This window comes from Nelumbo nucifera, chromosome 8 (assembly GCF_055504915.1).
Source record: "Nelumbo nucifera cultivar China Antique chromosome 8, China Antique-T2T, whole genome shotgun sequence".
NCBI classification, from domain to species: Eukaryota; Viridiplantae; Streptophyta; class Magnoliopsida; order Proteales; family Nelumbonaceae; genus Nelumbo; species Nelumbo nucifera.
In genome coordinates, this window is record NC_142656.1 from 34,577,316 (window position 1) to 34,721,494 (window position 144,179).

Genomic DNA, 144,179 nt, shown 5'->3' on the forward strand with positions numbered 1-144,179 from the left:
ACTAGAGTTTGTCATGTTTAGAGTAGCTGAAATGGTTAGATTGTTAGATCCATTTTTAACACCAACATCTCATTTGGTGATGATCTGAAATCTCCAAACTATAATACTTTTATGTGGATTGTTTATTGTATATTTGTTAGTAAAACTAATTTTAAGTCTTATTATTTGACTAAAAATTTAACAAGTTCAACAACTAAATCATCCTTTAGTTACTTCTAGTCAAGATAGATATGGGAATTTAATCCTAATCTGAAAAAGATAAATCAACTAATAAGATTAGAATTTTAAATTTAATTAAGATTCTGGGTAATATCAAGTTCATAGCTTATCCTGTCACAAGCCCGAATCTCGAAATTTCTCCTCAATTGCTCTTATCATACTAGTGAGATGTTCCCTTTTTAGGAACAACTGAATCTTACCCATTACCTGCAAATCTGCAATCAATAAGAAATCTGACCGATCCAAATACATGGATTTTCAAGAGTACGATTTGAATTCAAATTTGAATATCTTATCATATATATATATATATCTGATTCAATTAGAATTGTAATAAAAAAGTTTTATGATATAATAATATACAATGCATAATAATATAATATTTCTGATTGGGTTGGGTTGTGACTGATCAAACCAAAGCATATATACATCCGAATTTAATCCATTAACTTCAGATCAATTTTTCCAATCCCATTTATTAAGATGAAGGGAGGTATCCAAATCTAGCTCTTATCAGATGGAATTCGGATTCAAAACAGATCTAATCCGACTTTTTTGCAACACCTACCCAAAAAGCACACATTAAATTAGCCTGACCCATAAATTGAAATCTCTTTATCACACATCCACCCACCAAACACATTAATCTTCCTCTGGAGTCTACAGAAGAGGGCAGAGGGGTTTGGCCAATTACACCCTCAAAACTCAAATGAGAAAACATCAAAAAAAAAAAAAAAAACCCAAATATGTAAAAAAGAAGCTGCCAAGCTCAAGCATAAATAATCTGAGCGCTTAAGGGCACAAAGTCATGGAACGCCTTTGGAGCCCTCACCTCATCCCACTCCACCCAAACCCTCTCCCCCTCTTCCAACACCCTACCCACAGCCACATCCAACCCACACGACACCACATATATCCTTCCGTCCGCACCACTCACCGCAAAAGGTCTCTGCATCGCTTCACACGGAAACCTCCCTCCCTCAACAAACCTCCACGTGTCACTATCTGGGACGTACATCTTCACCCTACAGTTACCATGCTCCGATATCACAAATAGCCTATCTCCCAGTACCACACTCACACCCGTCCATCCTTCCCTCATTCCCACCGTCATTTCTTCCCACGTGTCCTTCTCAGCGTCGTAGACCCCACCTCTCGGCGAGAAGCTGAACGGCCAGGTCCACCCTTCCGTCACGTACATGCTGTTCCCAACCACGGCCGCGTCGTACCTCGCCAACCCCGCGCGCATTTTAGCCACCGGCGCCCATGTGTCCTTCTCCGGATCGTAGCATTCGACCGTCGAGATCGCGTCCTCCAAGCCCACCCCACCGACTGCCAGGATCTTCCCGCCGATACTCCCGGCGGCGAAGAACGACCGTGGCGTCAGCATCGGCGATGCTAACGACCACCGGTTCGTCGACGGCCTGTAGGTCATGAGCGTTTGCAGCGATGTCTCCGTGTCGGAGCGCATCCCGCCGAGCACGTAAAGTGCACCCTGCCGTGACAGCGACGCGCAGGCGAAGCCAGGAGGGCACACAGGTTTGACGCAGGGCATGGGAGGTAAGACGAACCAACGACCCGATCGTGGGTCCAGGGCCTGCCACTGAATCTTGCCCGTCGGTTTGTGAAAGGCGAAGACGAATATGTAAGGCAAAGAGAGCGAGAGGGTTTTCTTGGAAAGCAGAAAGTTGGGGTTCGTGATGGCTCTGTTCCAAGACGAAGACACAGAACGAACCAGCGTCTGATAAGGGTAGGGGAGATGTAAAAGACAGTGCTCGGCGATCTCGTTCGGTAACCCAGGAATCAATGGCTCTGAGTTCTCCTTATTCTCTTCCAAATTCTCAACCGTTGCAGTCGTTGATGCTTCCAAAATCGCCATTTTCAAGCCCTTCTCTGCAAATCCAAAATTCCAGCGAATGAGAAGCGAGAAGTGGAAAGTATGAACAGAGTAAGAGACTAAGAAGTATAAAAAACAGTGGACTTACAGAGCTTGCTTGATTGTTCAATAGCTTGATGGATTGATTTTGCGGGATTTTTTTTCCTTTTTTTAATTTTTAATTTCGGATCGGATTGAAAGGTGTAAGGTGGGGTTTTGTCTTTAAAGGGTTTCTAGAACCAGATAATAAGGCAACGAAAGCCGCAAATGAGAAGCTGACGAAACGAGTTCCGCCATATCCGAAGAACAGAGACGCACTCGATTAAAGAAATGCTAAATAAACGGAATCAGGTGGGGGGTGACGTGAGCGAAACCGAGGACCAGTAAGAGCCTCCTCGAACGAAATGGACAGATCTGAGCTCCTTACGATTGCCGCGATCGTCACAGCAACGAACAAGTCGCCATAAAAATACGGAAAACAGAAAACTTAGAAGATGCTTTAATGGCTTCTTGCGTGGCTCCTTTTTCTGGCTTTATCTTAGGTTGGAAGGCTTCGCCATTAAAGTACCGAAGTGGGCAATGGCGAATAGGAAGCGAAGGACGGGTCATGTTAAAGACGTCAGATCGGTTCCTGTGCGTCTCACTTAAAGCCGTACATATAGAATATCTCCGTACTTGTAATTATTATTGATGAGGGAGATGTTCTTAATGCACGGCTGCAACGTGCTGTGAGTTGGTGTGAAGCATCAGAGTCGGTTCAGTAAAATACTGTAAAATCGAAGCAGAAGATAAAGCAAAATGATGCTATCAGTGTTGCTGGGGAAGTGGGGAGTGGGGGACCTCCATTCAAGTTCATGAACATTCTGTGGGGCCCTGCCATCAATCTCAAGGGCTTGATCCTATCCGTCCAATCCACATCCGAAACAACTACAGATGCCGCGGTTTTACTGTCTGTGGACTGAGACATCTCAAGGCCGTCGGATTGTAACTTGACTTACTGTGGGTCCCTGTTTGTTCGACTTACGAGAGAACTAACAGAACTAAAATCTACGCAGTTCTATGACTAGTTGGAACTTGGAAGATAATCTACTACCTACGGAAAAGAGATGGGATCTCTTTATCAAGCAGAAGTCACGTAGTCTCTGACAACACGGCTTTTAACGGTATATAATGAACTAACGGGATTCGTACATCATACATGTTTTATCAAGTAATAAAAATATATAATTGTTTTATATTTTATTTAATTTAATTTAATTTAATTTAATTGATTTTCTATTATTGATATTATTTTTGTTTTTTATTATTTTGATTGTTTTTTTAAGTTAGGTCAGTTTTAACATGATTATTTGTAAATCAACTAAAATTGAACTGATTCGTTATAAATTTATATTAATATTTTATATTTTAAATTTAATTTTTTTAATATATGAAAGTGAGAAAATTTCTATGTTTGTTAGTCTAAAATATCTTTATATTATAAATTAAAATTTTTTAATTAATTTTTAATAATATCATTGTAATTTAATTTTTAAGTTTAAATCTTTTTGATGGTGCGCAATCCGGTCACTCCTATTTGGCATTCGCGTGATTCCCGAGAGGTACCTGAGATGAGGAAGAAGAAGAAGAATCCCCAGGGGGTTCGCCCGGCGGAAACACTTCGACGATTAAGTCAGTATTCTGAGCAAGAAGCAAAGAGAAGATAAAAACAAAGAGTGAGGTAGCGCAAGAGATTTCAAGATACCCCTGTTCTCTAACAATAGGCTCCGTATAACAGAATTCCGTTGCACTGGGCCTACTGGCCTCTGATAGGGCAAGTACAACCGCCACTGTCAGCCTGCCACAACTGTTACCGGCAGGGCTGAGGCGGCACGCGCGGGGTTGTTACTGTTGGGTCCATGCCTGTCAGATGTACGATACCCTCTAAAGGTGACAGGCACGACCCTCTCTAGCAAGGGACATAGCGGCTGTCCCAGATTTGTCGGGTACGGTGGTTGGGCAGGAGATCTTCCTGCGGTACGCTGTACTACCCCTTCGCGGGTTACCTTGTGTCGGGCTATCCCTTGAGTGACGAGCTGCCTGTAGCAAGTTATGCTGAGCTGGCTGACCCGAGGTGTCTATACCTCAGGGTGTCCAGAGATGGATCGGTGCGTTCCTGTCTAGGAGTGGCCCGAGGTCCATTAGGAGGAGCTCGGGCATCAAGAAAGGTCAGGGTACCCCGAACTCGGGGCACCCCGAGGTGCCTTAACCCCAGGGAGGAGGTGCAGGTAAGGCAGCTCCCGGTGAGTAATTTATCCACCCAGTTGCTGAGTTGAACTCGATGGGATCTTCCCTCCAAGTTGTGGTTGCATCTGTTGCGCTGTCACGCTGAGTCACTGTTTGAGCAAGGTCACACCCACGTGTACCCATGCTGCGAGGTCGGGCCAAATCACCCTCCATCACTTTTGAACAAACAAATCAAATTGATACAACCCGAGTTGTCGGGTTTTCACTAATCCTTGAACAGGTCAATTTGGTAAAATCAACCAAATTCGAGGGGTAAACTCCCAACTTGACTAGGTCAATTTGGTTAGCAAAACAAATTAATAGTTTAATCTCTAATAAATAACAATAGTTTAATCTCTAATAATATTGAAAATTTATAGCAAAAATACAAAATCATTGAAAATAAATTTATAATAAGAATTATAATAGATATCTAATAAAAATACAATAATTACAAAAATACAGTAAATACTAAATATATATTAAATTAGTCAATAAATAGTGTAATCTCAAATAATAGCTTAATCTCTAATAAATATTAATCTATAAATTACAAAAAATATATAACTACTAAAAATATTTATAACAAAAACTACAACAAATATGATAAATTAAATTTCAAAATTTAAATATTAGTTGTTTAATCTCCAATAATTCTTGACAATTTTCTGTTAAATAACAAAACAAAAAATAGATTTATAAATAGTTATTGTAAACATTTTTTATCAAAAATACAATAAATAATTATTTTAGTATATATAAATATATAATGAATATACACTACTATTGTAAAATTATTACTAATATGTATTAATTTTTTAAAGTTATTTTCTATATTTATTAATTGATATAAGTGAAATTAGTTATTTATAATATTATTTAGTTATTTAAATAATAATATTATTTAATTTTTTAAAATAATAATTATTTATTGAACTTTATAATCCATAAAATTATAATTAGTACTATTATTACATAATTTGTTATTAATGTTGTAAAATATTAGATTACTTAATATTAATATTATGAGATCTATTATAATTATTTTCTACTTTTAAGAAAATTCTTAAATTTATTACATACTTTTGTTATTTTTTAACTATTTAAAATTTAGTCATGTTAAATATTTTATTATTTAAACATTTAAATAATATTTAAAATTTTCATTATTTGAATTTTATTTATTTTAATATTATTATGTAATATTAAATATCTTTATATAATTATTTAGTTATTTTTAATGTTTTGTTATTTCAGATATTTAGTTATTGAAAATAATGTTTTATTTTTTAATTTTTAATTTTTATTATTTGAATAACATTTGCGTTAAATAATTCATAAAATTATAATTTATATTGTTACTACATAATTTCATGATGAATTTTGTATATAATGTTGTTATAATATTTAAATCTGTTATAATTAATCTTTGTTTTTTGAATAAATAATTTAAATTTAGTATATAATGTTGTTATAATATTTAAATAATTCTGAATTTTTTTAATTGAAACTTTCTTTATATAGATATAAACAAAAAGTGGGAGAGAGGATAAATTGGAATTAGAGATAGTTTAGGAGAGAATACTAAATTAGAGATAATTTAAGAGATAAATAGGAGTTGGAGATAATTTAGGAGATAAATAGGAATTAGAGTCAATTTATGAGAAAGTGGGGGAAAGTGGTGCCACTTGGCTAAACATTAGAAAAACAAATCCCTCTATTTTTATGGTTGTTAGAAATAGTTAAGCCTTTGTGATTTCGTTATTGGCTTAATGGGTAATTATGTGGAATTAAAAAAATAAAAAATAAAAAAAAACAGGAAATTAGGAGAGAGGTTTGGAACAAGGAGAGGCATGGTGACATCAACTATAATAAGTTTTTATTATAGTTTTTATTTTCCAACTTCTCAAAACGTCTAAAACTAACCATGTCAATAAGTTTTTATTTTCCAAAACTCATCTTCCGTTAGTGCATCGTTAATGTTTCTTAATAGAAGTGTCCACGTCAGCATAAATAACATTGTTTATGACTAAATCACCCTTGAATGGCGAGTTAGAGGAAAAGAGTCTTTTTTCATTTTTTTAATTTTCTTTTTTTACATTATAGTGTTTTGTTATAATTTCTAATGTTTTTTATAATTTTTGTTTTTTTTTTACATTTTTCTATTTTCTACAATCTATAAAATTTCTTGTATTTTTTGTTATTTAATTTATTTGCAATTTTTGTTTTTTCAATAATTTTTGGTGTTTTTTCTACATTTTTATTTTCTGATTTTGTTTTTCAATTTCTATAGTTTCTATAATTTGAAAATATATTTTTATTTTGTGTGCAATTTCTATAATTTTTTTTATAATTTTTGCAATTTTTGTGTTTTTATGTATTTTGTATTTGAAAATATTTTTTGAACTTTTTCCTTTTTTCCTATCTAAATATTAAAATATATGTATATATTTTATATTTTTCTATGAAGGTTAAAATGGTAATATATTAATAGCCATTAGTCTCTTTAACGTCAAGTTAGTGACATGGTGAGTTTCAGACATTTTGAAAAGTTGTGATGAGTTTAAGAGAAAAGCTGAAAACTCATGGTGAGTTTTTGACAATTTCCCTATATATATATATATATATATATATATATATATATATATATATATACACACACACACAGACACTAGTAGGGACCCGTGCGATGTACGAGAAAATCTAAAAGATTTAACAATTTTATTTATTATTAATTAATATTAAATTAATAGCCTCGATTTGACAAGAACGCCCATATTTAAGAGCCCCATGGTTTAAGGAGAAAAGGTATCTTGCATCTTGTATCTTGATTTAATCTCGAACTTTCATTGATCTAGCGCTACCTGCACTCTTAGCTCTCTTTGCATTCCTTACCACTCTCTCAAGTGTTCTAACTTAAGCATTAGAGTATTCCCACCGGGCAAGTCCCCCGGGAATCCTTCACCGTCTTCTTCTCAGGTACCGTCCGTCGCCAGTTAGGAGCCAGTCGACTGCCAACTAGGACTGCTCGGATTGCGCTGCATCATTTGGCACCGCCTGTGAGAAACACTTCAAAAAGCCTTCCTCTAATCTCTACAACTCTCTCTAGGAACTCAGCATTCATGGCTTCCTTTAGTAATGCCGGATGTGGTGGCGACCAGAACGCTTCAGGGGAGCAACCCCAGCTCCCAACTATCTGCATTGGATAGTTCACTGTCCCCCTCTCTGTGGACGGAGTTCCCAACTTGAACGTGCCTCACACATTGGCACCTGTGAACGCTCCACTCCCTTCCGCGGTTGAAGCAACCTTCACTGAACCTTCCGTTGTTCCCCCAGTGAGCAACCAAGACCAGCTCGAAGACTTGGTGCAGTACATGCGAGCCGTGCAAGATCAAATGCAACAGTTCCAACAGTTTCAACTCTACCAGCAGCAAATGCTGCATCAAGTTTCTCAGTACCAGAACCAACAGCAGTTCCCTTCATTGCCTCAGGCCCAGCAGCCACTTCCCCCTCGGCATTTGGCCTCGAAGCAAGCCAAGCCCTCCCGCCAGAGCAAATGTCCTCGTTGGGGAGAGGCCTCTCAAACCCAAAATCCTTCCAAAAGCCAAGCCTCGTCCCACAGCAGGAAGGAGAGACCAGTCACCCCTGCCTCGCAGCCTACAAGCAGGTTAGGGGCCTCCCAGCTGGTCAGGCCCGCATCACCTCAGCACTCTCAGTTCGAGCTCCCGCTCGCAGAAAACCAGTTTGAGGTCTTAGCCGCAGATTACAGGTAGGGCCCTTCGGTTCACAGCTATCATTAGTAGTTCGAGCCCATCGATCTCAGTAATACTGAAGCAAGCAGCACCAACGCCGAGCTGACGAGCTTGCCTAACTGCTACTCGCGTCTTGCCCGAGCTCAGGGGTAAGGAGGAGGTAAGATCAGATGAAGTAAAAGCTACTCCTCTCCTTTCAGTTCCTTCCCCTCTGTCGCCAGAACTTGTTGTTGTCCCTATGCCAAAGGACTTCAAGCTCCCTCCACTGGATAAGTATGATGGATCATTCAATCCAAATGATCATGTGGACGCCTTCTAGTCCTAGATGCACCTGGCAAGAGCCAGTGAATCCTGTATGTGTGTGGCCTTCTCCACCACCTTCAAAGGAGTGGCCCGCACATGGTACCGAAATCTCGCGCCTTGATCGATAAGAAGTTGGGCGCAGTTTGTGCAAGTCTTCACCTCCCATTTTGTCACCAGCAAGAGATGCCCAAGAACTCAGGAAAGCCTCCTCGGCATAGTTCAGAAGGAAGGGGAGTCCATCCGGAGTTACATCAAGCAGTTCAATGATGCTTGTTTACAAATACCCGATCTGGATCCTACAATTCGTCTCACTGCGACTAAGCGAGTTATTATCCATAAAGAATTCAAGTGGCATGTGGTAGTTAACCAACCTAAGACTGTGACCGAGTTCCTCAAGCTCGCGGATCAGTTTATAGGGACAGAGGAAGAGATCAACCAGAAGGGCGAGCAGGCCCTCAAGAAAAGGAAAAGGGAAACGGAGCCTCCAACTCAAGGCGATAGCAAGAAGAAGAAGGACCAGGCTCGGGGGGCAAGGCCGAATCAGCCTTTCCGATCTCTAGCAGCAGAAAGAACAAACTATATGCCCCTGAACGCGAAGTAGGCCAAAATCCTTATGGCGATCAAGGACGCCCTGTATGTGAAGTGGCCACCTCGGCAGAAGGCCGATCCTAGTGTAAGGAATACAAATTTGGATTGTAGTTTCCACAAAGGCCATGGTCATAGCACCGAAAATTGTAAAAACCTCCACGACAAGATAGAGGAGCTCATTCATTGCGGATACTTGAAAAATGTTGTACAAAATAATAATAATAAAGCAGGTCGGCAGGGGGAGCAGAATAGAGATGCTCCCGAATCCAACAGACAGAGCAACCGCAGAGGCAGCCCCCGGAAGAGAGACCAGTTCAGGGGACCACCCACGTGATTGTCGGAGGTTCGATTGTGGCGGGCTGCACCTCAGCTGCAGCTCGGACATCAACTCACGAGGCTGCTAGGGAAGAACAGAACCCCCCAAAGTGGCCAAGGGTGGAAGACCCGATCTTCTTCATAGAGGATGATGCGCGCGGGGTCCACTACCCCCATGATGACGCGCTCGTCATAAGGGTAAAGATCAACGACTTTGAAGTCAGGCATGTCCTCATCGACTCGGGTAGCTCAGCAGATATCCCCTTCAAAGCAGCCTTCGACCAACTTCAGCTCCAAGAAAGCAACCTGAAGCCCGCAAATACTCCCCTGGTAGGCTTCAATGGCAAGGAAGTCAGGCCCCTGGGAAGGATTACAGTACCTGTGGAAGTCGGCACTTGGCCTAGCATAGTGAGGCTCAGCCACGACTTCTTAGTTGTTGCAACCCCCTCCCCGTACAATGCCATAGTAGGTCGGTCGATCACCCATGCCCTACGCGCAGTGGCCTCCACTTACTACTTGGCAACGAAGTTCCCCACGGACTCCGAAATCGGATAGCACGAGGAGACCAACTTGAATCTCGCAAATGCTACGTCATCGCCCTCAAAGGGAAAGCCAACGTGGCCGACGACCTCGAGCTGGAGCGACCTACGGAGTAGTGCGAGGAGCGAGTTGCGCCCATGGAAGAGACCGTCTCCATCCCAGCACCGACGGAGGACCCAACCCGGACACTTCAGATCGTCACTTCCATTAAGGAGCCTCTACGATCTAAACTGGTACGCTTCCTACTTGAAAATTTAGATGTTTTTGCATGGTCCGCGACAAAAATGCCCGGTATAGACCCTAACATCATAATTCATAAGCGTAATACTGATCCTGTAGTTAGGCCCATTAGATAGAAGAAACGCAACCTAGCCCTAGAGCGATGGAGGGCAGTCGACGAGGAGGTTGGGAAGCTCCTCGCAGCCGATTTTATTAGGGAAGTCCATTAACTGAGCTGGGTGGCCAACCCCGTTCTAGTAAAGAAGACTAACGGTAAATGGCGCATGTGCGTTGACTACACCAACCTGAACCGAGCCTGCCCAAAGGACTGCTTCCCACTCCCCATGATCGACCGTCTGGTGGACGCGATCTCAGGGCATGAGTTGCTGAGTTTTCTAGATGCCTATTCGGGCTACAACCAGATCAGGATGGACCCAGCCGATGAAGAAAAGACTGCCTTCATAACCGAGCTCGGCCTGTATTGTTACAAGGTCATGCCCTTTGGATTGAAAAATGCTGGGGCAACCTTTTAGAGACTTGTAAATAAATTATTTGAGCCATTGATTGGCAGAAAAATAAAATGCTATGTAGACGACATGGTCGTCAAAACCCAGTTTTCACATGATTTAATACAAGACTTGCATTCAGTTTTTGAAATTCTACGTAGATTTAACATGAAATTGAACCCAAATAAGTGTCTTTGGTGTCACTCCCTACCCCCCAGCCAAAGGGGGGAGGAACCAGTGAAATCTGAGGATAGCCGCCAACCCTCCGAGCAACATCACAGACGCCGAAGGGAGAACTCGAGGAACGAAGGCTGGCGTTGCGGTCGCCCCAACGCCCATTCCAGGGTCGAGGGCCGACACTGAGCCTCTTCCCCTCATGTTTCGGACCTTTCGGGATGTCCTGAACGACTGCCGCACCAAGCGCAACATGCACGGTCTCGCTTTAGAACACTCTGGGTTCCACACCGACCCCACTACGTCCGTGAAGACTGAGATGGTGAGTGCGGCCTGCCCGACCTGACAATTGAGTAGACCACGAGTCACTCCCAGAGCCTAAGGGCCAAAATGCCGAGCTAACAAAGACCTCGACACGATAAGACCCAGTCGCCTCTATGGCATGTGCGAGCTACTGAGTAGACCACGAGTCACTCCCAGAGCCTAAGGGCCAACATGCCGAGCTAACAAAGACCTCGGCACAATAAGACCCAATCGCCTCTATGGCATGGGCGAACTCTAAGAGAGGGCTACAATTCACTCCCCTAGCCTAAGGGCTAGAATGCCGAGCTAACGAAGACCTCGGCATTGTATAAGACATACCCGTTTCATCAGCAAAGGCCAAGTATTAGTACCGGAGGCGCAGGCAGCTCGGGTGAGAACCCTATGAAGCGTAGCTCGCCTCGGTATACTAGTTAAACCCAATAAGGGAATAACAGTTCGGGCATACATAGTAACCACTTCGGGATATACTATAAAACTCCCTCAAGTACCAAGGATCAACTCAGGGTAACAACTACCGAAAGATCCTACTTCGGGTATGTAGCTCTAACAGCTCGAGTGATGAAGTCGCTTCGGCCGAAAGTAAAGAGCACACAATACTTAGCAGGAAAAGATAAAAAATTTCATTACTAATTTCTATAAACAAAAATTGGGCTTAACAGCCTGGGAAAAGTTCAACAGAAAACAAATAAAAAGTAGGGCCCGACCGCCCAAGAGAGTTCGTCGAAAAAAGAGAGATATTTAAAACCGGGTTCTAACTCCTGGGAACCACCAGAATCCGTCAGAGAAAGAAAACAGAAGAGCAGCAACCGGCGTCAGGGATCCACCGCCTCCACATCCTCGTCATCCTCCGGAGAGTCAGTCTCCTCCTCCGCTAGGTCCGCCGTCTCTGGATCCAGACCCTTCATTGTTATGCCATCGAGGCTGAGCCCGAAGAACTTCTTTCGGACTAGCCAGTGGCAGAGTTTAAATCCAGAACGGTAGGAGCTCGAGCCGTACTCCACCTAGAGGTCGTGGTACTCCTAGGAGTCCTTGAAGTCCCACACAGCCTTAGCTCGCTCAGCCTCTACCAGGGTGTCAAAGTTCCGAGTCCGATCCTAAAGCGTTGACTCCAAGTCCCAGACCTATTGGCGAAGAAGCTCCCTCTCTGCTGCCACCCTCGATGACTCCTCCCGGTAGCGAGCGCTCTCCTCAGATAGCCGGGCGATCTGTGCCTCCTGGTCCCGGACGAGTAGCTCCTGGGCCTCACTCCCTTTTCGAGCTTGAAGGACTTCACCCCGGGCCCGGTCGAGCTTCTGCACGGTTGACCTCTGAGAGAGAGCATCGCCAGAATGAATGTTGGTATAGAGGGCCAGGGCATGAATGGCGGAGTTCACCTACCAACAAAAGGCCGAGGTCAAAAAAGAAAAAGAGAAGAAGGGAAAAGAAGAAAAAAGTAGTCACTTACCACCATGCAGTGAGCGGAGGCTAGCCTGGCGAGCTGCTTGGGATCCAACCCTCCACAGCTAGCGACCTCCTCGTGGGAGACCGCCTTTCGGCTCCTTCGCGAAGCCACGGTGAAGTCAGTGGCGCTTTCCCAACCCCTGGTGGGAAACCGCAGGAAAGTGAAGGGGTGGGACTACTCAGGCGGAGGGTGCTGCCCTTGCGCCGGAAGCTCGGGCTCTTCTGCGCCACCTTCCATGGCTACTCCCTCGAACGGGACCGGTGGGACCTCAGGCGGTGGAGGAACGAAGGCTGGATCAGCAGCCTCGAACTCAGCGCTCCCAAAAGTGGAAGCTCGGTTAGGGCGTGACCTCTTCGCCCTGCGCTTCTGGTTGTTGGACAGAAGGCAGCGCGCGTCTACACCAAACATGATGGCTGCCAAAAATAACAAGGCATTAGTCCAATAAAAAAAAATTACAAGGCACTACGCGACCTAAAAGGCAACCTACCAGGGCTCAGGCCAGCCTACGCGAGCTTGTCTTCAGTCAAGTAATCCGACTAATGGAAGCCAACCGCTGCCCAGGATTGCAACATTTCCCGAACTTTGGGATCCAAGTCAACACCCAAATCTTGGATGGCGGTCCTCTAGTGAGTTGGGAAGGAAGGACCACCCTTCAGGGTTGCAAACTACAAAATAGTCCCGCTTCCAGGCCGGGATCCTGTTCGGCAGCTCGTGCTGGAGCTTGAAGCCGGGACAAGGAGAAAAATAATAGGAACGCCTTTCTGGAGGCGCTTCGGGGGAAGCATTTTTAATAGAAAGAATGGTGGAGAAGATGTCAAGGTTAAGGAGAAGACAATACTCATAAAATAAAGAGATAGTCCTAAATACATTTCGGATCGAGTTGGGGTGAAGCTGGTCAATAGTAACATTGAAGTGGTTCAAAACCTCCACTATCAGAGGATGCAGAGGAAGACGAAGGCCAGCAATGAGTTGTTCCTGGAAGATCACGATCTCGTCGGGACCGTGCTCCCAAGGATAGTCACCGGAAGGGAGATTGTAGATGAGGTCTCTGGGAAGGTTAAACTGAAGAACCAAGGTCCTGAGTCTCTCCATCGACATGGAGGAAGGACCAAAGTTGTCTAGCTCCCTACCTTGGGAGGTGAAAGCTGTCTCACCGGAGGCCTCGTGAGCCTCCAGAGCCTGCCCCCAAGCTCCCCTTGAGCTCGAGGGGGCGTCATCTTGGTCACCGCCCCAGGGAAAGTTATTGTACGAGTACCCAAACATACTGACAGAGTGATAAGACTCACCAGGGAAAGCTGAACCGAAAAGTTGGTGTGAACGGAAGGAGACGACTCCGATTAAGGTGGATCTAATGGTTCACGGTCAAGCTGACCGCACGTCTTCTGAAACTAAAATGTGACTGGCTGCATGTCTCCCATGATTAAGGTAATGCCGGTTGCACAACTTCCAGAATTGAGAGCCGTTTTGGCGCATTTTTTTGGCATTCAAAATGTCTAGAAATCCCCTGACTTCCGCGCGTGTATTTAATGCAATCAGTCAATCAAGTTTGAATTTCGGGTCAAATCCACCTGGCACACTCCATGAACTCTTCGCGCTAGAGTAGAATCCTTAGCTCGAGGAGTGGGGGGCAATTGATGGAGGGTGATTTGACCCGACCTCCTGAGAAGGTGACACATGGACATGACTCAACATAAGCGATAACTCAGCATAACAGCCTGGCTGCGACTAAGTAACGAGCTCGCAGGACAACTCGCCACAGAATGAGCTAGCTACAGCGCGAGATCGAGGACCCTTGATGTACTAAAAGGGAATACTACAAGACAAGTTTATCCCAGCTCGCTCCAGTGCTTAGGCAGGAGAATTGCCCCAAAGGCAACCTCAGGTGGTGGCGTGTCTGTCTTTTCTGGGACGTGTCACTCATCTAATTGGGTAGTACTCTGCAACGGTTACCTGCGCAGCCCTGGCAAATAACGGCTGCGATAAAGGTCCGGTGGCAGTTATACCCGATTTTACAAGAACGCCCATATTTAAGAGCCCCATGGTCTAAGGGGAAAAGGTATCTTGCATCTTATATCTTGAGTTAATCTCGAACTTTCATTGATCTAGTGCTACCTACACTCTTAGCTCTCTTTGCATTCCTTACCGCTCTGTCAAGTGTTCTAACTTAAGTATCGGAGTATTCCCACCGGGCAAGTCCCCTAGGAATCCTTCACTGTCTTCTTCTCAGGTACCATCCGTCGCCAGCTAGGAGCCAGTCGACTGCCAGCTAGGAGTGCCCGGATTGCGCTGCATCAATAATAATAATAAATGTTATTAATAATAATATTATTATTAAATGTTATTTCATAATAGAAAAAATATTATATAATATTATTACATTATTATTCAAATGAAAATTAACACTAGCTTTTTATTTGCATAAATAATAAAAATTATCTAATAATAATATAAAATATTATTTAATATCAATGAAATACTTATCACTAATTCATTCATTACAAACATTATTTTTTATTTGAATAAGTAATAAAAATTAGTAATGATATTACTTATCAATAATAATATGATTATTCGTATATATTCAATAATAATATATTTATTAATAATGATAATAATGATGATAATAATAATAATGAATTATATTGTTATTTCTTTATTTTAATAATAATAATATTTATATAATAGTAATAATAAGAATATTATGTTTATTAATAATATTTATTATTAATTAAATAATAAGTAATTATTTATTTTAAAAAATCATAATATTTGTTTATTAATAGAATAATATTTTATTTAATATTCTTTTTATTATATATAATATTATAAAATAGTCTATTTCTAAAGGTAAAGTAGAAAACCTCACAGTTTTAGATGTTGGAGAATTACTCCAACTCAAATGATCTTATATTTTCAGAACCTTTAAGAATTAAAAAATACTTTTTACTTCTTTTCAAATTTTAGACCCGAATAATAGCTTGTCGACTTCTTAGACATCAGACTTTAGATTTATCAACTGCCACTGGAAGCAGTATAGATAGAAATACAGAGTGTAAAACCTTGTGCTTTGTATTGTTTTGTATGTATTTACACTATACATATTTGTATTCATACTCTTTCTAAACTGAGCCTTGACAACATGGTTCTATTATGTAATGAGACCAGAGGTAGAGTTTTAGCAAATCTCTTTTTTTTCTTTTTCATCTTTATGTAATGAGACGAGAACCAAATTTTATTCCGCAGAAGAGTTTTAGAAAAATGAAGTAACAATTTTTATGTAATAGAGACCAGAGATATATAATCGGGATTTTATGAAATTTTCTAATATCTTGAAAACTCTCACCTCAAAGTAATCCATGATGTAATGAGATTAGACTCATGAGATTTTTTTGTCTTTATTATATAACAATTAGTTTTGGCTCAATTGAGGAGTACAAATACAATATGTAAAGTGCCATCTTTATTTTGTATGTGTTTGCACTTTACATATTTGTATTTGTACTCTTTCTAAACTGAGCCTGTTTGCACTTTACATATTTGTATTTGTACTCTTTCCAAATTGAACCTTTCATGCAAATCATAAGTATTTATTCTTTATTTTTCTAACTTTTTCTCTCATAATTTATTTTCTAGAATTAGAAAATGTTTTAAAATGATGTGTATATGGGATTTTTAATTAGAGAGTCTAACTAGAGTTCTACAATGAGGAAGATCCCTTTGTTCTAGGTAGGCAAATGCTATCAAGGAAAAAAACACAAATTTAGGGTTTAGAAATCTCTTCTTTGTTCTCCTTTATCTTTGGTAATAGTCGGTCATGTTTTCTTCTTCTACGCCTTGGTTTGGCAGTAAGAATAATTCATGGAAATTTATGGTTTGCTCCCCTTAAAATCTTCTTTTGGTTTTCTAAATGTATTGTCCCAAACCCCCACCTATGTTACAATACTCCTCACCCCCTTGAATTGTAATAGATTCCCCCACCTGTCACTATTCCTCATTGTACAAACTCATAAAAATATTTGAGGTGGTGGAATCAATAAAAACCCCATAATTTTATCCACAATTAAAGGAACATGGTTAATTTGGTCAATTTTCCTTTGTCGTTAATGACACTTAGTTTGGGGTGGTATTTTCAACTTTCAATAGTCTAGGTAGTATAGTGAAGCACCCTTATAGTTTGAGAAGGTTTTTGAAGTTCACATACTAAATTAATAATAGACAGCCCAATAATTCCCAAAAGCATAGAGGTTATGAGTTATTATCTAAAACTCCTCCAGCTAACTCTCTTAAAATCACCCTCACTTTTAGAAATTTCCATGGTACCCTTGTCAAATATCTATTGTTAGGAAATAAAATGGTTTCTTTGAAGTTTTTGTGAAATGACCATAAATTCCCCTAGTTACTCCATTTAAAAGTAGGGGTACTATTTCCTATATAGCCTAACCCAAGAGGGGTGAATTGGGAATTAAAACAATTCCCCCCAACTATAGCCTCTAAGATGACGAATGCAAGATTAATGAAAGGTTATGTGTGTGCCATGGAGTATGCAGTAAATAATAGAACAATCAAATAAAGATAAGCAAGTAAAATAAATGATTATAGAAATGTTAAAGCACACAGATTTGTATACAAGTTTGGCCAAACCTTGGTCTATGTCCTCTCCTCAACCTTCTAAGAATTCTACTAAAATCAATTAAACTACTAAGTGCTAATCAATCGTACAATTAGCAAAGCGTCTAGGTGCCTACAAGTCTTTACAACCAATAGGACTTCCAGGTGTCTACAAGACTTGAATGGTTGAACTTTTGGGTATCAACCAAACTTGAACAATTGGCTTATAGGTGCCAACAACATCAACAATGGTGTCCCTCTCTTGAACACTCCAAATGTAAAAGATATAAAAATGAAAGCACAAATACAATGAATGCCTCGAAAACAAGTTGATAATAACAAATAAAAGGCAAGCTATATCAAATGCAAGAGTATGCACAATGCAATAGGCTCAAGCTCTTGAAGAGATTTAGCAAATCTTAGTGAAAAAATTAAGCCAAAAGGTTACTCGATTTTTCTCACTATAGAACCAATAAGTGGTAATAGTGATAGAAAGCATATGACCGTTAGAGATTCATGGGAAGGGATTAATCCATGGTAAGAAATGTTCAGATAAGGTATACCATAAGAGGTAATAGTCGTTATGCCTTCAAATTGTCAAATTTTCTACAAGTAGTCAACTAGGACAAGATAGTAGTTGACTACTATTCATAGGGAGGAATCCTTTTTCTATAGCACTCGACTACTTTTTCCTGATAGTTGACTAGTAACTTAATCCTAGTATCAGCTATGACATATAGTAGACAGGATTTTCTGTAGTTGATTATTGAACAATGTCTACTTAATACCGGCCTCAATTATCAAGGGTAATTAACTATAGGTTTATAGGTAGTTGACTATTAAATAGTGTCTACACAACACCAACCTCTACTGTTATGGGTAGTTAACTATAGGTTTATGCATAGATGACTACTCATTGTTCATAACCTTCGAAACTTAGAGATTTTCATTCCAAAGTTTTAGAAATTGTTTCTTACTTACAATATCAGATTAATTACTTTTTGAGGCCAAGAACACCTAAGAATTAGACCTACTACTAGTCATTGGTCTCTAAGGTTAGGCTAACTAAGATTGGTCGACTTTAAACCAATAAAGTGCATCTCATGCAAATTATTTACATCAAGTCTTAAAACCCGACACAATATAAACAACTAGACATTGATACTTCTTTATTTTAGCTCTTGGTAGCAAACTTCTTCTTTGGAAACATTCAGGTTAATTTATAATTGCCCAATGTATTTCATTTATGTTTTGCTCCTCGTAGCAATTTGTTAAACATTTTTAACTCAATAGATATAGTTGTAAATTTAATAGCATTTATTAGTATTCTTAATAAGTTTGTTATCATCAAAACACATAGGACCAACATTCTCCTCCTTTTTTATTATAACAAACCATTGAGAAAAAATGATAACAAATAATCATAAATAGAAAGTACAATGATAACTCTCACTAACAATATGTTACACAAAATATATATATGCACAATAATCATATAAGCATATAATTTTTTAGGAGATGTAAACTTTTAAGCATAGATATTCAACTCCCCTAAGCAAAATAAACATTTAAGCATAGATATTTTACTGCCCCTAAAAAAATAAAAATTTAAGCACATTAAGTAAACTCCCTGTATCATATAAGGGGACAATCATATAATTTTTGAGAACTAAGCATAATATAGCACATTTGATCAAACTTCCCCTGAATCATGTAAGGAGTTAACCATATCTCTCCCTTTCTTCTTGAGGAGATGCTTCTTCTCTTTTCAACATTTTCCAATCTCCCCCTTTCTCTATGAAGAGATTCTTCCTTCTCTTATCAACATTTCTCCCTTTTTTTACTAAGTCAACCAATATATAATTTTTCCAATCAAGTACATAATCCTCCCCCTTTTGGCACCAACAAAAAAGAAAGGGGAATATAGGAAAAATAAATGTAAATCAACCATATATCAGATATATATAGATCATTAAGGTATATAGTAATTATCAATTGTTGTAATCTCATGAATTATTGAAAAGCATACGGATGATTCATCAAAACATATAGAACAAAACATGTAAAAGCATAGATAAACCAATTTAAACTCATAGAATAAAAACAAGTAATAGCAAACTATCAAAATGAGTTCTTAGGCATGAAAACTCAATACACAAATATTATGAAGTGCGTAAGAGAAGGTGCTAATTAAATTACAATAAAGATTTTAGATTCTACAAGCTTAAAAGAAATATCCAAACAAGAACTATACACAACATAACCTGAGGTGAAGGTCTAGAGTAATATTGCTCCAAAAACTACCCATGGTGCCAAGTAGATCCTTCATTCTTCCTTCCAAAGCTATCAATCTACTATCTACCTTAGCTAAGTTAGCCTCAAGTCTAGCATCTAAGCCAACAACTCTCTCTCATACATATGTGAGACTATTAGAGATTTAGTCAAAGTAGCGGAAGAGTTCAGCCATACTAAAGGATGATGAAGCACCAAAAGGAGCAACTCCAACCTAAGCATATGGGCATCTACATGATCTTCTTTAGGATGAGGATCTTTAGATTTTTTACTTCTCTTGATTTTCTTCCATCTTTGGTGGAGCTTATTGGTGTTCCAAAATCCTTGACCATTTTGTCACATATTCATGTTCTTCAAGGTCCTTAAATTGATATCCCTTTAGTGGAAATTTTGGGTTCTTCCTTCATTTTGACCATAAAGTTTCTAAAAATTGTTGATAATTCCATCCTAGAAGGCAGAGGCACATTCTACTCAAAGCAACTTTTACCATGTGCCTCATGATGACATAAATCAAATTTATTTGTGCACAATATTAATATAGTTATTAACATTTAATTTTTTCTAAGTCTCTTCACCCCTCTTTTGAGACTTCAAAACTTGAAAACATAACCAAACCAACTTAAGACTTGTTGAACCCCAAAATCCCCTCTCATGTGTAAACCACACGAATAAACTTAAAAATTAACAAGAACATTGAGATCAACATGTACACTACATGGGCTTTAGTACCTTGATCAGATATCATCCCTATACTTAGAAACTATAACTTAGTTACACATTAAATTTCACGACCAAACTTTGAAGATCCACTATTCATTACACCAACTTTCTCATTAACGACTCCGATCTACACAATGTTAAAACTTTCACTACATGAAATCAAATCTAACACATCCATTGCCTCAAGGATCCTAAGATACAATTAACCCCCAAATATCATCTCAAATTTGTGACGATCAACTATAAAATCTCTTGTTTAACCGTCCAATCAACAAAGATTCTAATTTGATGTTTATGATTGAAGTGTATAAGAAATCATAGCCTAAGAAACCAAGAACCTGTCGTTTAGTCTAATTTTCACCTTAAATTCTTTCATTTCTTTCCAAAACAAGCAAGATTCAATTTCAAGCATTCTTAATGATTAATAAGCCATAAGCTAAACTCTTGATATGAATCAAATCTTTTAATCCACACCTATGGTCAACAAACCAATTTTTCCATCAGATTCAAGATGTTTAAAAATGCCTACCCACAAAATTCCCTCGTCTGATCCACTATCAAGCAAAGTGCCATAAAGTACATTGGAATTAACATGATTCAATAAGAAATTAATTATTTCTTTTCCACAAGTGACTTTTGAACTAATAAGATTAAGTGAAAATAAAAGATTTCTGTGTCATAGTGCAAGAGGCTTTAATGCCATGAATGACTTTGGAACTAATATGATTCAAATACAAAATTAATGATTTTTTTGCCACAAGAGACTTTGGTGCCACAAGGGATATTGATGCCACGAGGGACTTTTGATACTGATATGACTAAATGAAAAATTACCAATTTTTGTGCCCTAAAGTGAGAGACTTTAATGCCATGAGGTATTTTGATGCCACAAAGGACATTGGAAATTGATATGATTAATTAAAATTTTAATGATTTCTTTGCCATAAGGGACTTAAAAACATGATATGATTAATTGAAAAGTTAATAATTCTTTGTATTATAAAGGAATTTTAGAGGATATTTTGAAATGATTAATTAAAAGGGAAAATACAATGTATTAATTAAGGATATAATGCGAACAACGAAATATCCAAAAATTGTTTGAAACCAAATATAATTAAAACGATATGTGAAGACCCACATTTAGAGAATCAAAGTAATGAATGCTCAAAACATAGAATTTAATTACTAAGTGATGCAAGGAAAAGTGGAGTAGGAGTAAAGATGCAAGAAAGAGGTCATGAATTCAAGGACAAATATGTCACCAAAACAAACTCATGAAAGAATTGGTATTGTTTGAAACCAAACTTAAATTTGAAACAAAAGTAACCACCTCTTCAGAAAGTGATGACCAAAATCTTTTAAACCTCAAAGGCATAAGCATTGGAAATGTCAAAACTATTAGTCAAAGATTCACATTAAGAAATACTCATCAGAAGGGAATCACTCCAACTTAGGGTAGTGAAGCTGATGATTAATCAAAATGGATACTTATGGCAAGCTTCAAAAGAAGAGAGTGGATAAAGTTGAATTTTCTTAAACTGGGCTGGCTGATAATTCTTTCACACTTCAAATGATTGATCACTCCATTTGCTTACTGAAATACTTAATTCCCTCTAATGGATTGTACCTTTAGTGATAAAATGCTTTTTAAGCCTCTTTTGCCCTTAGTTTTAGAGAGTTACTACGTTCGACTTTATCTTTCTCCTTTTCTTTTCCCTTCTTCGTCTTTTCTTCTCTCTCTCTCTCTCCTCTTCATTTTTTCTTTGATTTTGCCCCTTATGGTGCCCTTTCAGGTTTTCACCATCATTCTTAATTCCTTCATTGCTAATCCATTCGGTTTGTCCAGCCTTAATTGCTAATTTCTTAAGGATCGAGGACTTTTAACTAGGATGAAACATGGCCTAAGGCACGGATTTTGGAATAAAGAATAAAAGGCTTAATAAATTTAATTATAATGGGCATCAAATGCTTGAATTAATAATTTAGTACCTAGGGATTTACTTAAGGTTCACTCTTTTAGTTTTATTTCTTTCTTCTCACTCTAACTCTTCTCATAGCCATGAAATAAGAAATGATTCTTCATTTTTTCAATACCATGGGTCATACATTGGTTGATTAGGGAAGACTTTATTCTAGAATGAAATGTAAATTGAGGACGAGTATCACCTCTAGAAAACATCTCATCGATTTTTCTACTAATCTCCCTAAGTTTCTCTTACTCTTTTCTTCCCTCAACATCACTTAGTTTCCTTAATTTATCTTTTCTACTTCCCTCTCCTTTTTCCTTTTCTGTTTTTTATTTTTTTATTTTCTTATTTGCTCTAATTTTTTTATATTTGTTTCTTTCCTTCTTTTTTCTCTCACAAATTAATTAAGAATTCATATGCATAACTGAATACCTAACATCCACTTCCTATGAGTGTTTATTTGGAAGGAAGGGCTATTGTAAAGCTTGAAGGTGTAACTAGTGGATTAAACAAATAAAAAGAGGGTTTAAAGTGAAAGAGGGAAAGCAAATGACCAAAAGAGGGCCTCCCATCATTTCTCCATGCAATGCATAAACCCATAGGAAAGAACTACATGTCAAGTGCAATTTGAGATTGATTTGCTAAATGAGATTTGCATTATTTGACTACTTAATGCTTGAAAATCCTAGGGTTTACTCGAATGAAGTAACCCTACTCCAAATATTGCAATTCTCTTCTTTTCTTTCTCCCTTTCTTTTTAATTTTTATTTTCTTCTTCTTCTTTCTCTCTCTTTTTTTTTCATTTCTTATTTCCTCTTCTTTTTTCTCTTTATTTTTCTTTCTTTCTTTTCTCACTCTCTCTCTCTTTCTCTCTCCCCTTTTTAGAGAACTCTTCTCCATCCCTTTAGAGAAAAGCATCCTATGAATTTGATAAGCTCACCAAAGAAATGGTCCAATGAATCAACTCAATAGTCTAACTAGCAGTATATAAAAAATGACAAGGTCATCTGGGAATAAAAATGGCTGAGAATGGTCTTTAGTCCTTTCCTTGATTAATTGACAAAGCACTGTGTTGTTACGATGCCTTTATCCTACGCTGATTTAGGAGGTGCACACATAGGGGTGTGTATCAAGTTATGATGACTTCAATCTTGTGACTTCCCTAGTTTGAGCCATCGAGGTTGGTTTTATTAGAGGATATGCTTGTGAGTGGGATACTAGCGTTTTAACTTAATGGGGCTATTCTCACTCCTTATGTATTTTTAGCTATGAACCTTCGATAAACAATAATCATTTGATAAAGACATGCCCTTGGGACATATTGCAAGTCTATGATCAAAATATAGCCCAATCAAACAACCTTCCTAAGGGGAGTAGCAACTCTATCTCCTTTCAGGATTAAGAAGTCCCCTTTTTATTAAAACTTACTACTCTATCATAAATAAGTGTTTCTAGCAAGAAGGAAAGAAAGTAACAAAAATAATATAAAGAACCTAAGTAAAGTCTTTCATTGATTCTAATGTCCGAACTATACAATGATAATGTTTACTTCCAAAAGACAAAAAAGGTGAAATCAAAACAAGAGATGATGATAGGAAAAGAAACCCTAGTGAAATAACCTCTTAGGGACTAGTGGCACCATGTCCAAAATCTCTATGGTGGGATTGAATTATCCATTATCAATGAGGTCTTGGATAGCAAATTTCAATGGCCAACAATGATTGGTGGTGTGTCTGGGTCCCTAGTGATAAGCACGGAATGCATTTTCATCATATTTTTCAGCATTGGTCCTATTAGTGGTTTCCAAGTTAATGATCAAAGATATCCCTTTACAATAAGAAAGGGTAGTAGTTGAGTATGATGGCATGGTAATTGGGTGAGAACCCTTCTTTTTTTCTTTCTTTTGATATGGCTGGTTGTTCGGGGTTGGTTAAAGATGGTTTATGCAATGGTGGCTTATATGTTGTGGGTTCTTAGAAGGAAGCCAAACTAGGTAGTGGCACCAGTATGGATAGAGGTACACAGGATGGAGGGACATGTTATGATTTTTCCCCATCTTGAAAGATTAACTAATCAACTTTGGATGCTAGTTCAATCATCATTTGTCTAAGTTCCCTGAACTCTTCTTGGGTCACAAATTGATTGTTGACAAGAGTAAACATTACTAGACAAAATACCAAACCAAGGGCACTGAGCTCATTAAGTAAAATGCAAAATGAGATAATGAAAAGATTATTCCATGTCAGGACTTTTACTAAGTAAAACTATACAATCCAAATATATATTATCTATTTGTTATATTTTTTGTTTTACTATTATTATTTTATTGTCATTTCTATTTTGACAAAAAGTGACAAAAATAAATAATAATGAAAACCTTAAGGAAGGAGCTTCTAGGGAGTAGTGACAACATGCCTAGAACTTTTAGGTTAAGCTTATTTTGATCCTTAAGTAGGAGAAATTAGAAGGAAAAAAGTTCTAGATTTGTGAAAAACCTGCTAAAGAGGATGGATGCAACTTCATCACATGGATACCCACTCATGAAAGAAGTATGACACTGAGAATCAGCCTCAGTAGGCTTGTCGTCAATGAAGAAATCTCCAACTCATCACTAGACAAAGATGAGGAGGTCAATGAAGTGATTCCTCTTATACAATGATCATGAGCCATACAAGTGGAAATTTTCTAGACCCTAGAAATATGATCATTGAAAAGAAATATAAATGTTAATTAGGAAATTATTATTAATTTTATCTATGTTTGACAAAGATGCTATTCTCTTTGAGCTTTAAATTGACTATTTTGAATACTTTTTGATTATGGAGTTAAATGGGTAAGATAGCCATAAGTGCCTAGATCTACCAAGGGGCACTTACCTTAGGGGGATAAACATAGTTCACCAATGAAACAAGCATGGAAAATGCTTGACCCATGATAAGCAACAATCCAGGGCTAATTTACTTAGTTGGAGTTGATTTCTATATGCATGAGTTTATTTTCCAACTAACACACTATTTGCTTATTTCTCTTAGTCTATGATTTGAATTGTTTATATGTGCTTTAATTGATTATATTCTAAAATATTTAATTATTTGTGAGAAATAGAAAGGATTACGAATCCCAAAAGTTCAAGATCATAGGGGGAGTCAATCTGTTACTCCCAAAACATGCCAAGAAATGCTTGTTTGAGCTAATGAGCTATAAAGCTTAACAAATTTTACCTTAGTTGACATGATTAATTGGTATACATAATTTTACTTCCAACTGATATGATATGCATTCTCTCATAATTTGATATTCATTGCTATATATCTACGTATTTTGATTAGATGAAAAAGGAGAAAAATGACTTATTTTGAAAAAGGTATTCATAATAGGGGGAGCCTAAGGTCTCCAACCCTATCTAGAGTATTCAAATGCTTAATGCTCAATATTGTTGAGCAACCCTATTTAGAGTATTCAAATAGCCAAATATCTGGCTATTCGAGCTTGGCTCGCTAATAAGCTATTAGGCTCGAGCTCGAGCTCAAATTTGGCTTGAGTCAAAAGCTCATATGTTTGAGCTCAACTATGAATGAAACATTTTATAAAAATAAAAAAAATAAAAATTATTTTTTTACTTGACATAAAAATTAAGAATTATAAAAAATAGTTATTATTATATATATAATAAAACTATAATATATAATATTTTATATTTATTATTTTTTATATGTATAATATACATATACATATTTATGCATGTATGCATATACATATATATGTAAAAGCTTGATTAGGCTTACGAGCCTCATGAGCTGAGCTTTATTGGGCTTGAGCTATGCTCGCTTGGCAAACGAGCCTATATATTAGGCTCGAGCTTGACTCGAAGCTCAGTTTAGAGTGAGCCAAATGGAGCTTTTCATGAGCTAAGCTTGAATAGCTCGTAAAAAGCTCAGCTCATGGCCACCCCTAATTATGATTGTTTCCTTCTTATCATATGCTCTTTAGTATTATTATCTTAAGAATGATGAGACTTTGTTTGTCCCTCTGCTCCCTTCCTTTTTGTTGATGACAAAAGGAAGAGAAGTTTGGTTTAAATGAAAATTGATTGTTGCAAGAAACATGGAAAGAGACGCCACTAAAATGACTGCATCTTCCTAACTAGGAAGGGGAAGTTCTATCTTCAAAGGAAAAGGGGGAGCTTTACCTCCTATTGTATATTTGCAACAAAGGGGAAACTAAATGGAAAATACAGTATTCCCCAAATGGAAATGCTTAAGTGTGCAGCAATCTTTAGTAAGCTTCTTTATGCAAAAATGTATTAAAGCAAGAATGCTACCAAAGATGAAGAAATGGAAGCTTTACTAAGTTAACCGCTTGAGTTTCATATTCTCAACCCCAGTTGTCACATCTCTCTAGTTGAGGAAACTCCAAGCAATTCAAGCATATCAAGGCTATTAAAGAAGATAAATGATTTTGGAGTTATTCGAAGGTCAACTACTACAACTATGAGCTTTGGGAAGCTCATGACCGACTCAAAGAAGAATGAGTAGTTGCTACCCATTTTTTCAAGGAAATAAGTCCTCATTTTATCTTTGAAAATTTGATTTTATTTCCTCGATAGTGAATTCATTCTCCATGGAAAAGGCACTTAAATGATAGGTTCAAATTTTGATAGGATTAGAAAAGGAAATGTGTTAGGCACCCCTCTTTTCAAGCTATAAATAACAACCTTATACAAGAGTTGTTTAAGCTCAATTCGTAAAAAAAAAAACCAACAAAATGATTGCTTGAAATCTCTAAAATTTGGTGAAAATGCTTACAACTTCTCCCAAACTAATTTTAGGTGATGTTATCAAGCCTTAGGTACTATTTTCCCTAAGACCCTCACCTCTCTACCTCTTTATCTCAACTTAGAAGAAGACAAAATGCAAGATTCACTATATTTTTGGGACTTCAAGCAACCCAAAAACAAAATAAACTTAGAAACTACAAAGTTGACCACAAAAAGACCGAGTAAGAGGCTTACTTTCTGTATGTAACCTTGTTAGTGAAATTCCAATAGCTGAACTAGAAGAAAAGAGTGTTTGAATGAGCTCAAGAGAGGTTTGAAACTGTCAAGGGCTTGAGGATTTCATGCAAATCTCATATCTGAAACATAATAGGTGGATTTGAAGCTTAAAGCTCAAATGCTTGTAGATTTCTCATGAATTGGAGCTCTATAGAGATTAGGAATGCTTCTGAAGTCTCTCCTTTGTTTATTCCCTCTAAAAATCACCCTTAGAACTTGAGTTGAGTCTATTTATAGAGAAAAGAAGGGAATTAGGTTTGAATCTTGTCCAATCACAGAGCCTGGGCTTTAAGCGAATCTTTTCATGAAAAGGGCAAATATTTTCAAAGAAAATGGTTTATAGTCAAGCTTTCCTCTTTTTGGTGTAATGATTCTCCTCGATTTGGGGTTGATTTTCATAAGTTATGTGCATCCAATGAGGTTTTGGGGCATTCCTCTCATTATAGTCTCGTATTTAGGGCTACAAGTGGAATAAAACATAAATTTAACTCACTAATATATGTTATTTTGTCTTTTCTTAGTTTTAAGTAGGGATATCTTTGGGTTTTTTGGATTTTTAAGTCTATTATCCTCAATTTTATTGGTCTAGGTGTTTGAATAGGTCAAGCATGGGTCTGACATCAGCTATCACCTTTTATAGGTCTCAGGTTGGGATAGATGAAGTGGCGATTTAATCTCATGCATAAAAATGAATTCCTTTTAGTTTAATAGTCAAACTGATGAATCTGGTCATGAAATTTGATGTGCTGGGGTTTCTTGTGTCTTTGATTACAATGGTAAGGTTTGATTGGTCAAATAAGGCTGGGAAGATGAATATTTATAGATGATAAGCTTTAATCAATGAGATTTGTTGAAAATGAATTTATAATCAATGGTGGGTCAAACGGGGGATTTTCAGATGAAATTTGGTGGGTAGGCATTTTTGGATGTCCTGAATCTAATGGAAGTGATGGATTTGTGATAAAAGTTGTTGATTGTCATATTTGGTTCATATCAAGGTTTCAACTTATTGTTTATCAACTGATGAAAATGATTGAAATGGAATCTTGCTCATTTTGAAAGGAATTGAAAGACTTTTAGGTTGAAATTGAACAAGAGGATGCTTTGGACTTAATAAGAGGTTCTTGGATGCTTGGGCTACATCTTCTAATGTGATTTAATCATAAACACCAAATTGGAACCTTTGTTGATCAAATGGTTAAACAAGGGAATTTTAAGTTAAAATTTGGTGTGTGGGGCATTGATTGATATGAGAAGTGTATGTTTCCAATTTGAGAAAGAATTGGTTGATCTTGGTTGTCTAGTTCTATTGATTTAGAGCTGCCAAAATGGAATATTGGAATTTTTACGGTTGATTGTCATAGAGTTAATGTAAGATTTGGGGGGGGGGGGGGGTGATCATATCTTAATGTCCTTAAGGCAATGGGCATGTTGGATTCGGATTTGTGGAGTCAAGATTTAAACATCACGTAAGTCGGGATTGTTAGAGAAGTGGTTGGTGTAATGACCAATAGATCTTTAGGGTTTTGTCATGAAATTCAACATGTAACTAAGCTTTAGTTTCCTAAGTCTAGAGATCGTGTTTAATTGGATTTTCGATGTTGATCTTAATGTTCTTGTTTGTCATGTAGGTTGTGCCAAATGAGGGAATTTTGGGTTTCAACAAATTTCAAATTAGACTGGTTACATTTTCAAGTTTTGGGGTCTTAAAAGAGTGTATGAAGAGGTGGGGTGAAGGGACCAAGCAAAAATTGGGTGCTGACAACAACTCATTAAGGAGAAGATTACATCAAGTGTTCAAATTGTGTCAATATTTTTGAATCTTGAAGCAATCAACTGCATAAGATGCACTTTCTTGATGCTCAACATCACTGAACTTAGTATGTGTAACCTTAGAGACCAATAGCTAGAATAGGTTTGGTTCATAGGTTTTCTTGAACTTAAACAAGTGATTATAGTCAGAAAATTATATTTTGAAAGCCAATGGAAGAAATACCAAACCTTTGGGTAAGAATTTCCAAGGTTTGTAAGTGTTAGGATGCCTGTTAGGCAAGATTTCCTAAGCTCTATAAAATAGTTAACTATTTAAAAATATATAATTGTCTAATTATGACAACTAGGGAAAGTTTAGCCTGGCTAAGAGATAGAGTCAACTACCTATAAAGGCATAGCCAACTAAGTGTGATGCTTGAGGCATAAAATGCTAGGACTATGAAATATAGTCAACCACCCCAAAAGGCATAGTTAACTAACTATGATAGCCAAGGCATGAATGTGTTGTATTTGAGAAAAAAGATAGATTGAGATCAAAATGATATCTTTTAGCTAATATGGATGAACCCATTGCCTAAAAGAGAAAAAAGATTCCTCCCTTCTTCAAGTAGCCAACTAACGATTTTCACAACTGACTACTTCAAAGAAAGTTTGACCATTTAAAGCCTTAAATCGTTATTCCCATTTATGGAAAGCTTTGAATAATTTGTAAGAAACAAAAAACAATCCCTTTAACGGCTAGAAAACGATTACTTGCTTTCAAATCCTCTATAAGTAAAGAAGTTTTGCTTGATTCAAAACAATAAGTAATGTGTTAGGACCCCAAACCTAGAAGAAAAGGCCTAGGTATATCTGGATGGTGTTCTGATACCTGAAGGAGACAAAGCCACTAAACTCGAGTATCAGAAGACAAAACCACGTGCATGGCCCTCATATGATAGTATCTATGCCAGGCACAAATCCCTGCACATCAACCAAAGCCGTTGAGCCTATTCAGAGAATCAGAAGTTGTTATGATTGTAATCATGAGCATTTGCATATAAATATCGGCATTGCTAATGAGAAAGATCGAGATATTTTACCCCAACTCTTCCCTCTTCTTCTTGTAGGAGGTTGTGTTCCCTAGAAAAACACCTGTGTTAGGCAAAACTCTAACAATTGGTATCAGAGCCTGGTATGCCGACCACCAGGTCGTCCTCGATGGAGGACAGGGTTGGTCAGTTGGAAATGAGCTTCCACCAATTTGAAGGGGATCTCAAGGAGATCAAGGAGTCTCTGACATTGGTGGTATCTGTTGGAAGGGTTAGGATCCATCATATGGATGGCTGAACCATGCTAGATGGCTAGGCGAAATTTCAAAATTTCCTAATCCTTCTATGAATCGAATTCCCTATATTTTGAAAAAACTATATTTTTTAGGATCGATCTTGCACTAAACCATACCATATTTGAAACCAAATGAAGAGGGAGATTTGTACTTGATACAGATACCAAAAACGCAGATCCCAAGGTGGAAGTTCACGCCCAAATCAGTTATAAAAACAGCCTCCATTGAAGATGGCACAATGTATAGGTGAAGTTGATTAAGCAAAACTGAGATCCAACTGCTTAAATCAAACTAAGGATGATAAACCTAATATCCCCTGAATTTTTCTTGCAAAAATCAGAGGAAAAATGGTCTTTATCAGTCCTTGATATCTGATGTCAAATTTGGAAAAAAAATGGGAAACAAAAGGGTACAGAGAGAACTAGAAACTACAAAAATATGAATCTGTCTTGTACTGATCTCTATCTGTCAGGTGACAGATTTAAATCATATCTGGACTCTAATTAGAGATATACCTTATCTTCTTATAAGATTAGGTGCTCCATACCTAGATGTGCCCCATATATATGACAACTTAAGTTGTCATGTGACAACTTAATTAATCATATTAATTATGGACCTTAAGCCCATCATCTATAAGGCTCACAACTCAAGGGTGTTAAATGGCCAACTTAAGCCTGACTTGTATGGTGTGGGACCCCACAATGACCTCACATAAGTCCACACGGGTTCAGCCTAGCTTCTGTGAAAAGGCTTCGCTGAATTCACTACTAAACGTAGTGAACCCTTGAGCACATCACTATGGGCTCAATATGGGCCCAATATTTACACTTAAATGATTATTGAATTTAGCAATCCTATGAAGACTCAAGGATAATGGACTTAAGTAAAATAAAGCCCTTTAGGTAATCAACCCTTAATGGTCTCTTACACCTAACCTCTCGGCTCATAATGGTCAAACACTGCCCGACAGGGAAGTACCTATCCCTTGGCTGCAAGGTATAGTGTCACACTCTGCTTGAAGGGATCCTAGTAATTAAAACCTTTTGCAAATATTTTTCATAAAACATTATATATATATATATATATATATATATATATATATATATTGCAAAACCAAATTTCAAACATAGTTGAAATCCACTACCGACAATTTAGGTTTCCATCAAAGAGAGTGTAAGCCCTACAGTTCATTTTGTTTGACAAAGGGGGCCAGCCAATCTTATCACTATGACACCCACTTAGATAAATTCTCAGACTACCCCAACATATTTTGACCCTTGATGGATCCTATTGATTGGCAATATCAAAGACAGTTAATCCAACACCTAGTGTAGTACTATGACCCAGTGTAGGGGTTATGTGTAATTTTCTAGTTTTGCCATCAATCTCCAAGGTCCATGGCATAACTGGAAAATAGTCTGGGTTCAGTGTTTCATCCAAACACACACTACAAGTGCTTCGGGTCTAACCTTAGCAGTTGAGACGAGCCATCGGTGTCAGCTTTAGCAAGATAAACTCCCAAAGTCTATCCAATGACTGAGAACATTCTAAACTAACATGAGTCCCATAAGTGTCTAGTTTAAGGGGTAATTACACAGAAATATACCAATATCAACATGAAACAGTAATGTACTTTTATTTGTTTATAATAAATGTATATGTACATCAATATGATTAGAGCTAAGGGCATTACACTTCTAACAATATCACTGTATGAGAAACTTAACACATCTGTGAACGTTGGGAACGAGAACGAAGCATCGAGCAGTGAAGCCTCTAGGCGCTCAGTTGGAATTCCTATCAAAACAACCAAGATGGATTTTCCCCATTTCTCAGGTAAGGATCCTTTATCCTAGGCATTTAGAGCAAAAAAAAATACTTTGACCTATATTAAACCCCTGGCTATCAGAGGGTTTCTGTAGCTTCAATCTACCAAGAAGGAGAAGCCATCTCTTGGTTCCAATGGTATAACTCCTCACACCCCACTACTCATGGGCAGATATGGAGGCACAATGTGCTTGATTTGGCCCTACTGCATATGAAGACTTTAATGAGACCCTTGCAAAACTCAGACAAACTGGCTCGGCAAGAGAATACCAAGTCGAGTTTGAGAAAATAGCAACCCGAGTTACCGGCTAGACTGAGAAGGCTCTAGTCGGGAGATTCGTGGAAGGCTTGAAAGATGAGATAAAATTGGAAGTCAAGTCCTGGAGACCCATTACAGTTCTAGCAGCAGATGGCCTTGCGAGGCTACAAGAGGGAAAGCTAAGCTGAGCCTGACGGCTAAGTTGACCGACAAGACCCATTCTTAAGAACCTTAGCCCAAGACCAAAAAACCCTAGTTCTTCCAACACCAAGTAGTGCCCAACAACTCTCCCCTTTAAGTGACTAACTTGGGCCGAGACGCAGACCCGTAGAGAGAAGGGCCTGTGCTATAATTGCAACGACAAATTCGGCCTAGGCCATAAGTGTAAGGACCAATAAGCCTTTCTTTTGCAGACTAATGATTCAAATAATGAAGAGAATCTACAATGGGCACAAGACCCATTAAAGAAAGGAAGACGCTAATAACTTGATGGTTATGGGGACCCCTGAAATATCACTACAAGCCCTAGTTGGTAAAAGACCCCTCAAACTATGCAGGCAAATGGATTGCTCCTGGGCCGGCCCATATCGGTGCTCATTGATAATGGAAGCACCCTAAATTTTGTGACACAACTATTAGCTTGGCAGTTAGGACTGGCTATTCACCAATCATACCTCCCCCTTTGCTATTCGTGTACCAACGGACAACAAATCTATTGTGAGGGGGATTGCCCGAACCCGAACTTAAACTTACAGGGCAAATACCCCCTTCAATTCTCAAGTGCAGATGTAGTTTTGGGGGTCCAATGGTTGTGTCAGTTGGGCCCTGTGGTATGTGATTGGGAAGCCTTGACGATGGACTTTATGATCCAAGGGGAACACCACCACCTATAGGGCATTTCACCAGAACCTCCTCGGTATGAGAGCTTGCAGTCCTTGTTCAAGATCGGGCTAAGGTCTCAACAACCCACTTTGATGAATTTAGGCCCAACCACTATCAACCCAGTTCTATCATCAACTCAATGCAGCCACACTGATCGAAAATATTTACAATTACAACAAGTCCTCTTCCAGTATTCGGATGTATTCTAGGAGCCTAAAAGCCTTCCCCCAACCTGACCCAAGATTAGGAGTGGCCATGAGTCGATCTCTTTACGAGCTATTCGAATTCGGCTTGGCTCGGTTCTAACCAAGCTTCGAGTCGAGTTCGAGCCCAATTTACAAGCTCGATTAATAAACGAGCCGAGCTCGAGCCTAATAGAGTTCAGCTCATGAAGCTCGCAAGCTGAGATCGAATATATATAATAAAAATATTATAATTCTTAATTATTTAAATATCAAATAAAAAATATTTTTATATATAATTTTTTATTTTTATAAAACATTTTTTCTCAAATCGAGCTCAAGCCGAACCAAACTCGAGCTCGAGCCTTGTCCTACCTTGGCGAGCTGAGCTCAAGCCTCATACTATTCATCTCGGTTCGGCTTGGCTCGAATCAACCCCTACCCAAGACCACCGAATTCCCACTATTATCGGATCCCATCCAGCTAATGTACGCCCTTACAGATACCTCCAGTTCCAAAAGGAGGAGATAGAGAAGATTGTCTTTGAACTCCTAGAAAAACAACACATCTAGCCCAATAAAAGCCCTTATTCCTCCCATGTCCTCTTGATCAAAAAGAAAAATGGAGCATGAAGATTCTGTATAGACTATATAGAGCATTAAACAACATCACCATCAAGGATCGCTTTCCCATCCCACTCGTTGACGAACTTATAGATGAATTAAAGGGAGTGAGGGTGTTTTCCAAGTTAGATCTGAGATCAGGGTACCACCAAATAAGGGTCCACCCTGATGATGTTCCCAAAATGGCTTTTCAGACCCACTATGGATATTATTAGTTCCTTGGGCTGACAAATGCTCCTTCGACGTTTTAGGCTGTGATGAATGAAGTGTTTAGACCCCACCTTTGAAAGTTTATTCTGGTCTTCTTTGATGATATCTGATATACATTTCAGATTGGCCCATTCACCTCCAGCATTTATCCACCACCTTGGACCTTCTGAGGCAACATCACTTCTTTGTTAAGGCATCCAAGTCTAGCTTTGGATAGAACCAGATTGGTTATTTGGGTCACATCGTTACTGATGATGAATTGGCCCCTACCCAAGACACAAAAGGGTCTGCAGGGATTTTTGGGCTTTACTGGCTACTATCACAGATTCATAAGAGACTGGATCTGCTCCTCACATAGGGGGCCTCACACGCACATCCTATCATGTATTGGGAACATCTCCCATGCACGGTGGATGTGCATGTGAGGCGCTCAAGTGTGAGGAGCAGATCCCATTCTGATTCATAAAGGGATATGGGTTGTTAGCAGCCCCACTTATGACTTACCAAATTACTCCACAAGGACTCCGTTGAGTGGGCTTTACAGGCCCAACAAGCTTTTGATAAATTAAAACAAGCCATCACTTCTCTAGCATTGGTCTTACCAGATTCCTCAAAGGTGTTTGTAATTGAGTGTGATGCATCCGGGACTGGATTGGGTGCCATCCTAATGCAAGAGGGTCAGCCCTTGGCCTTGTCTCCCAGGCTCAGGCTAAATCAATCTACGAAAAAGGAGTTACTAGTTATTGTGTCTGTAGTTCACAAATGGAGACCTTATCTTCTGGGTCAATGATTCATTATACGAACTGACCAACGAAGCCTCAAGCACTTGCTGGAGCAACGTATCCACACTACTGAACTGGCCCATTTGGGCATGCAAGGCGGTTGATGCTCTCTCACGCATGCCAGAAATGGCCCATTTGGGCATTTCCAAGCCCAACTTTCCCCTTATGGATCAGATCCGGCAAGAAGCCCAAGAAGATTCGGTTCTATCACAGATCTCGGCCAGCTTACTCCAAGATCCCTTATCCTATCCAGGGTACTCTCTGGCTGGGAACACGTTGCTCTACAAGGGGTAGATGGTGATACCAGTGGCCTCCGAGTTCATCCTAGAATTGTTGGAATTACTTCATGACAGTCCCTTAGGAGGACATTTTGGCATATTGCGGACTTACCGCCGGCTAGCAGCCTAGTTCTATTGGCCTTCAATGAAGAAGAAAATCCGAGAGTACGTGGCTTCTTGCAGGGTTTGCCAACAGCAAAAATATGAAGCTCAAGTTCCCGCTAGGCAGAACCCTAACACAATGAAATCAAGCGAGAGAAAAACAACTAGTGCTTTCCTTGTAGATATTGTATAAGAGCAAGTTAACTAGAGTCATTTTGTTAAAAAGACCCTTAAGTTTCAATAATTTTAGAGGTGAAAAAAGTCGAGAAGTCTTGAGCTTATGCGGTCTCACCCATCTATTGTAGACCTCTTCATTGAGATGAGTATCTATAGAGAAACTTTAGCAACTAAATAGTTTGAGCTTTGTATTATTATGTCTACCTATTTAAAGGCTTCTCTTCTTGTAAACCTCCTCGAGCTAAAAATAGTATTATCTTTAAGCAAGTAGATGTTCATGTTTTGAATACCATTAGTCTCGTTGGCACCTCTATTAAGCCCAACTACAAGGTCTGACTGCCACCCAAACGTCCTACTGGTTAGGTCTTGTTGGCACCCGTAAAGTTCAACGGGTTTAAGTTTTGTAAACACCCATGAAGTCCTACTAGTTGTTAAGGCTTTGGCACTTAGGAAGTCCAACTAGTTAGTGGAAATCCTTGGTAGTAGTTTGAGGTAGAAGACATAGGTAGGTTTGGTTAAGCCTTTATAAAATTCTTGTGCATTTTATAAATTTTATTTTTAAATTTTGTAGTTTATTTATTTACTAACATTCTCTCATAATTGCAATAACTTGAATTCTTGAGATCTTGCAAATTAAACATTGCACATATTTTGTTTTTTTTTTCTTTAGATATGCAAGATACAAGATCATTTAGTGCAGTTATTGAGCTACTAACCCTACTAACATTTACTAACTCAACTAACTCCTTGGTTCAAAATCTAGGGATTCTTACTAACATCTTCTAACCGCTAACCATTTATTATAACTGCTCTATATTTACATTTACATTTGCAATTGTTTATCTTTATTATTCATTTATTATTCAACTATATTTACATTTTGCAATTAGATATGTCTTTGTAATTCCAATAAAAGTCTAACAATTGCTTGAATCTCAAGTTGATATTAGTTCAATAGTTGGTCCTTATCTCAACTACCTTCTTATAGCTGGTTCTTTTCTCAATTACCCATTAGTATGGTCCTCTCTCTTTAGCTGTTAATCCAAGCACATACCACCAATGCAACTGCCATTTAAATTTTAGTCTATTTACTTTCACTACCATTTCTACAGTGTTTATATTTACTTTGAGTGTTTATATTTGATTGCTATATTGCATTTCACCTGCTATCATCTTGTTAGTGGTTTATTTGTTATTATTGTTTATATCTCTTTTAACTACTAACCCTTGCAGCTCATGTTATTATATTGTCTATCTATTCTTTAGCTACAACTCTTGTTTCAACAGTTAGGTTAATCATTGAGACTAACATCTTGATTAAGTGGTACTAAATTGACTAAGCATTTATTCTATTGTATTTTGATTTTGATTATCAAGAAGAGTTAGCTTCAGTTTTATTTGAGCTTGACTTGTTCATAGTCAAATTTTTAAAGCTCTACCCAATTCATCTCCTCTCTTGGGTAAGGCTATCGATCCCAACAAGGGAGTCGATCCTTAGGTTACCAAACTTTTATAAACATACTTTTTTTTTTTTTGCAATTTTTTACTTGAGTTATAATCCAAGAAAAAAACCTTAGGCCCTTCCTATTTTAATCATTGGTCTCTAAGATTGTGTGATAAACTAAAGTAGGTCTGAGATAAGCCATTATAGTGTGCATGCAACTAATTACATTTTCTTCTCTTAGACAATACTTGGTCCATTTAAGAAAACACATTAGATGTCTACAAAGTTATACTCTAAACATTAGTACTTTCAATGAATTTATTATCATCAAAATGCATAATACCAACATTAGTTTGATAGAATTCTCCCATGGATTGGCTTGAAACATATATTTATAATTTCCTTTCTAATTAATGTTATTTTTCTTTTATCTATCAGAAAATCTAATTGGGAATGTCCTAAGTTTCTTTCTAACTTGATTTTGCTTAACAAAACTCACATTAAAGCCCATGGAGCTGCTTCTTTGGGCTTCTCTTCTCCCCAAGACTGGTTTGGGTATTGTCCTTTCTGGCTTCACCTGTGTTAGATTTAAACTGTGGTGGTTTTCGTAGGAGGGTTGGTTAGTTTGTTTTCTTGTTTTGTTTTGTTTTGTTTTGTTTTTATTGCAAGTGAGACCGGTTTCAGTCAGTGCAATGTGCATTCCAATAGTTTTTACAGTCTTGTATTGGGAATATCTTCATATTTACGTGCTTTATTTCATGGGAAGATATTCCCAATGCAAGACTGCAAGAGGCCATTCAAAGGGTGTGAGCATGGATTTGCACTGACTGAAGCCGAACTTGTTGTAAGCGTGTTGCTTTTCTTTTGCTTTGCTTGTTTTTCTTTCCATACTACTTGTCTTAGGCTAAGTTTGGGAGTGCTTATTTGAATAAGCACCGGAATATACCAATAAACACTTATTTGTATTTTGAAAATAAGTCTGAAATAACTGCTTATTCGATAAATCCAAAATTTGGGCTTATTTTATAATTGATTTTTTATTTCCTTTTTGCCCTATCTCGACCCGCCATACCATTTTAAAAAATGCCTACAAAACCCCTGTTTTTCTCTAAACGCTCATAAGTGTTTTTAAATAAACACTTATTTTTTAAATAATCATTCCCAAACGTTTATTCTTAACAAAATTGCTTTTTTTTTACCCCAAAAAAAAAACACTCGTACGTTACACGGGTCACAATTGATTACTCTGGACATTCGTGGAACTCCCACTCATGGCTCACTGCTGCTTCCAGACCGTTCCAAAGTATTCGAATCCATCTTTTATCCTCCACGTGTCCGGAAGCTTCTGTCTGGCCCCACTTTCTCAGCCACCAACTCCCTTTATATATTCGTTACTTGATATGTGGAGTTCAGGCATCTAGTTTCAGGCTTCCAACTTTTGCTTGATTTTACACAATTTCGTTTCAGTTCTGTTAAGGCTTATTAGCATCTTCACTCTGCAGATTTCTTCTCCATCGATCATGGTTTCAAGGGCGACGGTGAGATCCTATCTACAGTGACTACACCGTCGATTTAGATGACTTCTTATCTTTGAGCAGTTGTCTGATCATCATACATTATGTAGGGTTATTGGAGATCAATGTTGTGTCGGATTGGAGGGCACCGTCCGTTCGCCACGTGGACCACGCCAACGATGAAGCCTTTCGCACCACCGTCCGATGCTGCTCTCTCCCAAGCCCTGCACTCCAAGACAAGCAGGTTAGTTTAGTTATTGCCTACTGTTATCGTTGTCGTGTTGACCGGAAGTGATATATTCTGTTTGTACGTTGGAGATTAGGCAGGTGAAAGGGGATTTGGTTCCTGTGTACGTAGCGTTGGGGATGATAATGTTATCGGTGTCTCTGGGGCTTTACACAGCAAAACATGAGCTTCTGTACTCGCCGACGGTGTACGTGAGGAAGAAGAAGAGGGAGACTCTGCCGGAGTTAGAAGATCCCGATCATGTGGTGGATGAAGCTGATAAATTCGTCAAAAAGTCTCTGTTCAGGAAGGCGGCCCACATCCAGGATGATAAGGAGGAGACCATCCCTAATCCCATGAGGGGAGACCCATTTAACAGGTAACTTGGATGTTCTAGCACCGGGTTTTTGTTAGATTGATGATGACCGTCAGTGGAAGCATAGACGACGGTGATTATTAATGGGTCCCACCACCATCCGTGTAAAATTCACTCTCGTATGTGGCGAACGGACGGCTGGGATCAATGGTGTAGGAGATTTGTTGTGGTTCTTCATTTGGTTGATCTAACGATTATTTATGTTGTGCTTTAATGCAGCCCACGAAGGGTGGAGACTCTGAAGTCGATTGGTGTGGAGCTGTAAATTATGTACATAGTTGTATTTGGACACATTGTGTAAACCGTAAATGGTGCAAGTGTAGCATAATGTCCGGGGGTAAATGTTGGGGTCCCGTGCGGCACTCGAAATGGGCTTAAATGGGCGAATAAGCCTATGAAATAAAGCAAATACATACAAAGGTAACAAGAAGACACACGAATTAGTAAAAGGTTACTTGTATTGCATTAATCGGTGGTAAGTACAAGTACACAGTACAGTGTCGAGGGGATTTCATGCTTAACCTTTACACGTTTATGAGTTCACTCGACTATCTACCTCCCCTCAAAGAGTACGTTAAGCTTTTGGGGGAGTGACAATAAGAAACGTCAAAAAGATGAAAAAGCATACTACAATATTACCATTGACAGTCCCCCATACAAAAGTACATGTTTAGCCCACTCATTGCACACACTTGAATGTTGGAGTTGCGGCTGTAGGCACAATAGATGGCACTTGATGGCGCGTCGAAGAGAACACTTGTTACAATACGGCGAATTAGTGGTTCATTTGGACGTTGTTTGAAGGAGTAGCATACGACGTTGTAAGCTCTTTTTCTAAGGATGGTAAAACAAATCAAATATCATTTTGTATAAATTAATTATAAATAGTGTATGGTTAGAGCTGTGAACAATCAGTTCAGAAGCCCCCGTGAATTGAGTTAGCGGTTGTGGTCATGAGTGTTTTATTATTATTATTATTATTATTATTATTATTATTATTATTATTATTATTATTTGTAATTAACAGTAAAGGCTGTTTAGGTCATGTTTGGCATGAATGTTGATTTTTGTTTATCGATTTTTTTTTATAAAATTGTGTTAGATATCATATTTGGTAGATTCGGGTTGATAATTTTTATATTAAAGTTATTATTTAATGTGATGTTAGATATCATGTGATTCTTCAAAATAGAAATAAAAAATAAAAAAAAAAGATTGTTGAAAAGGGTTGATTTCAAAAATCGAATTTTGACCAATTTTCTGAAAATCACAAAAATCAGCAAATCAAACAGAAATTTTAGCATCTATTCCTCCAGAACCGATGTGGCATCAATATCTCAGTAATCTTTAGCAAATCGACGTCGATATCATTAACAGAGAAGTTGCCGTTTTAATATTATTCGCAGTGAAGGCTATTTTTAGTCATGAGTGGCAAAGGCTCTGCTAATCGTCCAATATGAAAAAGTGGCTCAGTATCAGTTCATTTTTCGCTAGTGCGTATGGTCATTGAATCAAACGTTGTACCTATGTCTGGCTTTATAAAGAGATCTTAGGGTCCGTTTCGTTTGCAGTCGGAATTGGAATTCAAATTAAAATTTTTTAGAATTTAAAGGAATAGTCTATTCCTAAAATTTGTTTCATTCAGACAGGAATAGAAATAAAAATTGTAATTAGCAAGGATGGGATTTTTATTCACCAAACAGTTGAAACTGGAATATCCAATTCCGATTTTGATTTCAGACCTTTATTCCAGGGGCTTAGATCTTTCCACATACAAATGGCAGGAAAAGGAAGAAAAAATGTAGGGAAACTCTTATAAATCTTATATAGGTTTTCTTAACTTTCACTTTAAAACACCTTGGGGAAGGTCTAGTTATGACTTGGGCCAAATGATTCGTGTTTCTGTGGGCATGCTGAAAAGTCCAATTGGCCTGTGATCTAGCAATGTAACAGATATCCTGATAACACAAGACAAAGCAGAAACATCAAGGAATAAACTAAAGTTATTGAGAACCTTTGGCCTCTCTTCTTGGATACTAAAGAAACAAGGGAACCAATAGATCAATGACCATGTCTGCTTTTCCCAAAGCTTGAAAACTCAATTGAATTTGTCCTTTGAGAAATGAATATAATACAATTTAGGCCATGTTTTTGCTTTTAGGGAAGTTAGTTATCTGGGTAAGTGTTTCTTCATAAATACTTACTTGAGTAAGCACATTTACCCATTTTTATTTCTCAAGTAAATTAGATAATGACTATTTTAGCCATAAAAAGCTATTATTAAAAAAGGCAATTTTGTCTCATCCAAGTGTTGACAACTTTTTCCCCAGGTGAGAAAATTATTTATCCACCTAGAAATGGGTATTACTTAAAAAATTATCCATAAACCCCACATAAATCTAAACAAAATGGGTATCTTGGTCAATGAAAACCAAAATCCCATTGACCAACTTCTCCCCTCCCAAAATCCAAAAAATGAACAGGCCCTTGGAAGCAACATAGTTCATTCAATCAAAGGCATAGTGAAATATGGAAGCCTTGAAAGATGGACAATCCACTTGGGGTTTCTATTAGTGGGATGGGAGGGAAATAGCTCTCACCAATGCAAGGCATGAAGAACATAGATCCCAAAACATCATATAGCTTAAAGGAAAATATAAAAACATTTCGAACACAGTAGAATGATCATGTTTAAAGGCAGGAAACCATGTTTCTTGCATGTTGAATATGCGTTTGGATAATCAATGCAAAAGTAACATTGTCCTTTTGCTCACGTTTGGAGAATACCCGTTGATGTAAAATCTTCATCCCGCTTTTTACAAACCACTCAGTACAAAACTTAAAGGCTGTTGGCAAGATGGCAGGAGGTTCAGAGGCCCTGCCTGTGCAACCGAAGTGGCAAAAGGAGCTACTATTTGCTCGTATTCTGCCAGGAGTGTGTGCCTGCATTTTGGGCATAAGGAAAGAAATGATGCAAGCTAGGTGCTCATCTCCCTTCTAGATGACGATGAAGAAATGGTTTGACAATCATTTCTTTTCAGCCCAAGAGAAAAATCAGCCCTAGGCAAGCACCTACCTCCACATCTCATTAACGCCATCTCCACATTTGAGGTTTTAATAGTTTGTCTGTGGCGATGTCACACAATAACACCCAAGCCAAATCTTGATCAAACCATCAATTCGATCACTGTTGTCAATGCACAAGACAAATATCTATAAGGCCTCCTCAATATAGTTCATAGAAACCAAAAAGTCTAATATCCTAAGTACTTGAGCACAATGAACTACGAAATTCATAATATGAAAGTATGGGGTGTGATTGCTGGGACACAAGTATCTCATCCATTTCTTTGATTATGAAATAGAGAACAAGAAATTCATAATATGGGGTTTTTAAATTTTAACTGCTGGGATCTTGATTTGTGTTGCATTAGTTGTGTACGAGCAACCACCTCCCTTTCTAGAGAAGAATTCAAATTTCAGACTTCTTATGTGTGTTACACCAAATACCACCTGCCCTGAATCTATTACTCCAAATTTCAGACTTCTTAATCCATGATACATACTCAGTGATGACATGACACCTAATGGTCCGTTTGGTTGCCGAGAAAGGATGGGATGGGATGAGAAAGGATGTGATGTGAAGGGAATTTTTTTTTTTCTCAATCTTGTCACCTGTGTTTGGTTGTTGAGACTAGTTATCCTGCCAAATCTGTTTCCCAGTGTTTGATTGTTGAGAAAATTTTATAGGATTGTTGGATCCATCCTAATTAAAGTGACAACTCACAGTCTCTCCAGACCTACTGAAATGGAATCCCATTGTTCTATTCCTAACATTGTGTGCTAATATGTATAAAAATCTAGTAACTTGTTCCTCTACAGTACTTTGTAACATGTCATTCAATTAGCCGGTTTCTCGGCCGATGGAGCCCAAGAAGCTCAATAGAGAGAAAAAGTGATTTCATATATAAGCTATGAAAGAACAAGTTAAGAATAAATGGCCCACACCATTGTGGCTTTGTACCAAAGTGTTTACAGATCTATTTGATGAATCTGCCTAAGAAAAAAATTAAGAGTAAATGGCCCACACCATGAAAGAACAAGCAACCATAACTACTGTTCTCCTTTATGCATATACTTATTTTTTTTGTGTGTTGATTTTAGTCAATTTGTCTATATCTAGAAAAGAGAGTGTTTCTCAATCTTAATTTCTCAGAACATGTTATGTTTCTTATACTCATCATATTATAAAACTTTAAGTTACAGAATTTTGCTTTTGTCAATTGCCATAGCCATCTTCAGTGTTGCCATTGATAAAGAGAAGCAAGGTTTGGAAGCCTTTGCTCACAATACTTCAGACTGTTCTGCACTTAATTTGTAAACTTTCACAATTCAAAGCATAATGTTAATTATAGAGGGCTCGCATATTGACATATTCCATTTTCTGTATAGATTTTGAGTGGAAACTCATATATGTTGGGTCGGCAAAGGAGGAGACCTATGATCAATCTGTTGCTAGGTTGATCCACTATCATTGGTTTAATGGTGGTGCTGTTGACTTGTTCTTACCTTGGACAGGAGTTCATTAGAGTGGGATACTATGTGAACAATGATTATGAGGATGAGCATCTGAAAGAGGAACCACCCCCAAGGGTGGTTATTGACCGGGTCCAAAGAAACATCTTTGCTGAGAAACCCGAGTAACCAAGTTCCCCATCAACTTCCATCCAGAAACATAGTGAGAGAAGATAACAACCTCCACCTCCCTCTTAGCCAATTTTTTTACCATTTAAGGTGAAGGGGTGAAAAGATTCATATACCTAGTAACAAAGGAATTCAACAATTCTTGTGCACAATTGGTGATAGTTAAGCATACATTTGATTCATATACCCAATCGTGCTTCCAACAGTTTAGCATACATTTGATTAGGAACTTTCATTAAAAATTATTTATTTTGAACACCACATATATTGATTCAATCCTACATGCAGACTATGTAAAGCTTGATTCAAGAAACTACTGTTAAATACAGAGTATTATTGAGAAAATAACACCCAAACCATCATATACTACTGCTATTCATCATCATTTGCAACAGAGTATTCAATACCCAAATCAGTATATACTACTCCACTACAAAAAATGAAAACCCCTTGCGTGGGTTGACTGAGATGCAGTACCTTAGCTTGAAAACCCCTTGGGTTCCTTGAGATAACCTGAAACACAACAAAAAATGAAAACAAAAAAAAAATATAGATATGAGTTCGAGCATTATTGAGAAGAAGACAAATGTATTTGAGACCAAATCTACAACACAAGAAATCTAACATAGACAAATGTATTCGAAACCAACACCATCAGATCTAACGACAACTCTGAAACAAATATATAACACATAGCAGATCTAGAAAAAGGCAGATACCAGATGATAGATTTGGAGCTTCGGCCTTAAAATAAACGCCTTCAATGGTAGATCAGACGTATTTTTGGATTTAGATGACCATAGATGGCTCTAGGCGTTGGGAAAATATCGTGGGGAGCTCATTCATGAAAATAGGTAAAAATGGTACAGAAACGAACGAAAATCGTGAGAGGAACCCAAATATGAGCTTACCTCCGAGAAAGATCGCCAGAGATGGCACCGGTGAGAATATGGTTGGACGGCGGCTGAGAAGAAAGCAACGCTAACTTGCCTCCTTCGATAAAATTTTTGCAATTGTTTCCTTTCGTAGTGAGGTCGCACCTATTTGGTGAGACCCTGTGTCCTAAAAATTGAGAACTCAATTCTCATCGCATCTCATCATTTCGCTCAAAACAAACGTGAAAAAATAGGAATCTTTGAAGAATATTCCTATTTTTCCATCCCGTCGCACAAACCAAACAAACTGTAAGGTTAATGCTATGTTGGAATGACAGATTATGGTGCACAAGGTATACAATAGGGTGGCATTTGGATGCACTTTGAATTCAGATTTCAACGCCATTTTAAATCATTAGGATCTTTCTAATGTACAATTTCTACCAACTTGACAACATTTCTAACAGGCCAAATCGACATAAACAGCTATCATAGAAATACACAATCATGTTTCTTCGAGTCACTACTCCAAACATAGGTAAGTAAAGGCCTTTCAAGTTTTAACAATAATCATATACTAAAAATATGTTTGAAAACAGAAGATATAAGGTTGGAGGAATTAATATGGGTGGAAGGTCTCTTCACCAACTTAGTCGAACTTTGTAAAGCTTCATAAGTGATGGGTAAAATAAAGGCCTTTCAATTTTTGCACTTTCCCGCAACATAAAACCAGAACTCCAACCTGTAGGCATCACACAAGAAATTTAAGTAGATTACAATTTATAATAAAAGTGAATAGGGCATATTCTATTGACATTTATTTTTATGCTAAAATGGAGGCTTTTTTGGGTTGAAAGCATATATACTCCAATTATTTCCACTCCCTTCAATAGTAAGAACTAAATTATAAAGAAACCACACATCAAAATCCCCAATAGAGACTTTACTCCAATGATGCAATGGTAGTAAAATGAACAACAGTTCTTGCCTCCTTGGTCTCCAACTTTGGTATGCTAAAACACCTTTCCTGTTTTTGCATTGAAGAAGTAAAATGCTTAGCCCAAGGCAGCTAAAAGAATGAAAAGATGGATAAGGAATCAATGACAGCCCAAACAGATGAGATGAGTTATGTAAGTTTTTGTTCACAGTAATCCATAACCCAACTCTCCTCACCACCCTTCTCAGCAAACTCTTATTCTTTTATAGCTTTGATTTAAAAAAATAAAAAATAAAATATGTTGTTTCTTTTGGAGCAAATGGACCAGATAAATATTTAATAAAGCATAGCTCCATGAACAACAATAAAAATCAATAAGTTGAAACAGAAAGAGAAAAGTGCTTTCTATATGCTTCATAATGCATACAAATACGAAGAATCAACATAAAATTGACATAGGCATTGGTTAGCTCTTCATACCGGTATTCTCTTTAATATCCAAGCTTGAAATTCCAACAAAACAGATTTGGTTTCTTTTCATAAAATGCTTTGACAAATCCTCCTTTCTAGTGCTCAATCGGATAATCCATCTTATTCTATGGTGGAAAAAACAACTCAAAGAGCTAATATAGCAACCAAGCAATGAAATTAGTGCTGCTATAAACTTTAATTCCATTGTAAATAAACCCAGAAGAGAAGTGAAACTTTCCATTAGTCATTTGCATATTGGAAATTGAGCATCCCAAGACTTCAATGAAAAGAGTGGATTTAAACTAGATGAAACATTCAAATCATAAAATCAAAAGAAGAAGAAGAAGAATAGAGGTTGACTGCAAGTTTCATATTCGAAATTACCTCTACTTGTTGCCTCTAGTTGCTAGAGTTCAGTGAGTTGATTTACTTTGTTTCTACGTTGAACTGGTCACCTCTTTGGTCAGTATACATCATTCATCCTTGTTGCTACAGTAGAAGACTTTCAATCAAAGGAAGGGTCTCTCAATTTTTCCCTCATTTTTACTTTCTTTTCTCAAGGGAAGTGGTTTCCGACCGAAATGAAAGAATCATGTTATCTCATTTTGATGATTCTAAATCCTCACATTTTCTTTTATTTTCATCACTTGTGGTCAAACCAAACAAGGTAAGATTTGAAACCTTTTGGAATATTCCGAATTTTCCCTTCCTTTCCTTCAAACCAAATATATATCCTAAAGGATTTATCATGCAGCAGATTTTTTAGAGTATTTAAAGAGTTCGATGAAGTACCCTTTGATACTAGATGCAATCTCCTCACAATTAGAGGTCCATTGGTTGCTATCATTCTTGAGACAATAAATTACATTTCTCCTTTTTCTCTTTTTGCTGATGGTATGGAAATTCCTTGTATATCTAATTTCGACAAGCTCATTTATGCCAGTAAATTTCCTTCCAAACTTTAGGCTTACCAGATAGTCTTTTCTTTTCAAAGTAAAGGTTGTTTGGTATATAGATTGTAATTGGGTCATTTTTTTTTTCAAAATAAAGGTTGTTTGGTTTAGGTTGTAATTGGGTCAAATTCAGATCAAGTCTACTCATATCTGAATCCAATCCCATTTTTGAAACTTCAAATCTGAATTCGATCCAAATATGATATATTAGAGTTGGATTGGATTTGGATTTAATCTTTGTATGTTTAAAAAGTAAAGTTACAAGTTAAGAAGAGAACCAAGCTTAACCGACATGTTTTTGCCTCATTAGGCATGTTTGGTAGATGGCAACTCCTAAAACCCCATACGAGTTTTCACTTTTCATGCTCAAAGTAGTCTAGCTCAAAGGTAAATTATCAATTCATCATCTACAAGGCCTCGATTTGAACCTTCCAAAACCCTTAATACCAAAAGATAATTGAGGGGTGTTCGATAACATGGCATGTTCTTGAACTCTATTTTTGTTTTGAAAGGCAAAAACAAATTGATTTTTTTTTTCAAAAAAGAATGCATGTTTTGGAGAACATCAAGGAGGCATTCTACAATGTGAGTTGTTTTTCTTGTTGTGGGTTTCAAAAAACAAATCAAAACCATCTAGTTTGAAAATGGATTATTTCTCAAAGCAAAAAGACAGAAAACATGTTCTTGGTTGTATATGTATATTTTGTTTTCAAAAAATGAAATGCAAAAACATGTTTTGGATTCGCAGCTTCAAAAAACATGTTTTCATCTGGTTATTTAATATCATATTACATAAATCACATAATTTCTATATTACAAAATTAGTTTAAATTTTAAAAATCATTATTTTGATGGCTTCAAAAATATGTATTGGTTTTTCAAAAACAAACCTACTTGTTTTTGCCTTTGAAAACAAAAACAGACTTCAAAAACTTTATTTTTGATGATGTAGTGATTTCAAAAACAAATAAAAACAAAAACATTCATGTTTTAGAACACGCCCAAAATAATGGTTTTTAAAACAAAAATACATTTTGTAGTGTAGAAATTCTGAGTTATGAAATGTAATATTAAATAAATAGATGAAAAACATGCTTTTGGTTTTAGTTTTAAAAACAAAAAACACATGCACAACCAAAAACATGTTTCTATGTATTATTGTTTTGAGAAACAATTTGTTTAAAATCAGATGGTTTTGATTTGTTTTTAAAACCACCAACAAGGAAAGACAACTCAAATTGCAGAACACTCCCCTAACTTAACACTTGTGCAAACTTTGAACTCCAAATTTCGTTTTCATTAAAACTTTGTAGTATCGTGCCCACCCTAATTGAAATTGCAGGGAAAGTTCATTGTTATTTCCCAAATTTGGTAGTGTTGTCCAAATCCCTTTCTTTCTTGCCGAAACAAAACCATTCATATTGTGGAACTTCTCCAATGTAAATGCACTGATGCAGGATTTTGAACTTCTCCAAATTTTGTACTGTTGTGCCCACCCTAAGGTTGTGTTTCTTTCTCTTCCTTTCCCTACCTTTACCTTCAAACCAAACACAGCCTAATTGAAATTGCAGAGAAAGTTCATAGTTATCTCTGAATTATCTATTTTAATCAAAGAATCAGCTCAGCAATTTTCCCCGAGTTATATTATTCCCACGGCATGAAAACTACCTCTGATAAGGCCCGCTGGATGAATAGGGCCCGTTTGGCGTATTTTTTTGGGAAGATCTTCTAGTAGTTCTAACACGTAAAAGATGTATTGAGCTTTTGCATAAAGATCTGAGCAGCCTGAAGTACGTTTGGCAAACTTGTGTCTTTCCTCGCGAGATTAAAACACAAAAGATGCGAGAAGTTTCATTTGAAGCTTCCCAAAATCAGCCCAAAATGAGCTTCTCGCGTCTTTTCGACATTCCGTCTTTTGACAGCTAGATCTTCTGTACGCTAAATGAAAATAGACCAAAATTTGGTTTTCGCGGCTTGTAAACAGCCGAAAGACCGCATGGAAAGACATGCCAAACAGGCCCGATCAAGTTGTGGCTTAATGCAATTTAATAAGATCCATGGCATCCTCTAATGCGTGCTGTGCCCACCTTAGTCTCCTCGTGGAACAATTTTCTGAGCGAAAGATTCTGAACAACTTAATCTGCAGCTCAGCTGCTTGGGTGCTTAAAATTTTGTGTATTTACGAAAATATTCAACTCCATTAGGTGAACTTGGTTTCCATGAAGCCATTCTTTTGCACAAGAAGTTATTTTCACATTTATTCTGGAATGTAATACACAGCTGGTGTCTGTTCTTCACAAAAATTCTGAACCTTAATTGGCTCAATGCACTGCAAGCAAGTTCAGTATCCTTAATCTGGAAGAAAAAAAAATAAAGCAAGAGCTGGTGTTTTTTTTTTTTCCTCTTTTAGATAGAAAGGAAGAACTCGAGTTTGATTGACAAACTTGTTCAAGTAGTAATCCATGGTAAAAAGAAAAGATCAATTCAGTATTAGACACAATCCAAAACATCAGCTCCTCCTATCAACATATGGGGTCTGATGAAACTGTGATTGTAGATTGTAGAACTAATTAAGCAGAAAGCAAACTTGTAATTATCTTAGACCTCTCTGAGAAATCCGAAAATATAAGCGTCAGTTCAGATTCCGGTATTGGAAACAAGGGCAGAAGCATCGGATCAGGTGGCTACCAACGTTAACGACACATCCGAAAAGACCAGCTCTTCTTTCTGTTCGAGTGACAGATACAAGAGGTACGCCATAAACAGGGCTTGGAGCCATATATTGCTGATAGGAGGAGCTGACAGGAAAAGGAGAAAACAGAGTAGTTACCTCTGACGCAGCTTCAAACTGATGAGTATGAGATGCAGGAGGATCTGAACCACTAGGCGGCCACAACCCAGATACCGAAGCGGGCTCCTGCGTCTGATCAAAGTCCACCCAGGAAGGTAAAGGCGGAGCTGAGGGTTGATTTGAGCAGTAACAGCAGGAACAGTGGAGTGCTGGAGGAGGAGAAGGCTGAAGGGCATGAGTCTTTCTTTTCTTTTTCTTGTTTCTTGACCAGACTTTGAGCTTTTTGAGAGCCTTTATCATTCTGTGATCTGAGTGGAATTTTGCTCGAACCTTGAAGGGGTTAAAGAGGCGAAGGAGAGTGAAATAGGTTATTTAAGAAGAGAAGAGAGAGCTTCAGGCTTCAGATCCTGCTATCAATCAGTTAAAGGAAACTGACCGTTGCTTCTCCTTTATTTGTTTTTAATGCAATCCAGCTAAACAAAACATGGGACCTTCTCCTTTATTTTCGGTCACCCACATTTGAACTTTCTGTTGCTTGTTCAAACGTTGGGCTTGATTTCAAAGAATCAATGATTTTGATTGGAGAGGCTCTGTTTGGATAAGCCTTTTTGCATTTGAGTTTTAGGCTATAAAATATAAAATTGAGCGGAAAAGAAAGGTTTTGAGCCTTTAATAAGAGTTTTTTTTGTACTTAATAAAACACACACACTAACATGCCAATCGAACCACAACTCGGTTGGTTTTTAATAAGAGTTGGCACCAAAAGAAGAGCCTTTAATAAGATTTCTTTTTAAAAACTTTATAATATGAAACTTAAGTGCCTGTTTGGGATATAGATACATAGGGGGCAAGTCAGGCCGGGCTAAGTTGGGTTAAGGTCAACCCTAATTAGCCCAATCCGAAGCTTTCAGGTTGGATTTGGATCAGGCTAGGTTTGGGTTGGCCCAACTTCTCTACTTTCATATGTCAAATGTCATGTAAAACTGAAATAGAAGGAGCCCTCTAATGTTCCTTAGCTTTTCATTTTCAGTAGAATATTAAATCATCTTAAGAAGAGCCCCTAATTGATGATTTATGGGTTTCTTCACAAAACTTAAATTAATTACATGTAGATGTTGGGCATGAATAACTAAAAGTCCTATTGAATTTTCTATGAATATTTACATAAATAATATTTAAATAATTTAATTTAGAGTAATTATTAATAACTAATTTTACTCCAATTAAGTTTAAAGTTAGGAAAAATTCCCAATTAGTACCCTATACCTTGGGCGTAGAGTCATTTTGGTCCCTGAACTTTCAAATGCGACAATTCAATAACCGAACTTTTAAAATGTGATAATCCAGTACCTGCCATTAAATAGTTGTTAAGCAGCAATTAAGTGGCATTTGAAAAAGATACAAATGCCCTTCAAGTGTTACTTAATTTTCTTTGTCAACCATATAAACGTTGACAAAAAATTAATAGTCCCAAATCCTTACCTTTTCCATTCAAGAAAGTTGGGGTCACGTTTGAGTGGGCATTTTGGTAACCCCAACTTTTTTGAATAGAAGAGGAAAGGATTTGAGACTGTTAGTTTTTTTGTCAATGTTTGGATGGTTGATAAAAAAAATTAGATGACACTTGAAGGACATTTGTATCATTTTCAAATGCCACTTAACAGCTGGTTAACAACTAGTTAACAACAGGTACTGGATTGTCATGTTTTGAAAGTTCGAGTATTGAATTGTCACATTTTAAAGTTCGGAGACCAAAGTGGCACTAGGCCCAAAGTACAGGGTACTAATCGGGAATTTTCCCTTAAAGTTAAGTTACAGTAAATACTAAAGTTTAATTAAGTTAACTTTAGCATAATTATTTTTCTTTTTATTTATTTTAATTTAAGATTAAGTAATTTTAATTTTAATTTTCCATGCTATAAGTTAATTAAGTACTAGTATATCCTTTAGTAACAATACACCTTATCGTATATTAATTGTAGCTTAATTAATATTAACAGGGAAATCTATGATGCCAAAAAAGATGATAGCTGAAGAGTTTTGACCACTCCAAGCCCACCCTTGAATTTTGATAGATACCACTTGATTGGTCACCACATTTTGTGATACTAGTTGATTGGTCACAAGTTTTTGGAATGATATCTTCCTGGTATCATAGTCGAACTCATAATAATATTAACCACAACACCTTCGACAATGTAAACCTAGGATCATAGTGATCTCTACATCTTCCTTATCGCTTTTACCCCTTTGTGGTATCATTATAGTCAACAAACTTGGATTTGGAGGGCTTGATATTGAAGTCAAGAATCCAAAGCTAAACGAAGACACTAATTACATGTTCATCGAGATATAATTTGGTCGTGACCCTTCTAATCCTCATGATATTGTTGACATTGAGATCAATCATTAGGGTGTGTTTGGTTCGTGGACAGGACCGGAATCGGAATCATCTATTCCTGGCATCTGTTTGGTTCAATCCAAAATTGGAATCCGATCTTGATTCCTGTTGTTTGATTCAACTAGAAACTTGAAGCGGAATCCGATCCTCTTGCTCCAATTAAATCAAAAAAAATAAATATGATCCAATATATTACGCACTTTCACCGCCACCCAATTGGTTGACAGCTTCTACAGAGCTCTCATAGAGGTCTGGGGTCCAATGCATACGTTGCTTGTTTGGAACACCTGTTGGATAATGGGGTCTCAGTAACTTTGGATGAGAAGTTCTGAGACGCATCTGAAGACACTGTCTTTAGAACGTTATTTGCCCCCACTCAATTTTACCAAGTTTGTTGTTGGGTTACAAGCAAATCCGTTCCCAGGATACAACAAAGCTTTGGGCGAGAATCTGCAACCAGCAAAGTTGAAGAATCTCCGAATAAACCTTCTGTGAGACTATAGTAGACCGGACTGAGAGAGAGAGAGAGAGAGAGAAAGTGGATTTCAAAATTGTGTGTTTTTTAAGTCTGATTCATGCTCCTTACATAGTTTATGAAGAGGTATGAAGAAAAGGTAGGTGCTGGTTTAGAGAAGGCACCTTGAATCATGACTGTTAACTTTGAATTGTGCCTCTTGATCACACTCGATCGAATCATGACCGTTGATCTCATCAACGGTGATCAACGGTCAGCATTGCACCAAAACCAAAGCCGCCCTTCACGAGCCACGCGAGTGCGCGCGAAGTGTGAGCAAAGTGCGCCTCTAAAGCGCCTCATTGCGCCACACACACGCGTGCGTGCATGTTGCACGATATCAAACCCCCATACTCTCCTCTACTATTTCTAAAGAGTGTAAAATCAACTCCTATTAAAATACTGAAAACAAAGCTTATAATTTTCCAATGTGGGATAAGTTCAAAACTGGGTTTTGTAAGAGAAAAGCTAATTTTTCAATCAAGTGTGTAGGTGCAATTTCTCATGTAATTGACCAATCATAAGAGATTAAAATCCAACAACACCGGTGACTGATGAAGAAGAGCTAGCCACAGACGAAAGTTCTCCAGAAAGAAGAGGAATCTACTGATGAACTTGAGGCTGCTGCACCAAGAAATTTTGAGGGGGTTTCAGTGCCTGATGTGCTGTCTAAATAGAATCAGAAGAAAATAAAGGACAGACATGAGTTCCACAAGTACCCCTTTTTCTTTTTAAAAATGGATAGAAAAAGAAGATTTATAACCTTTACCCTACATATATACTGCAATACCTTTGGATAAATAATTAAAAAACTAACCTCTAGTTCAGTATCTGCAACATTGGTGTCAGCAAGAAGGTCATTCCAATTTGGGGTTAAAGGGTCATCATCCCTGTTTAATTGGTCTGCCCATTCCTGCCAATCACTTTGTTTTGTATTATCATCAGATGGCATGATACCACTGTTACTACTCTCTACTTGATTGTTCTGGGTAGGAACATTTTCAGGAAAATCAAGGAAACTCTACAACTGATCTACAGACTAGGAAATATCGTTGTTCTCTCTAGGGTAATGACTCATTGGCCTAGATTGAAATACTCCTGAATGAGAAGAATGTGTTAGTGGCAAAGATATCCCATCACTCAATGACTGAGAAATGAATGGAGCATTTGTAGAATGCCTCTCATGGGGTGCTGAAGAGAAATGGACATCTGTTGTGAACCTTGAAGCTGATGAAAACATGTGCCCAACCACCCCACTGTTGGAGGCCAATTGAGTTGCATGTAGAGGCAAAAAATTTGCCATTATTTCCCTTTCCAATGAAACCTGTTGGGAATCTGGCAATTTGGGATACTTCTCTTCCAGAGGGGTGGAAAGAACTAGTAAAGATGAAGACATGGCTCCAGATGCTACCAAGTTACTGAGCTGCCTTGCACCAGATCTCTGAAAGGATAAAGTAGTGTATTCCTCCATTATTTTCCATATATCAAGAAATGAAGATTCATCCACCTAATATTGGTTTGCTATGGCTCAACAATTCTGTTTTAATAATACTCACCAAATTAAGCCCCTATTAGCAGCTTCATTGCAGAATCCACAATGTAGTACTACAGAGCTCTCATCAGTTTTGGCATCTGTTAAAAGAATGCATGAATGCAGAATATCAATAAGCAAGAATCACCCTAGAATGTAAGATATTTGCCTTGGAGAAGATATTGAATAAACTGAAATATACTCTCAAGTTTGAATGGCATAACAACCAACCCTATACACATGATAACATTATTGACAACACCCATGAATTAATGATATTCTCAAATCTCAACGCAAGAAAAAAGTCAACTTTATAAATGAATTTAGAGCAACATAAAGGAGAAGCTTCATACGTGAATCATGAACTCTAGTATAGATATTTTATATACAGAATGATAATTCCACCAGAAATGGCCTTGTTTTGCACTACCAGTGCCAAGCCCAAACAAGTCCCTTGGGTAATGGTGCAGTTGTAGAGACAGCCGATAGAAGGATCCTTGTGCTACAAAGAAGCAATAATGTGGGGGAGTTTCCTGGATACTTTGTTTTTCCCGGTGGCCATTCAGAGGTATCACTTGTAAAATTTAAAATCTATCACCAAAAATAGTTTCATAATTTTCATAGTTGTCTGATTTCTGATCAAAAGTTTATGTTCTATTTTCTGATCCATGTATCTGCACTTTTTTGCCACCAATCTTTCCAGTGGCAATAGTTTTCCTTTGCCGTTGGGCCTTAGAACTTGGGATGTGTGCTCTTCCTGTTTAGTTTATGATTTCCAATTTTCCACTTGTTTATAGGTGGTTGCTCTTTTTTTTTGCCTAGCGAGTGAGCCTATCTTACCAGTGACCTAAATTCCATGAACATTTGCCCTCTATGAAGGGAAGGGAGATCTATCATATGGAAGGCCGAACCATGCAGGGTGGCTGGGCGAAATTTCAAAAATATTCTTTCTCCCTTCCGAGAATCACATTCCCTATTTTAGAAAAACTGCATTTTTCAAGGTTCTTTCTCGAAACAAACTAGACTAGATCTGTCACCAAAAAAATGGAGGGATATACCTGATACAGAATCCACAAATGTAGCTCCCAACGTAGGTGTTCATGCCCAAAAGGTCACCAAATCCTACCTCCATTGAAGAAAACATAGCTTAGGATGAATCAGGATCAGCAAAGCAATTCTTTAGCAAGAACTGCAATCCATTAGCAATGATCACGCAGGGGATGTGAGCACAACTTCATATCTAATTTTCCTAGCAAAAATCAGAATCAAGAACAATTCTTGATCAGCCCAAGACTAAGGAGATCGAACTGGGTAGGGCGGCAAAAACAGAGGAAAGAACTGATGCAGTAAAAGTGTTTAACAAAAGGAATTCGCCCTCTATTTATAATCTTTCTGGATTAGCTTCCTAATCCTATCAGGAAAGGGTTCTTTGACCCAAATCTTTATTTGGATCTGAACTCTTAAGTGGATAAGACTTATCTTATCTTCTAGCTGATCCTGATCCAGATCTAATCTCAAATTCGCCCACTTTTAATTAATCTCATTAACCCAATTCGAAATGGGCTTTAGGCCCATTAAGTTATTAGGCTTGCTTCCCTTTTAATTTGTTGGCTAGCTTATCTCTCTTTGTATGGAATGGGACCCTAACATTGATCTCCACAAAAGCCGTATGGGTTCAACCTAGCCTCTATTACAAGGCCTGGCCGAATTCACTATTGAACACAATGAACCCCTGAGCCCATCAATATGGGCTCTTAGCAGGCCCAACATTTACACTAAACGGTCCTTGGGTTTAGCCACCTTATGTAGGCCCAAGGACTATGGACTTAACTGAGATTATCCCATCAGTTATATAAATCCTAAATGGTCTTACACTTAACCTCTTAGCCCATAATGATCAAACACTGCCCAACAAGAGAGGACCTCTCCCTCGGCTACAATGTACAGTGTCGCACTCTCTACCCAAGATGGATCCCAGGAATTAAAACCTTTGCAAACCTGTTTTCATAAAAACATATATATATATATATATATGTATAAATATATTTTGCAAACCAAAGGGGTTGATTCTATCACTATGATCACCCATTCGGGTGAATTCTCAGACTATCCCAACATACCCAGGCTTTGACCCCCGCTAAGGATCTCGTTGATTGGCATATCAAAAACAACCCAATCCAACACCTAGTGCAATACCATAATCGAGTCTAGGGGTTAGGTGTAACTTTCCAGTTTTGCCCATCTGTCTTCAAGGACTAGGGCATAACTGGAAAATGGTCTGGTTCTGAGTTTCAAACAAACCCACACTACATGTGCTTCGGGTCTCACCCTGGAAGTTGAGACAAACCACCCCAACCGACTTGGCAGCACATTAGTGTTAGCCTTGGCAAGATAAACCTCCCCAGGTCTATCCAACGGTTGTGAAGATTCTAAACTAACACGAGTCTCATTAGGGTCCAGTTTAAGGGTATTACACAAAAACACACCAGATATAACATGAATCAATTATGTACTATTATTCATTTACAATAAATGTCAAAAGTACATCGATCTAATTAGAGCTAAGGGCATACATTGTCTAACAGCTCCCACTTGCACTTAGGTCCAATCGGGTACAAGTCGGAGTCCCATACTTTCCATGTGTTTCTCAAACACTTTTTCTGTGAGTGGCTTAGTCAATGGGTCTACCACATTCTTCGTTGATGCTACCTTCTGAATCTGGACGTCCCCTCTACCAACAATCTCTTGCAGTACATGGTACTTCCTCCCGATGTGCTTTGACTTCGAGTGGGCTCGAGGCTCCCTAGCCTGAGCAATGGCTCCAGTGTTGTTACACAACAGTGGAATGGGTGATGTGCTAAATGGAACAACTCCTAATTCTTGAATAAAATTTTTCATCAAAACGGCTTCCTTGGCAGCTTCACTTATGGCAATGTACTCGGCCTTGGTCGTGGAATCTGATATGGACCCATGTTTGCTACTTTTCCAGCTAACTGCACAAGACCTCATCGTGAAGATGTAACTATATGTAGACTTTCTATCATTTGGGTCTGATTGAAAGTCAGCATCGGTAGACCCTAGGATCTGTAGTGAAATACCATCGAATACCAAACAAAACTCTTTTGTCCTTTGAAGGTATTTAAGTATGTTTTTCACAGTTGTCCAGTGCTCCTATCCTGGGTTTGACTAGTATCTACTTACCACACTCATTGCCTAAGCAATGTCTGGTCGCGTGCATAGCATGGCATACATGATGCTCCATACGACTGAGGCATAGGGAATCTCTCCCATGCCCTCAATCTCCTCGGGAGTCTTACGAGACATACCCTTGGATAGAGTGACCCCGTGCCTGAAAGGGACAAATCCTTTCTTGGAGTTCCCCATGCTGTATCTTTTGACAATCTTGTCAATGTAAGTAGACTGGGATAATCCTATTATCCTCTTCAATTTATTTCTATAGAGTCAAAGTCCTAAGATATAGGAAGCTTCTTCAAGATCTTTCATGGAGAATTGCTACGAAAGCCACACATTCACCGTAGTTAATATTCCAACATCATTCCCAATGAGTAGAATGTCATCTACACACAAAACCAAAAACGTAGCCTTATCTCCCACTGACTTACTATAAACACAGAGCTTATCCAGATTTTGCTCAAAATCAAACTATTTGATGGTAGAATCAAATCGGATGTCCAACTCCTACAAGCTTGCTAAAGTCCATAAATGGATCGATTAAGTTTACACACCATGTGTTCCTGAGCTGCAGCAATGAAACCTTGTAGTTGCTGCAAGTAGATATCTTCAGTAAGATCTCCATTCAGGAATGCAATTTTGACATCCATTTTCCAAATCTCGTAGTCATAGTGCGCTGCTACAGCTAGCAGGATCCTTATGGATTTAAGCATTGCCATTGGCGAAAAGGTTTCCTCATAATTAATTCCCTCTTTCTAAGTGTACTCTTTCGCTATAAGATGAGCTTTATAGGTCTCAATCTTCCAATCAGGGCCCTTTTTCCTCTTGAAGATCCATTTGCAATCAATTGCTTTCACCCCAGGGGGTGGGTCTACAAGAGTCTAGACATTGTTGGTTTCCATCGAGCCCATCTTGGCTTTCATGGCATCTACCCACTTTAAGGAATCTATGTCCAACATAGCTTCCGTATAAGTTAGGGGATCTTCCTCATTGATCGTGGCTTCCACCAAGTAACTTTCTTGATCATAGCCGTAATGAATTGGAGACCTAGAAACCCAAGTAGATCTTCTAGGTTAGGCATTATCTAGAGCCTATGGGACATCTCCCACTACTCCTGTGATCTCCTCATCAAGAACAACTTCCTGATGATGATTGTCCACGATGTAATCTTCCTCTAGGAAGTAAGCATCTCAACTACAAAACACATTTTGCTCTTTTGGATCATAGAATAGGTAACCTACAGAGCTTTTGGGGTAACCTACAAATAGGCAAGGGTTGGTCTTGGATTCCAATTTGTCAGTACTTGTTCTTTTAACATGCACTAGATAACCCCAAATCTTCAAATGTCTCACACTTGGTTTCTTATTGGTGCATAGTTCATATGGAGTCTTAGGAATGGATTTGGTTGGAACCCGGTTCAGCATGTATATCGTAGTCTCTAGTGCGTAACTCCAAAAAGATATTACTAACTCTGAGTGGATGAGAAGTGAACGGACCATATCCAATAGAGTCTGATTTCTCCTCTCTAATACACCGTTTAATTGTGGTGTTGCAGGAGGAGCTAATTGTGATACAATCCCATTGTCCTTTAAGTAGTCATTGAATTCGTCGAAGAGATATTCGCCTCCTCGATCTGATCAAAGGGCCTTAATTTGTCTCCCCAACTATTTCTCGACCTCTTGCCTGAACTCTTTGAACTTTTTAAAGAATTCAGACTTGTGTCTCATTAGTTTAATTAGGTTGATTAAAGTTAGGTTTAATTAACTCAATTTGAAGTAAGCAATATTGACTTCTTATTTAACTAGGTGTTTTACGTTGGTTTAGATTTTGTTGGAGTGTTTCCTAGAAGTTCTAGAGTTAGTTTAGTTTAAAATTATTGCAAGTGAATTGGATTGAAATAGTTTAGATGAATTGGCTTGGTTTGAGTTTGGATAGGTTAAATTGTAATTAATCTAGGAGAATTTGGGTTAGTTTATAGGTGAGTTTTAGATAATTATTTTAAATTTGAGTTAATTGTCTATTGGAAGTGGGTTATTAGATGAATAGATCAATTTTTAATAGAATTTAGTTAAATATGGTAGGTTTTAGGTAAGTGGATCAATTTTAAGTGGGTTTAGTTAGGGATATTAGGTTCAAGTTGATTAATTTATAATTGACTTGGCTTTCTAAGGATGATAGAATCTAGCTGAGTTGGTCAAGTTTCACTTGGTTAATCTAAGGATGGTGAAATCTAGGTGAGTGGGTCAATTTAGAGTGGGTTTGGCTTAGGAGGCCAGGTCCTAGGTCAAGTGATTAATTTTGAATTGGTTTGGCTAATTAGGGCTAATGGGTTTTAGGTGAATAAATCAAGTTTAAATTGCTTAAGCTAATGGAGGTGGGTTACAAGTGAATGGGTTAAGTTTGAGTTGGTTAAGCTAGAGGTGACCTACATGGATTATTGGTTTGAATGGATTTAGGTAGGTTGGGTTTAATTCCAATAGGGTTGAATAGGCCAGTTAGGTTTGGTTGAGTTGGATTGGGTTGAGTTGTAATAAGTTTAGGTAGCTTTGATATATGTAGGCCTAATTAACTTGGGATTAACTTGGGTGGATTTAGCTTTTATAGGTCCAGGTGAGTTATGAATTTGGTATTCGTGGGATACAATTTGGTTGTTTTGGTTATTGTAGATTTTAGAGGTTTGGATTGAATTATGTTCTAAGAAGAATAAATGAATTGGATTAAGTTAAATTTGGTGCTTTAAGTGTTCGAGGTTAGGTTAGATTGGCTTCTAAAAGATACAAATAAATTGGGCTACGTTACAAGTGTTGAAAAGTTTGAGTTTGATGGACTTCTAGTAGGCATAGGTAAATCATATTGGATTGGGTTAGGTCTTTATAGAAAGGTATGGACACCTACAAAGAAAAGAGCACTTCTATATACAAGTGATCCTCACCTCATGATACATATTTTCAACAACCATCATCACATCCATCATTCATTATTTTTGCAATCATAATGCACACATCAACCATCATCACATCCATCATTAAATTGATTTGGCTAGGTAAAGTTGGTGGGTTTTAGATGAATGAGTGAAGTTTAAGTTGTTTAGGCTAGTTGACATGAGTAAAAAGTGAATGGCTCAAGTTTGAGTTGGCTAGAAAATGTTTTTGGTTAGTTTAGGTTTGGTCTGAGTGTTTCCTAGTGGGTATAGAGTTGGTTTGGTTTATAATTGGTGCAATTAAGTAGGGTTGAAAGGGTTTGGATGAGTTTGGTTGATTTGAGTTTGGTTAGGTTGATTTCTAATGGATCTAGGAGAATTTGGGTTGCTTTGAGTTGATTAGGATTGGTTTCTAGTAGGTATGGATAAATTAAGCTAATTTTGAGTTGGTTTATTCAATGTGGATTACAAGGTGAATTGGTTAATTTAGAACTGATTTGGCTAAGGATGGTGAGTTCAAGGTAAGTAAATCAATTTTAAGTGTGTTTGGCTAGGGATATTGGGTTCTAGGTAAGTTGGTTAATTTTAACTTGACTTGGCTTTCTATGGATGGTGGATTCTAGATGAATTGGTTAAACTTAAGTTGGTTAGGCTAAGAAATGGTGGGTTCTAGGTGAGTGGGTCAACTTTGATAGGGTTTAGCTTGTTATGGCAACTCTTAGGTGAATTAGTTAATTTTAAATTGGACTGGCTATTTAGGACTTGTGGGTTGTGGGTTCTAAGTGAACGAATCAAGTTTAACTTGGTTAGACTAGTGTAGGGGGTGATTAGGCTATGTGTTTTGGGCTGGTTCAAGTTTTGTTGGAGTGTTTCCTAGTGGTTTTATAGTTGGTGCATGTCAGTTGGGATAAAATTTTTTATGAGTTAGGTTGAGTTGATTGGGATTGGTTTCTAGTGGATATAGGTAAGTTAAGCTACTTTTAAGTTAATTTAGGCAAGTGTGGTGCATTCTAGGTGATTAGTTCAAATTTCAATTGATTTGTCTATTAGATGTAAGTTATAAGGTGAATAGGCCAATTTTTAACTGATTTGGATAAGGATGTGGGTTTTAGATAAGTGAATCAATTTTGAGTAGATTTGACTAAGGACATTGGGTTTTAGGTAAGTTAGTTAATGTTAAATTGATTTGGTTTTCTAGGGGTGGTGGATTCTAGATGAATTGGTCAAGCTTGAGTTGGTTAGGACAAGAATTGTGGGTTCTAGGTGAGTGGGTCAATTTTAAGTGGGTTTGGCTTGGTATAGTGGATCTTAGGTGAATTGTTTAATTTTAAATTGATTTGACTATATAGGGCTTGTGGATTCTAGGTGAACGAGTCGAGTTAGGTTGGATTAGGTTCAGTTACAAGTGTTGAAAAGTTTGAATTGGATGGGTTTATAAGGGATATAGGTAAAACTACATTGAATTAGGTTAATTTTCTATAAAAGGGTATGGCCACTTGCAAAGAAATGAGCACTTTTATATCCATTCATAAAATTCGAACTATAAAGGAATTCTCCACCATCTCATAATGCATACTCCCTTAAACTATCATCAGATCCATCATTCATCAATTTTACCATAAAACACCTTTACATTATCACATCCATTATTCATCACATTCATCATTTATCATTCATATTCTCACAAAAAAAGGAAAAATTATGAATAAGTTTAGTATTTGTTACTTGAAGAGATGGAGGAATGGGAAATGGAAATGGCATGCCCTGAGTCGATGCTTGTTGCTAGTATGATTGCACCTGTTTCACGAAGGACTGCAACTCCCCAAGCTTAGTCTGCATTACACCCATTCGTGATTGTAGTTCGTGGACTATTTCTATATCAGCAACATTTTGTGATGCAACAGTTGTGGAGGACGTGAAGGCTTCAGGCCTACTAATTCCAAATGTACGTTTCAAGTTCAGCCCGAGACCTAGGCAATGAACCCGTGAAGGATGTTCCTTGCCTAATACCTCTACCACCGCATCATTTTCACCCATGGGCTGAACTTGATGCCTTATTCTGCATTTTTTTCCACAAATTTCTCCATCTTTTCCTAGACAATAGTTTTAAAAAGCATATATATTCTGCATGATTAACCATAAAAGCATAATAAATGTGTGAAATGAATAAATAAATATAGGAAAACTTTTTACTAAGGGTTCCCTTGCCAGAGGAACATAAAACTCCCCTGCTTTATTGCAGTGAGATATCTTAAAAAGTTCCTCCCGCCTAGGGGGGACCTATTTTCCTTCCTTTTTTTAATTGCCTACAACAAATAAAGCAATAAGAGTTATTAAGTAAATAAATGAAGAAACCCAAAAAAAAATGAAATGGATTAATTCTCTCACCAATTCATCTAGGTGAAATGCATATGATTTTTTACCCAAATGGTGATCAAGTTTATTCCTAGCCCTCACGGCAGCCATTGTTTCTGACTTGGCTTGTGGTAACAGAAATATAAATTACTCTAAAATATATTTACTACATTCTTAAATAATTTTATTATTTCAACTTATACCTGACTTTCGGGTGTCTCCTAGTAGTCAAAGAGGTGAATGAAATCATCACGATCAACATTTTTTTCATGCTTTAAGGCCTCTTCTAGTGCTCATTCCTGATTTGGCTTATACTTGTTAAAATATTGTTTCTTTACATGGCATCAAAAGTTGCGATGTAACTTTTCAGCCTCAATAATGACGGATGCTTCAGTCATATTCTCAGGGATTTTAAATTTATCCTTAAATGAGAAAATTAACAAAATATTAGTTATGATTAATTAATGTAAAGCAATAATTAATTAAAAATATATTTCAAACTCACCCTAACGGCTTCATATAATCTCGTTCTAGTGTCAAGGGGAATAGTCTTCCAATTTGTAATGTTAATTGAGACTTTAGAACAGTCCCTCACCAACATACCAAGATAAGACATAAGCTCTGGCCTAGGATGACAATTGACATCTAATCTAACATCTGGAGCCTCATCTCAGCTCCTTTGTTGTACATGTGCCATCGCAGTGCTGCCATGTTTCCCTGACCACCTATGTTTGCCAGAGAAGGCATGTGTTCCACTAGTTCCATGGTTGGGGATATCTCCATCCCCATGTGAATTCCCTTCAGAGGCTATCTGTAACCATGATAAAGATCAAAATTATTAACACATTATGATTAATTAAATTTATAAACATTAAAAAAGATATATTATTTTCTATACAAAAAAATAGTGTATGATAAACTAACAATGATAAGTTTCACAAGCATTCAAACAAAGTAATAAGATGGAATAGAGATGATATTTGTTGAAAATAGTACTATGGTTTTAGGGCTTAGATATTTGTTGAATTATGTTTATTTGTTTAATGACATAAATACAAAGAACTACTTTGATGAATAATTTTATAATTATACCAGAATCTGAACCACCACTAAATGATTCATCCTCCGTAGTAAATTTGTCCTCGACCTCTTCCTCTAACAAGTGATTAATGAATTGACCATCAACTTGTTGTGAAGTTCTACCTTGTGCCATATTAGGAGGCTTTTCCACTACATCTGGTGCAACATCATCTCTAACCCAATCCATGTCTTCATCATTGATGAGAATATTTTCCCTGGCTAGATTAGACACAATAGGTGCACCATCCCTAAATACAACATTTCCTTTAGATTCTATAACGCCAACATCAAATAAATCATGAGGCCTTGTGTTATTCACTATATGCCAACCCTTATTTAGATCATCTTCAATATAAAATACTTGCTGGACTTGATTAGTAAACACGAATGGTTCACCATTACCGTTTTCACCTGTATGACACAATTTCCCGAAATTCACTAATATGTACCCATAGTTTTCTTTCTTAACCCTTGCCATGGATTAACCTAATCACATTGGAACATTATGAAGTTAACCTCCTCTATATACCTCGATTGAATTATTTCTTTGACTCTCCCATAATATTGTAGGTCACTATGAATCCCTTGTATATCTTGCCTATTTGTGTATGAGGTGGTTTCTGCAACAACTACCACACCACTATTTTTATAGGCCATCCATCTATCTAAAGAATATGGCCGAAATATATAACCATTGATTAGATATCTAGATAATTTAAATACATCAGCCATGGGCTTCATCGTTAGTGTTGTAACAAGATTAGAAAATTGACCACTATTCCCACAATTTTGAGCATCTAATACACGATCTTGTAGCCAAGAAGCAAATTCTTTCTAATGGGCCTTTTGTAGTTGTTGCTTTCTTGGAAATCTTGGAGCCAAGTTTCTTAAATGTTCTCTGCATTAATGAAATACTAGTCAATTTAAAGAATCCATAAATTAATACCAATAAGTAAGAGATTTGCATGAGGTAAGAGAATTTACTCGATGTATTGGGCCACCTCATCCACATGTGTCAACATATAATGGTGTGCTTGGGATAATGAAAGTCCATCTAAACTCATAACTTTTTGTGCATCAATTGCTCTACCTTTTCCAGACAATGATATCTCATCAATATCACCCTCAGAGTTCCTCCCTACTTGTGTGAATCGGGTATCAACATCATGGAGATATATAGAGCAAAATGTCATGCACTCCACCAAATACCCTTCTGCAATTGAGCCTTCTAGGTGTGCTCTATTTCACACAAGTTTTTTTATACCTACTAAGCACCCTTTAAAGGTTGACAAGGATAAAAGAAAATAATGTAGTCAATATATAAAATGAGATGTCTTATACTAATTAATTGAATATGAATTGAGATTGTTACCTCTCAACTGGATACATCCATCTATATTGGACTGGTCCTCCTAACTTGACTTCATTTGTGAGATGAATGCACAAGTAGACCATTATGACAAAGAATGATGGTGGGAAGATCATCTCTAATTCACACAAGGTCACCGTTATTTTCTCTTGCAAACTATTGAGATCCCCAGGCCTTATTACCTTGTTGCAAATTTCTTGAAAGAAATTACTCAAGTCCATGAGGGGCCAAGCAACATCCTTTGGAAGTGTATTCCTAACACATATGGGAAAGAATTGTTGCATGATGACATGATAATCATGGCTCTTCAATCCGTGCACTCTTCCATCAAATAAATTGACTCGCCTTGAAATATTTGAGGAATATCCATCCGACACCCGCACATTCTTCAAAACTTGGAGAAATTGCACTCTCTCATTTTTCTTGGGCAAGCAATAACGTCTGCATCGTATCGTAGTCCTTCCCATACTATCACCTGTAATTGGATGGAGAGAAGGTCAAATGCCCATCTCAACTAGATCATAGCGACCCTTGACTATGTCTTTTGACTTACCATCAATGTTCAAAATAGTCCCTAATATATTATTGCAGACATTCTTCTCTATGTGCATGACGTCTAAATTATGTCGAAGCAAATTATGCTTCCAATGAGGTAATTGAAAAAATATGTTACACTTTTTGAAATTCCCAACAACAGCCATGTTTGCATCATTGGACAAGCGTCGTTTTCTATGCCCCTTTCCATACTCAAATGACTTTCCTTCCAACATTGAAGCAATGCTCATGCCAGAAAGGGGAACTGGTGGATTTCTAAATTCTTGAGTCCCATCAAAGCTCTGCTTATTCCTTCTCCACCTATGATCTATTGATAAGAATCTATGATGTCCAAGATAACTTTCCATTATTATTCAACCATCTAGATTGTGTTTCTTTGTGGCAACATGGACAAGCCAAATGCCCTTTGGTGCTCCAACCAGACAATAAAGCATATGCTGGAAAATCATTAATTGTACACAATAGGGATGCTCCTAACCTAAATTTCTGATTACTAATTGCATCAAAAGACCATACACCTTATTCCCACAAAATCTTAAAGCTCATGTACAAGAGGCTGTAGGTATACATCAATGTCATTCCCTGGGCCTCTAGGGCCTGGAATCAATAGAGTGAGCATCATGTACGGTGGTTTCATGCACATTCAAGGGGGAAAGTTCTAAGGAATTACCATCACAGGCCAAATGCTGTTCACTGAGCTCAATGTAGAATGTGGTTCGAATCTATCACTTGCTAATGCTAATTGTACATTCCTTTTACCAGCTACAAAATCTAGATACATTTGATCAAAATATATCCAAGCTTCACCATCAGTTGGATGGTGAAGCATACCATCCTTAGTCCTCCCATCTGCATGCCATGTCATACTTTGGGCAGTTTTACTTGACATGAATAGTCATTGTAGCCTCGGGATGAGTAGGAAATACCATAATACCTTATTGGGTCGTTCTTTGAAGAGTTAGACTCCTAATCATACTCATCTACCTCACTACTATTGACATCCTTCCATCTTGATTTATCGCACTTGTCACACTTTCCTTTTCCTTATCATTACCCCAAAAAAGCATGCAATCATCTGGACACGCATCAATTTTCTCCATTATACACCCGATATTTGCAATTATCTTCTTGCATTGGGAGAAACTATTGGGGCATTTAGCATCCTCGGGCATTGCCTTTATGAATACTTTTAAAAGTTGATTGAAGGATACATCACTCCATCACTGTGAAGTGCTTATTTCCAAACCACAATGCTCATCTTCACCCTTAATGAACTGTAAAAAAGTTGTCATATACGCACACGACTCATCTGGTGATATTTCTGGTTCATCCCTTTGATTGTTACCCTCAAAGCACATGGGATAAATTTCCTCAAGTATCTTCCTTACATCTTCCCCAGCCCTCACATTTGCATTTAAACATGATTCAAATATGCTTGGACTACCATGTGGTATTCCCTCACCATGCTCAACCCAAACATTATAATTCTCCATCATCCCTCAATAAACACAGTGATTCACAACTTCCTTCCATTTTTGGAATCTCGAGTTGCAACACTTTTTGTAGGGACATTTAATATTGCATTGAGAATTAGCGGCACCATGTTTGAATGCATATAGCACCATTTTCATGACCCCTATGCTATATTCCTTAGTATTCCTGATCAAGCAAAGGCAATATATTTAGACCAATATTGACATTCAATTAATTATTTCCTTATACTTTCTTAAAACACATTGAGATTAATAAGAAAAATGATGAAGATTACTGAAGTGCCTTCATCCATGATTTGTTTGGATGGTCCTCCATTTTTTGGCTATCTATTTGCTTCAATCTAACAATACACATTCAAATGCTTCAATCTAAACAACACACATTCAAGTCTTTGAATGTTAGGGTTATAAAAGAAATGCCACAATGAATATCCTTGGATTCCTAATTTCTCCATGAAATCACCAACATCTACACATTCTAACGGCAATCATTTACTGAGTTTTCATTACCATTCTTTCTTCATTTGTAGTTTATCCAGGCCAACAAAGAGCTAAAGGTACAAACCTATCCAAATTTGCGAGGTCAATAAGTGTCAAAGGCTTCTTTACAGGATTTCATCTTGTAATTTGGTTGTTTCTATTATTTTCTGAGTAGAGTCCTAAATATGTGAAGGTATCATTGTATGATAATATAAATCTGTATATTTAATCTACAAATAAGGATGCAACTTGGACAAGCTCTAGTTAAGGATTTGTTACAACAAATTAACAATTGGTTCATCAACCAAAGGAAGTGGAATTGGCATAGTATTTCATTATTTATTGTCTTGTCACTTACCCATATTAATTTATACAACACCACATAAGATGGCATGCAATAGATTAATTTATACACACACGATATATTCATTAAGTAACTAATGGTTTGTGCATGAGTTCATAACAAACTTCCATAACAACACCACAAAGGAAATCTTCTAAATGGATGCCACAATAAAGAAGTTTAGTAAGCCAATTGACAAACTTGGGTGGGAGGAATAAAACTGATATGCAGAAAGCCCACTTAGGGACCATTTGATATCAGTTGAAGTGGATGTGTCGAATGGTTTGTTGCTTTGTCTTTTAGTGAATAATAAGTTATTAAGGAGGTCGTGAGCTGCTGAAACTGAAATTGGATTGATTATCATATACTTAAATATTATATTATTTAATTATTTTATCTACTAAAAGACAAATCAACAAGTCATTCAATTCATCCACTTGGCTCTTATCAAATGGTCCCTAGTAGAAACTAAATTGTTCATAGAGTTACATTGGAAAAGTAAGGTCTTGTTATTTTAATGTGTAAAATTATAATGCAACTTACCATGCTATGATATGGGATTAGGTAACATTTGCTAGCCTAATAATGCAGCTTTAATCATTTGTAAATATTTTATCAAGGGACCATTACTTGGTGTAATGATAAAATCTGAGGCTATCAAGCATGAGAATGTGGGTTCAAATATGAGAGCAACCATTTTGTGCAAATAAAAGAAAAAGAAAAAATGCAAAAGATTAGGACCATATCCAGTCTACCCCTCCCAAGACCCTAGGTATCTACCAATGTCGAGTAATGGTCTTTAATAACTAAAAGTTATCACCATTACCAATCCAAAAAAAAGACAAAGAAATAATCTTAGGAATCACTCCAAGGAGACCTAGGACCACTCTAAGATTTCAATGGAATCACTCTATAGGCATGCATGCAAGAGAAATCAATATTCAATCTTTCATTCATTCATATCCTTCAATAGTAAGATAATAGAATAATGAGTTCGACCATAATACCGAAAAAAACTTATAACCAATCAACAGATATCATAAAGGTGGTATTCATCAAAATCCCCAAGGGGTTTTAGTTGGTCAAAGCTCTTCCGGTATCATATATTTCTAGCATCATAGATTTACCCATGAATAATCTATAGGTAAAAGAATTATTATGAAACACTGTTCATCATAACTACAAAAAAAAAAAACATTGGACCATAAAAATAAGAAAATATATAGCATCTAGAACTTCTTGTCTACTAAACTTGTGACTATGATAATTGAAAATTAACCGCATAACAACTAGACAATTGATTGCTATTTACTAAACCCTCATTACTAGTAAATTAAAAATGACAAAAACTTAATGATAAGTAAAAATTTAGTAAAATACAAAATAATTTAAATAAAAAAATAAAAATTAATACAATGAGGGTCAACCCAATCCCATCCGTAAGTCTCAAACCTCGAGCTCAAGCTTGCCCAACTCAAGGTTAAGCCCGAGTTCACTAACTTAGGCCCAACCTGAGTTTAACCCAACATCTTGAATATGGGTTAGGCATGCTGAGCTTTATAGCTCGATTTCCAAGTAGAATAGATTGATAATATAGATATGTATATCATAAAATGTTGGATGGGCTCAAATTGGGTCAGGTTGTGCTTGAGCTACTTAAGGTGTCAACCCAAGCCTAATTTGAGTTTAAGTTAGGTCTAAGTTTTTTGGCCTAGTCCACCTTAAAGTTTGAAAACTCAAGCCCAACATATGCAAAAGCTTTAGTTGAACCAAATTGGGCTCAGGTTAACCCACTCAAATTATACCCCTATCTCTTTTTGCATCAAATTCTTTTAACAAACCTCGTGCATCGCATAGATCTCTGCTAATCTAACCCATATACGCTGGTAGAGTTTTTGCTAGTAATACGTAACCTAAAAGTGAGTTAAACTTTGATCAGTTTAGCTATAATTAGGGGTGTTCATTGTATGTTTCAAATCACAAAACCGAATTGAACCAAACCAAATTTGTAGTTTGGTTTGGTTTACATATATAAAAACGGTTTGGCTTGGTTTGATATTTTCTGAATTTGCACTTTACGATTTTGGTTTGGTTTATTAGATTTTATAACTCAAACCAAATTGTAAACCATAATGTATATATCTCTCTCTCTATATATAATCCAAATATATAAAATTATAAATATATAATAACTTGTTTAATTTTATAATAAAATAATAAAATAAAAGTTTTTACCTTTAACCTTTTAGGGGTGTTATTTGGGCTTTCTAATTGGATTAAGCCAGATAGGATCATATAATGGCCCAAAGTCCCTAAACTGCATTAGAAACCACACCAAATCGTAATTTACTCTAATTTATAACGGTGCAAGTCGGGATGGGGTTGGGCTTATGGTCAATCCGGGCTTGACCCTAAAGTTTGGGATTAAAGCCTGAGCCCGAGCTCAAGCTCGATTTTCCTAACCCAAGCTCAGCCCACAATGTAGTTTGATGCACTCGAGTTGGTCAATAAACCCACTCTAAGATTATACATACATACATACATATACATATACATATACATACATATACATATGTATGTGTTTATGCAAATATGTATACATATATTTAGGTATATATGTATGCAAAATATATATGTAAATAGTAAATGTGTATAGAAATACATATATACAAAAGTAAATATATATGCAAAATTAACATATATATACATATGTGTATAGTTTGGGCCGGGCTCGGGCTAGGTTCAGGCTAATTAAGGGTTAGGCCCGGGCCTAACCCAAAAAATAAAAAAACCTAATTTCTTGGGCCCAAGCCCAACCCAAGGACCAAAAATCTAAGCCCAGCCCGTGGAAAATTTTAGGTTGGGCCGGTTCGGACTCGGGTTAGCTGCCCAAGTTACACTGGTTTGGTGATTTTTCAAACTTTAGGGCCATTTGGCAAGTTTGGCTACCGCGCGTTTGACTACCGAGTATTTTGCATGAAAATCTGAGTAGTCCGAAGCTAGTTTGGCTACTGCGCGTTTTTTCGCATCCAAAATAAGCTTTTTGCGTTTGTTTTTTTTCGACGCACCGACTTTTGGTTGCTAGATAAACGAAGAAAAAGACCGCGACGCGATTTGCTTGGCTTGTAAACAGCGCGCGGAAAGATGCGCCAAACGGGGCAGGTTTGGTCTGACATCTTCTCCAAACCGCTCCGAACCGGACCGTAAACACCCTTGCAGTAAAAGCTATGTAGGGCTCCTTCTGCTTCAATTTCGCTGAGCAAGTTGGCTGTTGTGGAAGAATCCTCCGGGGCAGAACTCAGAGGGGGTTTTTGAGCTGAGATGGAGGAGTTGGAGGAGGTAGCTGTGGGCCAAATCCCACGCACGAACGCGCGGCATATTAAGAAGAGAGCTCTCAAGAACAAAGCTCTCTCTGTCACTTTCAATGAAAAAGATCTCAGGCATATGACTCTTCTTCTATTTTTTCTGTTTATTGTTGAAGTTCACAGAGAAGATTTGGTAGTTCTTCTTTTTTCTTCCTTTCTGATTCAGGACTAAAATAGGGTTTTTGATTTGGGTAGGGACTTTGTCACTGGTTTTCACAAGAGAAAGAAGAAAAGGAGAAAGGAAGCACAGCATAAATTACAAGAGAAGGAAAGACTCAGGCGTATTCAGGCCCGTAAACAGGTTCATTTTCCCTATTCTCCATTTGTTGCAGTACATATATGTTTGAAGCTATCGAACATTTGAAGTTTTCAGGACGATGAGAAGGAAATACAATGAACTCTTGATTTCTTCAAAAGTGAAGACAAAAAAGGAACAATAGAGTTAGATACCTGGTAGACCTGCTGGAACCATTGTGGTATTGATTAATAGCCAAACTGGTTGAAAGAAAAGCAAAGAAGCAATCATAGCTATAGTGGTAAGAAATACCCAACTGAGAATAACTGATGAATACCATACCTGAGCACAGATTGAGTTTCTTAAGTCATGTTCGCTTTGAATCAGCAAGGGCCAAACACCGAATTCTCTATAAATACCTAACTTCTGCCCCAGCTTCCTCCCATTGTCGGGCTCCATATTAAAGTTTATTTTCACCCTTCTTCTGCGCATCCATCTATTTGATTAGATGATCGTTCTTGTCTTTTCATTTCTTTCCAGACACCTATTTCTTGCCTTCAACTTTAAATTTCAAGGGCAAGTAGTATATCAGTGTGCTTGTTGAAGTGTGTGTGATAAGGGGTAATCCATCCTCCATTTGAAATATAATCCTTTTTTCAAGTTGCTAATGTTTTTCTCAGAATTTTCTACCACTATATCCTGAAGGTGAAAACCATCCACTTTGGGTTCCCATCAAGAGGAAGCCTAGGTATATCAAAAAGGGCAGCTTTTTCCATAAACAACAAAGATACTACTTGAGTTTTCTCATGTTCTCCTTGTCACGTTAGTGCCTTCATCCACTTTTATTCAGATATACTTTGAGTCTTGAGAATCAAACGATGTCAAGTCATTAAACAATAATCTCAAAGATTCAAATATCTTTTCTCCTTAAGCTTCTTAATCGAAATGCCTCCTTTAAAATTGAATATAGGAAAATTGAAACCTTCATCCTTGTGCTGAAAGTTGAAACTCTTAAGAAGCCACAACCTCAGCTTTTTGGATAAAATATCTCTGTGTTTTTTTTCCTTGTCTTTGCTGTAATTAAACTAATCAAATTTCATGATATTTATTGAGCATAGAAAATGTATATAATTTACCTGAGAAGTGATGTAGGGTAGGATGATGAATGTCCTACTAGGGTGAACGTGGTGGTAAATAAGGGGGATCTATTATATGAATTGTGCAAGAAAAAGATTTGGGTTCAAAATTGACAAAAACGAGAAAAAATATTGCATCTATGGAAGAAAAGATACAAAGGAGAAGATGAAAATTTTATAGACAAGTAGCTTCAAATAAAGTTTTCATTCCATTAAGTCTCATTCAAATTCCAATTGCAATGACTATCTATATAGACATATAATGGCTCAAATCTCCCGTTACAGACTGCAAACTCAACCATGATACTGACACAAACAACTTTTTACTGTTCTGAAACTAAGACAAACTCATATGGAGACACTCAAACAAGGACTCTTAACTCTGAAAACAGCTCTTATAATCTGTAATTCATCTTATTATAACTAAACAAACCAAAAACAACTCAAGGCAGGTCCTAAGAAATAGGAAGATTTAAATCATATTACAAATTGAGTAATTGACACTATTAGTAAAATGATCATAACTATCTCAAAATAGGATGATAATTATCTCAAAAGCTATCTAATAACCAGATAACACTAATATGATGCAAAACAAATAAGTCTTGATCCCTGTAGAATAGATTGGAAAGTGATGTGGTTACATTTTCAATTTTTCAAAAATTGGAAAAACTCTCTAGTAAGACTCATTCAAACTGATTTGATCTTGAAGATAACTAATTGTATTTCTAAGACGGTGACAAACTAAAAAAGACCTGAAAAAACTAATAATAATAACAAAATCCAAATCACTTAGAAATTACGATTGCCATTGGTTCAAAACATGAGGAAACTTGGTTTCTTCTTCAATAGCTTCTTTCTTTGCTTTCATGCTTGCAACAACATGCCAAATGATTGGCTGAAGCTTTAATGCTTTACCATACTTTTCTTTCCTACCATCCTACCCAATAGAGACTTCTATCAAATACTGAAATTCATTCAACTCAAACCAATCTATTTGGGGATAAAGGGTGCCTTGCAGAACCTTCTTATTTAGACTTGGAATTACCAACATGAATCTTAATTGTCAACTTGGTGTTCCGCCATATCTTGAAGCCATGTCTTCTATTAGCTAAAATGAGAAATTCTTAGAGCTCTATCTACACCACTAAAAGAAAACTAATAAATGGTTTTTTTGATTGGTGAAAATGAGTAAATGATTATCAACATCTTCATACTAATTAAACCATTGGATGTGTTACCTTTAAAAGTTTTTTATGTTGAAGACCTTTCTGTGTTTATGTGTTGGGCCTGGCCAACAATATCACCATTTATAGAGGACTCGTGTGTGTGTGTACAATATACAGAGGGAGGGAGGGTGATCTGGATCCACTATATTCCTTGTAGTAGAACTGTTGTAAGAAGGTATTGTTCTCCTTTCAGTATAGTTATTATATTTATTACTTTGGGGTTTTCCCTGTTAGTGGAAACAGGTGGTACCCAAATAATTACCAAAAACAAGTGACAGAAGAACAATTTTCATTTTATAGTGCCTATTGTGAGGTGACTGGTAATGGACTGATAGGCTATGGGCTTTTATGTTAACCTGAAACTGGCAAATTTGAGTTCCTGTACTTTGGTTTACCATGGTGGGACTGGGTTCTGCAACAATTGCCATTCAATAGACTTGGCATTTGACCTTAAAACCTTGAAGAAACCTAATTTTTAACTGCTCATTATAAGTCTGTTAACTGATCTTGTCTAGTCAATTAACCATGGTAGCATGGCTCATCGCATCGCCACCACTGTAGTTCATTCTCTAGGCGACGTTCACCTGTAATATCTGGAATCTAGATATCCATGCATACTTAGCATATCAATGTTCAATACAATACAACCTGATACAATCACATACTTCATAGTGGTATTACTAGGAAAAGTTTTTTTTTTTTGATGAATAATAATAAATTTATTGATTCAGAAGCAAATTTAGAGTGAGTTCATACATCATCCCAGCGAGAGGCGCGAGCTGCAACCCCTCCTTGAATCTTACAAGTAAACTAGGAAAGAAAAACAAGAATCACAACTGAGCCCAAAATAATTCTTCCCTATTTACCCCTTGCTTAGCTAACATATCTGACAAAGTATTTGCTGATCTCCCCACCCACTGTACAGTGACCAACGTATTCCTTGTCAACCAACTAAATTTCTTCATTTCATTCTTGTATCGCCACATAGCCTCTTCAGAATTTTTCAACCAACCCACCACCACTTTGGAATCCCCCTCGATTATTAGGTGTTGTACCCCCAGCTGGTTTGCAAATTGCACCCCTTGTACAACAGCTAAAAGTTCTGCCCTGATGGAGTTCCCAAATCCCAAGGGACCTGAGTAAAGCAACAAAATCTCTCCCTTCGCATTTCTCAAAGCACCCCCCATTCCGGATAAACCTGGATTACCCATGCTACTTTCATCAAAGTTCAATTTTAGTGAGCCTTCGGATGGAGGAGACCAGCTTGTAATTGATTTGTCCTTTAGAGATGAACACCTCGATACTGCTGACCAATTTCTCCAAAGATCATTAAAGGAGAATTGATGAAAGATTTCCAAGGTCTTCAGCCAATGTATTGCCCTATTTAACACAGTCTTTCAAATCTTGGCTGCTCCTTTCCTTTTCTTGAAAGATTCTAAGATTTCTTTCTTCCCAAAGAGTCCAAATCAAGGCAGCACGAGCACATCTCCACATAATTCTCCCTATTTTTGTAGGCCAATAAAAGGTAGAATGGTTGAAGAGCATGTGAACTTCTGCTGGTAGACTCCTATCCCAAAACAACGAAAGTAGCCAAGCCCAAAGGTCTGCAGAAAAGGGACAAGATATTAATAGATGGTAACAATCCTCACCGTGAGCTCTACAGAGGATATACCAATTAGGAGAAATACATAGGAAAGGTCTTCTCTTTTGTAGGTAATCTAAAGTGTTTACTTTCCCATGAAATACTTCCCAACAAAATGCCATAATTTTTGGGGGAACTGGCCTACACCAAATTTCTTTTGACGGAAAAGGTTGGTGAGTAGAAAGTTGAGAGATGGACTTGAAGAAAGAAGCACAAGTGAAGGTTCCATTGGGTCTAGGAGTCCAAACCCTCTTATCTGGCTTGGAGGGATCCAAACAAACCTGATTAAGACAACCAAGCAAAGCAGAAAGAGAATCAATTTCATCATCCCTAAGTCCTCTACGAAACCCAAAATCCCAAGTAGGATCTAAGGGTGTTCCCAAAGGTGAGACAAATTTTGAGACCACCTCTTTTTTGTACAAAGAAATAGAAAATAGCGAAGGGAACAAATCCTTTAACGGTGTGTCTCCTACCAAAATATCCTCCAAAAAATGGACAAACTTGCCAGGACAACCTTCATACCTAATAAAATTGAGGAATTGAGGAAGGGTGTTGTGAATAGCCTTCCAAAGTGCGGTTAGCTTGCCTCGATACACCAGCATCCCATCCATTCTCTGACCCCCCATGAATGCTTCCCACCACCTCATGCCACAATCTCTCTCTTTCCAAAGGCCATCGCCACAACCATTTCCCTAACAGAGTTTAATTTTTTCTAGTTACCCTCCCAAGTCCCAAGCCCCCATCTTCTTTACTTCTGCACACAATTTCCCAATTAACCAAGTGATCATTTTTTTCTTGTCCTGGCTCCCATAAGAAATCCATCATCAACTTCTCCAGTTTCCTAGCTTCTCTAACTGGTATCCTAAAAACAGACAAATAATAGGTAGGTAAGTTAGCCAAGGTAGCTTTTATTAGGGTAATTCTCCCTCCTAAAGAGATATAATTCCTCTTCCATGAGGCTAATCTCTTTTCAAACTTTTCTATCACTGGGGTCCAAAATCTACTTTTCCTAGGATTTGCCCCTAAAGGAAGCCCTAAATATGACATAGGCCAAGCAGAGGTGGAACACTCAAGACACTCCGCAATAGCCTCGACCTCCCCTACCTCCAAATTTATACCCGCTATGCAGTTCTTTCCAGATTTATTCTCAAAGTAGAGATACTTTCAAAACCTTTTATTAGCTCCTTTAGGTTTGCTACCTTTTCGCTAAGACCTCCTTCACAAAAGATCATTAGGTCATCTGCAAACTGAAGGTGGGTGATGGGGACTTGGTGTCTCCCTATTCTCCAACCCCTAATGACATTTTCGCTGTCAGCCTTAGTAATGATCCTACTAATCACATCAACTACTAAGGTAAAAAGGAAGGGTGAGAGTAGATCCCCTTGCCTGACACCCCTGCAAGTTGGAAAAAAGTCCCTCATCATACCATTTACCAAAATAGAGTAGTGACAAGTACTGATACACCCAAAGATCCAATTACACCACTTGTCCCCAAACCCATTGTTTTGCATAACCTCTAATAGAAACTTTCAGTCTACCAAATCATAGGCCTTTTCAAGATCCAATTTACAAATGAATCCTCTCTTACTAGACCTTTTCATTTCCTCCACACACTCATTCACAATTAAGATATGATTTGTTATTTGTCGCCCTTGAATGAAAGCCCCCTGTGTTTCACTAATGATAGAAGGGAGGACTGTTTTGATCCTCAATGAGAGCACTTTAGCCAGAATTTTATAGATGCTTGTCACCAGACTAATAAGCCTAAAATCTTTTGGGTGGTTGGCATCATTCTTCTAAGGTATCAGGGCCAAAAAGGTGGCATTAATTCTAGGGATTATAGTGTGATTGTCTGCAAATTCCTTAAAGACTTCAACTAAATCCTCTTTCACCACCTCCCAACAGTCTTGATAAAAGCCCATTATAAAGCCATCTGGACCCGGAGCCTCGGATCTATCCATTAGAAAGACAACTTTCTTAATCTCTTCTTCCTCGAAATCCCTTTCTAGCCACCTTGCCACTCCGTCATCAATTCTTGGCCAATCCACCCTTTCCATGACTGCTCTCTCACTCAAAGTTCTTCTATAAATCAATTTGAAGTGGTCCACAAATTTCTTGGCTATGTCATCCTGGTTGGTAATTACCTCCTCTCCTATCTCTAGCTTGGTCACAAGATTCTTTCTTCGTCTCCCATTTGCCAAATCATGGAAGAATCTAGTGTTCCCATTGCCTTCCTTAATCCACTTGTGTCTAGATTTTTGTCTCCAACTGATTTCTTCCCTCAATAACACCTCTTCCAAATCCTTTTTCAATTGTCTCCTTAACACTCTGTCCTCCTCGGTCAGCCCATTTTGAGATTCCTTTACATCCAAGTTCTCTATGCGAGAAATTAGGCACAACTTTTGCTCCTCAATTCTACCAAACTGATCTCTATTCCACTCTTTTATTTTGTCTCTCAGCCTTTTTAATTTCTTATGGAACTTGATCCCCTTCCATCTTACTCCCCTCTCCTCACCCCACTATTCCTTCACTTTTTTCACAAAATCTGGATGGGTAAGCCACATATTTTTGAATCTAAAAGGTTTGGGTCCTATAGAAAATGACTCAGTACCTATTTGGATAGGACAGTGTTCGGAGGTGACGCTGGGTAACGCTCTAGCAACCAAGTTTTCCAAACTTATCTCCTAAGCAAGGTTAAATAAGAATCTGTCCAGCTTCGAACACAAAGGGGTTTCTTGAAGGTTGGACCAAGTGTAACTGGCTTGCAACAAAGGTATTTCCTTTAGTTCACATTCTTCAATAAAACCATTAAATTTCCTCATGCTTGTTGAAATTACTTGTTGGGGATTACTGGTTTCATCAGAGAATCTAATGACATTAAAATCCCCGCTTAGGCACCAAGGACCATCCCATAGTCCCTTGATTGCATATAGTTCCTCCCACATCTCATTCCTCTCTCTATAGGAATTAGGGCCATAAACATTGGTTAAGACTCATACACACCCATTCTCTACATTCTTACACTTAATGGAAACTGAGAATCTGCCTATCAATTCTTCCACTACTTCCACCACATCCTCCCTCCACAGTGTTACGATCCCCCCCGAGGCTCCCCAAGAAGGAGACAAGCTCCAACCTAAACCTCTAGATCTCCAAAAACTCTTTATCCATCTCCCATCTAATTTCATCATTTTGGATTCTTGTAACAACACAATATCGGGTTTTTCCCTTTGGAGTAGGTCTTTGATCACCCTTCTCTTTCTTGCACTCCCTAACCCTCTTACATTCCAGCTAATAATTTTCATCGAGACAAAATAGCAAAAAATCCATGAAAAGGCCATAGTCTCCTCGTTTTAGGCCCTTCCTCCTATCCCCTCTACAACTGAATTCTAAACCCCCCTCAATGTCTGAAATTAGCCTTTTCACTTCAGATCTTTTTTTCTTATTTGTTCCTTTCCCCCCCCCCCCCCCCCCCCTTCCTAATACAACAATCATCCTTTTTCTTTTCTCCATCCTTTCCAGCCAATGTTTGAGGGAGAGTTTTACCCTGCTCACACTTATTTTGGCTACAACATCTTTCTAAGAGTCCTTCCTTTTTTTTTTCCTCCATCATTGTACAAATCAGCTCCCAAATTCTGTCCGCCTCCCCCTTACTACTTCCTTCCAACACCCTCTCTCCTTCCACTATCACCCTCTCTCTTGCATCAGAACCTCCTGGATGGGAAGCTGGGATATCTGTTATAGGCATAGCAAACAAGTCAGTACCTATAAAAGAATTGACACCCATACCTGGTAGGACGGGGGTAGGACTAGAATCACTGGAATTGAAGTGCTGACAGGCGACAAATGGTTTTAAGGCCTTTCCCCATTTTGGACAAGGTTGTGAAGTAGACATAGTAAAAGAATCACTTCCTGACGACCTACCCACTTGGAAAACCTTTCTCTGTGTTTCCGACACTGGAATACCCACATCCATCCTCACGGACGATTCTTGTCCCTCTCCACCAACATCTTGTAATTCATTAGACTCAGGGTCAGCTCCCTCGACGAAGGGAGGAGGAGTTTTCATAACTTTAGAACCATTTTTTCACCATTTCTAGTCTTTCCGCCACCTACCTCTTCAGTCTCTTCCTCTAAAAACAACAACTCTGTATGCAAACTTTCTATTTCAAGTAACTCATTGTTGCTTTTCGGAGACAAACTTCCCAAACTTAACGTTTCTTCTCTATCAGAATCGTCACTGCTATTTTGTTCACACAACCAATCTTCATACCCTGTTTTGTTCAAATCACTAGGCTTCAGGTATCTCGGGTTGCGCCTATCTGGTGAAAGACGGTTCACCAGGTTGGATGGAACCCACTGTAGAGAGCCTCGAGACTGAGAGTCTTGAGATTTTGCGCCTGATCTGTTCGAACAAAAGGAGGGATTTGGGGTAGAAGAAGATAGACGCTTAGTCTCATCTATCAGCTCCTCCCTCCTCCCAGTCACGTGCTTACTTAAAGTGTCCCTCGGCCCATCTGTCTTGTAATGGCCCTTGGGCTCAAGACTATAAGAACCGAACTTTAAAACCTTTACTTGAGTTGCCTTCTCCGGCCCACCACAAAAGGGATCCACTCGATTGGGCCCATTTTCTAAGTCTTTTCGTCCCACGTGACCTCTTAAAAAGTCACGCTCCCCTGTTTTAATGGTCGAGCCAGCAACCTTCCCTGTTTGAGATTGCTGGTTCAGCCCTCTCCCTTTCGCCACTGGTAAGTTTTTGTCTGTTTTCCCTGACACCACCTGCGCAAAGGATCTGCCATTTGTCATATCCTTATCTTGCTTTCTCCAGGTTTGACCTTCCAACTGCCCCAAAGCTTTTTGGCTTCCCAAAACTTGTTGGCCCTTTTTAGTGAAACATTCCTTCCCATTTGAATTAACCAATCTCACAGGTCCACGTAATGCTTCTTCTTCCTCCTTCTCCCCTCCTACCATACGAGCCTCCTTCCACAGCCCTGCTTCAATGGAGGAAGCTAACACACAGAGACAAAGCTCCCCTCTGTTCGTACCTCTATCTTTCGTGGAATGTCTTCTGGCTTCACACCACTTAGCAGGATTGCTACTGAGTAAAGATCACCCCAGAAAGCTCCTTTCAAGATTCCTCCACACAATACAACTATAGACTCTGCTATTTCTTGTTTCCATAGATGAAATGGCAAGCCTATTACACGCACCACCACACCATCTTCGACAAAAAAATCCTTGGGGTTGGATGTTGGATTCCATTTAAAGACTGTGAATGATCCGAAATCAGCCTGAACATTGATAGCTGATATTTCCAAATCATTCTCTATTGGATCTAGGATGGCTTTACAGCTATCGAAGGGGGTTACTATGAAGACACTCTTCAGCTTCAACCTGGTTGCCAGTAAGTCAGCTACCCTCCTCCAATCATTAACCTTTTCCTTGGCTTGTATCACAAACTTACTATCCCACTCCTCTCTCTCTAGACTTCCCACCATTCTGCATTGGCCTTTTGTTTTTGCCATGACCACTGGCCCTTGTTCTACCCTGCTGTTGCTGAGATATGCCTTCTCCTCCCTTATGGAGGCTTTTTTATCATTTGTTACTCTTTGGACTAAGAACTCTTTGAGCAACCAGTCAACTTCCCCCCAACCTTGGTTCTGTTTTCCTGCTGATAGACACACCAGTTGCCTTCGTCCCTTGCCAAAAAATTCAGCCAAAGCTATGAAGAAACCTTTTCTATTCCTCTTACATTCAACAACATATCTTCTCCCTTCTAATGTACTAAAATCTTGCTAGTTTATCTGCTTACCTTTTGAACAGGCTCCAGCTATGAACTCTCTTAGCCACTCGATCACTTCTAATCCTTCCAGCAATATGGTACCGTTTTTCGCTTCCCTTACCTTCAGGCTTACTTTCCCCTTGATTCTCATCTCTTCGAACATGAGATTTTTTGCTTCTATCTTCAAGGATCTCCTCCACTGACCTGCCTGCACGAACTCCATGGATCTCCCTTCTCCAGAATGGCCAGCTCTTCCGTACCCAAATTCCAACACTTTTCACCTCTAACTTGGCGAGATGTTAAGTAATCAAAGTTCCGCTGTATTACTAGGAAAACTTAAAATTGAAGTTTATAGCCATGCATGACATTTTGAACCCAACAACTGTCATGACAGTTTTTCTAACATGTCAGCAATGCTCCAACTAAAATCAGCGAAGAACCTTAGCAATTAGCACTCAAAGATATCATAAGAAAGGATGCTAAATAATCCACTTTAACCAAAAAATGCTAAATGATCCACAATACAACTTTTTTATTTTTAATATTTTTAAATTATTTCTGCAATTAAATAATAATTTCCATATTTTTTTAATGTTGAGAATGATGAGGAGGATGGAGAGTGGGTTGATTGCAACTTGTCGGAAGAAGATGATGAGTGGAGTAACTCAAATGATGGTACTACTGAGAAATTAATCTGATAGAGGAAGAGGGAGAGGAAGTTTTTAATACAGAGTTCCTATTTGCAAAGTACAAAAGAATGAAGAAAAGTACCTCTATTCCTTGTCTTACCAGAGACGTTGGAAGAGTAAATAAGATCAAGTATTGCTTGGGGAACAGGGGGGGAAATCGAAGATAAAACAAAGTAGCACCAGCCCAGGAAATTGACAGGGGGGGTGTCCATAAGGAAATAGTAGATGGCCATTAGAGGTCTTGCAAGAACTTAGGTGGAGATAAACTACAAAACTGTGGCTGATAAAAAAAAACCTACAAAACTATGGAAAAGAAAATGGGTGTGAATCTAGACTAAGGAATTCTTCCCAACAGGCTTTCCATGGGGCGATTGTTTCATAAAATTCTGAACTAGAAAACAAAGCTGTGTCCTCCGATTGCGTTGTTGAGTCTTTCCACTCGTCCTCTCTAGGTTTGCTTGTGAATTTGGTTTTGGATACTAATCTATGCTGTGTCTGATGCTTGTCCTCTAGGGTCTTGTGCAGCATTTAGGCCACTTGCCCTTGATGCAAGAGTAAAGGAAATTAAGAGTGAGAAGTTACCAGAGGAAGTAGAAAGAGGAAGAATAATTTGGGTGTTAATAGAAGAGTTGTTTGGAGATTTAAAAAGGAAAGAACTGGAGAAAGATAAAATCTTGAAAGGTGAAACAAGTGAAGTTGCTGCAGTGAGGAAGGTGTTGTTGGAGCAAGGGGACTGAAGGTTTTAAGGGGAGAGAGGAGGGAGGTAAGAGGGGGGTTGAGGAGGAAGAAGATTCGGTGGCTGAATTTGTGGGAAAATTAGGTTGTAAAATAAGGGACCTGAATGAGCTGAAAGTATTTTTGAGGAAGAAAAAGGAAGAAGGGGAAAACTAGTAAAATGAGGTTAAGTGAGGCTGAGAGGTTAATGTTAGATGTGGACTTTGACAAGGAGTTTAGTGAAATAAAGGGGAGGAGAAGAGACAGTACGTAGGAAGTAAAAGGAAGGGGCACATATTTTAGGTGGAAATGAAGATTTTAAGTTGGAATGTGAGAGGATTGGAGAATCCCAGAAAGAGAACTATAATAAAGGATGTGCTGAGAAAGGAAAATCGTTATGCTTCAGGAATCTAAGCTAGCTGGCTTTGATAACAGATAGTTAAGAAGCTTGTGGAGGGCTAGGAGAATTAGTTGGGCAATAAGTCCATCATGGGGATCATTGGGAGGCATAGTGACTATGTTGAAAGATGAGGTTCTAGAAGGGACTAAGGAACTTGTTGGCAATTTCACAGTGTCCATTAAGTTCAGACAAGTGACTAATGGGTTTGAGTGGGTGTTAACAAATATGTATGGTCCTAAACAGAGAGAGGAATGAGATGTGGGGAAGCATTGGGAGGTAATAGAGGCTTGTGGAAGGGACCATGGTGTATAGGTGGGGATTTCAATGTAATTATGTTCACTACAGATTGGGAGGAATATTTGGGAGATCTAGTCTCTAGAGCTTTACCTAGGGTAAGCTCTGATCACTGGCCAATTTTCATTAGTAAGGAGGATTTAGGTGGTAGAGGTTCAACCCCTTTTAGATTTGAGAACATGTGGTTGGGTCACCCGGTTTTATAAAGAAAATTAAGGTTTGGTGGAATGAAAGTAACTTTAGGGTAAATTGGGAAGGAATGAAGCTCCATTGGAAGTTGAAAGAATTGAAAGCAAAAATTAAGGATTGGAACATTCAGCATTTTGTGTGATTAGAAGAAAGGAAACAAGAGGTGATTAGCCAAATTGAGGTCTTAGATGCTAAGGAAGGTAAAGGTAATTTTGAGGAAAGGGACAAAGAGGTAGGGTGGGGGTTAAGATGGAAATTGGAGGATGTTCTTTTTAAAGAAGAAACCGGTTAGAGGCAAAAATCTAGGCATAAATGGGTGAGAAAAGGGGATAGAAATACAAAGTTCTTTCATGCTTTGGCAAATGGGAGAAAGAAAAGTTTCATCTCTAAGCTTGTGATTGATGATGTAATTCTTACCCAACACAATGAGATTGCAAGGGCTTTTGTGAATCATTTCAAATCTATATATAGAAGGCCTCTAAATGGTAGAATAAGGTTAGAAGAGTTAGATTGGCCTAAACTACCTGAGGACCTTAGTTTATGGCTTGAAAGAAACTTTGAAGTGGAAGAAAAAAACACGCAATATTTTCGATGGATAGGTCCAAAGCTCTTGGTTCGGATGGTTTTATGATGGATTGTTGTCAAGATTGTTGGGACATACTCAAACATGACATTTAGAAGGACTTTTGGGCCTTATTGGGTATTACAGACACTTTATTAAATATTAGGGTCTATTGGTGGGTCCATTGATCCAGCTATTGCATAAGGATTCATTTGATTGGTCTAGTGAGGTTGAACTTGCATTTGAGTGCCTCGAGCTCACACTGTCCAGCCGACCTACATTGGTTCTTCCTTACTTTACAAAGCCCTTTTTATTAAAATATGACGCAGCAGGTGGTCGTCTAGGTGCTGTCCTGGTTTAAGATGGCCATCCTATTGCATATTTTAGCAAGACCTTGGCCAGGTCAGCCAAATGTAAATCAGCATATGAATGGGAGTTAATGGCATTGGTGCTTGCTGTTACGAAGTGGAGAGCCTATCTGTTTGGTTGCAAATTCGTGAAATGAACCGGCTAGCAGAATTTGAAGCATTTATTAGAGCAACAAATGCATACTAACTCTACCTACATGCCACAACTTTTACAGTTATTTCATATGTCACCAGAGGGAGTACATTCTGGTGTTCTTAAGACATACCATTGTGTTGCCTTCCATTAATTTTGAATTGGCACAAAGAAGGCTATTCGAGATTATGTCGCTTGGTCCATTTGTTATCACTAGACAAATGGACCAGAGACACACATATGGCTGCTGCAGAAAGGGTGTTATGCTACCTTAAGGGAACCTTTGTGAAGGGTATATTATTTGCTAAACATGGACACATGAAGGTAGAAGCATATGCAGATGCTGATTGGGCAGGAAATGTGGATGACAGGAAATCCACATCAGAATATTGTGCTATGGTAGCTAAAAATATTGTTTCCTGGAGAAGTAAAAAGCAATTAGTGGTTGCTAGATCTTTAGCTGAGGCAGAGTATAGAGCTATGGCCCATGGTGTTTCTAAGTTGTTATGGTTTAGATCTCTCCTTAATGAGATGGGTGTTTTATGTGACGAGCCACTGATGTTGTACTGTGATAACCAAGCTGCTATTATCATTGCTCACAACCCAGTTCAGCATGATAGAACTAAGCATATTGAGATAGATAGGCACTTTATACGAGATAGAGTGGCTTCAGGAGAGGTGTGCCTACATTTCATTGCATCAGAAGTGCAGCTAGCAGATTTTCTAACTAAAGGAGTCTCAAAGGCAAAGCTTCAACATTATGTAAGCAAGCTAGGAATGATTGACATCTATGCTTAGCTTGAAGGGGGGAGTGTAGTGAGAATGGGCCGAATGGGCCTTAGTGTTTTTTGTTTATTTTAAGTAGTATTTAAAAGTTATGTTTCTTAGTTATGGGCCTTCTTTTATTTTCTTTAATTATTTCTTTAGTGCTGGCCGCCCCCTCAAGGGCATCCAAGTAATTGTACTAAGATTTAGAATTATTAATAAAGTGATGAAAGGGGGCTAGAGAGAGGTTCGAATTCTTCTTTTCTCTCTTCCCTTCTTTTCTTCTTCTACAACCTATTGCTGCAACTTCTTTCTTCTTCTTTCTCTCTCTCTCTTTTCTTATTTTCTTGCATTATCTGAATTATTGTAGGTGTAATTTTCAATTGGTTTAATAGGTTGTAACCAAATATGATCAAGAACTGTTAAATCTGTTAGACATGTTGTACTCAACATATACAAGGAAAGTGAGAATAATAAGACTCACCTTGATTTGGCATTAATCTCTCTCTCTCTCTCTCTCTCTCTCATCTTTCACTCTCATTCTTAGGAGCAAGCACCTTCATTACCTTCATGGTGGAAACTCCCCTGATTGGAGCCCTGTTGCTCTCCTGTGCCCTGCTCGATGCCCCTCTCCGCCTAAGACATGACGACCTTCAGTGCCTCCTTAAGCTAGCAGATGTTACTGATGGCCTTGTGAGGTCAAGCTCTATTCGAGCCACTCGATCCTCAATGGGGGAAGTTTTGGTGTTTGTCATCTCTCCTCCAGAGCTCTGATACCAGTTGTTGAGTTACTGCTCAACACAGGAGCTGGTTCAAGGTAGCTCAAACTCCTTACAAGAACAATGGAGAAGAAAATACTCAATCGTCTGCCTCCATTCCCGCATTCACCATTTATGACAGCCATTCAGTTACAATCACTTATTAACCAACTGTGACGTGGCTGTTTGGTGTACATAAACCTGATGAGAGCTTTATAAGGCTCGGCTGAGCTCATGGGCCTTGAGTGGTCCTGGGTAGTGCTGTCAGCAGTGGTGGGTGAAGAAGAATGGGTAATGGGCTTTAACAATGTCCTGATAATACTGGCATTAATGCTTCTAGAATATGTAAAATGGTATATATCAAGAAGTCATACTGTAAAAAACTCAAACATTTATAAGTTGGATCAAATTTGACAAATTATTTGGAAATGATATTTAGTTTACAGGATTAGACACAAAAACATGGTGTAAACATATTAGGTTGGATCCCTATACCTGTATGTGCCCTGGATTTTGGGAAAACTCGTTGTCATTCCATATCAGTGCTCTTACCTATGTGGTCATCTCAGGTACTCGTTCACAACTATATGCTTCTAACTTTACGTGTATTTCCCATAGAGAAAGCTGGAGAGAGATCTGGCTTTATATGGTGGAGCTCAACCAGCCACTGATGCAGGAGTTGATGAGGGTGGTGATGACATTGACCAGGAAGAGGGAACTGATCCAACTACATCAATTTCTGGTATATTTCACTACCACAAGCTGCACATCACTTGAATGAACCATTAAGTTGGAAGTAGTTGCTCGGGAAATATTTTTGTCCATTGCATAAGTTCTAAGATAGTAAGATCAGTTGGCGACTTGGCATACAAGTAGCCAAGAGTGGGATTTAACCATCCATTACTCCCTTTTGAAGATTTCTATTCCATAAAATAAAACCATAGGCTTCTTGTGATAATCTCATCAATCACATTTCTTTTTCTTATCAATTATCAATTGCAATCTTTTGAACAACCTGAAATAAAGGTAACAAATATGGCGAGCAGTTGAGTAAATCCCTGCAGCATTTGATGATGTTTCAAAGGACATTCCATTGTTTTCTGTCGCCAGTTTTCCCTGGGAACAGGAAAAGAAGAGAAAAATTTCCTTGAAACATTGCCAGAAGCTTACATATTTTACTTGTCTGGTCTTCTGGATTGGTCCATGGTTTTGGCACATATACTTTTCTTGTTAAGACATCAAGTAGCAATGACTTTCCCCCTGCCTTAGGTGAACCAAACAATCATGACACATTTCTTCTGGTTTTTCTTCTGTTAGACTAATAATGCAGTTTTCATCCTTTTATCTAACTAAATCTTATGCCTGTTTTTTCATTTCATAGTTGAAGGGACAAGTATGTATGACAACGGTGATATGACTATCACAGTGACAATGAGTGAGATCTCTCGAGAAGAAGATGCAGATTTAAGGCCAAAGACACAGTTAATCCCTAGATCAAGTATTGGTGGTACTGAAAAGAGGCACCAAATACCTTTGAATAAGAAGACATTCAAAAAATCCCAAAAGCACAAGCCACTTCGAAGGCCACAGAAGAAACGAGACAAAAAGAAGGGAAAGAAGAACAAGAAGCACTAGCAGTAAGCATTAAGTTGTATTTGTTTCTGAAAGGACAGAATAGTCACTTTGATCTACTTCTGAAAAAAAGACGGTTTGTTTGGTTGGTTATATAAAGTGATAATTTGTAACTTGGTTGTCTATCTATTTTTTTTTTTAATTTTTTTTTTCATGAACAGGTTCTCTCAGTTATTCTTTTTTGGTAGTGTAGATGAAAGGAAAGATCTATGCTGCCAGAAAGACAAGAGGCCTGAAGGGTTATTCTCCATATCTTGAATCACTAGGCCAGCACCAGATTGTATAGATGATGACACCCCGTCAAAGTTCACCTTCAGCCAGCCATCAGGAGGGGGAGTCCATCAGTCCAATGACATGCTGAGAGACTTTAGAGTGGACTGCACCAGTATAGTGAACAATTTCGATCTCTACTCTGGAAAACAGTGGCATTAACAAGATGAACAGGATCAAATGCAAGAAATTGGATTTGGTCCTCACAAAATTGTGCTCATACTGTTCTCACAGCGCTTTTCAGCCGGGAATGTAGGGATGTGACATGTGAGAACGGTGTGAACACAATTTTGTGAATACTGAGTCCACCCTCCAAATGCAATCCCTTCCATGACAAACTTACATCTAGACTGCTAGATGTTCCAAAGATGGAAAGAACAATAGAGCAACCTGCAATGGTATAGACATAATCGGTGCTCAGTGGGTTATCAATTTGTGACCAAAACTTCAACCAACCTATGGGCACTAACCCTCAATTCTACTGGAGATGCAGCCCATATATGTTGGACAATCGGGCATTAGAACAAGATATGGTGGTAGAGTGTTTCTTCCCCCTCGCAAATGCTATAAAGTGCACCAATTCGAGCATGTCTTTTAATAGCTCTGATTTAACTGGAAGACAATTCATCTGATGCATTTCCAATAAAAACAAGTGGGCTCTAAGAGGACTATGTTTAGATCTCCAGAATGTATGCCAAGAAACATCTACAAACGCCAAGCTAGCTGTTGATGATTGAGTCAAGGAAGCAGTGAGATATTTACAATCCGAAGCAGTAGAAAATTGACCCTGTGGTGTCAGCTTAAAAATAAGTTTACGAGGATGTAGAGCCTTGTGAGCAATGTCTGGATGGTTCCACCTTCCGATTCGAATGGATGGTCCATTCTGATAAAAAATTAAAATAAAAAATGGCTAAAAACTGTTGAACGGATCAAACAGGTTGATCCGACTTTCCAGATTAATGGATCATTGACCAATTCAATAGATTTTGGCCAGAGACAGGGTTTTGGGGTAAAATAGAACCGATTCTCTGGATGGTTCCCAGTTTGAATGGCCCGTATTATTACTTGGGCAATATCAGTAGGAAAATGAGAATAAATAACATTTAGTTCTCCATGACAATGATTCATGGTCGATTAGGGAGGGAACATTACCATTATAGGTGACACCTGCATCTTGTAGGGCCTGTAGACTCTGAGTTCATATTGGCTCCCCATTCACGGTTGGGATACTGTTTTCAAAACCGAACCAGACCCGAAAAACCGGAAACAGGTCACCTGACCGGTTCCATTTTCCTCCAAAACCGTTTTTCCTCCAAAATCGTTAATTTTGGTCAACTAACCGCTGAACCGGCCGGTTAACCGTTCAAACGGTTTTGACCGTTTTTCAAATTTTTAATTTTTTTTTTATTTTTTTGTCAAAACGGACCAGCCATTTGGGTCGAACGGTTGGACCATTCCAACTGGTAACCGGACCCTTGACTGATTCAGTCACCAGTTCGTTTTTAAAAACCATGGGGATACCTGATATGGTGTGGGGCGCCCATGTGGATTCATGGACTCCATCCATCAATCCACGGGTCATGTAGAACATCTATATCTCATCCTATACCAACCGTCCAATAATGCATGTTTGTACATATTTTCTATGGTCAAGAATAGAGGCCCAAGTCCCTAAAATTACACCTCCTTTAGTTACTAGTTGGTAACCAGAATGATTGTCCATGCTTGATATACTTACCGGTGAGCACCTCAGTCCAAATTTCATTTGAAGTGAAAAATCGCCACTAGCTTCATTATAAGAGCCAAATTCAGTAATTGAACATCCTTAAAAACCAAGCCTCCATCCTCTATACTTTTCATATTGGAATCCCAGTTTTTTCATGTGAAAGAAGTGATCCTTGTCTATATAACCCACCAAAAGTCTCTACACGATGCATTTATTTTGCTTGAAGCGTATTGAGTAATTAAACAGGTAAGAGTATGATTAGGTAAAGCTTCATCACACTTCTTCTGAGTAATACAACACGACCCACATGGGACAACAATTTTAACTGCCAATTATTCAGGCCTTCTTTGGCGCATCTTTTCCAGTTTGGCTGGGAAAAGATCTAGTTGCCAAAAGCCGTAACCTCAAAAAGACATGAAAAATTCATTTTGGGCTATTTTCGAGAAGCTCTAAATGGAGTTTTTTGCCTTTTTTTTTTCAACTCGTCTTCGTGCAGAAAGATGCATGAACAGATGCCTTAATCAAACGGTTTTCAAGTTGTTAAGATCTTGATGCAAAAATTTATATCGTCTTTTAATTGTTAGAATTTCTAGAAAATCTTTCAAAAAAAACTTGCCAAACAACCCCTTACTTTATGAGAAATTTTATCAAGTACGGCCTTCCAATTATATCTACTGAAACTATTATCATCAAAATAAGCATCCAAATAAGTTTCCTTTATAGGATGTCTCTCTAACACCAATAAATGATGATAGGTGGCGTCTGACCCTTCTGTGCACATTGGTGCTAAACATCATGAAAGACTTGTGCAAATGTTTGTATAGAGAGTCATGTACGAAAGTAAGTTCCTGCACGTCTACATATAATAATATCATCTGCAAAAAGTAGATCAATTGAGCAACCATTAGAACCAAAAGAAAACCTTTGAGATCACTGGTAAATAGACCATGAAGAGATGATAAAAGACATCCAGGTAGAGAATAAAGAAGGTGAAAGAGGACAACTTTGCCTAATACCCGTGTGACTGAAAGGTGAGCCAGAATACCATTAAGGATCAGGCGCATGTGTGATCAAGCAATGCAATTAATAGAGAGAAAAGAATCAGAGAAGTCCCACAACTCTTAACACCCGGAATAAGAAGTTCCGTTCCATTCTGTCATACGCATTTGAGAGATCAAGTTTCATAAAAAAGTCATCCATTCATCCCTTCTTTTTAATCTCTGTAGTCACAACTCTATTATCAATAATATTTCTCCCAGTCTTGAAGGTCCCTTGGAGAGGTGTGATTAGTGAAAGCGGATGGATTTGGTAAAATGGTCGATAATTGAATTATTTAAATACAGTGGTTTACATGATAAGCACATCGGTTAGGATAACTCTATGTGAGATAGAGTTTGAGATATACAATAACTCTAAAGGATAATTCGATCATCATGATCTACAACTCATGCAAGAGATACATGAATATGAGAGACTCTAACTCACCCCCTCAAGCGATGCCGTGCTGGAAAGGGAGAGCTTGTCACATAAGAAAGTGAAGTGCCGAACATGAAGGGGTTTGGTGAAGACATCTACCGTCTGATCAACTGTGGTTAGGAATTTGATCTCAAGTAGACGACGTTGAACTTTGTCCCGTACAAAGTGATAGTCCAACTCGACATGCTTGCTGCGAGAGTGGTGAACGGGATTAGAGGCCAGGTAGGTGGCACCGATGTTGTCACACCACAGGATTGGAGAGGATGTGGGTGAGAAGCCCATTTCACGAATGAACATTTGAATCCAAACTAACTCGGCCGCAAGGATGGCAAGGGACTTGTATTCCGCTTCCGTGCTGGACTTGGAGACGGTGGAGTGTTTCTTGGAGGACCATGATATGAGGTTGGGCTCATAGTAGATGCAATAACCGCCATGAGAACGCCGATCATCTAAACACCCGACCCAATTGCAATCACTGTAGCCATGAAGCTAAGTGGAGGGAGAACGACGAATGTGAAGACCAAGGTTGTAAGTGTGCTTGATGTAGCGTAGGATACACTTGACAACAACTCAATGGTTAACCGTGGGCTTAGACATGAACTGGGCAACCTTGTCCACCGAAAAAGCCAAATCCGGACGAGTCACAATCAAGTCTTATAGAGCACAAATAGTGCTCTGGTATAATGTCGGATCATCAAAGGCAGCAGAGTCAGCAAGGGAGAGTTTAGTATTGGCTGCCATAGGAGTGGTGCAAGGTTTGACATCTGTCGTGTTGGTGCAATGAAGAAGATCCAAGGCATACTTGGATTGAGATAGAATCATGCCATCGGAGGTGGGCTGTGACTCAAGCCTAAGAAAGAAGTGAAGAGGCCCAAGGTCCCATATGGACAACTCAGAGGCAAGAGCATGAATGAACTGATCAACAAGTGCGGAGTTGGACCTAATAATGATGATACATCAACGTAGATGAGTACCAAGGTGATGTCACGGGACGTGTGATGAATAAACAATGAGGCATCAACTTTGGATTCAACGAAATCATGAGCAACTAAGAAGTTGTGGAGTCGAGTGAACCAGGCCCAAGGAGCCTGTCATAGGCCATAAAGAGACCTATGTAGCCTGCAGACATGATCAAGGAAGGATGGATGCTGAAAACCAGGCGGCTGACTCATGTAGACCTCTTCGATTAAGTAGCCATGAAGAAATGCATTGCTGATGTCCAATTGACGGGTAGGCCAGGACTTGGACGTGGCAATGGAGAGAACCAACCGGATGGTGAAAGGCTTAACCACCAGACTGAAGGTGTCCGAAAAATCAATCCCCTCTTGTTGATGATATCCTTTTACAACTAAACGTGCTTTGTATCGTTCAACGGTACCATCAACGTGGCGCTTAATCTTGAAGACCCATCGAAAACCCACAATATTTTTGTCAGGTGGCAGTGGGACGAGAGACCAAGTGTGGTTCTGAATCAGTGCAGAGAATTCGGTATTCATGGCATTACACCACTTCGGATCACGCACAACTTGAGTAAAACAAGTGGGCTCCATTTCAGTGGTGATGGAAGCTAGGGCATATCTGGGATTAGGCTACTTAGAGCGAGTCTGCATACCATGAGTAGGAGCGGGAGCCGAAGCTGGAGAGGCAGTCAGATCTGGTGTTGCATTGAGATCTGCAATGCTGGACTATATCATAAAGGATTCTAGGGAGTCCACAGGAGAGTGGGCCGATGGAGAGAGAGAAGGGGCCTATGGAGAGGCGGCAATGGGTTGCGTGGCGGTAGCAGTGGACTAAAGACATGGGGCCAGAACAGGTGACGGGCCCAAGATTGAAGGCATGTCCTGGGAGCATGAAGCTGGGCTGCATGGAGAAGGCCCATTGCTGTAGGAGAAAGTGTTCTCATCGAAGAGTACATCATCAGAAATGTAGAGACGACTAGTAGATTTATGCAAGCATAGATAACCCTTTTGACGAGAGCTGTACCTAAGGAAAGTGCAGCGAAGAGTATGGTAATCAAATTTTGCTTTGTTGTAGAGGCACATATTGGGGTAGCAATCACACCCAAAGATTTTGAAGCGACTGTAATCTGAGGGACGTCCAAAAAGTAGCTCATAGGGAGACTTGTGGCCAAGCAGAGGGGTTGGAAGCCGTTGATCAAAAATACTGATGTGGCAAAAGTTTCATTCCGGAACTCGCGAGGAAGTCTGGCATTATCAAGGAGCATCAGGTTGGTATCGGCGATATGTCGGTGTTTACGCTCAGCAACTCCGTTTTGAGCGTGAGTATGAGGACAACTACAGCGATGTACAATTCCATGGTCCTGTAAATAAGCATGAAATTAGCGGTATTCACCCCCTTCATCAGTGTGTAATATCTTGATGGGCCGATTCATTTGTTTTTCAATCATAGTCTGAAATCTTATGAAAGTAGATAAAGCTTCAGATTTCGTAAACAAGGGAAAGATCCATGTGAAACGGGTGAATACATCAATAAATTCAATATAGTAACGATGGCCATTATTAGAGGGCATAGGAGAAGACCCCCATAAATTAGAATAGATAACATCTAAAGGAGAAGACACACTAGTTGAGGAAGGTGAGTGAGGGAGGCGATGAGACTTTCCACAAGCATAGGAAGAGCAAAAAACTAAGGTGGACTTGGAGTCAACTAGTAAGTTGTGCTGCTGAAGAATCTGCTGAACAACACAGTGTTGAGGATGCCCAAGACGTTTGTGCCAGCCATTTACGTACCCCCAAGAAGGCCACAAGCCCCTTATTCGAGCTACTAGAAGGAGATACAGAAAGTTGATATAGGCCATCCTTAATCGGCCTTGAAAGGATTGGTGTCCCCTGAATTTTGTCCTTCACAATAAAACCAGAATCATCAAACTCAAAAATTACATTATTATCATGGCAAAACTGATGGACAGATAGCAGATTTTTTGTGATATCAGGCACATGAAGGATATTATTTAAATGCAATATACAGGAGGAGGTATGAAGAGAGGTATGTCCAATGTGTTTGATGTCCAAACTTGTCCCATTACCTATGACTATTTTGTCAATGTTGTTGTAATCAAATCAAAGAGAAAGATTGTCGAGGTTGGCTGTAAGGTGATTTGTGGCACCGGTGTTCGGGTACCAGTCGCCATTAGAGGAATCCGTGGTATTGGAAGCAACAAGAGCCTTAGATTGTGGAGTATTTCCAGATGCCTGAAAGGTGAGATCAAAGCGGTGGAAGTAAGAAAGTGTAGAGTGGCCAACTTTGTTGCAGACCTGGCAAGTTACCTTAGGTTGAGACGGGGTTGTGCCATTGTTATGACCCTTACCTCTGCCACCACGTGAAGGGGGTTGCCACCGCAATGAGACTTTCCACGAGCGCAGGAAGAGCAAAAAACTAAGGTGGACTTGGAGTCAACTGGTAAGTTGTGCCGCTGAAGAATCTACTGAACAACACGGTGTTGAGGATGCCCAAGACGTTTGTGCCAGCCATCTACGTACCCCCAAGAAGGCCACAAGTCCCTTATTCGAGCTACTAGAAGGAGATACAGAAAGCTGATAGAGGCCATCCTTAATCGGCCCTGAAAGGATTGGTGTCCCCTGAATTTTGTCCTTCACAATAAAACCAGAATCATCAAACTCAACAATTACATTATTATCATGACAAAACTGATGGACAGATAGCAGATTTTTTTGTGATATCAGGCACATGAAGGATATTATTTAAATGCAGTATACGAGAGGTATGTCCAATGTGTTTGACGTCCAAACTTGTCCCGTTACCTACGACTATTTTGTCAATGTTGTTGTAATCAAATCAAAGATAAAGATTGTCGAGGTTGGCTGTAAGGTGATTTGTGGCACCGGTGTTCGGGTACCAGTCGCCATTAGAGGAATCCATGGTATTGGAAGCAACAAGAGCCTTAGATTGTGGAGTATTTCCAGATGCTTGAAAGGTGAGATCAAAGCGATGGAAGCAAGAAAGTGCAGAGTGACCAACTTTGCCGCAGACCTGGCAAGTTACCTTAGGTTGAGATGAGGTTGTGCCATTGTTATGACCTTACTTCTGCCACCGTGCAAAGGGGGGTTGCCACCGCGACCACCACGATGAGAATTGGGTGATCAAACTCCTGGTTTGTGCACTGCTGCATTGGCAGAGAGCTGTGTGTCAGAGAGAGTAGAGTGTTGGTGGTTGAGTCTGAGCTCGAATTGATGTAGAAGACTGTGAAGTTCTTCGAGAGATAAGGGGTCATGTCTAGTGGTGATGGCTGTGACTAGCGGGTCATAATCTAGTCCCAAACCTCCCGTGATGTAGAGGATTATGTCATCTGATGAGAGTCCTTGTCCGACTGCTTCAAGTGCGTCTGTGTAGCCTTTGATCTACTGCAGGTAGTTAGTCATTGATTTCGAGCCTTTATGGAGGTGGTGAAGATCATTTTTTAGTTGCATGATCCTAGCTCAGGAGGGAGAGGCATATATACGAGTCAGGGTCATCCAAGCGTTGTGAGATGTTTTGCAACTGACGACTTGAGCGAGAGCTCCTTCAGTGAGAGTCGCAAGCAACCAGCTGAGCAGTAATTTGTCCTAGATCTGCCAAGAGGTGAACGTTGGGTTCACAATTTTGATACCAGAGGTATCAGTTGTATCACCAATGTATTGCAGGGGACATTGGGTAGAGCCATCGAGATAGTCAAACAGGCTTAGACCTTCAAGCATGGGTTGGTACTGGGCTTTCCACAATAGATAATTGTGTTTATCTAATTTTATTGAACTAAGATTGGCAACGTTACTGAAGGGTGAAGGGAAAGGAGAGGAGAAAGAAGATGGGTTTCCAGCCATGGCTCTGATACCAAGTGAAAGGGGATGGATTTGGTAAAATGGTCGATAATTGAATTGCTGATCAACCGGGATTTAAATACAGTGGTTTACATGATAAGCGCATCAGTTAGGATAACTCTATCTGAAATAGAGTTTGTGATATACAATAACTCTAAAGGATAATCCGATCATCATGATCTACAACTCATGCAAGAGTTACGTGAATATGAGAGACTCTAACTTGATTAGACGAGGCATGATAATTTTTGTAACATCTTGTACACAAAATTGGTTAAACCAATTGATCTGAATTCTACCACTTCTTTGACCTCTCCTTTTTAGGAATAAGAGTAATATTTGTGTCATTAGGCTCAGTTTGGAAAGAGCGCAAATATAAATATGTAAAGTGAAAAACCTTGTATTTTATATTATTTTGTATGTATTTATACTATACATATTTATATTTGTACTCTTTAGAGCCTTATGGTGTGTTTGGTTTGAAGGAAAAAGTAGGGAAAGGTAGGGAAACCTTTACAAACTTTGTATAGATTTTTGTCCCTTTCCCTTTCTTTCCTTACCTTTTCCTTCAAACCAAACATAAGCTTAATGTCAAAAATTTTATGTGTGTAAGCAAATAAATCTTGAATGAAAAGAACAAATTCATCCTAGAGAGTCCCAACACTTCTGGTAGAACTGAGACGAGATACCAACCGGGACGACGCCTTCATGGGTGAATACCAAATAGAACATTTCGAATCTCATCAAGCATAGGGACAGCACAAGGTAATAAATAAATTCTCGGTATCTAAAATAACAGCTGGTGCTACCATATGAGAAATAGAGGGTAAACCAGGATTGGAAGTGGAGAAGAGAACCATTAGTAGGAATTGACCATGCTTTCTATTTTAGAAGGAACATTTGTCCAGCGGCCATTTGTGGTATAAAGTAAGGTTTTAAAAATCGACTTGGAATGAAAACCATTTTGGCCATTGGTTTCTAGCTTGATGATTCGACCTTTCAGTTAGAATAGACGGTCTATTCCAACTAAAAAATAAAAAAAATTAAAAAAACAAGTAAAATATAAAAATGGCCAAAAACCCTTGAATGGGTTGACAGTTTGACTGTTCGGGTCAGCGGGTTGCTGACCAATTCAACAGTTTTGGCCAAGGACCGAGTTTAGGGTAAAATTGAACCAGTTGCCTGGATGGTTCTCGGGCCGAATGGTCTGACCGTTTTGATCAACGGAGATTCAAGAACATTGGTACAAAGCCATTCAATAGAATTCCCTCTCTTCCGGGAAGAAGAGGCAACCTCTAAAAAGTTAGTATTCAAAACGTATAGGGTATTTCCTCCAAATTCACTCCTTAGAAGTATGAACAGTAATAGGTGCATGATCACTTCCTACAATTGGTATATGATGGACCCAATTTAATCTTTCACATACTAAGGTTGTGTTTGATATCATTGCCACTTCTACTGCAACATTTTGTGTTAGTCAATATAAAGTTTTTGAAAAATTGTATTGTCACATCAAATCAGATAACCACTTCTCTTTTATAGTTTAAACACCAATTTTTTGACTTTCATGAAGAAGCATCTAGATCACAACCATTGCTCCATGTAAACCGTGGACATTTATAGCCAAGTTCAATCAGGTTACAAGCAGATATGAAATCTAATAATAGTTGGTTTTGAGCTAGGGTGATGCCACCTATAAGGAGATGAAGAATTTTGCAACAATTCCTACAATCGATCAAATACAGCCTGTATATAGCCAGAATCTGGATGACCATAAACACCATAACATGTCCAAATGAAATGAATAGGAGAATTAGAAATCTGGGCATAACTCATAATAAAGTAATAGCCATTTCAAACACTTTTTTTCTGAATTTTGTACTTAGAGAACTAATAAAATTATCAACAAATAAATACTAATAAAACATATGATTAATATGTGTAGTGAAAGTTGAGTTAAGATCTTACATTAAGAAGTTCTACAAGATTTTAAGGGATAGGAAGAAGGTTGGGTTAGGCCCAACCTGAGCCCAACCCAACTCAAAGTTGACTTCGGGTCGGGTTGGGTTGGGTTGGGTTAGGGTTGGAGGTATTTAGTTAGGGTTGGGTAAGTCGGGTTGAGTTAGGGTTAGGGTTGGATAGGTCGGTTTGAAAGTCAGGTTGGGTTAGAATTAGGGTTGGGGTTTAGAACTTAGGGTTGGGCTAGGGTTGGCCTCAACCTGACCTAAAGGTGCACCCACCTGTGGAAGAGGCCACTAAAGAATCGAGTCAGCAATACTGCCAGATATATTGTGAACCTTAGGCTGTATTTGGTTGCGACATACAAAGCTATGACGGTGCAAATGATTTGAATGTAAATTCTAACCTATATTTTTTTCAAAATTTTGCTTATCTTATTTGATTGTAGTACAAATGAAGTAAATTAAGACATGAAGCAGAATTAAGTAAAACCCAAAATCAGCATGATAGCCATAAAAATGGTTCCATTATATTTAAACCCATTGGATTTGATAGTCATACTTTTAAAACGTATGATGTGGAGTGATGTCCCAATATTAATGTCATAAAACAGTGACAGGTACTCTTAGAATGCTCTGGAAATGATGTATAAATCCAACTTTGTCCATATTAGATTTTTATGGGTACAAATACCATTCTATTACTTAGAAATCCTGAAAATCAAAAAATATGAATAAGTTACAGAGATGCAAATGAACGAGGCGTTAGATTGGCCTGTCCAGGTAAGTACAGAGGTTTTAGCCCAAGAACTCATATATGATTTTTGCATCCCCATATACAGGCTGCTTCATTGGTTTTGTATTGATATTTAGTTATTCGATAATTATTTTCAAATTATGAAAAAAAGAAATTAATACTTAATTATTGTAATAAAACAAATGCTATAGAAGTTGTTTGGGTCTCTTTCTAGATATTCAAGCTCTTCATATCAACCCTATACCCACCTCAAATTGGACTCTCTTCGATCGGGTGATATTAGCTGTAAATAATTCCAATTTTTAAATAAAAACTAACTGAATACCAAGCAATATAAAAAAAATAACCAAGGGTGAGTTCTACAGCATGGATGTTTTTGTTTTGATTTGTTCTTAAAAGATATAAATATGCAAAAATACATTGAAGGTTTGTTTTTATTTTCATTTGTTTTGCAACTGGTTTTAATTTGTTTCGTTTATTTGGAACTCAGGCCTACTTCGGAAAAATGCAAATATAAATATGTAGAGTATAAAACTTTGTATTTTGTATTATTTTATATGCATTTATACTGTATTTGTACTCTTTTCAAACTGAGCCTCAGCAAAGATTGAACAACACCTCCTCCTAAGAGGGAACAAGGGTTGTTTAGGGGTTAAAATTTGCCCCATTAATGGTGTCTGATGAGAGGAACAAGAAAAGCCTTTTGGGGCAATAACAGTATACTATTATTTATCTATTTATCATCCCTACTTCAATGACTAACCCACTATCCATAACCCTAACCCAACCCATCTATACAACTAACTCGAACTAATACAAAGCCTATAACAGTTCCCAACCAATATGATACACTAATTTTATACACACACAGCACAAGCAATATAACTTATGAATATTCGGATCTAACCAGAGACCCAATTACAAACCCCCCTTAATACGGCCTTTCTCCAACATAATTCCCAGGGGGGTCGTAATTACAAGTCATAAACACGTCTCCATCATCACAGACTACTCGAGCACATCCAATCCGTCGAGTTGTCTTCCACACAATTTGAGTATAGTGGCCGCACATCTGCCCATCTTGACAACTATTGCTGGCGTACGTGTAGTACTTCTCTTCGGCCGCCCATGCATTCACAGCGTCGGTAGGCGTCCAGCTCGAGCCGCTCCCCCAATACACGTTCTCGCCCAGCTTGAAGCCACCTTCCGGAAAAGAATGCTCCACGGCACAGTCGGCTTTCCTCTGCCCTGCCCACCACTTGGCGTAGTTCTCGAGCTGGTAATCCCACGTCAGGGGTAGCTCCAATTTTCTGGCTCTGACCATGTTGTGTGCAAACAAGAACTGCAGAGACTCACCCACGCAACCCCAACATAACTGTTTAGAGATTTTGTATATGGTTTCGTTATCCGGCAGTTTATGGTCATTTTCCGATGACAAGACCGGAGATGACTGAGAAGAAACAGGGTTGAGGTTTCCGTCGAGGGAGATGATGAGAGCAAGAAAGAGGAGAACCAGATGAGCTCTCATTCTTGTGTATGGGAGGAGAGAAACTCGGTGGATGGAAGTGGTGGAGTTGGGTTAATGTGAGCTCTAGCTGCTTATTATTTTGAAGCTTGGTGGCAGGGACAAAGACAATTGTGAATGATTGGAGCATAAATCAATGAAGGATTCTCGTGAGGTGGGCAATGAGCGCCCGTGAGCTATGGTTTGTTTGTTACGTGGGACGATCGGTCCCAGCTTGTCGCACTTCGGGTACTTCTCTCAAGTGTCAACCAGGGATTCACATGGGGTTGAGATGAATGCGATGACATGTGTTGGCAATTGATTGACTGACTGAGGCCCAAATCCACAAGATTGTGCTACGTGTGGACATGCATTATTTATTTGACACGTGGCGTCGGTCAATAGATATATATGGTGAATTAAGGGAGATTAAATCAAATCCTGTCGTGTATTGAGAACATCTTCTATGATAATGAGAGATATTTCCAATACACAGCGTAGATGTGCTGAGAGATGTTGCGGGGATAACTTGTAGATTTTGGACCAGAGAATATACTCTTCTGCTCATTGCATGAATCAAAGAGCTGGATTTGGGGCCAAATGTTCCAGAAATAAAGGAACTTTATTATTTTTGCTTGAGCTTATGCGCGTGAGTGTATATATTAGATTGCGAGGCTTTTTAATATATACATATATCTATATCTAAACTGCGCATCTAACAAAAAAATATATATATTTGATTGCCCTTGGAATGTAAAGTAGAAAACACCAAAAGATTGAGCCATAATAACAGTACTTTTTGTTTCATGAAATTTTATAAATTTAATGTGAATATAGACGAGGGCAAAATGCAATTTGTTTCATTAAGTTTTACATTTAAGTATTAATTTACATTATCCTTCATTAAATTATTTATTTAATGTATTTTTTATTTTCATTGCTAAATTTCATTAATTAAATTAAATATAAGTATTTTTGTTGGGGTGGTGCCCTAGTTGGTTGAAGTTGTCACATGGACATCGACATGGCCGACGAACCACATCAGCACATTGTTCGCCTATGAGCAGATAATTATGTCACCAAAGACCTTGCAGAGAAGTAGAGTTCCACATGAACAAGGAGAAGCGCCCTCGTCGGGGATGGCGTAATCTCTCGAAGACCTTAACAGGCAACTTCATCCCTAATGTAATCTTAGTTATGTGTTGCAAGGGCACTTATGTCTTTTCAGCCTTTTTTATTTCTTATGTTGTTGCCCTATTATTTAAATAAAAAAGGCTGGCACCACCAACACTGTTGCTTCGATCTCCATCTTCTCTTCTCTTCCTTCTCTTCTTCTTCTCCTCTTCTCTTCTCTTCTTCACTCTTGAATGAAATCATGGTATCAGAGCAAGATCGCACTTTGTAAAAAGTTTTTTTCTTTTTATGATCGAATCTTCAAACCACATACATGGACTAAGAATGAGAAAACTGGTTCAACCTACACTAAGAACTGTTGCTGGACTCTATTCTATTAACTTTTAAACAAAAACTGGGAAGAAAATCAAACTCAAAGATTGGCGGATGATTTGACTGAATTTTTCTAGAGGTTGGTGGCTGTGTTTCTTCTTTTCTCCCATTCTTCTCTTGACTGTAACTTCCAAAACTAGTCGAATTGATCAGGACCCTTGACTAAAGTCCTCTTTTATCACTGACTCTTGGTATTGTTACCAAGAACATCCTAAAATCTGCCCTAGCCAAATGGTGTAGGCGAGTTCAATGACCTCTATAGGTCGGTGATCCAAAACTGTGTGGGTAAAGAACCTGTGTAGGCCATGTGTGACCTGGTTTAGATGAACAAATACACCAGTAGAAGTGTAGATGTTATGTGTGGCTCAAACTAGCCCTTGTGAGGTCGGAGAGACCTGTAAATTCTTGACAACTGGTGATGTGTTATTGTGATTGCAACCCCTGTGAGGTTAGTTAGACTCTTAAATCTGTGACAATAGGTGCTGAGTTACTATGGCCTTTCTTTTCACCTTAAATCTTACAGTGGGGGTTGTGTTGTTTGTGAGTGTGTGAGGAGGGTTGTAAGTCTAAAACTTCTGCTTGCAGCCCCTGTTATGGCCTCAAAAAACTGCAACTTCTAGAAAATCTTTTAACTAGGGAGGAATGAACAACAAGCTTGACTTTATGAACTTTCAAATGACCATTATTCCCTTAGATGGCAGAAATTATTTGACATGGTCTAAGGAGATATGGTTGTACATCACAACCCAGGGTAAGGCAGGGTATATCAATGGAAAAGTGAAGGAACCTAGGACCGGTACTACTGAATATGATAAGTGGGACCAGGAAAACTGCATAATTATGTCATGGTTTTTGACTACTATGCTACCATCGGTTAAGCAGAATTTTATGTGGGCTGAGATAGCCAAGGAAATTTGGGAACAAGCAAGGTCAACTTACTTCGAGCAGAGACACTATGCTTGAATCTATCAATTGCAAGTTAAGTTAGCAACATGCAAACAAGGGGAAAGAAGCTTATCCACCTACTACTCTACCCTTACATCTATCTAGAAAGAGCTAGATTACCATCAAAACATTGACTAGGAGAGTGAAAAGGATGCCAAAGCTTACAAACAATTAGTGTCACATCAGCGGGTATTTTCCTTTTTGTTAGGACTTAATCCTATGTATGAACCCATTCAAGTTCAAATTTTGGGTAGTAAGGACCTTCCTTCTGTCCAAAAGGTGTATGCTTTGGTCCAGTCCGAGGAAAGTAGAAAATCTGCCATGAATCCCCCTGAGGGGGAGACCATTGCTTTATCTGCAAAAAGTACTCAGCCAAAAGGGAAGATGGTTAGAAAAGGGTTGATGATAAAGATAAATTGTAGTGCACTCATTGTCAGAAACCCCGTCACACATGGGAGACATGTTGGGAATTACATGGAAAGCCGAAGTGGGCATAATACCTAAATAAGAAATCAGCTCCAGAACAGAATAAGAAACCAAATCAGAAGAGGTTCACTTTGGGTAACTTGGCTTCTCATGAGTCGCAGAGTGGAGGAATAACTTTGAACTTTCAGGATGGCCCCCCTAGGTCTAATCTCAAGGAAAATATTATCTCTACCTTCTGTGACCATTTGGAACGATATGGTAGGGCTCTCACACAAGTAGATTTTGGACCCACTCCTTCAACCTCCTTTGCTTCTACCTCAAGTAGCTTAGCTTCTGCATTCCATGTGTCTACTGATACCTCCGAATCTCCATGGATTATTGATTCTGGTGCTTTCAATCACATGACTGGTAAGTCAACATTTTTTCAATCATACATCATTCTTTCGGGCAAAGATAAAGTGAGACTAGCCGATGGATCCTTCTCCTCCATTGCTGGTCGAGGATCTATATCTTTGTCATTTGGCTTACCTCTATCCAATGTTTTACATGTTCCAAAATTGCCTAATAATCTGTTTTATATTAGTAGCATTACACACTCTTTGAACTACTCAATGACCTTTTTTCCTCAACCTTGTGTCTTTCAGGATTTGGCCTTTAGGAGGACGATTGGTAAAGGGAATATGGTGAATGGTCTGTATGTGTAGGAAAATAAAGTTGGTCTTGTGGCCTGATCAGAGTCTTTGAGTTAGTCAAATAAAAGTCAGATTACCTTGTGGCACAACCGTTTGGGTCATATGTCCTTTGAGTCTTTAAAATACTAATTTCCATAATTGTTTAAGTCTATGTCAGTTAATGATTTTCAGTGTCAAGTGTGCTAGTTAAGTAAACATTGTAGAACTTCATTTCCTTTACGTAATAAAAGATCAAATGTTTCTTTTTCCATTGTGTATTCTGATGTTTGGGGACCTGTAAATATTCCAATGGAGAATGGCTATAGATACTTTATATCTTTCATTGATGACTTCTTTCGATACACGTGGGTGTACCCTATGCACTCTCGAGAAGAAGTTCCTAAACTTGTGAAAGTCTTCCAACGTATGGTGTACACACAATTTCAAATAGAGATAAAAATTTTCCAATCAGACAATGCCAGAGAGTATTTTCATGGTGACCCCACGGAATTTTTTGAAACTTATGGCTCTCTTCACTGTAGCTCTTGTGCTAGAACCCCTCAACAGAATGGGGTTGTAGAGAGAAAGAACTGTCATCTTTTAGAGGTCGCTCGGGGGTTGCTGATACACATGAATGTTTCCAAAAGATTTTGGGTGGATGCTGTTATGACTGCAGCTTATCTTATCAATCAAATGCCATCTCGTCTCTTAGAATACAAGTCCCCTCATCAGTTTATCTTCCCCACTGCTCCATTGTTTCCTATCCCTATGCGTGTCTTTGGGTGTAAATGTTTTTTCCATGATTTGTCTCCTATCCGCAGGAAGCTAGATCCCAAAGCCATTGTTTGTGTTTTCCTTGGCTACCCCCTTTCCCAAAAGGGTTATCGTTGCTTTGACCCTATTTCCAAAAAGTACTTTGTATACATGGATGTTTCTTTATTTGAATATGTGTCTTTCTTCCGTGCTTCTCCTTAGGGGGAGAGTCCAAGTGAGGAGAAACAGAGATAGTTTTTGTTACCATCTCTTCCTGACCCTCCTCCAATCTGGGTCTTCCATAGACAGTGGTGCAAAAGTCAAGGCCGGGGTCAACAAATTTCAATAGACACAGAGAATCCTGAAGCTGTGCAACCTATGCCATCGGACTCTCACGGGTTGAATCCATCACCACATCCAGGTACTATTGTTCTAGTTGATGTCCCTAAACCTATTGATATTGATACTTCTAATTGTGATCAAGACCTTCCTATTTCTAAGAGGAAGGGTGTCAAATCATGCACCACACACCACCCAATGGCTCACTCCTTATCCTATGAGAATGTTTCACCCTCTTTCCATGCTTTCCTCTCTGCTATTGATAGTGTTTCCCTTCCCAAAAGTATTGTAGAAGCTTTACTTATTCCTGAGTGGACAGATGCAATGAAGGAGAAGATCAATGCCCTTCACAAAAATGGCACGTGGGAGTTGGTGGATCTTCCTGAGGGAAAGGAGCCTATGGGGTGCAAATGGGTATTCTCTGTGAACCTAAGGCAAATGACACAGTGGAAAGGTACAAGGCCCGACTAGTTGCAAAAGGTTTTTCACAGGTATATGGAGTTGATTATGCAAAAACCTTTGCACCTGTAACAAAAATGAATTCTATCCAAGTCCTTTCTTTAGCTGCAAATCTAGATTGGGAGTTTCATCAACTGGACATTAAAATGCCTTTTTGAATGATGACTTAGAAGAAGAAGTGTACATGACCCAACCTCCAGGTTTTTGTGCTAAGGAAAATAAGTAGAAAGTTTGCAGACTAAAGAAATTTCTATATGGCTTAAAACAGTCTCTAAGGGCCTGGTTCAGTAGGTTGTTAGACAGTGTATGCCCTTAGCTCCAATCAAATTGATGTACTGATACATTTATTGTAAATGAATGAAAGTACATAATTGTTTCATGTTATAATTGGTGTGTTTCTGTGTAATTACCCCTTAAAACTGGACAGTTATGAGACTCGTGTTAGTTTAGAATGTTCTCAATTATTGGATAGAGTTGGGGAGTTTATCATTCTAAGGCTGACACTAATGTGCTGCCAAGAAGGTTGGGGTAGCCTGTCTCAGTTGCCAAGGTTAGACCCGAAGCACATGTAGTGTGTGTTTGTTTGAAACATTAAACCCGAACCAATTTCCAGTTATGCCTTGGACCTTGGAGATAGGTGGGAAAAACTGGAAAGTTACACATAACCCTTAAACTCGATTATTGTACTGCACTAGGTGTCTGATCGAGCTGTCTTTGATATGCTAATCAGTGAGATCCTTTGGGGGTCAAAACCTAGGTATGTTGGGGTAGTTTGAGAATTCACTTGAGTGGGTGATCATAGTGACAGGATCAACCCCTTTGTCGAACAAAGTGAATGATCGGGACTACACTCTCTCTGATGGAAACCAAAACTATTGGCAGTCGATTTCAACCGTGTTTGAGATTTGTTTTGCAAAATATATTTATATGATATCTATATATTATGTTTTAAGAAAAAGGTTTGCAAAAGGTTTTAATTCCTCGGACCCATCCGAGCAGAGAGTGCAATACTGCACCTTGCAACCAGGGGAAAGGTCCTTGCCTGTCGGGTAGTAGTTGATCATTATGGGCTGAGAGATTAAGTGTAAGAGACCTTTTAGGGCTATTTACTTGATGGGTTATATCTTACTTAAGTCCATTATCCTTGGGCCTTCATAGGATGGATGGACTCTAGGATCATTTAATATAAATGTTGGGCCCATTAAGAGCCCATTCTGATGGACTTAGGGGTTCATTGTGCTTGACAGTGAATTCAGCCAGGCCTTTTCACAAAGGCTGGGCCAAACCCATATGGGCTTATGTAGGGTCATTGTTGGGGTCCCACGTCATACAAAGTGAATCAAATGGGCCAAAAACTACCTAGGGACGTGAGCCACTTGCTTAATGGGCTTAAAGTCCATGATTAATTGGATTAATCAAGTGGTCACATGACAACTTAGGTAGTCATGTGACTTGGGCGAATATGGGTTTGGATATGGGTCTGGATCAGCCATTAGGATAAGAGGATAAGTTTTATCCACTTAAAGAGTCCAAATCCAAATAAAGATTTGGATTAGGAACCTCCTAATTCGATTAGGAGTGGTGATCCTTAAGGCTAAGAAAAGAGATCAGATCTTCTCTAGATTACTCTGCTCTCAGTTCTCTCTCCCTGTTCTTACCACCCCAGAAACCCTAATTTGACCTCCAATTCATGGACTGATCTTGATCAGTTCTGGCTTCTGATTTTTGCAAGAAAATATCAGAACCAATTCATGCTTACCTCCCTTGTTCGACCCAAGGTGTTGGGTCACAATTTTGCTGAAAATTGTGTTGCTGAGCCAGCTTCAATTCAACCTACACCATCTTAAGTGGAAGCTGGTTTTAGAACTATCTTTGGGCATGAACTACCACTTTGGGAGCTACACTTGTGGATTCTGTATCAGGCATACTTCTCCATTTCTTTTGGCTTTAGAATTGGCCCGGTTTCAGTTTAAGAACGATCCTTGAAAAAGCAGTTTTTCTGAAACTAGGAATACGATTCTCAAAAGGTTGCAAGACAATTTTTGAAATTTCGCCCAACCATCTGGCATGGTTCGGCCATCCATATGATGGATTTAACCTTTCTTCATAGGTTCCACAAGACGGTTCAAAAAATGGGCTTTAAGCATTGCCAATCTGATCACACACTCTTTGTGAAGAGAGAACAAGGAAGAATGGTAACTTTAATTGTATATGTCAATGGCATTATTATCACTAGTGACTAGGACTCAGAGATACAAAGATTGAAGAGATTCTTGTCTACTCAGTTTCAAGTGAAGGATTTGGGGCCTCTTTACATTATTTACTTGGAATTGATGTTGCTCGCTCAAATCAGGATATCTTCATCTCCTAGAGAAAATATATTCTAGATCTCTTAAAAGATATAGGGAAGCTTGGAGTAAAACCTAATAACACTCCTATAGATGTTAACCACAGACTTGGGGATTGTAGTGATGAGCCCATAGCAGACACAAAGCAGTATCAAAGATTGGTGGGCAGACTTCTTTACCTATCTATGACAAGACCTGACATTGCATATGTAGTGGGAGTCCTTAGTCAGTTTATGCATGCCCCAAGGACCACACACTTGGATGCAACATACAGATGTAGATTGGGCTGGACTCCTATTTGAAAAACATGGACATATGAAAGTTGATGTTTACACTGATGTAGATTGGGCTGGTTTTGTGGACGATAGAAAATCCACTAGTGGCTATTATGCTTTTGTTTGGGGAAATCTTGTTACTTAGAGGAGTAAAAAACAAAGCGTGGTGGCCAAATCGAGTGCAGAAGCTAAATATAGGGCCATGTCTCATGGTGTGGTAGAACTTCTATGAATAAAGAACCTCTTGGGTGAATTGGAATTTCCTTTCAGTGACCCTATGTCACTCTACTATGACAATAAGACAGCCATCAACATCGCAAGCAATCTTGTTCTTCATGATAGAACTAAACATATAGAGGTTGACAAACACTTCATCAGGAAAAAATTGGAAAAAGGAAAAGTCTGCACTCCCTACATTAGCTTTGAGGAACAACTTGTAGACATTCTTACCAAAGAGTTACACTCCATGCGGCACTATAATATTTGTGACAAGTTGGGGATGATTGATGTCTACGCCCCAACTTGAGGGGGTGTGATGTAAATAAAAAAAAGGATGGTGCCGCCAACATTGTTGCTTTGATCTTCATCTTCTCTTCTCATCTCTTCTTCTTCTCCTCTTCTCTTCTCTTCTTCACTCTTGAATGAAATCTATCCCGTTAACCCAGTAAGGACCTTATCCAATTACAACACAGACACTCATCTATTTAAAGGCATCTCCCCCTCATGGTAAAGGTTTCTCGCTACCTAACACTCTACTCCATATACAACATAACTGACATTACAGCAATTTGATATTATTTTCCTTTTTATTTGTGGTATTTACTTATCACATAAGAATTTGAATGCACCCCTCCCTTTTGTCCATCATACCCTTATTCTATGGTGAATTCTCTTCATCAATATCTCCCTTGTTATGAAGTTATCAAACAAAGGTACCAAAAATGGTCACATTGAGTTATCTCATGGTTTCCAATCCTAATTGTACCTTGATTTGCACTCCTATTATTATCAAATTCACATAGTATATATATATATATATATGTCATATTTATTTAAAACCTCTTGTTTCTATGATAGCTATGCATAAAACTAATTTTGCATTTAATCATTATATAGTTTCATCAATTCAAACAATATCATCAACAAACAAGTACCAAGAAACCTTCTACATATGTTTAATTATCCATGATTGGTGCAAATAAATAAGGGTTAAGTTTTGAACTTTGGTGAAGACTCATGGTAACTATAAAATCTAATGCTTCTTCCACGGGTATTCTAACATTGTTTGTTGCATCATCATACACATTCTTAATTGGGTCTACATATTTTTTCCAAGATCTACCATACTATCATATGCTTTTTCTAGATCAACGAATATCATACGAAATTCTCTTTCTTTCTCTAAACTCTTCTATCAATCATCCCAAAAGAAAGATATATAGTATAAAATTTTGGAAGATATGGAGACTAGAAATGCCTCTCTTATAAATACATAGCCAACCATGATTTTGTTTAACCACCAAAATTCTACATCTAATGTCCAAAAAAAATTAGATAATTGGTCCCAAACAACCTATATAATTAAAGAACCAATTACTATCCCCTCATTAGCAAATGAGGGAAAATAATGGAAATTTGTGAGAAGTTTGAAGATGAGAATCATATATTCATACAATGTCAACTGGTGAGACAAATTTGGACGGCAAGCATAGACCAAATTCCAAGACCCAATCAAGGAAAATCCATCGATCAAAGACAAAAATCAATAAGAAGCTTAAAGCAATAATCCACCCATATATAGCAACAAGTACAAAAAAAAGATTTTGCCATAATAAAATATTCAATAACAAGTGTTAAATGGTTAAACCTTGCCCAAATCAAGAAAATGGCTGCACTAAGCCTAGCTAAATGAATATTTGAAAACTTATCTATAATTGGTAGAGAAAGAAAACTCAAACCAAATCTTTGGTTAAATGGAGACCCTCCACCAAAGCAAAAAAAAAAAAAAAATCAAGATAAATTTTGATGCAACTAGAAACATGAGGGGAATGCACAATTGGATGTATGGTTTGAGGACAACACAATAACATCAATAATTAGATATCGAAATAGATAGGTTACCATACAATGACCGGACATGTACGCTCGAGAGAAACCCACCTCGAGGACAAAGATTACATAAGAAGACGAATATGCATTCAAACTCTAAGGAGTTTAAAGGAGATAATTCAAGTTCCATGGAAATGTAGAAAGCTTCTTCAAGAGTGTGATCGATGTTCTACTACATTCATGATATTGGGGCCATGACAGCTTACAAATGACAGATGACACAAGGCTTAGTCGTATTCTTATCTTCAGGAGATTCTTTACGGAATAGAAAGTTGTTTCATGTTTTATAATGGATAAAATACAAAAACCTCCCCTAAGTTTTGATGTTGTTCGATACAAAGTGTTTCTTGAATCGAGATTGTAATCAGATAGTTCTGCCAACTGGGTACAGCCGAGGTGGAAGGATGAACCGCGCTCCAAGATCTGAAACCAAGAAAGTGGTCAGAGGCCGAGGAGTTATTCCCCGAGTAGGTACTCTGATGCTCAAGTTAGTGAAGAGAATGGGTGATTGGGCCGAGCAGTAATTGAAAAAACAGTGTTGGTCCGAGTAAAATAACAGTATGAATGCTAGAAGTACAAAAGTCCCTTACCTCGAGCGGGGATTACCTACTTATAGTCGAAGATCCTTGTCCAATTTGGATGAGGCTTCTAGGTTTGTTGGGATGAGGTTCTCCGCCAAAGTTTTCAGGATAAGACCTAATCCTCGGTGGAGCTGTCCTCCTTATCCCTACAACGCTCTCCTGTCTTGGTCTTGCTTATCTGATGACGTGGTGCCGACATGATAAGGTGGCAATAGAGGTGACACGTGGCACCTGGGGCTAGCTCAACCATAACCAAACAAGTTTTTTGACAAACATTTGAGGGTAATTAGAACCGTGGGCATTTATTTATTCAATAAAGGTTGTCATATAGGCACCACTTCAGCATTTAGCCCATCATACTGATCGAAACTTATAGAGACTTGCAAAAGCAGGTCTTAATTTATGTACACAACTATAATTGGGGGAACCTTCATTTTAGTGCTTCCCCCAATGGGTAGGTGTTTATTGACTACTTTGCTGATGTGGTGCCTAATGGCACCTAATTGTCAATAAACGGTTTCATTATTGCTTTTTTCAGTTTTTCAAACAAATCAAGTAAAAACATTTAGTAAATAAATGGAAACTATACTAAACACATACAAAATCTTCCCCTATACTTTCACTTTAACAAAATCCTCCCCTGTAGTTTTAAAAAATCATGCATTTATGGATTTACCTCCCTTCCCTCATCGTCCCACATGGAAAGTTATAATCTAATGTGTTTATTTTTTAAAATACCTATTTTTCACTTATATCTATTAATTAAGATACAGATTTGTAAAAAAAATACTTCCAAAATAGTATTCATCTTCTTCTCCAAAAATTAATATCCAGAGTCATCAAAGACAACCTAATCGTTCACCCTTCCATTTAACATGGGGATTGGTGCTTTCAAGAATATTTTGGTCATTTGATTCAATAAGTCTCTCCTAAAGGTAGAATAGGTATTAAAAAAAAATGCATTAAGTCATCACTTTCAAAATGGGACAACGATAAAAAGGAGGTAAATGCATGATTTTTCAAAACTACAAGGAAGATTTTGTTAAAGTGAAAAAACAGGAAAGGATGTTATGATTGTCAAAAAACTTAGGGGAGGTTTTCATATTTTACTCTTTTATAAAATTGGAAATGCTCACTATCAATCAACTTCTAGAAACGAAAACGGTGGATACTCCAACGGCATCGCTACGTGACTACATCTTAATAACTGTTGGGAAATGGGGTCACTGTAACTTTGGAGGAGAAGCTCTGAGGCGCGTATAAAGACACTGTCTTTAGAATGTTATTTGCCCCCACTCAGTTTCATTGAGTTTACTGTTGGGCTACAGGCAAATCCGGACTGTGAGAGAGAGAGAGAAAGAGAAAGTGGATTTCAAAAATGTGTGTTTTTGAAGTTTTATTCATGCTCCTTAAATAGTTTATGAAGAGGTATGAAGAAAAAGTAAGTATTGGTTTAGAGAAGACACCTTGAAATCACACTCGTTGCGTGATATCAAACCTCCATACTCTCCTCTACTATTTCTAAAGAGTGTAAATCAATTCCTATTAAAATACTGAAAACAAAGCTTATAATTTTTCAATGTGGGACAAGTTCAAAATTGAGTTTTATAAGAGAAAAGCTAATTTTCCAAACAAGTGTGCAGGTGCAATTTTTCATATAATTGACCAATCAAATCCATTGGATTTAATCTCTTATGAGATTAAAATCCAACAATAACAATATATCAAAGGTTAAAAGACTAAAACCTCTTCAATTTTACATGACTAAATGATGGATCCCCAATTCAATGTCTCTACTACGTTTATGATTCCAATTTATTGGTCAGTTGTTTTTCTGATATCATATCATTTTCATATCATAGTTGAACCCTTTTTTAACATAGATTAATACTTCTTCTGTCGGATGACATTATCCTGGCAAATACTTCCCCTTTGTCGGCAATCTGTGAAGCACCGTTTACATATGACATCATGGGTGGGTGAAAGTTTTTTTAAAAATCTAAATTATCCCCTTCAGGTTATATTGGTTTTTCTCTCTTGAATTACTTCTTTCTGATATACCTATTTCTATATTTTGTTTCTTGTTTGTCTTCTCTGCTAAAGATATAATATGAGAGAAATTTTCATTTGCATTTTTTTGTAGTTACCTAGCGTCCCTATTTGAAAACTTGATCGAGGGTTTTGGGAGTTTCCATGGAGAACACGGTAATTAAAGTGGAGTTGCCTGAAGAACCAAAGCTATTGTTTGGAGTTTTGATCATTTATTCTTATTGCCGGTCGAAATAGGCTAAGAGCAATACAGTCAATTTGCTCCTAAGCCGAGGTGCTGAGGTGCAGTGGAGGAGTCCGAGGCCTGGAGGAGACGAGGACTATTAGGTCGGTTCTGCATGGAGTGAAAGGAGGAAAACATCAGAGGCCCCGGGATGGTACTCGAGGTAGAGACTCCAACGGTCAAGTTAGTACGAGGGAGGTATAAGGTGGACGAGGCCTGAGATGTAAACACTCAGATGAGTCCACAAAGGAGAATAAGAGTTCCCAAATGCTCGTTCTTAAATCCCAGTTCCAATCTCTTACCTTGAGGGGGAATAGCTCCTATTTATACTTGAGGTCGCCTGGAAGTCGGTGAGCTTAGACGGCTCGGATGCGGTCTGTACACGAGGAGCACAGTCATCCGAAATCGCTAGGTGACTCCGCACTATTGGTTCTGGGGAAGCCGCCGAACTCTGTTCTACGCACACCTTGATTGAATCCACTCTGAACGCTGCCACCTAACACATGCAAGCCCGCTATTGGGCAGGGCCACATGCGCCTACATCAATTATTGTCTTCTTATGTAAGAGCAGACGCTACTGTTTTGTTTTTTTAGAAGTGAGATTTTGAATGGAGTCTGTAGACCGAAGCAAACTCTTATTTACCATTAAATTAAATGGGTTTATTTTTTCTTCCTTGGGATTGCTTTTTCTTCTTTGGATCAGAGATTGAATGCATACTCTCAAACCGACTTTGTTTTTTGTCAATGGTTCCTGTGCTACTAGCAATAGATTGAGTGAAGGGCAAAAAGTCTGGTTTTTCCATGTGGTAGTAACTGCCAATGGCTGATGAATTTGATCCAATATTAGTGGTTCTCTTAGAAATTTTGAAGGGTGTTGAAGGCCAAAATAGTCTTTTTACACATAACGGTATTCTACCAGCCAGGTAGAAGTCTTTTGCCTTGTATCAAACGTTAACTTAATCAGAATATGTTGTAGAAAAAAATAAATAAATAAATAAATCAGAATATAGTTTGCGTAGATTCTGTACACCTTTAACCCCTATCCATTAGTCTGATACTGAATGGATCACAAGGCCAAAAGGATTCAACAATGAACAAGTCCAAAACAACCAAGTAGATCCACCTGATCACCATCAAACCCTTCTCTCTCTTTCTCTTTCTGTCTCTCTGTTAATCACGTTAGAGTTGGATAAGATAAAGAAGAATGGCTTTTTAGGTTGCATTTGGCATTCCTTATTTTAAGGACTTTATCCCCTTTTTACAGTTAAAAACTCAGTGATCATAGGGACATTTTAACAGTAAAAAGGAGATAAATCGTCCTTAAAATAACGAATGCCAAATGCAGCCTTATCAATCACCACTTCCATTCCCACCATCGAAGAGAACCAACCAACAGAAGCCATGGATTTCCTATCTAAAGGGCTTCTGGCCTATGACATTTCCATGTGGATCATAGTTGCAGGTGATGAACGTATCTCCACTTCTACATGTCACCCTACCACACCCAACGTACAAGCTCTGCTTCCAAATTATCTGTGTGTAGTGTAAACAGTCATGGTTCTGAACACATCTGTTGCTCTGGTAGTTGTAGTACTGCTTCTCAGCAGCCCATTCCTTGACAGCGTCTGCAGATTTCCAATCTCTTCCACTCCCCCAAAATATGTTCTCCCCATAGTTGGAGTTGGAGTGGATCAATGCACAATCATCCCTTCTCTGATTGGCCCACTGGTTCGCATAGCTCGCCAGCTTCTCGCTCCATTGAAGTGGCCGGAGTCCTAACTTGGCGCGTTCTCGGTTATGGGATGACAGATATTGCTCAACTGTGTCAGCTGGAGTTCTTAATACTTGCAGAGCTGATGATGTGATGAAGCATGGAAGCGAGAAAGAAAGGAGGAGGATTCCTAAGAGACCACCTGAAACTAATTGTTTGATCTCCATGGAGAAATAATACTCAAAGATCAAGTTTTATGATGTGGGACTAGAAGGGGTTCTGAGGTTTATATTGCAGGTTCCATGGAAGAATTATTCTGCTTGTCCCAAAAGGATCTGTCTCAATTATTAAAGTGATCTATTAAAGATGGAATCATTTCACATGATGGTTTCCAGGGTGGAGGTGCATGGATTCTTTTGAGTTTTGACTTAACTTCCAAAAGGGCTCCCAATCATTTGAACAACTAATGGATGGGATTATTGAGATTAATTTATTAGTAATTAATGCAGTTTAGAAGAGAATCTTTGCTTCATTTATGAGGAGCGATCAAATTGCCATTTTCTATGACCAATTTGTTGGTGTGGGTGAGCCATAAAGTTTATCTAGAGGATCGTCGAGGCAATGGACTAAATGGGTCCTGTGAATTGTGGTCATCCAGTTGGATTTTTGAATCAAATTTGAACTGGGTTCAGATTTGAAAATTTTGTGAAAATTGAGTTGAATCAGGTCCATGGGCTTTCACGGGAAGTAGGCCAATGCTGGAGATTCATTTCAAAACCCAGAAAAGATCACTGGGTCACCTAGACGGTTCCCGGGCCAATCGGTCCTACCGTCCGATCCAGTCCGGTTTTCAAAACCATACTTTCAGGTATCATGTATTTCCAGCTTCATAGATTTCTTCCCATAAACACATTTCTCATACAAACACAAACTTAAAACAACAATAAAACATAAACCCTATTGCAAACTGCAATATATAGAATATATCACCTTGCCCATACAACAAACTTGAAATTTTGGTTTTCAAATCTGAGAATCGAATCTGATAACTGAAATACCCTAAAACGAAAATCATTAAGAAAAAATGAACCATGATCTAAATAATTGAACTAAAAACTGAAACTAAATCTCGGTTCAGTTTTCCAATTTCAACGGAAATATGCTCACCCCATACTAAGTAATGGTACCCAAATATCTTTACAATGCCCTTTCCCCCTACCAAAAAATAAATAAATAAAAAGGGTTTTTTATTGTCCATTCCACCTCATAAACTTTTATGGGTTTGTACAGTTGGATAGAATAGTGTTAAGTGGGGAATTAATGAATCAAACTTGAAGAGGGTAGTGAATAATAGGTGGAATTGTTAGTAAAAAAAATAAAAGAAAAGCCAATAAAAAATTCTGAAGCAGACTGAACCATAAATTTCTCTAAATAAAATTAGAAAACAAATTTAAAAAAAATGAAAAATCCCTGATGACTTCACTATTTTTTTGTTTGTTTCTTGCGGCTACACAACTGGAGTAGCCCATCCCCCTCCCTTCTCATCTATGATATTTTATAGCAAGTAAATCACATCAAACGCTACCATGTTAGCAATCACCACTTCATCACAATCCCATTTAGGGTTTCGGTTATTCTGCCAGAAGCTGGGGTATGATTGCCAACTCAAATCCATTTAATGAAAGCCAATCACTGTCCCCTTATCTCCTTCAAACCTTGGATACTTCAATCATCCAATTCCAAACTTGACATTTAAGAGAAAGGGGGCCAAAACCAAGCTGTAATCTAGTTTTTTGATAGTTGGCTGCCAAGTTTTTCTATGAACTTTATCACATGGGGAGTGATTAAAAAGCACCAGCATATGCATAATGGAGCGGTCAATTCTTGAAGGAAACCAATGAGAATCCACAGGCAGAATGTGGGTATCAAGTGGCTGATGAAATTGATTAAAATTCAACATTGTAGCTTCATTTTGGATCGTTGATTCCTATTGTTTGCTCTTCAAACCTTCCTCCATTATGTTCTTCCTTTTGATATGGCTTCTATTTTTGAATTCTATTTAGACAAACAATCAACCACAAATTCCAACTCTTTTACAGTCCATTCCACCTCTTTGTCTCCCTTGCAAAATCTCCTGGTTCACTTATTAGGCATCTGATTCCAATTTCGCCCTTCTATAATTTAACTTTACAACTAACCATGGACCCAGGGTAATGGCCCAAAGCTCAGCTGCCTTGGATGCAAGTGGCAATCTTAACCCTGGCCCTTTTGACCCACCCAACCCATCCGCTTCAAAATTCACCCATACCCACCCATTTCAGCAGATGGGTTATATGGGTCAAATTACCCATTAGGGTCAGGAAAAGAGGGTCAGGGTGAGTTGGGTTGAGGGTACCCATTGGGTCAAAAAGGGTTAAGGTCACTTGAGTCAAGGAGAGGGTCGAATGAGGGTAAGGGGAGAGGGTCGAGAGAGAAGATACTGCAAGAGTTGAACAAAGATCTCTGGTTTTTTCTCAGTTCTCAGTCGAACGAACTTCCACCATCGAAGATTAATCCATATAAGTGTCATATATATCTTTGTTCTTTGTTCCATTAGTCATCAAATTGAGCATCAAAGCATCAGGGTTTCACAGTTCTCTCAACTCTCTGTTAGTTCCGCCATTGAAGCAAGTTTGTTCTCTTAGCTTCAACGCCATTATTTCTCGCCGTGTCACTATTTTCATCACTGTTGTTTCTCAGAGTTCTCAAGTTGCGTGTACATCAGAGCTTTGAATAGATAAATCTTTTGACATTACTCATCTACTTTAATATCATAGATTTTATATAGTGATTGGCATACTGAAGTAGAAAATCAAGATGGAATCATTTTCTTTAATCTCAAATAGCTGTTTTTTATTGAATGGTTTCTAGTTTCTACCTGGCATTTGATTTCAGATTGAATGTACGTAATAGTAGTGCTTAATCCGTTAATATTTGAATTGACAACCACCGGATAAATTGCATATAGTTTGGCATTGTTTACAAATGGAGAAGTGTTTTAACAATCTGGTCAATACAAGTCATACTTGGGCAAGCTTTTTGACAAATGCTGCTATGTATTTGCCCTGATGCTCTGCAAGCACCAGCTGTCCCACTTGGCTCCCTTGTGCCATCACCAGCAAAAAAGCCAGCACCATATGGAGAACCTCCTCTAATGGAGTCCATTCTGAACATTCCAGTTCCAAAGGTGTACCCAATAGGAATAAAGATCATCCCATTGTGGGCTAACTGGGTGATTGCAGTTCAACTGCATATAAATATGTCAAGTGACCATTCTATATTCACTTTGCAATTTTTCTGAAATATGTAATTATTTGAATTATCACCAAATGGCATTAAGTTTTACTAGTTATGGTTCTGTGAAACCCTCGTTTATTCTCATGGCCCCTGTTATAGTCTCATTCTCATATTTTAAATATTCATAACAAATTAAATAGCCATTGTCTCATTCTCAATGAAAAGAAATTTTCATTTTGACCCTAACCCTAGCACATACAAAAAGTAACAAAATCCATCACTAACATGTGATACCTTTAATCATCTTTGCTGAACTAACAGTACAAGAAAATAATGAGACTAACAACCTTTTTTTTGGATGGTTGTGGGGGACAAAATCAATTTCCAAATGGCTCAACAATCATTAAGGCAGAGTGAGAGGGATGAGACTCCAATATGAAAGGAGACCCCCAAATTGCCAAAAGAAATGAGCTTTCTAAACCCAAGATTTGGTTTAATGAAGAAAACATTTAAATTTGGAAAAAAAATTGTATCAAATTTAACATAAAAATGATAATTACACATAGGGAAAAGCAATTTACACTAGTTTGATCCAAAACCCAAATACTGAGAGTGCAGAAACTATGGACTTTGATGGCTACTCAAGAAGGGGGGTTGTGTTAGATAGTGTATACCTTTAGCTCCAATCAGATTGATGTACAAATACATTTATTGTAAATAAAAAAAAAGTACATTATTATTTCATGTTGATATTGGTATGTTTCTGTGAAATTACCCCTTAAACTAGACACTTATGAGATTTGTGTTAGTTTGGAAAGACTTGGGGAGTTTATCTTGCCAAGGCTGACATTGATGTATTGCCAAAGAAGTTGGAGTAGTTTGTCCAAGCTGCTAGGGTTAGACCTAGAGCACATGTAGTGTGTGCTTGGTTGAAACACTGAATCCAGACCATTTTCCAGTTATGCCCTGGACCTTGGAGATTTATGGGCAAAACTGGAAAGTTGCATATAACCCCTAGACTTGATTATGGTATTGCACTAGGTATCAAATTGGGCTATCTTTGATATGCCAATCAATGAGATCTATTGGGGGTCAAAACCTGGGTATGTTGGGGTAGTCTAAGAATTCACTTAAGTGGGTGATCATAGTGATAGAATCGGCCCCTTTGTCGGACAAAGTGAATGATATCTGGTTTAGTTCATCGACCCGAGTGATGAATAAAAAAATCAAGATATCTATTCAATACATTCAACTCTTTTCTTCTTTTCTAGAACGAAAGGAAATAGATAAAAGTTCATGTTCCAATGAATCACACGTAGAGATATTGATAACACACATGAAGTTAATGGTATTTCATAACTAATTGATTGAGCAGCAGCTCGTAGACCACCTGAAAAGGAATATTTATTATTCGATCCATATCCTAACATAAGAAGTCCAATAGGAGCAATACTTGAAATGGAAATCCATAAAAAAAACACCTATACTAAGATCGGATAGAACAAGGCGATAACCAAAAGGAATTACTGAATAACTAAGTAGAATTGATATGACCTCTACAGATGGTCCAATACTAAATAAATGAGCATCTTCTCTAGATGGGAGAAGATCCTCTTTGAAAAGTAGTTTTATTTCATCCACTAGAACTTGAAGAATTCCCAAAGGGCTGGCGTATTCAAGTTCGATACGTTATTGTATCCCTGTGGATATTTCTCTTTCTAACCACACAGTTACTAGTACCCCTATTGCGATTCCCGATATAAGAGTCAAAATAGGGACAAGCAACCATATGAGCCCATAGACTTCTTTTAAGGATTCTGATCTGGAAAAAGAATTGATAACTTGTGCTTTTGTCGTATCAATTATCATTTCAGCAATCAACTTCTCCCATAATGATATCTATACTACCTAGTATCGTCATAATGTCAGCCAATTCCATTCTTTTAACTAGCTGAGGAATAATTTACAAATTAATAAAACCTAGTGGACACTCTCTCTAATGGAAACCTAAACTACCGGTAGTGGATTTCAACTGTGTTTGAGATTTGGTTTTGTAATATATATATATATATATATATATATATATATATTATGTTTTATAAAAAATGTTTGCAAAAAGGTTTTAATTCCCAGGATCCATCCGAGCAAAGAGTGTGACATTACACCATGTAGCCAAGGGAAAGGTCCTTCCCTGTCAGGCAGTGTTTGATCATTATGGGCCGAGAGATTAAGTGTAAGAGATCATTACAGGGTTGATTACCTGATGGGCTTTATCTTAGTTAAGTCCATTATCCTTGAGTCTCTTCTTTTGTCTCCTAAGAAACCCTAGTTCGACTATAGCTTATTTGGAACTGATAGAGATCAGTTTTCCTTTGATTTTTGCAAGAAATCCAAAGGAATTTTGTGCTCACCTCCCTAGTTCGATCCAAGCACTTGGATTGCAGTTTTGTTGAAAATTGCGTGGATAAATCGGCTTCAGGAGTACACTGTGCCATCTAAAGTGGAGGCTGGTTTTAGGACTGATTTGGGCATGAACTTCCACCTTGGGATCTGCGTTTGTGGTATCCGTATTATGTATACATCTCTCTCTTTGTTTGGTTTCAAATTTGGTCCAGTTCAGTGCAAGACCGATCCTGAAAAATGCAGTTTTTCGAAACATAGGGAATTCGGTTCCTAAAAGGATTATGCAATTTTTGAAATTTCACCCAGCCATCTAGCATGGTTTGTCCACCCATATGATGGATCCTAACCCTTCCTTCAGTGGTATCAGAGAACTAGGTTAAGCCCTTGAACTGAACCAAACCATATTTGAACCAAATTTCAAATCGGTAAGAGCTAATCTAGCCGATTTGAGCAATTAGTAGAAAATTCTGAGAAATTGGTTCTCATAATGGGTGAATGGTTTGGAATTTTGGTGAATATATTCTAATATATTATAGAATTTTTCTATTACGGATTCTTGAAATCTTGGGCTGAAAGTGTGATGGAGACCGAAATCTTGTTGGCAACAAGTTTTGTGTACACCAAGATCATTATTTTGATTATGTTGTCTGTAATTAATTATTTTCTTTTCTAGAAAAAAATGTATTAGGTTTTTCTAATGTAAGCAATAGAAATTAGGGTTTTTCTATTTTTTTACATTGGAGAAATCGCTAGAGCATGCGGAGAAGACAAAGCTTGCAGATGGAGACAAATCAAAACTCTTCGATTAGATTGAGGAGGTATCTCTCCAATGAATTCAGGGACTATTTAAAGGACAATGGGATTATACCACAGTTGTCTCCTCCTGCTACTCCTTGTCCATTCAGAGTTACTCATGTTCTTTTGGGGGCATGCATTGGAGACTGCAATTTACATGATGAACCAGGTTCCAACCAAGTCGGTTCCTAAGACTCCTTATTAGCTATGGACTGACAAGAAACCAGGTGTAAGACACTTGAAAATATGGAGTTGTCCAACACATGTCAAAAGGACAAGTGCGGACAAATTGATATCTAAAACCAGTCATTGCCTATTTGTAGGCTACCCCAAAGACTCCATAGGGTATCCTTTTTATGACCCACGAGAACAAAAATTGTTTGTTAGTTGAAATGCCTATTTGGAGGAGGACTATATCCTGAACAATCATTATCAAGAAATTGTTCTTGATGAAGAGAACTCAAGAGTAGTGGGAGATGACCCATAGATTTTAGAAATTATTCCCAACTTAGAAGATCTACCCGGGTTTCTAGACATCCAATTTGTTACGGCTATGATTAAGAAAGTTACTTGATGGATGCTACAAGCAGTGAGGAAGATTCCGTAACTTATACAGAAGTTATGTTGGACATAGAGTTTGGACTCGATGGGTAGATGCCATGAAAGTCGAGATGGACTCGATGAAAAACCAATAGAGTTTGGACTCTCATAGGCCCACCCCCTAGGGTGAAAGCAATCTATTGCAAGTGGATCTACAAGAGAAAGAAGGGCTCTGATGGAAAAATTGAGACCTCGTCTAAAACCATGCTTCTAGAAGCTAGAAAATCCTATTTGACTCAACAGTCAAATAGTTTGATTTTGAGTAGAATACAGATGAACCCTATGTTTATAGAAAGACAATAGGAGATAAGTTTATATTTTTTTATTCTATATGTATATGACATAACATTGGGAATGATGTAGGAATGTTGATTATGGTAAAGGTCTGACTTTCGTAGCAACTCTCCATGAAAGATCTTGGAGAAGCCTCTTATGTCTTGGGACTTCATCAATAGATACAACATGCAAAACTCCAAGAAGGAATTTGTTTCTTTAAGGCATGGAGTCACTTTCTTCAAAGGAATGTCACCTAAGACCCCTGAGGAGATTGAGGACATGAGAAAGGTTCCCTATGTCTTAGCCGTAGGGAGCATCATGTATGTTATGTTGTATACTCGGCCAGACACTGCTCAAGTTGTTAGTGTTGTAAGTAGATACCAATCTTACCTAGGACAAGAGCATTGGACTGCTATGAAAAACGTACTAAAGTGCCTACGGAGGACTAAAGATTATTGTCTTGTCTTCGGTGGTAGTTCACTACAGATGGTCGGGTATACTGATGCTGACTTACAACCTGACCCAAATGATAGAAAGTCTATATTTGGATACTCTAGGACCCTATGTAGTAAGAAAAATAATCCACGACCGAGGCCAAACACATTGCCATAACTGAGGCTGCCAAATAAGTAGTATGGATGAAGAAATTCGTCCTAGAATTTGGAATCCTACCATATAACCCATTCCATTGTTGTGTGACAACACTGGATCTATGGGAGATTGTTGGTAGAGGGGACATACAGATTCAAAAGGTAGCATTAGTGGAGAATGTGACAAACCCATTGACTAAGCTATTGACATAGAAAGTGTTTAAGAAACACGTGGATAGTATGGGACTGAGGCTTGTACCCGATTGGACCTAAGTGCAAGTGGGAGCTGTTAGACAGTGTATGCCCTTAGCTCCAACCAGATTGATGTACAAATACATTTATTGTAAAAAAATAGAAGCACATTATTATTTCATGTTAATAAGGGTATGTTTCTATGAAATTACCCCTTAAACTGGACACTTATGAGACTCGTGTTAGTTTAGAATGTTCTCAACCATTGGATAAACTTGGGGAGTTTATCCTGCCAAGGCTGACACTGATGTGTTAACAAATAAGTTGGGGCAACTTGTCTCAACTGTTAGGGTTAGACCCAAAGCACATGCAGTGTGTGTTTGGTTGAAACACTGAACTCGGACCATTTTCCAATTATGCCCTAGACCTTAGAGATTGATGGGCAAAACTGTAAAGTTGCACATAACCCCTAGACTTGATTATGGTACTGCACTAGGTGTTGGATTGGGCTATCTTTGATATGTCAATCAGTGAGATCCATTGGGGGTCAAAACCTGAGTATGTTGGGGCAGTCTAAGAATTCACTTAAGTGGGTGATTGATGTATCCGAAAGCGTGTCGCTAACCACTTCGGAACATCAGATTAGAGATTTATAATTTTTTCCAATCCTCACATAACCTTAAACAACGTAGTACATGGTGAGGAAGGGGTCGAACCCACAGGAAAGCGAGGAAAAAATTATTATTTTCTCGTTCTGGTCAAATAAAAAGAAAATGGAACTAGGAATTGAAGAAAATAAGAAAATAAAATCTATTAATGCTGAAATTAAAGGTTTGGAATTAAACAAGACAATAATTAAAATTCAGAAATTAAAGGAGTATTGAAATCAACAGAAAAAATAAACAAAAGTGATCCAAAATTTGGATCCAATGGCAGTAGCTACAGATTGGCCGGACAACTTATAGGAACCCCTCCTGACAAGAACTGGGCGTCCTTCCCTTCTTCAGCCCTTGAACTCCTCTAGACACCTTATCCTTGAACCGGATGAATTCGGATATGCAAAACGAATAGAAATTAAGAATAAAAATAACAGAAAATAAAAAGACGGTTGATCAGATCTAGTGGCGGTAGTTGCAGATTGGTTGAACAACTTGCAGGAACCCCTCTTGACAAGAACTAGGCGTCCCCCCCCCCCCACCTTTACAACCCTTGAACTCCTCAAGAAACCTTAGCCTTGTGAACTAGATGATTTGACCAACCCCTTCTCCAAGGCCCCTAGGGTCCTTTTTATTAGGTGTGAGCATTCGGTTTATTCGATTAAAAATCAAACCGAAAAAATCAAATTTTTTAAAACCGAAATATTAAAATGAAAACTGAAACTGAAACCGATTTTCAATAAAACCGAAATAACCGAACTAAAATTTTTGGTTCGGTTTTCGATTAAAAACCAAATTTAGTTATTATTATATATAATATTATATATTATAACCTATAATATATATACTATAAAATTTAATTTCATTATAATAAATTCTATATAATATATTAATATATAGATATATAGCATATTAAATTTATTAAATATTAAATATTGTATATTATATATTATATATTATATATTATATAATGAATTTTAGCTAATTTAGTTTTTTCGGTTAACTGAATTTCTAAATCTAAAAGCTGAAACCAAAAACCAAAATTATTAAAAACCGAATTAAATGAACCGAAATTCTCAAAAACCAAAAAAAATGAATCAAAAAAATCAAAATCGAAATTTTCGGTTTGGTAATTTGGTTTTAACTAAATAATGTTGACCCCTACTTTTTATAGACAAGGGTGGACATAACTGGGATTAGAGAGAAAGAGGGGGGCAGCAGCTGGGTTTTAGCAAAGATTTAGGCGCCCTAGAGTTTCTAATGAAGGGTTAGGATGGTTCTAAGCTGATCCTAAGGCTGGGAAGAAAAGGAGAGGGCACCCAATATTATGTAGGGCTGAGATTTGGGCACCTAGATAGAGAATGGAATAGAGGGTTGAGATCTAGTGGTTGGGGGCTGAATGGTGAGGATTAGAAGTTAGGTGGCGCCCTAGAGTTAGAAAGCTAAAAAGATAGTGCCCTAGAATGAATGGTGGAAATTAGAAAGGATGGAAGGTGGAGATTTAGCAGCTAAGGGCGTCTAGGGTTTATTAAGGATGAAAAGAATGAGTTAGAAGGCGCCCTAGTGTTTGATAAGGAGAGGGAAGCATGCTAATATAGTAGGAGGGGTGTCATTCTGGGTTTAACAGATATGAGGCACCCTCCTATGCTCAGTTTTTCACAAAAGCACCCCCTCTCTCAACTGGATTTCACACCAGCTTCCCAAAAATTGCATTTCAACAATGAAACAACTTCCCCATTTTTCTGTAAGATTTGCACAGAGACCCTCAGAGGTCACAATATTGAATTTAACTGGGAAAATGGAACATTTTGACTATTCTAAGGCCTTAAAATACTCTTGAACTGATGCCCTTAAGGCATCAAAATACAGAGTTATCAGTGATCATAGAGATAGGATCAGCCCCTTTGTCAAACCAAATGAATGATAGGGTTTACACTCTCTCTGATGAAAACCTAAACTGTCGGCAGTGAATTTCAACTATGTTTTTTGTAGGTTTTCTGCAATTTTTGCAATTTTTTTGTATTTTCTTTTTTTTTGAATTTTCTACAATATTACTGCCTTTTTTGCATTTTCTACAAAGTTTTATGGTATTTTCTACATAAATTTTGCATTTTCGGGTATACAAGTTGACTTGACCTGTTTCTACTACGTGGCATCCTTGGTAGAGATCATTATCTCAAAATGTTGTTTTCAGGTATACGGGTTGACCCAACCCGTTTCTGCCACATGGTATCCTTGATAAAGATTATTTTCTTGGTGTTGTTGTTTTCGGGTATACGGGTTGACCCAGCCAGCTTTTGTATTTATAGGTGAGGGTAGGTGGGTTAGTATGGGTGAGGGTGGGTAAGGGTCCATATGAATGGGTCGAGTGGGTCAATATGGGTGGGTCAGGGATGGGTTATGACCCTTTACCAAGCATTGATGATGGGTCATGGTGGGTTGGTGGGTCAAGATGGGTGAATTGGTATTCAGCCCTTACTCAACGTAACCCAATCCACCCATTTGTCACCCCTAGATGCAACAAAGAAAGCCGTTATGAGTTGTTACCTCACATCCAAATAGCTTTTATATTAGTTGTATAGTGGTCAGGAGCTAGTCTTGATAATACTAGTTCATCAATTATTTTTTTATATATTGGAATTAGTAAATATGTATGTATGTATGTATGTATGTATGTATGTATGTATGTATGTATATATGTATGTATGTATGTATGTATGTATGTATGTATGTATGTATGTATGTATGTATGTATGTATGTATGGATTGTAAAAATACAATAAAAGAAAAAAAATAAGAAAATAACATTGTAAAAATAAGAAAACATGGAAAACGATGCAGCACATTTAGAGATGCTAGTCAAGCCCAAAAACGCATACTAGAACCCATCCAATGAAGCTACACAACAGGAACAAATGAGATGTGTCATACATGGCAATTTTAAGCAGAAATGTTGATGTTGATGTCATGTATAAGTGCTAAATGTTCCAATCTCTTGCTAAAGTCTCAATAACTTTTTTTTTTCATATTTTCAGAATAAAATAAAATATTCTCAAAACCAAATCAAATATTTTTTGAGAATCTCTACTATATGTATAAAGCAAGGTTGTCCACAGCATACTCCCTCCTCTCTCTCTCTCTCATTAACTTTCTCCTTCCTCCCATTCCCCTAACCAAGCCTCCCATTTTGCCACATCACCAAGGCTCTTAGCCATTGGCCACGTTATACACATCTCATACCACAACCACTGGATTTTTGGTGGCTTTAGGCGGTTTTGGCATCAATGCCATTTTCTGAGAAAATGGCGCCACATAGGCACCACATCAGAAAAAGCGGTGCTTCAAAAATCAACCTCTTATTTGGTACCATTTTTCCAGAAAAAAAAAGTTGCTCCAAAAACACATCTTGAAAATCGGGAAAGTGTGGTATGAAGAAATGCCAAATTCAATGTTTTTCTTAGAAAACAGCCCATTGCTGCCAACGGTGCAATGATGTGGCACCAATGTGGCATCACCTTGGACATTGGATAAATAGACTAATGCTGAATACAGTTTACAGCATTGGTACCAAACAAAACTAGTGTTGTTTTCCCGGAAAACAACCTATGTGGCAGCATCGATGCCAAACAGAAAAAGGAGCTGTTTTTAGAAAAACAATTAATGCAACAGACCTTAATGCATACAACACCATTTTCTCATAAAACATCTCTGAAGCAATGGCATCAATGCCAAACACCTACTTAGTAAGTAGAGAATGCACGTCTCATCTCTTTCTAGTTCACACAAACCTCTCTCAAGTTGCTACCTCAGCAGGGCTTTTCTTGCTCTACTTTTAATCCCTTAATTATAAGTATCACATACTCTCTTTCCCTAAATTAAATTCCGTTGGTGGCATTCAAGATGAAAGGGGGTGCACTAGATTGGTAGGATAGTCTTTGAAAAGCTTGGAGAGACCAAAGTAAAGATAATTTTGGACTTGGGATAACATGGAAAACAAGAGGATGAAATGTGAATTCCCCTAGACTATACTCAAAATCTTCATTCAACTATTAGATAATAATTAAAAATTTTCAGTAATTTTTATATTTACTAAAATTTTGGTAATTTAATTACTAAAAATTACTGATTTTGGCAATTTAATTTAGTGAAAGTTAAATTATAAAACTTCCAATTATTCAAATACATAATTGGAAAATTCTAATAATTTCTATAATTATTTAATAATACATTTTTAATTATCATAATTATTAGAACTATATTTACGGGTTTGAGGGATGATTCCCGGGTAGAAATGGCAATGAGTGGGTTCGGGGCAGGAAGGATGATACTCCCCGTCTCGATCCCAAGTTTTCAATTGATTCCCATCTTTGACTTCAATCCTCATTAGAAAAAATTTAACATGCATCACTAATCCCATATGGAGATGGGTTCCCCATCAGGGACCTGAATCCCCAAATTTTTTAATTAAAAGTTTGTTTTTAGAAAGGTATTTATTAAAATAAAGGAAAATTAATATGCAAATAATTTCCATAAGCATTTGATACTACATTTATAATTACCATAATTATTGGAACTATATTTATGGATTTGGGGGATGACCCCCCGGGTAGGAATGGCAATGGGTGGGTTTGGAGAGGGGATCATACTCCCAATTCCAATATCAAGTTTTAAATTAATTCCCATCATTGACCTCGATCCCCGTTGGGAAAAGATTTAGCCTCCATCCCCGATCCACGATGGAGATGGGTACTCCATCGGGGACCTAAATCCCCAAACTTTTTAATTAAGTTTGTTTTCAGAAAGGTATTAATGGTGCACGGTCTGAATGCTCTTAGATGCAAGGCAGCTCAGAGATCTATCTGCTTTGCTGGCGGGTCAAACTACAAGAGAGAAAGGCTCAGAGGTCTCGAGGTGCTTTACTTGGCGTGGGCTCTCCAATGCTTAAGTTAGTACTGAGTTGTGCGAGCTGAATGCTAGAAGGCTAGTAAGCTTGTAAGCAATAAACCGTGCGTACCTTAAGACGTTGGGGTTGATTTTCTTATATAGGTAAGCTGCTGTGGGTCTCATGCAACTCCTCCGAGATCCCCGGTCTGTGCTGCTAGGAGTCCGTTCCGCACCAGGAGGTGGACTTCGTGCTAGCTGATCTTATTGAGTCCGTCCGATCCGGGCGGGATGAGGATAAGGCTCGCAGACGTGCGTCATGATCTCGAAGAGATCGGGGATAACTGGCTAACTTCTAGAAGTTGGCTATATGTCACCTCGGCAAGCTCCCTGGACCTTGGTCTTGGTCGAGGTGCCCGAGGTGACCTGGCTTGCCAAGGTGGTAGAAAGTGCCGAGTCATTGTCCAATCAATAGGTCGACTCCACATGTCTGAATGTTGATAGGTCAGGCCAAATTACCCCTCATCAATTGCCCCCCACTCCTCGTGCCAGGGGTCCTAACCTGGTGCGGGGAGTTCATGATAAGCTTGGATGGATTTGGTCCGGTCTTCATCCTGGCCAAGGTTCGGTCCAGAGGTCAGACCATAACGACCCAACTGGCTCAACCAGGGAACCAGATCAGTTATCGGGGATGCGCAGACATCACTCGGACTTACAAACTCTGTAGACGTCAAAACTCATGCTCAACCAATTTTGACCTCGAGTGTCATGGGACCTATTTTTATGGGAACCATTAGATCAAACTGATCTAAGCCATCCGAGATCGACTACAATGGCTATAAATAGGGGCCTTGAGGTCCCATTCACCTTGTCTTACAGTGGATTTTCGCATTCTGGAGGTCGTGCGCTAATTTCCAAGGTCGGTCGCTTTTCTTCTATCTCCGAGGTCATTTCCCTCCCTTAAGTAAGCCTTCCTTCCTTGCTTTGGTCATTCCTTTCTTTCATTTCAACATGTCTAGTAGCACTAGTAGCCTTTTTAATAAGAGCGGGGAGTCCGATCGAGCCGAGGAGGGCACCTCGGCTCAAGACATAGAGTCCAGCCTGGCCAAGATGGCCACTTCAGCCCGGTACCTAGACTCCAATCCGGCTGAGGAGGACACCTCAGTTCAGGAACAGAAGGCGCCTAGTAAGAAAGTGACGTCTTCACGTCGTGCCCGTAAGCCCCGAGGACCAGATGTCTTCGGTCTTTCCACCATAACACCTGAGCATATTCATTCTTTAGCTGTTTGGTATAACTTTCCCAACCATTATGGATATTACTTGCCTTTGGAAAGTTTCCCTTGGGATCACGAGGACGAGGAGATCACTGTGTTCGTCAAGCACTTGATTTTCGGCCTCCGTTTCCCTCTTCACCCCTTCATCCTTGAAGTCCTCAATTATTTTAATATCACTATAGACCAACTCCACCCAAAATCGATTCGTACCTAGGTCGGGGCTATCTCCCTCTTTCATGATCAAGACCTGCCCTTGGACCTCGATACTTTTAGCTCACTTTGCTCCATCAAAGAGTACCCAACTGGTCCTAAAGGTATAGATAAACAAAGTTACTTCATAGCATATCATCCTAGGTACAAATTACTTTACGAGTACCCCTCAAAAGTACCAACTAGGAAAACCAGGCACTTCACTCTTGCTGTCAACGGGGGGTGGCCTTCCCCCACTCACTGGAGGAAGGGTATCTCTGACCCTAGGGATCGACTGAGTAGGAAGATGAAGAAGAAGATGCGATCCTTAGTTGAGCTTGGCATGAAATTGGAAGACTATTTGTCCGAGGATAAGCTTGTTAAGGCCGTGCTGAGTCCTCTGGGTAGGTCGTCTCTTCGGTACACACACTTTACTTTAGTTGATCTTCTCTCATATCACTTTGGCTGATCTTTTGTTCACTTTTCATAGGTATTATGGCGAGTATACCGATGACTAGTCTCTTCAATAGAATGAAGAAGAGGAAAAAGAGGAAGGCATCCTGAGGTGACTCTCCTATGGTGCCTACAGCCAAACATGCCGCCCCTACTCAAACCGAGGACCCTCCAATCATCAACTTGGTTGAGGAAGACCAAGAAAGAAGTCGCCACCCCAGCCACCCCATCAACCCGAGGAGGTTCCGTCGTCAGGGCCTCAGTCCATTCACCCTGGAGCCGATTCTCCCAGTGGAGGCCCCCAGATGATCCAAAGCATCCTAAATGCGCGGACCAGCCTCATAAAGAGTAAGGAGGTAATTTTTACCGAGGAGGTCTCTAAGTTCGTCGAGTTGCATTACTCTCAACTGGGCGCCAAGGTATTGAGCCACCTTATGGTGGTACGCTTCCAACTTCGATACTGTGTTTTTGTCCACATCTTCTCTTGTGCTTAGTAATTTCTTCCCTCTTTGCTGGCAAACTCCATGGTCCACTTGCTTCTCTAGTAGTTCAATCAGCATGTTGTGAAGATGACAACCACCAAATTGAAGGCAGAAGCTTCCAAAGTAGCAGTCACGAAGTGCTGGGGTCAGTTGGTGAAGGTTGTGGATAGTATCCGAAAACTAGAGGCCAAGGTAGCTATCTAGAAGGAGCAAATTGATAGAATGGTGAAGGAGGCCGAAGAGAAGAAAACAACATTTTCTGAGCACGAGGCTACCCTTACTCAGGGGATCAAAGATGCTGAGGTTACTGTGGTCAAGGCTTACAAAAACTCGCTAGAGTTTTATGAGTTGAAGGACGACCTTGCTACAGAAGCCTTTTGAAAGGGCTTTAAACTATGCCACTTGGTTGGCAAAGCGTAAGTTCCCCGAGCTTGACCTCAGAGTTGTCACCATAGTCGGAGTCACCACTGAGATGGTTCTAGAAGCTAACAAAGAGCCAGACTCCAAGGAAGAAGATGACGAGAACCTTAACGAGGGAGTGGCGGAAGAGAGCCTAGATGCTGTTGTTGAGGCCATATGGAGACTGACGAGCCCAAAAATTCCTCTGAAACTGTTGGTGATGGGGGCGAGGAGCCCCTTGATGTGTAACTGATGCCTCTTTTCTTGGACCCCCATGTACAAACAAGCATCTATCGAGCCTCCAAGCTTAGCCTTAGTAGACTTTTTTCTCTTTCCTTTCTCCCCCCCCTTTTGAATGCATGTACTTTGTTTTTTCTTTCGAAGAAATGAAATGCAGCTCATCCTTTTACCACTCCGTGTACCACAATTTTTCACAATAGATTTCAACATGTAGGTTCTCACGAGGTGCCTAGCATTTGGAACAACTAAGCATAGTAGGGGGTAACCCAAAGTAGTTGTAAGCCAAGGTGAATGGACATGGAAGGGTATATGACCCGAACTACCTACACACCGATGGCACAGGTAAAGTTTGCTCGTGCTGCCCATATGCCTTGAGAGCGACTGAGTCCTATTTAGATTGGCACCGAGGTTATTATTGGCTTGACACTATGGCCCTTAGGCTATCTAATTAACTCGTGGTCCACTCTTTATCATAGTTTAGCCGACGTGCGGCTTGACCAATTCGCCTAAGCGGGTGGTCATTTGTAACTTGGACAAATTTTTTGCGGATGTATAGTTCCCAAGCTCATAGGTAATATCTCCTTAGGTTGTCGACCTTCTAGGCATGGGGCACTTGCCTTCCTTCCAATGTCTTGAGCTCATACGTCCCTTCATCGAATACTCATCTTACTTTGTGCGGTCCTTCCCAGTTTGGTCTGAGGTTACCTACACCGGGCTCAGGTACCATTACCTTCCGGAGTACAAGGTCGCCAACTTGGAATTGGCATCTCTTGACTCGGGCATTGTAGTACCGAGCTACTCATTGCTAGTAGGCCGCAGTCCGAATGTAGGCCATGTCGCGTACTTCTTTGATTAAGTCAAGGTTGGTTCACAGCTCGTCGTCGTTGGCCTCCTCGTCGTACGCCTCTAACCGCAAGGTCGGTACTTCAATCTCAACTGGGATAATGGCCTCCATACTGTAGGTCAGGTTGAATGGTGTCTCACTTGTCGCAGTCTTAATTGTAGTTCGGTGGGCCCATAAGACACTAGGCAACTCGTCAACCCATAAACCCTTAGCTCGAGCTAGTCGAGCTTTCATTCTGCGGAGAATCACCCTGTTTGTCACATCGACCTATCCATTTGCTTGAGGATGTATTACTGACGTGAAGTTCTGTTGGATCCTCATCTTGGAGCACCAATCTTGGAACTTGATGTCTTCGAATTGCTTCCCGTTGTCGGAGATCAGCACCTTTGGCAGCCCAAATCTGCATACTATGCTCCTCCAGAAGAAGTTTTGTACGTTCCAGGCTATAATGGTCACCAAGGGCTTGGCCTCCACCCTCCTTCTAAAGTAGTCAACCGCTACGACCAGGAATCTTCTCTGCTCGGTTGTAGGTGGAAATGGACCGAGGAGGTCTATCCCTCACTAGGCAAAAGGCCACAGGCTAGTCAGATAGTTTAGGTCAACAGCAGGCTAGTGAAGTATGTTGGCGTGCCTCTAGAAATTATCTCACCGTCGAATGAGCTCGAGTGCATCTGCATTCATAGTAAGCCAATAGTATCCTTGCCTTAGTGCCTTTTGAGCAAGCGCCCTGGCCCCCAAGTGTCCTCCACAGAGACCTCTGTGGATCTCATGTAGTACTTGGCTCGCCTTTGATGGTCACAAGCAGCGTAGGTAGGGGAGCGTAAAGGATCTCCTATATAGCCACTCGCCAATGAGAACATAACAGGCTGGCTGACGCTCTAACCTCCGAGTTGAATTATGCTCTGCTGGTAGGGTCCCGTAGAGCAGATAGTCAGTGAGAGGATCAATCCAGTTCAGTTCTACTATCAACATGCGGGCGACCTCTTTTGTTGCCTGACAATGCTTGGTCGTGGCAGGTCTTCAATGTACACCGTCCTCATTGTGACGTCACTTGTGTTGGCCAACTTTGAAAGTGCGCTAACCTCAGCATTCTTTGACCTCGGTACTTGCTGGATGATCCAAGAGTGGAAGCCGAGCAGGAGTTCCCTCTCTTTGGCCAAGTAGGCCATCATGGCGGGTTCCCTAGCCTCATACTCACCATTCGCTTAGTTCATGACTAGTTGAAAATCACTGCATACCATGATGTGCTTTGCGCCGACCTCTTTCGCTAACATTAGCCCGGCTATCATAGTTGTTAGACAGTTTTGTATGCCCTTAGCTTCAATCAGAATGATGTACTTTATGAGTTTATTGTAAATGAATAAAGATACATATTTGATTCATGTTCCCTTGGTATGTTTCTGTGTAATACCCTTAAACTGGACACTTAATGAGACTCGTGTTAGTTTAGAATGTTCACAGCTAGTGGGTCGGTCTGGGGAGACCTATCCTGACAAGGCTGACACTGTGGTGCCACCAAGTCGGTTGGGGTGGCCTGTCTCAGCTGCCAGGGTGAGACCCTAAGCACATACAGTGTAGGATTAATTGAATCTTTGAACTGGACCAGATTTCCAGTATTGTCCTGGACCTTGGAGATTGATGGGCAAAACTGGAAAGTTACACCCGACCCCTAGACTCGATTATGATACTACACTACGTGTCGGATTGGGCTATCTTTGATGTACCAATCAGTGAGATCCTTAGCGGGGGTCAAAACCTGGGTATGTTGGGACAGTCCGAGAATTCATCTGAGTGGGTGATCATAGTGACAGGATCAGCCCCTTTGTCGGACAAAGGTAATGATCGGGGATGCACTCTCACTGATGGAAACCAAGACTGCCGGCAGCCGATTTCAACCGTTGAGATTTGTTTTGCAAAATATATTTTATATAAGATATAAAAGTATATATATATATATATATGGTTTCTAAATTGTTTGCAAGAAGGTTTTAATTCCCGGGGATCCATGTGAGTGGAGAGTGCAACACTGTTCCTTGCAGCCGAGGGAGAGGTCCTCTCTTGTCGGGCAGTGTATGATCATTATGGGCTGAGAGGTTAAGTGTAAGACCATTGAGGATAATACCTGATGGGCTAATCTTGCATCTGCCCACAGTCCCTGGGTGTTACAAGGTGGTTTGGCCCAGGGACCTCTTAGGGTAAGTGTTGGGCCCGTAGAGCCCATTTGATGGGTTTCAGGGGGTGTACTGTCTTTAATAGTGTATTCGGCCATGCCTTATAACAAAGGCTGGGCTGAACCCATGTGGCTGATGTGTAGATCAATGCTTGGGTCCCACGCCATACAAGGAAGCCCAACTGGGCAGCAGTTAAGAGGGTTAAGTGAGCACATAAGCTTAATGGGCCTAAAGCCCATTTCGAACTGGGCTGTTTATTTAGTTAATAAAGGGGCGAAATCTGAAGTGGATCAGCTAATAGGATTGGGCTTAGACCCTATCCACTTAGAGAGTCCAAGATCTAAATAAGATTTAGATCTGGAAACCTCCTAATCAGATTAGGAGATGGCTGATCTGATCTCCAGATAAGATAAGGATTATCCCTTATCACTTAAAGGGACTTCTAACCCAAATATGATTTGGATTAGCAACTCCTAATCTGATTAGGAGCTGATCCCTTTAAGATTATAAAAGAAGAAGGGGGCGGCAGCCTAAAATATATACACACAGATCATTAGGTTTTCTTTAGTGCTGAAATCAAGAAGAGAGAATTCTGCTCCCTGCAAATACTCTCTTGCCACCCTGTTTGCCAGTTCGATCTCCACTTGTGGGAGAAGTCAAGATTGGATCTTGACATCAGTCCTTTGAGAAAGGATTGAAAGGAAGCTGTGCTCACGTACCATCTTGCTGATTCTTGCGAAGGACAGAGTTCTTGGAGAAGAACACTGCTGATTCTGCTCCACCTGCACTGCGCCATTTTCAGTGGGAGCAGTCTTTGGATCCTTCCTTGGGCGTGAACACCTTCGTTGGGAGATATTATTTCTCCGTATCAGGTATAATCCTTCCCACTCCTTTTTGGTTCAGATCTGGTTCAGTTTATGGTTCAGAATTGATCCTTGAAAATATGATTTTCTAAATGGGGAATACGATTCCCAGTTGAAGGGAGAAAAATTTTTTGAAATTCGCCCCTTATTCCGCAATCTTTTGGGCGTCCATAGGATGGATCTCTCATCCCTTCAATAGCCTCGTACTCTGTCTCGTTGTTTGACGTTTCGGATCCAAACCGGAGAGCGTACTCCAGCTTGACTTCGCTTGGCCCGTACAATATGAGTCATGCTTCGCTTCCTCATTGATTAGACAAGCCATCTACATGGAGGATCTAGGGATCCTCGTCCCAAGCAAAGGTATTCTCCCTACCTAGAATGGGTGTCGTGCTGGTCGAGGCCTTCAATGTGTTGGTCGGCTCAGCCACCTCAGGGGCTGCATGTTGAACGTACATTTTGCGACAAAATCTGCCAAGACATGCTTTGTTGGCTGGGCACGGCTCGAACCGGATATCGTATTCACTCATCTCGATTGCCCACTTTGTTAGTCTGCTTGAGACCTCGAGCTTTTGAAGTATGGTATGGCATGGGCTTGGAAGTATGGGCGTAGCTTCCGAGCCGCACTGACTAATGCATAGGCCAACTTCTCGATGTTGGGGTACCTAGTCTCAGTTGCCTGCAAAACTTTACTTATGTAATAGATGGGCCTTTGGACCCGGTCTACTTCTCTAATTAGTACCGAGCTTACTAAGTCATCACTCATAGAGAGGTATAGCCTAAGCTCGTCTCTAGGTTCAGGTCGAGTTAAAACTGGTGGGGTACTTAGGTACCTCTTGATCTCGTCGAATGCAAGCTGGCATTCTTCGGACCATTTGAAGTCCACATTCTTTTTAATGGCTTTAAAAAAGAGCAAACACCAACCATCTGATTTAGACATAAACCAGTTCAGGGAGCCAATTCGGCTAGTTAGCCTTTGTACTTCTTTAATGTTCTAGGGCGGTCTCATATCTAAGATGGCCTTTATTTTTTCCAGATTGGCCTCGATGCCACGTCGGTTCACTATATATTCGAGGAACTTGCCCAGCATGATCCTGAAGACACACTTGTTCGGGTTGAGCTTCATGTTAAATTTTCTTAAAATTTGAAAAACACAACTTAGATCATCTATCAAAGAGGGAGAAAATTGGATTTTCATGACCATGTCATCAACATAACATTCAACTTTATTGCCAATAAGGGGTTCAAAAATTTTATTTACAAGGCACTGGAAGGTCTTTCCAGCATTTTTCAGTCCGAAGGGTATCACTTTATAACAATAGAGCCTTAGTTTGGTTACAAATGCAGTCTTGTCCTAGTCGGCTATGTCCATCCTGATTTGGTTGTAGCCGGAATAGGTGCCCATGAAGCTCAACAACTCATGCCCCGGGGTCGCGTCTACCAATCGATCTATTCTCGGAAGAGGGAAACTGTCCTTTGGGCAGACTCTGTTAAGGTCGGTGTAATCGACGCACATGTGCCACTTGCCATTGGCCTTCTTCACGAGGATTGGATTTGTTACCAAGCTCGAGTACTGGACCTTTTTAACAAAGTCTAATGCGAGGAGCTTCCCAACCTCCTCATCTACTACCCTTCACCACTCTGGGGTGAGGTTTCTTTTCCTTTGTCTAACTGGCCTGACTAAAGGGTTCACATTAAGCTTATGAGTTATAATACTAGGGTCAATGTCGGGCAACCCTGATGCTGACCAAACAAAAACATCTAAAATACTTAATAAAAAACTTTCCATTTGCGACCAAGTGGTTCATTTAGGCGAGGACCGATATGGAGAGTCTTTGTGGGCTTGGTATCAGAGACCGAGACAAGGACTGTATCCTCCACTGGTGTGGCTCGCTCCTCGGTGTGCTCGGGGGAGGTTCCAGCTCGACGTCGTCCGCTAGCTTTGCCTTACCCTTTAGTGCCGTGATGTAGCACTTCCGTAACATCAACTAATCGCCCCATACCACTGTGTGGTGTGCATGCAGAATGGGTCGACCTAAGATAACATTGTAGGGGTACGAGTTGGCGACCACAAGGAAGGTGTGCTCAAACCAGACTATGTTGGGCCTAGTCCCTGTTGCTACCAGTACTATAATTCTACCAAGGTGCTTCACCATGTCTTCACTAAAACCGACTAGGGGTGTCTTCCGGCTAGAGATCCTTTCGTTCCAGCTTCAACTTTTTGAATGCCTCTGGAAATATGATGTTCGCAGAGCTGCTTGAGTCTACTAGGATCCGCTTCACCTCTAAGTCATTGAATATCATTTTGACGACGAGGGCATCATCGTGCGGATACTGGATCTTGCGAGCGCCATCCTCAGTGAAGTAAATCACCTGCTTTACCTGAGGGCACTTCAACGGGTTTTCGTCTTCATGCTCGAGCTCTCGAACTGATGTTTTTCCCGCTGCCATGCTGCAACCTGCTACAATCGACCTGTCGGTAATCATGTTGATTACCCCGTGGATTGGTCTCTCATCTGTTAGTGGTTGCCAAGGTGGCTAATTGCGGTTGTTCCGCCTACTCGATTTAGATGCATCTTTCCGCTGTTTGGTAGGTCGGTGCTCCGCTTCTCTGTCTTCATACTTGATAAACTTTATTAGATAACCTCGACGGATCAGCTCCTCGATCTCGTCCCTTAGGTTGCGGCAACTTTCAGTATCATACCCGATGTCCTAGTGAAAGTGGCAATGCCAGTTCGGGTTTTTGTTAGCGGGATCTCCTCACATCCTAGGCAGCCACTTAACTTAGCCGATGTCCTTTATTGCCAGTCAAATTTTGCCCCTTCTTGCATTCAGGGCGGTGTAGGTTGTTCTCGGAATGGGGGGGTTCTAGATTGCCGACCTGATCCAAAACCCCGAGGTGGTGACCGACTTTTTCTTGGCAACTTGCTTCACCGGTTGCGCGGTGACCTGCTTCTCTTCGGTGACTTGCTCTTTCGCCATTGCTGCTTGTTGCTACTTGGTTTTTCTTCTGTTCTCTTCCTTTTCCAGGCCTAGTGCAGCTCTAATCGGGACCATAAAGCCTTTTCCACCTTAATGGACTTATCGGCCTTGTCGAGGAATGACTCCATAGTGCTCAGTGGGTTCAACTCGAGGTGCCAATGGAGGTCAGGATGGTGTACTCCTCTCTTGGCCACAGTGAGCTACATGGCTGGGTCAAGGTTGGGTACTTGTAGTCTATCTGAGTTGAACCATTTGATGTAGTCTCTTAGGGACTCGTTCTGTTTTTGGACCATGTTCAGAAGGCTTGTTACAAACTGCTTCCAACTTCTGGTCGAGCCTAGGGGTTGAGTTCTATACCATAACCTTGCATCCTCTCTGAGGGTCGTTGAGAAGGCCATGCATAGACTGGCTTCATCAGCTCCCACGAGCAACATCAAGGACTGGAAACTGTCTACATGGTCATTAGGATCTGTGCTCCCATTGTAAGTCTCCTGGGCCAGGGTCTTAAACCTCTTTGGCCTTGGGGCCAAGAGGATTTCTTGTGCTAGGGGGGAAGGCTGGCTTAGTGGGATGGGAGCCGGTTGTGTGGCTGTAGAGCTCACTTCTTCCCTCCTATTCTCTACTATTGTTAGAGCGACACTACTCTTACCCAGGGTGTGGCGTGTGCATCGGCGATGTCACTTCTTTGCTTCTTCGTTGTTGGTGCTATTTGCCTCAACATTGATCGGAGTCACGGCCCTAGGATTCTCCCAGTCTCAGACTGTGCCACGAGTAGGGGTCTGGTTGCGGTTACTAACATTCTCACGAACACGGACTGGATTTAGCTAGCTAGGGTGATAGGATGGGTCCCGGGCTGGATCCTCAGCCCTCACTCCGGGCTGCTGGTTGTTGAGTTCCCTTTCGTCCTGATGATGATGTTGCTGGTTCTGCTGATCATGTTGCTCATGGTGATGCTCAATGTGCGATCATTGCTGCTGATCGCTTGGGTGACTGCACTACGGGTGGTTTCACTTATTGTTAGCAACTAATTTTTGCTCGGTCCACCGCTAGGTCCGCCGCCTAAACCTATAATTCACCCCAAATCCCTAATCAGAACATTCCGATCCATCCAAAACACCCAAAAACCCAAAAAGACCCGAATTTCACCCCAAGAACCCTCAAATCCACCGTTAAACCTGCCTGATACCTATTTGATAGCCCCGATCGGCCCTCACTCGCACCTCAACCATTAGATCAGACACAACCATTAGACCTGGGACATACCAAAACGCCTACCCATGAAATTTGAACTCGTGTTTCCTCTGTTCACCCGTCCATCAAATAAAGATTCAATTTCGATCCTTCTCGTACCCACAACCTATATCCGCTTGGAATCCAAATTCCCTTGATCCGAACACATCTAAACCAATCAGACCTTTCCAATCACATCAGACTACCCAAAAACCCTATCCTGTGAAATTTCACCTGAAACTACCTTCATTTACCCCTTCATCGAGTACTGATTCCATTTCGAATCCCTAGATTAATTGAATTGAGCCCTTTCCAGATCTGCCCAATTCGGGCCCAGTTGGTCCAATTGGAACCCCACCAATCAATTCATAATGTCTGAAAACCCCATCCTATAAAATTTCAACCAAAAATACCCTTATTTACCCTTCCATCCAAAAAGATTCCATTTCGACAAATCCCGTTAGCCCATAGACATAAACCCACTCTCTGTGGTCAAACCCATCTCAATCCTCCATTTTTTGACCCGGAACCACCCATTATTGAACCAAGAACCCGGTTTAACCCAACTTGTCAAAAATTACCAAAATTGCTCCTAAAGTTCTCTAAAATTACAAAAATACCCTCGACACACTTAAAAAGGAGTCGATTCATTCATTTTGCCCTAATCTGAAAATTTAGAGAATGAGACCCGATAAAAAGTTGACCTAACCCATGAACCCCCGACCCGACCCAACCCGAAAAAACAGGGTTAGGGTCTCATATTTAGCTACCCAAATGTGAAAATGACCCGATCCGACCCAACCCAAAAAAAACTAGGTTGGGCTGGGTTGGGTCATGGGTCAACTCGTTGACCCGATTTGTCAAGTCTATTTGGGATTATTTATGCATTGTTTGAAGTTTCCACTCTTTAACTTTTTCTATTTAGTCTTTACTTTTTATTGTTTATTCTTTAAATTGTTAAATGTTCAAGTTTTTTATTTTATATTTGAAATTTTAAAGTTAATTCTTTTAATTTTGACATTTTCATATAATTTTTCTTTATTTTTTTAAATTTCATTATTTTTTGGGATGAGCCGAATTGACCCATGGGTCAATCTTAACCTGAACATCAATCAATTTCATTAGTTGATGAAGGGTGATTTGGCCCAACCTAGTGAAAAGGGGACACGTGGACACGACCTGACTAAGAGATGACAACTCAGCCTGACAAGTCTAGTTCGCAACAATTGAGCTCGGGTATTCGATCACTTCGGCATAGAGTCACCTCGGCATTTAATCCAGTTCGGAACTAAAAGAACCGAAGTACTAGCTTGGGACTAACAACTCGAATCACCACGTAATTGACTCCTGCGTAACCAACTCCAAAGGTCTCTCCGACGGATCCCGAATCTCTCGAGATCACGATGAGCCAACAGATCTCGACTTTTTTGAGATTATGAAGAGGACTCATCCCGACTCTGCCAGAGTCGGAAGTGGAATGATAAGCCTTATCTATATACTACTCCTTCGGAAGAGGAACGAACTCTATCTCCACATCCTGGATATCCCGGAGCTCTTTCGTGAGCTCCACGACTACTTCAGTATATAAAGGCACCAACCCCAATGACCTGAGGTACGTGTGATTTTTCTACTCTCTAGCTCTCTAGCTCTCTAAGCTCTCAAAACTTTCAGCTCGCATCGCAATTTACTGACTTAAGCATCGGAGCGACCTCATTGGGTTAGCCACCCTGGGTTCTCTGATCCGCTGTCTTGTAGATTCACCTAGCTCGCCGCTCGACTGGAAGCCAGATCGTCCTCCAACAGGGAGTAGTCAGATCCCGCTACATCAATTCTCACTCTTTTGTTTTCCTTCTCCTTCTTCTCCCCCCTTCGTTATCTTTCATTCCCTCATTGGCGCAGCAGCGGTAAGTCGCCTTCTCTCCCTTTCTCGATTTCGATCCATCACTTTCTCTCCCAAGCGGCAGTAAGTCGCCTTCGCCACCGTCCGCCACCGCCGTCTGCTGCCACCTCCGCTCACCTCCGCTCACCTCCGCCTCTACACGTTGCCGGAGGCGAAGGCGGAGATGGGCGGAGGTGGTGGCGTTGGACAGAGAAACCACCAATGCCGCCACCTTTGCCTCCGGCCACCTCTGGCAACATTGCCGGAGGCAGAGGCAGAGGTGGGCGGAGGCGGCGGATGGCGGTGGCGGATGGTGGCGGGCGGCGACTCTGATGAACAAATGGCAAGAAGAAGATGATGAACAGTGTTTTTGCCTTTTATTGATATTATTTTTAAAAGGTTAATCCATTTTTGAAATTTTTTTAAATATATTACTTTTGTTGATATTAAACCCCAAAAATTGACCTTATATGCTATTACCCCATTTTCTTATGCTATCGATCTCTAATAGCTCTGTTTATTTCTTAGGAGTAATAGCATATGAGGGCAACTTTTTGGAGTTTAATATCAATAAAAGTAATATTTTTAAAAAAAATTTAAAAAATAAGTTAACTTTTTAAAAATAATATCAATAAAGGGCAAAAACATTGTTCATCATCTTCTTCTTGCCATTTGTTCACCAGCACTGCTGCCGCCTGCCAACGCCTCCTCCCATCTCCGCCTCCGCCTCCGGTAATGTTGCTGGAGGTGGCCGAAGGCAGAGGTGGCGGTGGCGACGACGACATTAGTGATCATTCCTCTGCCCAGCGCAGTTGCCGCCACCTCTATCTCCACCCACCTCCAGCAACGTTGTTGGAGGCGGAGGCGAAGGTGGGCAGAGGTGGCGGCATTGGGGAGAGAAATGACCACTAGCGCCACCACCGCCACCACCGCCTACCTCCACCTCTGCCTTCGCCTCCGGCAACTGGAGGTGGGTGGAGACAGAGGTGGTGGTGGCGGCGCTGGGCAGAGGAATGACCACCAGCGCCACTGCCACCTCTGCCTCTAGCCACCTCTGGCAACATTGTCGGAAGCGGAGGCGGTGGCAGCGGACGACAATGGCGGGTGACGGCGGGCAGCGGTGCTGGTGAACAAAATGGCAAGAAGAAGATGATGAACATTGTTTTGCTCTTTAATAATATTATTTTAAAAAAATTAACCTATTTTTGATTTTTTTTAAATATTATTTTATTGATATTAAACCCCAAAAGTTGCCCTTATATGCTATTATCCTTTTTTTTAATGTTGTTTCCTTATTTTTTATTTCTTTCACTCTTCTGTGATGAATCGGTTCTCGATCGGATAAAAAGTTGTTGCAATCTCAAAGTTAATGTATTACATCTTTTCGGCCATTTTCGTTTTTCGTGAAGTGAAGGGGGAACTGCGTTCGAATTCTAAAATTATGTGGGACCCACGATAAGTTTAATTTTCCCGGGTAAACGGTACCCTTGCGACACTCGGGTAAATTGGTTGGTAAGTAGATGAAAAAGAAAATCTCAAAATTGCCCCCCCACAACATATAAGGTTGAGAGTGTCTCTTCGACTTTTTCCCAGAAATCACCTCTTGGCTCTGCGTTTCTCCTCTCACCTCTAGGCTCTGCGTTTCTCCTCCTCCACTTTGTTCTGCTTCTCCAAAAATCACCGCTTTGTTTCTCCTCTTCCACTCCATCATCTTGCTGTTGTTGATTCTCTCAGTTGCTACTCAGCTCGATCTAGTAATCGTTCCTGCTCCATCGTTGATTTTCCTCCATTCTTGTTGCTTCATCCTCCTCCACTCTGTTGCCGGCACTATTGATCCTCTAGAATGCTATTTCGGATTTGAGATTTAATTTATTTTTCATTTCCGGAAATTCTTTTTTGTGTTTGTTTCTAATGCCTGTTCTTTCGGTTCATTTGCTTTTTTCCTCTTCGAGATGCTTTTGAATTTTCTTCTCTAAGATCTTTTTGAGTTCTTATTCTTTGAGTTTATTCTCCAATTAAGGAATTGGATTTGGGTGTTTCACTGGTTTTAGGTGCTAAGGATCTCCCAGTTATCGCCAGAACAGCGGGGAGGTTCGCCGGCAAAGCAATTGGGTATATTCAATTAGCTTGTGGACAGTTCGAAAATGTTTTGCAGCAGTCTCAAAATAGGCAGGTATTTCTTCTCTGATCTTTTTCCATTTCTGGGTTGAACCCTCTTCCTTCCAAACAATTGAAATTATTTGTTTGTATCTCTTATAATGCACAGTTATATTGAACTCTTTAAACTAATTTGGATTGATATTAGAAGAAATAATGTAATCCAATTTCTTATAATTAATGGTTCTTTATTTAATATTTACCTGGCTTGTACTTTATGTCTTTCAATTTCATTACTCTGCCACTGTCCTGGTTTTGGCATTGCACTATCTATCTAGTTCAAATAAGAAAGCTCTAAGATCATTTTGGAATTGATCATATTTCTCAGTACTAAGAAGATGTTGATTCTAAATTATGTTATCTTGACATTTAGGTGCACAAAGAACTTCAAGATGCAATTGCACAACTAGAAGCAATTCGTT

General features: G+C 39.0%; 3 protein-coding genes, 1 long non-coding RNA gene and 4 pseudogenes across 14 annotated transcripts in view; 3 read left to right on the forward strand and 5 right to left on the reverse strand.

Annotated features, from left to right (window-relative positions):
• Positions 1-627: 627 nt before the first annotated feature.
• LOC104603222 (F-box protein AFR pseudogene) lies at positions 628-2,676 on the reverse strand (annotated as a pseudogene). The gene is made up of 2 exons (XR_016079747.1): positions 2,205-2,676; positions 628-2,112 (listed from the first exon to the last, which is right to left on the reverse strand). The product of XR_016079747.1 is annotated as an F-box protein AFR pseudogene (transcript).
• A 35,749-nt stretch (positions 2,677-38,425) lies between these two features.
• LOC104603194 (uncharacterized) lies at positions 38,426-40,149 on the forward strand. The gene is made up of 4 exons (XM_010267167.3): positions 38,426-38,572; positions 38,659-38,792; positions 38,872-39,153; positions 39,370-40,149. Exons 1-4 carry the CDS (start codon positions 38,555-38,557, stop codon positions 39,413-39,415), a joined length of 480 nt encoding a protein of 159 aa, XP_010265469.1. The 5' UTR covers positions 38,426-38,554; the 3' UTR covers positions 39,416-40,149.
• A 123-nt stretch (positions 40,150-40,272) lies between these two features.
• On the reverse strand, positions 40,273-50,318 carry LOC104603195 (homeobox protein). Its single transcript, XM_010267171.3, has 3 exons — positions 49,921-50,318; positions 44,332-44,367; positions 40,273-42,337 (listed from the first exon to the last, which is right to left on the reverse strand). Exons 1-3 carry the CDS (start codon positions 50,179-50,181, stop codon positions 42,335-42,337), a joined length of 300 nt encoding a protein of 99 aa, XP_010265473.1. The 5' UTR covers positions 50,182-50,318; the 3' UTR covers positions 40,273-42,334.
• A 2,156-nt stretch (positions 50,319-52,474) lies between these two features.
• LOC148789849 (protein PHR1-LIKE 1-like) lies at positions 52,475-54,267 on the reverse strand (annotated as a pseudogene).
• A 16,993-nt stretch (positions 54,268-71,260) lies between these two features.
• Positions 71,261-88,130, forward strand: LOC104603196 (ribosomal RNA-processing protein). Its single transcript, XM_010267172.3, has 4 exons — positions 71,261-71,554; positions 71,675-71,780; positions 86,994-87,117; positions 87,757-88,130. The coding sequence occupies exons 1-4, from the start codon at positions 71,436-71,438 to the stop codon at positions 88,008-88,010; spliced, it is 603 nt and encodes a 200-aa protein (XP_010265474.1). The 5' UTR covers positions 71,261-71,435; the 3' UTR covers positions 88,011-88,130.
• Positions 88,131-99,634: 11,504 nt separating this feature from the next.
• LOC104603197 (pathogenesis-related protein PR-1 pseudogene) lies at positions 99,635-100,658 on the reverse strand (annotated as a pseudogene). The gene has a single exon (XR_016079616.1). The product of XR_016079616.1 is annotated as a pathogenesis-related protein PR-1 pseudogene (transcript).
• Positions 100,659-114,187: 13,529 nt separating this feature from the next.
• Positions 114,188-115,194, reverse strand: LOC104603198 (pathogenesis-related protein PRB1-3 pseudogene; annotated as a pseudogene).
• A 27,977-nt stretch (positions 115,195-143,171) lies between these two features.
• Positions 143,172-144,179, forward strand: part of LOC104603199 (uncharacterized) — a 9,409-nt gene continuing 8,401 nt past the window's right edge. For 4 of the 9 annotated variants that reach the window (XR_002022991.2, XR_002022990.2, XR_002022989.2 and 1 more), the window contains exons 1-3: positions 143,178-143,354; positions 143,652-143,773; positions 144,131-144,179. The exon at positions 144,131-144,179 is cut by the window's right edge and continues 87 nt beyond it. This is a non-coding gene — a long non-coding RNA (uncharacterized LOC104603199). Of the gene's footprint in view, positions 143,774-144,130 lie in introns of all 9 variants that reach the window. The other 5 variants (XR_016079177.1, XR_016079178.1, XR_016079175.1 and 2 more) reach the window with 4 other exon arrangements.

Excerpts from the sequence above, each read along its gene's own strand:
- LOC104603194 (XM_010267167.3), top strand. Across the intron at positions 38,793-38,871 it reads CTGCACTCCAAGACAAGCAG|GCAGGTGAAAGGGGATTTGG; the intron begins GTTAGTTTAGTT and ends GTTGGAGATTAG. Across the intron at positions 39,154-39,369 it reads AGGGGAGACCCATTTAACAG|CCCACGAAGGGTGGAGACTC; the intron begins GTAACTTGGATG and ends GCTTTAATGCAG.
- LOC104603195 (XM_010267171.3), bottom strand. The coding sequence starts at position 50,181 with ATGATAAAGGCTCTCAAAAAGCTCAAAGTCTGGTCAAGAAACAAGAAA. Across the intron at positions 44,368-49,920 it reads AGTTTGAAGCTGCGTCAGAG|GTTATCTCAAGGAACCCAAG; the intron begins GTAACTACTCTG and ends GTTGTGTTTCAG.
- LOC104603196 (XM_010267172.3), top strand. The coding sequence starts at position 71,436 with ATGGAGGAGTTGGAGGAGGTAGCTGTGGGCCAAATCCCACGCACGAAC. Across the intron at positions 71,555-71,674 it reads TTCAATGAAAAAGATCTCAG|GGACTTTGTCACTGGTTTTC; the intron begins GCATATGACTCT and ends TGATTTGGGTAG. Across the intron at positions 87,118-87,756 it reads TCCAACTACATCAATTTCTG|TTGAAGGGACAAGTATGTAT; the intron begins GTATATTTCACT and ends TTCATTTCATAG.